The sequence below is a fragment of the Melozone crissalis genome, unplaced genomic scaffold (genome assembly GCF_028551555.1).
Source record: "Melozone crissalis strain CALT ecotype California unplaced genomic scaffold, PUWL_Pcris_2 ptg000017l_1, whole genome shotgun sequence".
In the NCBI taxonomy this organism is placed as follows: domain Eukaryota; kingdom Metazoa; phylum Chordata; class Aves; order Passeriformes; family Passerellidae; genus Melozone; species Melozone crissalis.
In genome coordinates this window covers 7,466,168-7,594,548 of record NW_026535795.1, presented here as the reverse complement: position 1 = coordinate 7,594,548, position 128,381 = coordinate 7,466,168, and the positions used below count along the sequence as shown (strand labels likewise).

At 54.2% G+C, this 128,381-nt stretch overlaps 4 protein-coding genes across 7 annotated transcripts in view; 2 read left to right on the top strand and 2 right to left on the bottom strand.

The window, feature by feature from the left end:
- The first annotated feature begins 7,675 nt into the window (after nt 1-7,675).
- On the top strand, nt 7,676-13,296 carry COMMD7 (COMM domain containing 7). Its single transcript, XM_054274715.1, has 9 exons — nt 7,676-7,801; nt 9,042-9,095; nt 9,181-9,283; nt 10,824-10,880; nt 10,961-10,998; nt 11,559-11,649; nt 11,773-11,822; nt 12,310-12,358; nt 12,899-13,296. Exons 1-9 carry the CDS (start codon nt 7,718-7,720, stop codon nt 12,973-12,975), a joined length of 603 nt encoding a protein of 200 aa, XP_054130690.1. The 5' UTR covers nt 7,676-7,717; the 3' UTR covers nt 12,976-13,296.
- A 21,159-nt stretch (nt 13,297-34,455) lies between these two features.
- NOL4L (nucleolar protein 4 like) lies at nt 34,456-98,026 on the top strand. 3 transcript variants are annotated; one of them, XM_054274584.1, is made up of 11 exons: nt 34,456-34,804; nt 52,508-52,663; nt 56,220-56,331; nt 60,742-60,851; nt 76,972-77,113; nt 88,393-88,664; nt 89,057-89,242; nt 89,334-89,525; nt 89,613-89,735; nt 89,996-90,197; nt 92,947-98,026. In XM_054274584.1, exons 1-11 carry the CDS (start codon nt 34,496-34,498, stop codon nt 93,144-93,146), a joined length of 2,004 nt encoding a protein of 667 aa, XP_054130559.1. In that variant the 5' UTR covers nt 34,456-34,495; the 3' UTR covers nt 93,147-98,026. The 3 variants fall into 3 exon arrangements, with proteins under 3 accessions (XP_054130559.1, XP_054130561.1, XP_054130560.1); XM_054274586.1 differs by lacking the exons at nt 34,456-34,804; nt 52,508-52,663; nt 56,220-56,331; nt 60,742-60,851 and adding an exon at nt 70,955-70,998; XM_054274585.1 differs by lacking the exons at nt 34,456-34,804; nt 52,508-52,663; nt 56,220-56,331; nt 60,742-60,851 and adding an exon at nt 71,377-71,471.
- A 1,629-nt stretch (nt 98,027-99,655) lies between these two features.
- On the bottom strand, nt 99,656-117,527 carry ASXL1 (ASXL transcriptional regulator 1). 2 transcript variants are annotated; one of them, XM_054274527.1, is made up of 12 exons: nt 117,467-117,527; nt 112,839-112,921; nt 109,683-109,791; nt 108,485-108,605; nt 108,316-108,410; nt 107,885-107,978; nt 107,465-107,617; nt 106,924-107,087; nt 106,730-106,826; nt 106,194-106,299; nt 105,173-105,788; nt 99,656-104,449 (listed from the first exon to the last, which is right to left on the bottom strand). In XM_054274527.1, exons 1-12 carry the CDS (start codon nt 117,524-117,526, stop codon nt 101,582-101,584), a joined length of 4,566 nt encoding a protein of 1,521 aa, XP_054130502.1. In that variant the 5' UTR covers nt 117,527; the 3' UTR covers nt 99,656-101,581. The 2 variants fall into 2 exon arrangements, with proteins under 2 accessions (XP_054130502.1, XP_054130503.1); XM_054274528.1 differs by lacking the exon at nt 117,467-117,527 and adding an exon at nt 116,110-116,878 and having other exon boundaries at nt 112,839-115,988.
- A 4,227-nt stretch (nt 117,528-121,754) lies between these two features.
- Nucleotides 121,755-128,381, bottom strand: part of KIF3B (kinesin family member 3B) — a 9,135-nt gene continuing 2,508 nt past the window's right edge. The window contains exons 2-9 of the mRNA XM_054274360.1: nt 126,150-127,588; nt 125,485-125,586; nt 124,705-124,827; nt 124,474-124,592; nt 124,132-124,245; nt 123,549-123,654; nt 123,080-123,258; nt 121,755-122,505 (exon numbers count right to left, since the gene is read on the bottom strand). Coding sequence (XP_054130335.1) covers nt 122,409-122,505; nt 123,080-123,258; nt 123,549-123,654; nt 124,132-124,245; nt 124,474-124,592; nt 124,705-124,827; nt 125,485-125,586; nt 126,150-127,532 — 2,223 coding nt within the window. The 5' untranslated portion in view covers nt 127,533-127,588 and the 3' untranslated portion in view covers nt 121,755-122,408. The remainder of the gene's footprint in view (nt 122,506-123,079; nt 123,259-123,548; nt 123,655-124,131; nt 124,246-124,473; nt 124,593-124,704; nt 124,828-125,484; nt 125,587-126,149; nt 127,589-128,381) is intronic.

The following is a 128,381-nucleotide window of genomic DNA, read 5'->3' as shown; positions in this document are numbered from 1 at the left end:
CAGCCATCCCCTCCTTGCCCTCTCCCGTTCCGAGGGAGGTCGTTGCAGGACCAGCTCTTGCCCCAGGACCACCACTCGCCCCCTCGCCCAGGGGTCCTCCCGCCGCTCTCCTCTCCCGGCTGCCCGGGACCTGTGCCCCACGCTGGGGCCACGCCGAGGAGTTCATCCCGGCTTCTCCGCTGATCTCCCCTCCCCGGAGGCTGCCCGCGGGCTCGGCAGCAGGCGGATGCCAGCACAGCCCTGCGGTCGATACCTGCTCCGGCCACCCCGTCCCTCCGGATCGGCCCCGGGGAGGCTTCGCGCCCGCCGGGAACCTCTTTTCCTGCCAACAGAGAGGGAAGATGCGCTGTCAGATCCCCGACCGAGAGTCGAAAACAAAGGTGTTCGGCCCGGGGCAGCAGCGCCACCGTGCCCCGGTACCCCCGGCAGCTCCGCACGGTGCCCCCGGCCTGGAGGCGGCGCTGCCCGGGACGATGGAGCCGGGCAGGGGACCCCGGCCCCCCCGAGCCACCACTCGCCGCACAGCGAGGGGACCCTCCCGCCGCAGCCCTGGCTCAGCCCCGGCCCGGCCCCGCGGGTCGCGGGGGTCCCGCACCGGCCTCGCCGTGACAGTGCCGGGACGCGCCCCCGGGGCTTCCGCGGGAAACTCCCAAAGCTGCAACGGGACCGGAGGGGTGGGCGGGACCAGGGGGACTTAGGGGACCATGCCCGAAGCTGTGGGAGCTGTGATCCCTACAACACGCCCCAGAGCCGAGTGCCGGCAACAAGTGGCCGTCGGGCCCACCACCCCCTGCCCCCTGTCCCAGCCCGCGGGGCGAAGCCGCGACTCCCCGGTTACCGGGCACCGGGGCCGCCAGACCGGCCGGGGCGCTCCCGCCCGGCGCTCCGGTGCGCCCGGTGCCGCCTTCCCCCCCCGCCTCATTGTCCCCCGCCACGGCCGCGGACAACAAAGCCGCCCACGAGGATGTGCCACGGCTCCGGCTCGGAGGCTCCGGTGCTCCGGTCCAGCGCTCACCTGCGCCGCGGCGGGACGCGCCGTCCAGCGGGGCCGCGCCGCCGCTCGCCGCTGCCCGCGCCCCGGCCGGCCCCCGACAGCCCCGCGCTCCGATTACATGGCGTTTTAACCCTGCCCGTGCTGGGCAGCCCCTCCTCCTCCTCCTCCTCCTTCGCCGCCCCATGGCGGGGGAGGGGAGCGCGGGGCCCGCAGCACCACCGCACCCGCCGGGCCCCCCAAGCCCATCGGGGTCTCGCATTCCCCAGGGCCCGCATCCCCCGGGGCGCCACATCCTCCCCGCCACGACTCCGCACCCCCCGGTGCCCCAATGTGTCCCATCCGCTGCCCCACATCGCCTGGGACACCGCCTGGCGCCCCACATTCCCCGTGCCCCGGCTCCCCGCAGACCCTCCCCGGTGCTCCGCATCACCCCCGCGGGGCTCAGCATCCCTCTCCGGAGGCTCCATGTTCCTCCGGTGTCTCACACTCTACCGGGGCTCCCCACCCACCCCCTGGTACCCGCCGGCGTCCTGGTATCACCTCCACTGCCCAGCATCCCCCAGGGTTCATCATTTCTGCGGGGCTCGGCCCTCGGAGCCCCACGCAGCTCAATTCCCGAGGCAGAGGAGACTCCCTTGGCACCCCAGGCCGGGCAGAGCCCTCGCCCACCGAGCCAGCTCTGCCCAGCAGTTTCCAGCAGCACCCACACTGCCCCATGCAGCACAACCCCGCAGACAAAGCCTCACAAGTTTCACATTCAGTTTTTGTTTGTTCTTTCCCTTTCCCGTCCAGAGGCAAGGCACTTGCAGGGCTGTCCCGGGGCCAGGGACACAGCCCGCGCCTCTCCTGCCCCAGACAAAGCATCCGGAGTCCACGTGGGGTATAATCTTCCCTGCTTGCCTGTTACTACTTCTAGATTCAGCAGAAAAGTGTATAACAGTAAGAAAAGCAACATGATTATCCTGGTGTGATAGAAATGAGCTTTCAAGGTCAGGAGGAAATCTTTGTTAGCCAAAGTGTCTGAAATCTACAGGACCAGCCCCAGGCCTGTACAGCAGGTTCCCCCAAACCACACCTCCATCCCTGCAGAACACAAGCATGAAAAATTTGGCAGCAAATGTGAAAAATGCTCTGCAAGTGAACAGGAGGAGCTGAGAAACCCACTCTGAATAAGCCCCTGGGGATACTAAACATCACCATTCAAACAAACATGCACCACATAAACCTAAAGCCTATTCGCAGCTTGGGTGAGTAGATTAAAACAAACAAATAGATTTTACTCCCATTTGTTTTCCCAGATTAAGGAAAGGGAAATGCTTTTGAGAGCTGTGCTCGTGAGAGTTTCCAGGGCACTGGGAGGGTGGAATCAGCCCTTCCAGCATCCACGGGTTCCTCTCCCTTTCTGCGGAAACCTTCCTGCTGCTGTTGGCCTCCCTGACCTGCCATCAATCTCCCGCCAGCCGAAACGCCCTCTTTCCCTCTCTGCCCCTCAGTTATCATTTAATTCAGGAGAGCAAGGCTCTGCAAACTGCTTGTGGGAAAGGTCTGGTACCAGACAAAGCAGCTCTGGCAGACAGTGAGCCAAAGCCTGATCCTTTTCCTGTCTCTGCTACACACACCACAGAGAGATGCTGGGAGTTTATTTCATAACAATCAAGAGAATGTGTACGTCATTTCATGGGAAACAAGGTACCTTTACAGAGATTTTATACCCAGGCTCCTGCCACACATTCCAGGCTCTCCTGTTGAGCTGGCATCAGCAGCCTCTGTCAGGAGAGTACCAAAGTAGCTCCTTCACTGCTTCCCACCCAGCATAGACCAGTGATGGGACACGGCTGTGTGGGCAAAGCTCCTCCACTCCAGAGCTGCAAGAAGCAGGCAGCTTGGCCAGGGCTCATGTGAGCAGGGAGGGAGACCTGGGGGGTCCCTCAGCACCCCTGGGCACAAGCAGCATGTCCTCAGCACACCGTGCCGCGGACACATCCCTGCCCATCGGCAGCAGGTCTGGGCTGCTCAGCTTCTGCAACATGTCATTCCAGCCAGAACCATTCCCTCATCTGGCTGTGCTCCTTTGGCTGGCTGGCATCTCAAATTCATGGAGCCAGTGACCCACCAGCTGAAGGAGCCATTCCCTGTCACTGTCACACAGTCAGGACTGGCAACATGCCTTCACACTGGAAGTGACTCCTCATTTTTCACAGCCTTCCCAGCAACCATGCCAGCTCTTCCACACAGAACTCCTCACTCCCAACCCTGAACCCTTCTCTTCACTGAAGGCTGCTCAGGCAGTGCCTTCTCTGAAATACACCTGGGGTATGGCACCAGGCCCAGCTCCTCTCTGTCCACCCAGATTTCCCTCTTCTAATTCTTCCCAAAATTCTCCTTTGTCACCCTGGCCAGGCAAACTAATGCCACTCCCTGCACAGAGCTCTGCTCTGACTGCCATCACCTCCCATCTTTTGCTTTGCACCCAAGGGTTTGAGTTGGGACCTACTCCATGTATCACAGCAGCGTTCCTGGAGATCCTCTACAAATAAATAAATAAATATGTGCCATTACCTACAGCTGAGTGTAACCTCATCACCTCCGGGTCTTGTGGGTCCCAGGTTCCACATCCCAGTAACGGCTGAGCCCTGGTTTAGTCTTCTTGCAGACAGGGAGGAGCACCAGCACCATTAAATCAGCCTGGACAGATGCAAGCTGGGGCTGAGAGCAGGAGGAACTTCTCTTCCCACCGAAGTCAGCAGCAATGCTCCTGCTGTGCTCAGGCTTTGGGGCTCCCATGTTGGTGTACACCCAGCTCAGAGGCTCTTTCCCAGCCCACAATAATGTCATTCTCACTGCACAGCATTCTTCACTGCAAGATCCCATCAGAGCACGTCCCACAGGATGTCTCCTCCTCTTCCATGAGTATCTTCATTGTCTGAGCCCTCACCCCAGCCCTGAGCTGGCCGCCTGCCTCTCCACCAGCTCCACCAGTGCTGCTCCATCACAGCTCTCAGCAGCCAGTCACTGCTCACCACGGCTCCCCAGAGCAGGTCTCCTGTACCTGCCACCTCTCCTGAGTCTGGGGAGAGCTGTGCCACTCAGCAGGGCTCTGGCTGCTGGAAGCAAAGTCTGCTCCTGTTGTGGGAGAGCCTCATCCTGCTGCCACATGTGGGAATACAGCCCCAGCCTGCCTTACAGCTGGGCTAGCTTTTCCCATCTGGTGGGAATTGCTGTTTACACACAGATAGGAAATGTTATCCCTCCTACAAGAAGTTTCTAGCCCTTCCTGTGGGCTGGCCAGGCCCACATGATACAAACCTCTAATAAAAATAAGGTTAAAAATAAGTGTCATCCGTGTAACCAGAACATCTAGAAAGTCTGCAGCTACCGCCTGCAAACTTCAAACGCCGAGGCACACAAAGAAAAATCTTCAATGCCTCTCTAACAAAGCTGGCCACAAAATCCTCTTTTTCCTAGAAAACAGGATACGCCTGCTACAGCCTAATCTGAAGTGACGAGGCCTCCCCAAACCACCCTCCTCAGCACATCCACTTTCATCAAGAGGAGCGCTGCTCCCAGGGGGTGGCTGCCTGCAGAGCCCCCTCCCTCCAGGCCAGCTCCAGAGCTGCTCTTGCCTGCCCGGGTCGGGGATTATGGTCCCTGCTCAGGAGCAGAGGAGCCAGGGGAAAGAGGGAGTGTTTTGCCTGTGGCTGCAAGGCAGGAGTGTGCCAGAGCCCAGCAGTGGAGCTCCCAGCCCTGCTCCACCTCTGCACAAAAAGCTGGCAGCTAGCTGTTCCTGCAGCAGAGTCTGTCTGAGACCAAAGGGTGAGGAGAGTGATGGGGCATTGAACTGCAGAAGAAACTGAAATCCTGGTCTCAAAGATCTCATTTATCCCAGTGGACAGAACTAACTCCTCAGAAGTTTCAGCTGGGCAGCCAGGAGGAGTCACAGCATCCCTCAGACTGTGTCTGGAGATGTTCTCTTAGTGCTTCCAGCCCAAGGCAGGCACTGCAGGTGGGCAGAACACCAGAGAGTAGATGGGCTCTGACCAGCTGGGTGAGAGCCCCCCTGGCTTCTTCACACACTCTTGCCTTTTCCAGGCCTTTCTCAGGCTGGCAAATGCAGACAATGTTCCCCACTTCAGCTGCAAGGCTGGCCTGGGAGCAGCTGTAAAGGGCTGGGAGAGCTTGGCATGAATAATGGCATCAGAGAACAGGATGGGGACACCCCAGGATGTGATCTCTAGGGAACACATAATAAGAAGCATTCACGGGGTAACAGTCTCCAAGTGCTGAGGAAGCTTTTCAGGTTTGACATGTGAAATGAAACTGAAAAATGCATCTCAAGTAGGGCACATGGATCCTCTGCTCCGTTTGGAGAGCAGCCTTTTCAGACTTCCTGTGTGTGTGTATGGCCCCGTTGCTTTTTGGCTGCTGCATTTACTTTGGTATTTATGGTGAACAAGGGCACATACCTGCAACTCCAAACTGCTGCCCTTGGCCTGTCCTCAGCCCTGATGAGTCCATCACAACGCGCTCTGCATGAGAATGGCCTGGCAGGAGCACCCATGGGCTGATGGCCGCCTGCACCCCTACGGCAGCCCTGGGGCTCTGCCCGCACGCTGAGCACCATCCCCCGCCAGACACCCCCATAACCACGGCCATCACCCTGCAACCTGCTCTTTTATTGCAGTAAATCCTTCTTGGTTTGAGAACCGAGTACGTTCTGGCAGCGCAGAGCCGCCCGTGCTGTGGCTGGGCTCATGGCGCTCGCATGCCAGCCCGGGGGGAAGCACCACCGAATTTCCTGGAGATGTTTGAACAGGATGTTGTGATCACGTACGTCAGCCGAGACTCTTCTTCTTCGTCTTGGATCCCGTCACTCAACTTTCCCCAAGAATTTGGTTCTCTGCCTGATAAATGGTTTAACATCGCTGGCATCACCGTCCTGCGGGGAACTGCGGCGTGCTCGCACACGCGCGCACCCAGAGCGCCCTTAAGGAGCTCCGAAAGCATCACCCCGGGAGGACACGGGCGAGGAAAGATCCACCACACACTGCTCCTGCACGGCTGACCTCGGCTGCAAGCAGGCAGAACGCTGACTCTTGCCTGCTTTCAAGTTTTGGGACGCAGAGTACAGGGGGAAATGTGGCAGCTGTGAAAATGTGCGATAATTAACTGCAACTACTAATTTGCACTTGGGAAAAATTGCATAGGGCTGTATGCAGGATTTTAAAGCTAGAGAGGAATTCTGTGTTCACACATACTGGAATCCTGTACGACCCCCTGCATCCCATTCCCTCGAGGAGTTTTAGTTCAAATTAACTCATTTTTAGATGCAAGGATTTCCCATGGTTTAAACACACTGACTCGAATGTTCACCACAGAAATGAATACAGAATACATTGTTCCAATATATATACAGAATATATATTTTGTTCCAAAATATATACAGAATACATTGTTCCAATATATGTCCCTTGTTTAAAGGTGTCTTAAATATTTAGGATCCATTTTTTTCACCTCAAAAATCGAGGAGGTGCACAGTCGCACCTTGAATCTAGGAAACAGAAACTTTCCCAGCTGGTCTGGGAGGTAGAGGGGGAAAAAAAGGAAGTTGGAAGCTATTTCCATCCAGACAACCAGGAAATATCTCTTAACTCCCCATCATTAGTGGTACTTAGCTGCTTATCTCCTTGTTTATAAACCACTGCTGGGATAGTCTCACAATGAAAGCACTATGAAATTTCCTATAGTCTCATTTGCAGTTGCAAGTGTCAGTAATAAACCAGAACACCTGTGGACTGTCGAGGTTTTACCTTCCACAAAGGTTTTTACACACTGTCCTCTGGCCTGACAGACAGGGAACGCCTTCCCTGATAAAATGGATCAGACACGTTCACACTGATAGTGGAATCCTGGAGAGCTCCTGCTCCTGCTCAAGGGAAGCTGTGAAATAACAATTTTAGGCAAGAGAGTCCTTCAGGATGGAATCAGTTCCATTGTCCTCTGTGTGAATAAATCAAGTTTCAATATTCTTGGACCAAGGCCTTCCTACTCAGATTGAACAGAAACAAGACTGTGTAAAGGGCATGAGAAGGCAATTCCTCTGCCTTCCTACAACACATCTTTGAGTCAAGGAGACCTCCTGCATATGGATTATGTCGAGAATCGAGCTGAAATGTCTCTGGAATCTCGACCCATGGACATCTGGGCATTTCTCATCCCAGGGCTGCTGCTTCCTTGCCCAACATCTGTCCATTCCATGGAGCCCAGTCCTGGGATGTGGATTGCTCGTCCCTGGGCCACCCATCATCCCAAGTCAGGCAGAGAGCAGTGCTGGGAATAGCAGTCAGAGAGGGAAAAGCACGCCGAAGTTTCAGTTCCCAAGTGGAATTTTTGGAGGAAAAAACCGAAAAAAAGACAAAAGCAAAAATTAAAGCAAAACAAAACAAAACAAAACAAAACATTATTCACCTTATAAACCATGGTTTTAAGCTCTCTCTTTTTTTTTTTTTTTTAAGGTTTCTATACAATAAAAAAATCGCGCAGTACTCAGCTGCCAGCCAGCTCTCCAGCCCCCGGCTCCACCGACCCCCGGTCCCGCTGCGGGGGCCACGATACCTTGAGCGCGGTGCGGAAAGTGCGGCCGCCAATGCTCAGGCTGAGGCGGCGGCGGGGCCGGGCCGGGGCTGGAGCCGGGGCCGGGCGGGCGGAGCCGCCGCCGCCGCCGCCATGGGGCTGCTCAACTTCACCCGGGAGCCGGTGCCGGAGGCGGTCAGCGCCGACATGCACAACCTCAACCAGCTCAGCGCCCAGGTGCGCCGGAACCGGGACGGGGACGGGCGGGGGGCGGCGGGGGCAGACCCGGACATGGAACCGGCGGGGCGGCACCGGGAGCTGCACCCGGCACCGGGAGCTGCACCCGGCCGGCAGCGCAGCCCCGGAGCGGTCCCGCGTGTGCCGGTCTCATCTCACGGTCTCCAGGCCCACGTGGCCGGGTCCCTGCTGGGCCCGGTGCCCGGGGCAGGGCGGGCAGCGTGCCCGGTGCCCGGTGGCACAGCCCCGGTCCAGCCCGGTGAGCCCCACGCACGCCGGAGCTGTTTGAAGGATGTTTATAGAATCATGGAATCCCAGAATGGTTTCACCGGGAAAGGACTTTAAACACCATCTATTTCCACCCACCTGCCATGGGAAGGGACACTGGGGGAGTTCTGGTGGAGGACTCAGATCATTCCTGGTGGGCACTGGGGTCCTGTCAAGCACTGGGGTTTGTGGTGGGACCACAGAATGTTGTGATCCCACCCCAGATTCCCACCCTGCGCTTCCTGCCTCACGCTGAATGGTCCTGGTCATTGGTACCATCTGCCTCTAAGTCACCCACACTGGGTGTGCAGCTTGGACTGAAGTTAGTGGAAGTGCTGAGGCTTTTCCAGCCCAGCTTGCCAGGACTGAGGATATCAGCCTGGTGACAGCCCAGTGCCTTCTCTGTTACATGTCCGAGGCTGAGGGCAGGGCAGCATCTGCAGCCACAAGCAGCCAATACCGCTTTTGGCCGTACCCAGAAGGTCACAGCCAGCGCTGGTGCTGGTGCCAGCGGCCTCTCCATCCCTGCCTGCCAGCTGCACACCCAAAACACTGAAAGCAGCAACTAGACCCTTAACCAGTTCTCTTCCTTTGCCTAGTTAGTTTGGTTACCCCATGGGGTTTGTGAAACATGAGGCTGGATGTTCACAGCTTTTCCCACTCACAGTTTTTGGATTGCACAAGATAGAACAGCAGCTTCCGATTAGCCACAAATCACAAAAGCCCTGTGCAGTGCCAGCTACCAGCAGCACAGACCCCTTGGGAGGCTCTGAAAAGCATCCTGGGCAAATCCCATCCACAGGCATCACATAATGCCAAGGACAGGGCACCAGCTCAGGTCCAGCTCTGGGACCAATGTCCAGGAGGAGGCAGGTGGAGCTGGGTCAGGGGGGTCAATCATCACCTCATCGTGGTGCTGGTGCGGTGGTGAGGTGCTGATATCCCAGTCTAACACTCTCCTGTTTGTTCACAGCAATTCTCAGCGCTGACTGAATTGCTTTTCCGCTTTCTGACAGAGCCCAAGGAGGTAATGCAGAACTGGAGAGATGTGTGAGTGCAGCTCTGGTCAGAAACAGAGAAAAGATTTTGTCACTGCTCTTTCTCTTGAGCAGGTAGAAAGATTTCTGACGCAGCTCTCAGACTTTGCCACCATGAATAAAATCAGCTTGGGCCCCCTGAAAAACATTGTCAAAAGTATTCTTCTGGTCCCCAACGGTAAGTGATGTATTTGCATATCCTGCCCTGAGGCCAGTCTGTCCCAGCCATTCCCGCAGGGCTTGGTTTGCACAATAAGTGTTAATGGTAGCTAATACAGTGCTTAGCACTTAAGAATCAAAAGTTCCCCTGTTTGGTGGCTCTTTGTATTCTTTATACCCTGCCTGCATGCACATTTCACGGGCTTAAGTAAACTCCCTTAAATATCTGTGCATTAAATGCAGCACAACATCTCGGTTTAAGCAGTACCCGTAAATCCCTTTTGCCAGATCAGGGCAGCGTTGTGTTGGCACCGAGTCTCTGCAGGAACTTCCACCCGAGTGACCCAGTGCTGTAATTCCTCCAAGGCCAAGCGCTGTTGCAGACAAATAAGACAGTGCATAGAGGTTTGGAGTGGGCTGGGAGTGCTGCAGTTCTAGGCCATGTGAAGGAGACAGCTGACCTTGCAGATACAGAGAAACACTCACCGTGTCCAGCTCTTCCTCATTCACAAGCAGTGACGAAGAGGTTCGGGGGGATTCCACTGGAATACCCCAGACTCCAGCACTTTATAGGATTACTGTGATGTTGTGGCTGCCGTTTGACACGATAATGCATCAAACACTCCACGGCATGTTCATCCCATTGATCCCTCCTGTTATTAATAGTCCCTTGCTATTACCCTTCAGCCCTGGGTTCCCTGTAGCTTCCTTCACAGCCCTGATGCCGAGCACAACTGTTTTCAGAATCTGTTTTGAACTTGTCCTACTGCTTCAAGCAACTTTTCCTATACAGGAGTAGCAATGATTTTCTTTCCTGCAACGTCTTGTGGGGATTTAGTGAAGAATTTGCATTTTTTTCCCATCTTGATTCAGGCCTTGGTGCCCCCATCTTGTCATTCCTGTGTGTGTGCACTGGCTTCAATCCCGTTGTAACTTTTCCTCAGCTCTGGGATGCCACGATATCAGGGATCAGGACAGATCACAGCAGATAACTTTGCTTGTGTGCTACACAGCCGGAAAGCCACGTGGGGCTGGCAGTCTCCTTGAATTTATGAGATTCCTGCTCTTGGCTTCAGAGAGCAGAATCCTTGTAAAGGTCCCTGCGCTGCCTGGGCCCCAGAACAAAGGGGGAAGGCGCAGCGGGGGAAAGTGTTATATGCACACGTTCACACCCATCATCCCAAACACAGCAGGTAGGTCAAATTAGCAGCCCGCCAGCCTTAACAGTTCTCCTTTAACAAGCAAAGCGGCTACAGGAGAGAAAGCAGCAGCTTCAAAACATAACCGCTGTCGCTGTTCCCATGGATACCTGCAATGGGATCTCGCCCTCTCCCAGGCACTCCCAGAGCCCGGACTTTTAAAGCACCGGGCATCTGCACAGATACTGGCAGGCACGACTGGGTTTCCAATCTCCGAGGAGCGGTGGTTTGCTTCAAAACACAGCTCAGAAACAGAGGCTCTCCATCGTTGGGTCCTGTCCCTGCCTCTGTTTGACTCAATAAAAATTGGTTTGACTCATTAAAAAGTGATTTCTTTTCTTCTTTGTGGTGTTTATTCAGGTGCCCTGAAGAGGAATTTGTCTTCTGAACAAGTCAGAGCAGATTTCATTGCTCTAGGTAGGTCACATGATTTCCACTAAATAAAAGATAATTAATATTTATCACATATAGTAATCTCATATGGTTTCCCCCCACAGGCCTCAGTGAAGAGAAGGCCAGTTATTTTGCAGAACAGGTATTCATATATTTTTGCTTGTTTCTAAGCTAACAAAACGTCAGTTTTGTGAGAGGGAACTCATAAAACCCAACTGTGCTCCTGAGACACATCAGCACGTTGGGTATTTTCTTCAAAACCAGCTTGGGATTTTGAACTGAAGATCCTCAGAGAACTAATAAGGAGCATTTTTCTGGGGATACCTCTGGTTTGCCAGGGCCTCTCCCCCATCAGTGTCACAGTTCCTGCACTGCTGTGTGGCTTTCATGTGATGTTTTTGTGCTTCCCGTGCTTTGAGCCCTGAGGTCATGCAGTTACATGAACACATGGCTTCTTGCACAGATATTGTTACAGCGAACCAGTGCTAAAACAAAACCAGTCAGTTTCATTTACAGAAGTGACAGGGCCGATGGAAATCCTAGCAGGACTCAAACACCTCTGAAAGCCCTGCTGACCACATTAGTTCTCTCTTTACTCTAGGCTTCTGCCATGCTCTGTCTTCGTTCTGGCTCTTGTTGAAGTTTCAGGTACAAACAGAGACCTCCCTGAATTAATTGCTGGTGTGTCTTTTATTCTTGTAGTGGAAGGTGAATTCCCCCACCCTGACACGCCTGGCTGTGGGTCAGACACTGATGATTAACCAGCTGATAGACATGGAGTGGAAGTTTGGAGGTAATAGAGCTACAACATAAACTGGAGGGGCTGGGAAACCCAGCAGCAGCTCTTGGCTAAATGACATTTTATTTCACTGCTTAACTAACAGATTATCTGCCTTCTCTTCTTTCTGACTCACAGTGACTGCTGGGAGCAGCGAGCTGGAAAAAGTGGGAAGTATCTTCTTACAGGTAAATCTCCCACATCACAGAGTTCAGCTTGTAGGGCAGTGAGGAACAAGCTGCAGCCAGGCATGTGGGAAGCACTGGCAGGGAGGGAGGGAGAGGGAGGCTCTGTGGGTCTCACAGGAACTCTGTGACTGCATCTTCAGTCTCCAAGTGCTGCTGCCAGCAGAGAGCAGACACGCTGCTGTGTGTTTCTCCTCTGAAGACATGAGGTATCACAGGAACATGGCCCATTCTGGAAAGCTGTTCAAAAAGCTCAGTTTTTTCAGCTCCCTTCTTGAGGAGGGAGGGAAAGTGGGATCAAGGACTTCCAGAGATCTTCCCAATGCCCAGGGTATCTGTTCCTACAGTGACACTTCTTGAAAAGCCTGACAAAGATGCGTGTGCTGTGCAGCAGTCAAACTCACAGCAGACTCCTGCTCTGCTGTCCTCTCCTGGTGCTCAGATACAGGCTCCTGAACTAAAATACTTCTGCTTTTTTCCTTTCCCCAAGCTGAAGCTGGTGGTTAAAAAAGGGAGCCAATTGGAAAACGTGTATGTTGGTGAGTTAACAGTTCTGGACAGGAGGGAAGGATGGGAAAGCTGCAGTTTGGGGCTCAGGGTGTTGCTGGGGGAGTCTGGGGGCAGAACCAGGGTGGGGTCACTGCAAAAGCATCACTGTGGTTACTCCTGCCTCAGCCTCTCCAGCTCTGTGGCTGTTCCTGCCCCACAGGCGCTCCAAAACTGTTTGGGAACACTGACTTTTGGGCACCTTCACATCTGGGCCTCAGTAAACACTGAGCAGTCAGAGCAGCAGGGCAGAGGAGGAAAAGAAATGATTCCCAAGCATGGAGTGCTGTTGGGAGATCCCAGCCTGGCCCCCCTGGCAGCCTGGCTAGCATAAGGAACCAGCTGCTGGGAATCACAGTGGCTAATCCTGCCCGGCTTAGGTGAACATGAGTTGCTCCGTGGTAGCACGGTAGCACCAGAACAGCTTTGCCAATATTGGAAATGTAACCTGAAATGTAACCTGAAATCTAAGATTTGATGCCTTTTTTTTTTTTTTTTTTTTTTTTTTTTTTTTTTTTTTTTTTCCTCTGCAGAGTTAACTTTGCCCCAGTTCTACAGTTTTCTGCATGAAATGGAACGGGTCAAAACCAGCCTGGAAAGCTTCAGCTGAAGCTGCACAGAGCTGAGCCGACATCTGTCCGGGATGTTTAATTCCTCCTCCTGGGCCTGCAGATCTGCTCTTTCCCAGCTGACTCTTCACACCCTGATAAGAGAAGACAAGCTGTGCAATGAGCAGTGGTGTCATGGCTCAGCAGGACCCATCAATCCTTTAGAACCTGAAACTTGGGCTAAGTTTCAGCTTTTTCAAAGCACCTACACGTCCACTCATCTTTTTTTTTTTTTTTTACTATACTATTATGAGAAACTGTGGTCAGAAGTAATGTGGATACCTTTACTAAAATAGTAAAGAAATAAACCCATTCCCATCCTGCTCCTGTATAAGAATCTGATTCTGTGAGAAAAAGAAAAACAGAAGCAAAGAATCATTTTGAAACTTGGAAGGATTAAGCAGAGAGGATGACGAAAGCAAGGAGAGCATCTAATGTTGGGAATCACTTAGTGCTGCCTTCAAGCCTTTCTCTTCTCTTGTATTAAGAAACGTTGATTAGCTTCTTCCCAATTGTGCCTCATTATGGGAAAGTATCTCAGTGGAAGGTGATTTTAAATCTTAAACAACCAAACAGCTGCCTCTGTGCATGGGGGTGGGGGAGCATCGCAGGGGGTGACGAGATAAATCTCATTTGGATGTGCTGCTCTTTAATCTGCAGCCTGTGTGACATGGCACAGTCAGACCCAGCCCGTTTGGACATATGTCCAAACCCCATGAAGTGCCATTAGCTCCACTCTTCAGTTGTCTGAGGGCAGGGATGAGCTCTTCATCCTCTTTATCAGGAGGCAGAGGGGTGCTCCAACCCACCTGGGGCAATGTTACAGTCACTGAGGTTCCTCTCGTGCCCAGACTATGGAGCAGTCCTGAGCTGGCTGAAGCCTCTCCCACAGCACATGGATGAAGGAAGCTTCTCTTACAGGGCACATCCCAAAGCATCCCTGTGTCCCTGGCACACTCAGCAGTTCCAGTGAAGGGAGTAAATCACATTACCAGGGAATATCCCAGTAAGATACTGTGGTTCCAGCCTCCACCTGAAGGAATTCACTGTCCCATGGTATCCTGCCAGTCTGCTGTGGGGCTCCCTGCAGCAGCAGCTGCTTCCAGTTAAACCCATCCCAAACTGATCATTTCTGTGAGAAAGGCATCACAAAGCTCCCTGCAACTCACAGCTTCACCCGTGGATTTCCAGCTGCAGCAAACCCAGCACTGAGTGTCCCTGCACTGCATTTCCTGCAGTGCTGCAGGAGTGACTGGGAACTACAGTGGGCACAGGCTGAGCCATGTATTTGGGAACTGGGGAATCCTGCTGGCAAACCCGGGAATGGATTTATTTATTTTCCCACATATCAGGTCAGTCACAAGCATTTCAATCTTTGTCACATGCTTACTATAAAAATGAAAAAACAAAACAAAAAACCTCTGAAATAATGTACTACACAATATTCAGTCTCCTTTTGGGTGGCAGGAAAAGCTATTTCAGGGAGGAAGAAGCAGTCCAAATGGCTGCCGCTTTCTCGAGACAAAAGCAATTTTTTTGCTTTACATTTTCTGCTGCCTGCTCCCATTATTTCTTCTCACCCTCTCAGTGCCAGGGCGGCGGCACCGCTCAGCCCTGTCCGGTTCTGTCGGGAAGCGGCCGCGGCGCTGCGGGGAAGATGCCAGGCTCGGTTGTGGGTCAGGAATCCGCCGTCCCCCCGCGCTCCTCCCCCTGCCCGGTTGGGATTAAGGCGCTCGGGGCTGACGCACGCCGAGCCCGCTGACCCCGAGTGCAGGGGTCACCTCTGTGCTGCTCCACGGTCCCCACGGGCAGCACTGATCGGCGGCATTTGCGCCACGGCCTGACCTCACTGCTGCCACCAGCACTCCCAGGGAGCTGCCAGCGCCCCTTCGTCCCCCGCGCTCGGCTGGGCATGAGCCGAGCTGGCACAGCCCCGTGGGGAAGGGATGGAGGGGGGAGCTGGCTCCGGTGGCACCGGCATGGGTGACACCAACCGTGAGGGAATCAGGTCACCCTCCCGATGGGGCCGGCCAGGAGCAAGGATGGATGTGGGAGTACCGTGGCAGCCACGGCCCTCCTGCACAGCACGGCCCAGGCCTGGCCACCAGCGCAGGGGGTGATGGCCAATGTCCAGAGCCTGTGCCAGGAGCTGGCAGGCAGCAGGCACAGCTGGCACAGCCACAGGGAGGGCAGAACCTGGAGGGAAGGAGTGGCCCATGCCCGGTTTGCAGAAGGAAGGAGAGGCCGGTGCCCGGTTTTGGGGAAGGAGTGGCCCAGTGCCCAGTTTGCAGAGGGAAGGAGAGGCCCGGTGCCCGTTTTGCAGAGGGAAGGAGCGGCCCAACGCCCGTTTTGCAGAGGGAAGGAGAGGCCCAGTGCCCAGTTTGCAGAACGAAGGAGAGGCCCGGTGCCCGATTCACAGAGGAAAGGAGAGGCCCAGTGCCCGGTTTGCAGAGGGAAGGAGAGGCCCGGTGCCCGGTTTGCAGAGAGAAGGAGCGGCCCGCTACCCGTTTTGCCCGTGTTTCCGGGCGGCCCCGCCGTGCTCGTGTGCGCGGCCCCTTCCTCCTGCCCGTCAAGCCCAGCCAGCCGAGCGCTAATCTCGGCGGGACAGCGGGCGCGGGGGAAACAGGGGCCTCTCACCAGCCTGGGGTGCAGCTAACCAAACTCCCGCGGCCGTTTGCCTCCCCGAGCCCTTTCCCGGCCCATTTCCTCCGGGGCGGCCGTGGCACAGCCCCCCATCCCCATCCCTGCTGTGGGGGACACGGGGCCCTCCCGGCTGCAGCGGGGCAGGGGCAGCGCGGCCATGCCGAAGCCACACGCGGTCACCTCCCTGCGTGTGCAGCCCCTCTCCTCTCCAGCACTGCAGTTTCTCTGCTGCCTCGGGCTGCCAGGCAGTGTCTCTGGGGGCAGGGGAGATGGCAGTGGCCCCAGCAGCCAGGCTGCCATGGGGATCCTGTGCTCCAGGCATCCTTCCACTCATCTCTGCCAGTGCCAGCAGCACAGCAGAGAACAGGGCCTGCACTCTGGGCTCTGTCAGTTTCCAGTGTGGATTCAATGCTGTTGTGATTCTCAGCCATGTCAGATGCTAATGACCAAGGGAATTGGGATGTTTTCAAATGAAGCATCTTCTCCCTTCTGGAAATGCCAGTGCTGCTGCTCTTTTCCTATGTGAAGAAATTCTCCAAACCCTGAGAACAAAAGCCTCTGGTCTGAGGGAGCAGAGCAGATGTGGGCTCCACTCGTGCCTGTGAGCCCATGGGCAGGCAGGGAAGGAAGGAATTGAGGCTCCTCACTGCTGGCTCTGTCTGACCTTGAGCAGGTCATGTGGGAACTGACAGAGCTCCCCTGGGACATCCTGGTTTGCACAGACCTCACCAGGAGCTGCTCCATGCTGAGGACTTTCAACTCGGTGTGTATACCTGTCCCAACCTTCAAATTTGCAAAACAGAGTGACAAATATCAGGGCTGACCAGCTGGGAGGGAACCATAGCAGGTGAGACAAGCCAGGGAGCAGAAATGGCAGACGAGGGCCCCAAGGCAGCTGGAGCTTACCCCCATGCTGAAGGCTATCCTGCCCTTCCTCACTCTATGCCGTACTCCTCCCCAGTTCCTCCAGGTTTTGGGGTGATGCAGCACACAACAAAAACAGCAGCTGTGAACTGCAGCTCCCCAAATTGCTCTGTCTGCCTGGGAACAGCAGCCCTGAGCACACTGGAGGGCCCCCAGGGTAGCACCACGACCCTGCTGTGCCACATGGATCCTTGGGGACAGGGGCCCTTAGGGGCTGCGTGGGGCTCCCTGGGGTCCCATGGTGCTTGCTGTCTCCTCACAGGAGCAGATAGACGAGGGTGGCACTGGGCACAGCGCCATGCAGATGAGGACACTCCCAAGGATGAGTGCTCAGCCTGCCTGGGACAGGATTCTGCACCCTCTGCTCGGAACAGGGGAAGGCGTCCCACCCTGCCTGCAAAACGGAGCTGCTGCCTCCCATTCTTGCAGGAGATGGGGGAAGAGACTGGTGGTGTCCAAGGCACTGGAAATATTCCTAGCATGTCGTCTGCTCCCAAGCCTTGCCATCTCTCCAGGCAGTTCTTTGTCCAAGCACTCTGGGAACAATTGGGGTTGCTCAGCCAGACCACAGGCTGTCGATCAGCAGAGGGAATGAATGCTCCAGCATACGGATCCCATCTTCTCCCACAGCAAGGGGAGGTGGCCACCAGAAACCAGCCTGTGGCACAACAGCACAGGCAGGAACAATGCCCGGGCAGCCAGGCCAGTGCCAGCCTCAGGATAGGGGTGGGTGCTCCCCACCCATCCAAGGAAGATCCCAACGGGAGGGAGTGCCTGGCCATCCCCAGGCCCTTGTGGTTGGCACAGCCATGGTAACAAGGTCCCTGTGTGATCCTGCACTGCAAGTGGCTGAGGAGGAAGAGCTGGGTCCTGGGGGACAGAGAGGAGCCCCCAAGCTGTGGGATCAGGGCTTGGCCAGCCCCTCTCAGCACCCAGTGCCTTCGGGGTGTCCTATCCAGGGCTGGTGGCATTTACTCCCTTGCAGGCACAGCCTCACAAAGGATGCCAGGCCCTGTGGTGACAAATCCATGCTGTCCCCGAGAGCGTGTTACAGCTTCTCCTCCCCATGACACCCTGAACAGCCACGGGCTGGTGCTTGGCGGGGGGAGCACCCACCAGCCCCCCGCTGAGGCAGCTCAGCCCATTTCCCAGCACTCAGCCCCGGTTTATAGGGCTGCTCTGTCCCAGGGGCATCACTGCCACCGCTAACGAGGTTATCCCAGACCAGGCACCGACAGAAAGGGAAAGCAGGGTTAACCCTTGTGCCACTGACACATCCCACAGCACTGGGGAAAAGCTTTGCTTGGAAACGAGATTTTAACAAGCCCCAGTGGGGATGGGGAGCTGTGAACCACCAGGGGAGGATTCCCGTGCCATTCCCATGCCAGCCCCAGCACCGCAGCATCCCTGTCTCGGAGCAGCCCCATATCCATGACAGCAGCACCAAGCCCTGAGGCTACACCTTGCAGCCGGTGTCCATGGCAGCAGCACAGAAAGGACGGTGCATGACCCCCATCATGTCCCCATCCCTCAGCTTTGTTTCACGTCGACAGCTGGGATGTGGATAAGGAGCAGGGTGCAGGCAGGAGGCGTTGGGTGGCCGAGGCCACTGCTGCCCACAGGGACACAGCAAGGCTCACATTCCTGCGGGAGAATGTGAAGGCTGCAAGCAAGGTCAAGGGCCCTTCCCTTGCTGGAACTCGGCGTCACGCCAGCACCCGGGTGGCCCGACCCGCCGTCCCGCGGGGCTGGGGACTGTCCCTGCACCCTCACCCCACTGCCCCTTATCTGCAGGGCTGGCTGGGACACGGGTGGGTGCTGGCAGCGCTCCCCAGGGACCACCAATGCGGGCAGCCCTGTTCATCCGGCTCAGCAACCCCTGCGGGGCGGGGATTGGGGTGGGATCCCCGGGCAGGGCCCCTCCGTTTCCACCCCCGCTGCTGAGACCCGACAAACTCACGGCACCGCCGGGCGGGGCCCCCCCGGCCCGCCCCCGCTGCGGAGCGCGGTGCGGGGCAGCAGAGGGCGCCAGAGCACCGCGCAGGGCCCGCGCTCCCCCCACCGCTCCCCGCACCCACCGGTCCCACCCTCCGGACACCCCCATCACTCCCCGCACCCTCCCGGTCCCACCCTCCGGACACCCCCATTGCTCCCCGCATCAACCCGGTCCCACCCTCCGGACACCCCCATGGATCCCTGCATCAACCCGATCCCACCCTCCGGACACCCCCATTGCTCCCCGCACCCTCCCGGTCCCACCCTCCGGACACCCCCATGGATCCCTGCATCAACCCGGTCCCACCCTCCGGACACCCCCATTGCTCCCCGCACCCTCCCGGTCCCACCCTCCGGACACCCCGCCCCGCGCCCTCCATTCTCCGGGCTTCTCTCCTGCATCCACCGCTCCCGTCCCCCGCCCTCTCTCCCCGGGGCATCCTGCCCGCCCTCCTCCAGGATATCTCCCTGCATCCTCAATCCCCGAGCATCCCTCCCTCCCTCCCCCGTCCCCTTTCCTCGACGCATTCCTCTCCCTCATCCCTTCCTCAGCCCCAATCCTCCTCCTGGCCCCACGGACCCTCCCTCCCCGCACCCGGCAGGCAGCCCCCCGACCTCGCCCCCCCGCCTCTCGCTGCCAGCAGCACCATCTCCCCCGCAGTTCCCACAAGCGCTTTCCCAGCCGGGAGCCCCGCAGCCACACTTTTCCTCGCCCGCCCCAAAGCCGGGCGTCACCCCCGTCATCCCACCCCAGCCCCCCTGGACTGCCCCTGCAGCAGCCCCAGCCCCGAGCCCCGGCTCCCTCCGCCTCCGGCAGAGCCCCCCGCGCTGGGGGCAGGAGCCCCCGGACTCATTCAAAGGCAATAAAATTGAACCCAAGCGTCCCTGTTCCGTTCTGTCACCCGCGGTTCGTGCTGGAGCGAGCTCCCGTCCCACAGCACACGCCCTGCGCTGCGCTGGGTCAGGCAGTTCCTCAGTCGGACTGGCTGTGATAAGAGCAGATTAAAAATAATCATAACAATAACGAGGAGACCCGGCACCTCTCTGGGGGGCACCTCACGGCGCCTGCTCCCAGCCAGGCAGGCTGGGACTTTCAGCTTCCACTCCCGAGGAATTAGCTGTATTTATGGATTTATCGATGTGAGCCCACCCCCCTTCCCCACACACACCCCCGGGGGATGCCGGAGGGTGCCCGTCCCACTGCAGGTGGCCTCAGCAGGGCCAGGTTCCAGGGAGGCAGCAGGGGATGCTGGGCTCTCCCTGGGTGCAGAAAAAGCCGGTCTCAGGCAGAGGCAGAGCCCAACGTGCTGGCCCAGCTGCATGGGGTGGGACTTGGGGGGGAGCCAGAGCCCCCCTCCCTGGGCTGCGGGCGTGGAGCAGCTCAACAGAGCAGAGCAGGTGAAGGAGAGGGGGAGCACCCACCTTTCCACCAGTTTCTCTACTTGCTCCATCTCACATATAGCGAATTCTGAGCACACAATGCAGTTATTGAATAAAATTATGCTTTTTTTAGTACTTGTATGCATGTGGTTTTTAAGGCTCTGCCTAGAAACCAACCTCTGAGCCAGGAGCAGAGAGATCACAGGGGAAAGCCAGGCCAGCCATGGACAGTTGTGGGACACAGAGATGCAAGCACAGCGCTGTCAGCCATAGCAGCTGGCAGGTGACACATCCAGCCCGTGCAGGTGACGTGCCCATCGCTCCTTCCACTCCAGGGAGAAGGAGAAATCACTCCTGGCTGGGGCAGGGATCATGAGGCAGAGTGGCCAGCTCAGGGCTGCCTCTCCTCTGCCTGTCGCTGTCTCTGTCCCCCATGGCGCCAGCTCTGTCCCCCTCCCGCAGAGCTCTGCCTGTGCCCGTGAGGACGAGTCCTGCCTCCCCTCCGCCATCTCGCTCGCTCTCCCTCCAGGCAGCGGAGCCGAGGCGCTGCCAGCTCCATCTGCACAGTGCAGCGAGCACCGGGCCAAGGGGCAGGACCCACAATCACATTTCCTTGGAGCACATTGTGCTCCCGCCTCGCCGAGGGTGTTGGAAATGGGTGGCTGTAATAATGGCGCCGTGAATAACCACAGCTCACTCGCTGTGGCCTCCAAGCTCAGTGCGCTCCAGCTCCAGCCTCATCCCCTCCCAAGGCTGTTCCCTGCCATGATGTGCCCTGTTTTCCAGCCTGCCTTATAACCTCCTGCCTTGGCTAGGTATCCACACTCCCCACATCCACCAACAAGCTCCCATCAGTACTTCCCCCATTGCAGCTGGTTTGGCTTTGACCTGTGTTCTCCTCCCAGCAGGACCCCCACGGACTGGGGACACAAAACCCCCAAGCAGGGACTCTGCTGCCCTGTGACAGGCAGTGCTGCCCAGACACGGCGCAGCACAAAGGGCTCATGGAGCTCTTATTGCTGCTGCTCCTGCTCGGCTCCACCAGACCTGCCTGGAGCAGAGCCTCCCTTGGAGCCAGCATTATACAAACAGCATCCCTGGGGCCCTCCCCAGGGCCGGGGCTCAGGTCCCCACTCCCGAGGCAGCCTGGATACAGGGCAGCAGGTTCTCCTCTGCCACCAAACCTGGCTGTGGCTGCACTGGTGCCATCTGTTCGTCAGGCACAGTCCCGTGTCACGCTGTGCTGTGGGAGCCGTGCCAAAGCTCCCGGACCCTGCTGGAGCACCCGCACTGGAACCGGGCTCTGAGTGCCGCGACCGATGCGATTTGCAGCCCCGGGGAAAAGATGAGGGCACAGATGCCAGCGGCGTTTCCTGGCTCTGGAGATGAGCCCTGCCGGGTGGGGCTGCGGGTGTTCGGGTTGTGGGGGCAGCTTGGGGGGGTGCCAGGGCTCAGGTGGGGGGCATCTCGCCAGACCACCCCCAGCTGGGGAGATGGGTGCCCCGTGGGCTCCCAGCAAGGACACGGTATGCAGGGCTGGCGTGGCATTGGGAAGCCTCGGGCTGAGCTCTGTCCCGCTCTGCTTGCTCGAGAGTGAAAGGATTTGTCATCAGGAAGCTGATGAGTCCCGCGGGCAGGCAGCTCTCCCTCCTCCCAGCACCCCCTGTCCAGCAGGTGGGCTCCTGACGGCACACGGCCATCGCAGGCACCCAGAGCAGGCTCTGAACCCACCGTCCCACCAAAGCCCCCAGTGCGGGGGCCCCGACCCCACGGGCTGGACAGCACAGCAGCTCTGGGGGCTCTGACCCTCTGAGGTGCTTCTGCAGGATGCTCAGAGTGACCCGGGCAGTGCTTGGCACACGGAGCAGCCACACGCGGCAGAGACAGGAATATGCTTTCACCAGGAGAACAAGAAGAGCCTCTGATGGCTGCCATGTCCCTTGTAAACACTAACTTTGAGAGCATCAGATTACAGCCGCTGCCTGGGCTCCAAACAAGATGGTAATCGGGAGCACGGAGGCACCCTGCCTGCATCCTGCCTGCCCAGCGGGGAGCACCGGGAGCCCGCTGGCACCGCGGGGGCCATGACGCCCTCTCCTGCACTGCGGGACTGCCGGGGCTCGCTGCGCCCCGACCCCACACAGCACAGCGACCCAGCGCGCCCCGGGCGAACGGGAGCCGCCCGCCCCCGGCGGAACCGCTGCTCGCTCATCCCCGGGTGCGTGCGCAGGGTCCCCGCGGCTGGCAACGCTCCGCGGCCCGGTGCAGCCCCGCTGGGGCACAGCACTGCCCGACCCCACAGCCGTGGGCGTGCGGGGGGATGGCTCCCACCGAGGGCTCGGCGAACCCACACCGGGATCGTGGTCCCGAGCCCGCTGTGCTGCTGCCGCCCTCGCTCCCGGCGTCCCGGCTCGGGAGATGTTGTCGGTCCCACGGCCGCTCCCCGAGCCTCCTCGCTGCAGGGCCGGTGTCCGGGCTGCAGCCGCCGCCCCAAGGAGAGCTCGGGGAGGGCACAGCCGGGCAGGGCCATTCCCGGGGCCGCAGCTGGCGGGATTGGAGGCAGCTGCCCGCAGCGCGGGCCTCCCCCCCTGCTGCCCGCGGCCCCCCTTTCCCGGGCAGGAGCCGCTCCGGCCGCTCCCTGCTGAGCGGTCCGGGCTGCGGGGACGGAGCAGCCCCCGCTCCCTCCTCCTCCTCCTCGGCCCCGGCCGCGGGCAGGACCGAGCGGTTCCTCCCGCCGCCGCCCGCCGGTCCCGCAGAGCGCAGGCACACCGGGAGGGGCCGCTCCCCGCCGCGGGCTCTGCGCTCCCCCCGCCGCGGGAGCTCCACGCTCGGCCGGGCCGGGGTGCGCGGTGCCGGCGGGGACACGCGGGACCGCGGCTGCGCCCACGCTGCGGCAGCTGGCGGGGGGCGGCGGGATCAGCTGCGGCCGGGGATCAGCTGTGCCCCGGGGCCCCCCCGCTCCCCGGGGAGCGGCCCCGGCTCCCCCCGCACCGCCCGCCCTGCCCGCCCTACCTGCCCGCCGCCCTCCCGGCCCTCCCCGGGGCGGCTGGCGGCCGCCCAGCCCGGAGCTGCCCTGCTCCCTCCTCCTCCTCCTCTCCTACTTCTCCTCCTCCCGCGGGCACAGCCCTGTCTAATCCCACGGGTGTCAAATCCACGGTGCGGCTTTGGCCGTGGCGGGGCGGGCGAGCATCCGCCGGGGCCGGCGGGGAGGAGGGCGCGGGATGCTCGGGCGGGGGCACCCGGGCGAGCCCCCCCCCCGCACACCGCAGCCATGGCAACCGCGATGGGCTGTCCCAGCCCGGCCGCAGCGCAGCGAAGGCGAGAGGGACGCAGGGAGGGAAGGAGCCGCCGGGCGATTCCTGAGGGGCTGGCACACACACAGCCGCTGGAAGCGACCGGAGCCAATCCCCCGGCTCCCTTTGTGATGCTTCCTGACACAGATTCCCTCTCCATGGCTGACTTTGCAAGTTTCCCCATCCTCTTCTCCTCCTCGCGCGGTTCCTTTTCATGCGACTAAATTATACACGAGAGGAGGGACATGCTGGAAATTCTAGTGACAAAATAGAAATGAGCAGATTTGCGCAGGCGGCTGCAGCCCGGCCGCCTCCGGGACTCCTGTGAGCCAAGAGGGACCGGACCGAGTCCCAGGGCAGCAAAGCCCGTGAATTTCGAAACCTCCAAGGAAAATGCTTTTCCTGCGGCAGCAGAGGAGTGCGGGCGTGTGGAGCAGATCGCGATGGGTGCCGGGACCGCGGCCCCTCCACGCAGAGCGGCTGCTGTCCCAGCACACAGCACCCTCGGGGACCGCAGGCGACGCATTCGCTTCCCCGGAGAAATGTGTTGTTTGGGAGCCAGTAAAAAATATGCAAATCTGGGAGGGCTGGGCCTCAGCCTCTGAGCAGCCTTTCTCCCCTTCCTCCCCATCCCAGAGCTCCGTGGGGCGAGCCGAGCCCTGGGCAGGCGATGGAGGGAGAGGCAGAGCCGGGGGAGCGCGGGGGCGGCGGGCGAGGCAGCGGGATGGGATTTGGGGTGTCACGGAGCGGGACGGGGAGATGCGCCCGGGATAGCGGCTCCTCCAGACCGCGGGCATGCGGAGAAGGCTCCTGCTCCCGCAGCCGGGGTGGGTGGAGCATGCTGTCACTTTTTGGTGCTGGGCAAGCCCGGCATCGCTGTCGCAGGATTGCTGCCTGTGCAATGAGTCAGGAGCAGCGCTGCCACGTTTTCCTCCTACAGGCAGCGTCCCGTGGCGGGTCGGTCGTGCTCCGCACCGGGACGCGCCCGCACACGCGGTGCTGCCGCTTCAGCTCCGACGCCACGTGGGTGGGTGAATCTCCGGCAGCGACTCTCCGGGGAAACCCCTCTGCTTGCAAGGATGAGGACACCGACCTGCAGCTCGGACGAGATGTGGAGCGCCTGGCTCAGGCAGCGATCCCGCGGGACACGGGCATATTCCTGTGCCTGCGTCCCACCTCCTCTGCCAGACAATGAAACACTGCCCTCCTTCCCAAGTCGCAGCAGAACAAATAAAGCAAGCGCCATATGGTGCCAAGACACGTTGGAAATGGGGCCAAGCCCAGGAGGTAGGGGAGGTGGCAAGGCTCCATCCCCACACCAGTCCCCGTCGCCAGCTCCAAGGCAGGGCTGTCCTTGGGGGAGCCCTGTGCCCACTCCTCCTCCTTCCCCCTGCAGCCACTGCCCCGCTGCCAGGCTCAGCTCTGCATTTCAGCTTTGCCTGCAGTCCTGGGGGAGCACAGAAACCAAAGCTGTCCCCGAGAGCACTTTTTCCTCTAAGGGCTGGCCAGGGGACACAGGTGTCACTGCTGGACTGACACTGCTGTCAGGAGATAATCCCCTGCACCCTGCCACAGGGCACTGCTACCTCTCCCCCAGAATTACCAACAGTAGGGACCACAGACAGCTTGTCCCCACAGGGGCCGGAGGAGAAGCCTCCCACCTGCTCCAGGCTGCCACAGAGACCCCACTGCAAGAAGAAAGTGGCACCATCTCTCTGCCTGTCACAGCAACCCTCCTGCCTGGATCCTCCCACAGCCCTGCAGCTCCTGGATACCCGGTGTGTTTTCAGGCGAGTCACCTCCAAGCGCAGGCACCCAGCAGGGAGGCACCTCCCAGGAGATTTGGGCACCCTGTGGCAGGGCTTTCAGAGGTGCTGAGCACCTGCAATTCCCCGCAGCCTGCTCTGTGGAGCAGAGCCCCTCCCTCTGAAAACCCAGCCCACCCTGGCTGCGCAAGGCCTGACTCAGGAGAGCAGATCCCAGAGCTTCCTTGGGGCAGGATATGATGAGCTCCTGGGGGAAGAGGGGGACTCCAGGAGCCCTTCACACTCTAACAGACCTTCTGCATGTGTGGCAAGCAGATGCCAGCCCTGTCTGTGCCTGGGAGCCAGGTCACAGAGCTTATGTGGCACCTACCCAGCTGCCACCCTCATTCACCCCATTCCCTCTGCAAGGGCCTCCAAAAGTGAAGCACCTGGTCCTGTCCTCCAGGTTGAATCAAAGTCAGGTTCTCTTTTGTGTTTGAGGTTTTGTAGCCACAGGGCTCAATTCTCTCACTGCAAATGTGAGCAGATCATTTGCACCTGAGTCACAGAGATGAGAATCAAGTAAGTTGTGCAAGCAAAGGACTTTGTTGAATCATACACAAAAATGTTGGGATGATAAGGATCAGACAGGACCCAGGAGTAGCCCTCAGATCTCTCCATCTCTGTGCCACCCTCCTTCTTACTTTAAAGAGGCAGCACTGACTGATGGAGTGTCTCACAACCTGGCTCCATCCCTACCTATCCATGCTCCCATGACCTGGCTCCATCTTCTCTACCTTAACTATGGATCCTCTGGGAATGCTCCACACCAATGAGTGCTTGACAGCTGCTCTGCAGATCCAAAGCACTGTGTGAAAATAATATTATTTATTGACAATGTTATAGGTAATGAGAAAAGCAAGAGGCAGCCTTGTCCTGCACAGCCTACCTGGATTCCTGCAGAGGGAAAGTGAGCATGGCAGAGGGTCCCAGCTGTGGTGCAGTTTGCTGACCAGTGCCTGTGGAGGTCTGCCCTCATCCTGCTCCCAGCTCCACTTGGGCTTCTTACCCACCACGTGTTGATAAACAGAAAAAAAATGTACAATGGTTGCATTGAAGTTCCCAGTTAAACAGAACAGCAGTGGCTGCTCAGAAGGGGAACTTCTGCATTATCTTTTGCTCTGTTAATTCAGAGGTGGGACTTGCTGAAACAGGAACAATCCACAGGGCAAGATCTGGATTTTTGAGCACCCCTGGTGTGAGATCTCGAGCAGGGTTAAATGCCAGCAGGCAGAAGAACAGCAGCAACCCCAGGAACAAAAGGGACACGGGTATTTGACTCCTAGGAGCAGGGGAAGGAGTTACTGGGAGAAGTGGGGCTGGGCCATGCCATGTTCCAGCACATGCAAGGCAAGGCCAGGGATCCCAGGTGGATCACCAGGTACTGAGTGGCAATGGGCTCCACCAGAGGCCAGGGATCCTGCCTAGATCACCGGGGAACAACTGGCAGCAGGCTCTGCTGGAGGCTGGGGCTGCAGCTCTGGCACCACAGCCACACACAGGGCAGTGCCCAGCTGCTGCAGGGTGGGCACAGCTGAACCCAGCAGGTCGCTGAGCTGCAGGCAGCACTGCACAGGCAGGGAGAGCAGGGGGGAAGCCCAGGCAGGGAACTCAAGCAGGGAACAGAGGCAGGGTGTGCAGGCAGGGAACACAGGCAGCAGTGCCAGAGCAGCAGCCTAGGGGAGCACCAGGGAGAGCCCTGGGCACACACGGTGACCCAGCACCCTGCTGCTCCCCAAGCCCTGATGGTGTGACAGCCCCAGGGGTCTGCAGCCCGGGTTGTGCTGAGCTGGCAGGGTCCTGCTCAGCAGCAGCAGCCAGGTGGGATCCTGTGCCTGGAGGAGGCACGGCAGGATGAGCCCAGAGCAATCTGTTCGGCTCCAAGTGGGTGGTAAACGAGCGGCAATGGAAGAACCACTCCCCGGTAGCTCCAAAGTGGGGCGGCAGCGCCGAGCCGAGCTCTAACGAGCCTGGGGAAGGCTGGAGCCCTCCGTGCCATTTCATCTCTGCTGCTCTGCGTCGGATTTCCCAGGAGCCCTGCAGCCTCGGCCACATTAATTATGCAAATGAAAAGGTGATGCCAACTCACCGCTCCTCGGCAGGGTCCCTGCGAGGGAAGTTGGGCCCGAGCAGCGGCCGCTGCCCTGGCTGGGGCAGGGAGGGTCCGGGAGCACACCAGGCACGATGGATGTTTGCAATAATTATCCAGTCATCCCCTTCAAGTGTACTGCAGCCATAGCAACAGACAGATGTTCTGTCCCAGCCAGAGTCCGCAGCGAGCTGGGGAGGGAAGCACTAAAATTAACCCGTTCAGCCCTAGGATGGCACAGAATCCACTTGATCCAGGGACCATCCCACACCTGGGGCATCCCTGAGGAAATCAGGGAAAACCCCAATCACACAGCCCCCAAATTAATCCAGGAGAAATTGCCTCAGTGCTGCCTGACACAGAAAGTTGGATGAGAATCAGCAGCATCCCGTGGGATGGGGAATGGCTCTGGGAGGGCTCTGCTGTCTCCTGTCCCACATGGAGGTAGCCTGGCTGAAGCTCATCATCTCCTGGGGGTGATGCTGCTGCAGGTGAGGCTTTTCAGCTCTGCTGGTATCCAGCCTTTGGAGAGGGATGGATGGCACCAGGAGCTTGCTCAGGGACAGCCACAGCAGCTCTGCCATCAGCAGCCACACAGTGCCCTGCTGGGCACCCAGCTAGGCAGAAGGGATGCATGAGCCACATGGACCAGTGTCCACTCCTGAGTTAACAGCTGGGTCAAAGCCTTTGAAGCATTCAGAGGTGGGATGCAGCCAGACTGAGGAATAGCTGGCATTTCATTGTCTTGCTGCTGTACCAGCTCCCAGGGTTCAGCCTGAGTCCATTAAATCTCACCCAGAAATACCACCACAGTGTCCCCCAAGACACCAAAAATGTAAACCCAGCTTTTCCTGGGGCCTGCTGAGCAGACAGCACTCCCCAGGCACAAGGTATCTTCTCCACCTGCCAGCAATTCCTTCCAGCATTGGCATTTAAGTGTTGTAAGGTAAAGGCCAGACCCCCCCGAGGTGGGTCCTCTGGAAGGATCAGATCTACCCACCCCAGCTTTCCCCTCCTGTGCCAGCTGTGCCCAGGGGTCCTGTGGAAGCAGCAGGGATTCCTCAGGAAGCAGAGCAATGCCCTGATTTCAGAGCAGGCTCATTGGAAAGCCCCATCCAGATGTTTGCAGCTGCAGATGCTGCTGGAGTGCACCCATGGTGAGGATTTCAAAGGAGGGAGAAGGGGCTGGGTAGGACAGCCTGAGCAGATGTGCCTGGAGTAACAGATCACACCTGGAAAAATGGACAGGACCCTGCTCTGGGCTGGTGGAGGAAGACAGACCCCCAGCACAGAATCAGAGAACCACAGAGCTGCAAAGGACAGAAAAGACCTCTAAGATCATCGAGTCCAACTGCTAACCCAACACAACTGTGAGAGGTCACAGGAACACTCTTACTTCTTAAACTGTAAGACTATTTTTGGTTCAAATTCCTTCCCCCTTGTCCTCTGCCATGCAGACAATGAGATCTCCAGCTTGCTGAGGGCACCCCAGCTCCTCCTGGCTGCTCCCAGTGCCTGCTGACAGCTTGTGCCGCCTTAGCACAGCCCAGCCTGCAAATCTGTGGTCTCCTGGTTGGTTTTTTTTTTTTTTCCCCTTCTTTCTCCTGAAGAGAAAAAGCAGGGAAGGGTGAATTTGCTGGTCTTGAAACCGAGGGAGACGTGGCATCATGTGCAGTCACAGAGGATGTGGGCAGGTGCCATCAGCCTTCCCCACGCAGCTCTGGGAATGGAGCTCAGCCCTGCTCTGCAGCTCCCTGGCTGTTCCTGCCCAGGCTCCCACACAGCTCTGGCAGCTGCTGGGTATTTCAGTTCTTCCCCACGGTGCCAGGCTACCCCACTCCTTCTGTGGCTCTTCCCCCAAGCACATCCATCCAGTGGCCACGTGCTTGGATTCCAAGCCCGCTGAAGGCATGCTGGAGACTCAATAAGAAGGTGGGGAAAATGTCTATTATTTCCACAAATCCCCTCCCAAACTGTGACTCTGGCTGCTCTGTTTCTCAGTCCCAGGCCTCTCCCAAGCAGAAGGTCTGACCAAATGATGTTTGGTGCTGTGATACAGACAGAAATCCAAGAGGCTCCAGAAGGAATCCACGCTCCTTGCTGACTTCCCTGAGCTGCTTTGACTTATTATCTGACCTGGATCTAAATTGGGTTTTGATTAAAGTCAAAAATAATTCTACTTGGGGAAACCTCATTGTTTAGGCTCAGAGTTAGCAAAAGCTACAGGAGAATTGAATCAGATTTCTCACTTTGGGCACAGAGACCCCGATGGGACCCCTGGCAGTGCCCAGTGCCCGCTGTGAGAGGCAGCCACGCTGGGCCATGTCGCCCAGAACCTGACCAAACTCTTTTTTGCAGCCACCAGGCTCTGAGGTCACTCCTGTGGACCCTGATGGCTCCAATGCCTCGTCAGCATCTCCCTGTTTCAGACACAGGGATGTTCATGGTCTGTTCATTCTTACTCATCTTGCCCTAAGGTGGTGCCAGGGCTTAGCCCATGTCCCTCCCTGGTGTCTATCTCTGGTTTTCCACAAATGTGTCTTCTCTCAGCATCCATTTCTCAGAGATGAGGAAGCTGAGTCATCTCTGTAAGACACTCTCCTCTCTCCTGAACAATCCAGCAAACTCTCCCTGCACTAGTTTCAGACTAAATTCTCCCAGTGTGGCTCCTCAGAACCAGGTGCCAGTCCAAAGTGTTGCCAGAGCCCTGATACTTTTCTGTGCCTCCCTTGAAATGAGTCTCCCAAGACAACTTGGGATCATTTCCCTTTTCCATCCTGCTGGTGGATCACAGGTGTCCCCTTGGTGGATCACAGATCTCCCACCCAGCCTTGGGCAGGTGACCAGCTCAGATGGAGACAGAGACATCTCCCTTTGTGTTTGATGGGAGGAATAAGGCAGTTCCAGTGAGCAATCCATCTCACTCCACAGGGAGTGCTCAGAGGATGGGGATGAATGGTTTCTGTGGGTGCCCATGGTCTCACACTGACTGTAGAGACAGCTGGGACACTCAGGTACCACTGGCTGTCCAGCTGTGAATGCAAAGTTACCAGAGCCAAACATCATCTGTGGTGATGCCATAAGTAGCTCAATATTCCCTGTCCCTCCCCAAGGAAGCACTCCTGGATGCCAGCAGAATGGATGGTTATTAACACCTGAGTTCCCTCTGTGTGGTTTGGCACTCAATGATGTCTAAGGATGGTTGGGTGCTGTCGTGCCCTCCCCTCTGCCTGGCTCTGATCCTCCCAGCAGCTCTCAGGGACAGCCAGTAAATGGTTCCAGTTTTGGCTCTACTCGAGCACAAGTCCAGATGCTGACCAGCAAGACCAGGTGTCCAAGGCCAGGCTGGACAGGGCTTGGAGCAACCTGGTCTAGTGGAAGGTGCCCCTGCCCAGGGCAGGGTGTTGGTACAGGATTGTCTTTAAGGTCCCTTCCAACCCAAACCATTCCATGTTTCTATGATCACTGGAATATTTGATGGGACATCTCTGGCAGCATGGCAGGATTTCTTCCCATCTTGTATGTTGTTCAGACCACAATAAGTCCCAACTGCTTCGCCCTGTGCATGCCCAATCCCTGCTCCAGATGAGCACTTTTGTCAGAAGACCAAAAAATTCTTTAGAACAAAATACAACTTGTAAGAAATCAGAAAGGCACCTGAAAGAGGAAAGAGCAGGAGAGTGCTTAGATAAAACCCAAATCCAACTATTTTTTAAATGCAGTATAAATAGCAATGGACCTGGAGTTCACCACATTTGTCCATAAAAAAGCCATCAGCAGAAACCCTGTGCTGAACACACCCAGTACCTGACAGCCTGAACCAACAGCTGAAGCTCCAGTGCCACCAAACAATTCCATTTCTTCTTCCCCTACCTTTAAGGACCAGAGAGCCTCAACATCATGCATTCTAATCTGGAGTGTCATGAGACTGCTCATGCAATGCAAGTTAAACCCTCATTGAATCCATGCTGGATTTGATCTAAAACACTGATCTGATCCCTCAGGCCAGGTGTGAACGGTCTGCCCTGAATCCTCACTCAGAGGCCATCAGTTCTTGGTGTGACTGGCCTTGCATCCACAAACTGGGGAAACTCATGTCCATGCTCACCAGAGAGGGACACCCTGCACTGCTTTGTAAGTGACCCCAAACCTTCCAAAGGTTGGGCTAAGGTAGGAGGAGACTTCTGCCCCTGTGGTGCTGCAAGAGGACATTCCCTTTGCACCTCAGCAGCTCAACTGCAAGGTGGGGAATTCAAGTGGTGACCTCAGTGAGAAAGTCTGGTCATAGTGAAAAATGCAGCATCACTTCTGGGTGGACCAACTCCTCAGTAGAAGCAAAATGTTCTTTTACTCCCTTCCTTGCTCAACATTTCCTCCAAAGTGGTTGGGCTCCACAAATGGGATTTACCCTGGCTCTCCCGACCATCCAATGGTCCCCACATCCCTCACAATGCTGATTCAAGTTCTCATGGCATCACCCATAGGTTCTCCTGTGCCAGCCAGCTCTGAACAACAGCTCAGCCAGTCACTGCTTTGTTTGGGACAAGCGTATGCCCAAATACACTGGGGGCTAGAGCAGGCTGAGAGCTGAGCCTGACGTTATCCACAGGTTCATTGCGAGGAAGTTGTCCACTGAACAATTCTGCAAATATCCTTTTCTTCTCTTCCATTTCCATCCACTCACTGCTCCTCACAGCCACCTCTGGAAAAAGCCACGCTTCCATGGCTGCTGAGGCTCCAGAGGATGTCCATCCTGTTTGTAGTGGTCATCAGAAATACTGCAGCACACCAGTGAGTTCCTGTAGGCATCCTGCACAACGTGCCTGGGGGTGAAAATCCACAACAGGGAAGATCCTCTGGGCTGCCCAAGTCCCTCTCCAATGGCATCAAGTTGGGCCCAGAGCAAACTGGATGGTGGCACTGAGAGTTTTTTGAGAGTTGTCCACACATTCAGTGGGATAGGGACAGTCAACATGATCTACCCTGGCACATTGCAACAAGCAATGCCAATGCTCCAGGGTCATGGACATCTCCTGTTTCACCATGGCCAACCCATGGCTCAGCTCCTGCACCATTCCATTCTCACCTCAACATCTTTTGGATGGGCACCATGTGACTGGCACAGGGCAAGGGACAGTGAAGAAAATTGCTCTTCAGCCATCAAGTGCTCTCATCTTCTCCTATCTCCAGCCTTGGCACATGGCACTGCTGCTGGCTGTGCCCTGGCTGCTCCAATGCCACACCCAGCACCTCCAGCACTGGCCTCAGAGAACCCCCTGACACATCAAATTCCCCTTCCAGGTTCCAACAGTCTCCCTGCTCCTGCTCCTACATCCTCATGCCAGCCCTACAACTGCTGACCCTGCAGGCAGCTCTCGTATGGACCCTTACTGTGCCCCTGACTTGGGATGGAGCACATGTGTGGCACTGCCAGGTGGGCATGGAGCACACGTGTGGCATTGCTGGGTGGGCATGGAGCACACGTGTGGCACTGCCAGGTGGGCATGGAGCACATGTGGCTCTGGTGGACAAAGCAGGAGCACACGTGTGGCATTGCCAGGTGGGCATGGAGCACAGAGGTGGCACCAGTGGGCAGACATGTGGGACCACATGTACGGCATTGATGGACAGACAGAAAATACAGGTAGGCAGTGATGGACAGGCTGGGAGCATGCAGGTCACTGATGGACAGGGAACGCAGCTATGGGACAGATGGACAGATGGAACACACGTGTGGCACTGAAGGACAGACTTGGGACCACATGTGTGGCAGTGATGGGCAGACAAGGAACTGGTGTGGTGGCACCAACAGACAGACCAGAAGCAGAAACGTGGCACTGCTGGGTGAGCATGGAGCACGGACGTGGCACTAATGGACGGAGCAGGAGCACGTATGTGGCATTGATGGACAGACAGGGAGCACATATGACACCAACAGACAGAAGAAGAGCACACATGTGACACTGCTGAGTGGGCACGGAACATGCATGTGGCACTGATGGACAGACCAGGAGCACACGTACGGCACTGACGGACAAACAGCACGTGCGTGGGACCAGCGAACGGACCGGCAGCATATGTGTGCCATTGATGGGCAGAGCAGGAGCACACGCGTGGCGCTGCCAGGTGGGCACGGAGCACACATGTGACACCGCTGGACAGAGCGCGAGCACACGTGTGGCACCGCCAGCATCTCGGCACATGCGTGCGAGCGCCGGGCAGAGCCCGAGCCGCAGCCGCCGGCCGGGACGGGCCGCCCCATCTCCCCCCCCCCGGGGCCCGCCGTGGCCGCCCTCGCCTCCGCCCCCTCGGGGCCGGAGCACCGGGACCGGGTCCCGACCCCCCCGCCCGCCCCGCAGTGGCGGCGCTCGGTCCCGCCGCGGGACAGCCGCGGCTGCGGGGCGCGCGGCGGATGCGGAGGGCGGGGGAGCGGAGCGAGGCACCGGGGCCGGGGTCCGGCCTTTGTCTCCCGCTCCAGGGGCCGGCAGGACCGCGGCTGCCCCGGGGCCGGGCTCGGGGCGGGGTGCGGCTCTCCCGGTCCGGCGGGACAAGCCGCAGCCGCTCCGGTCAACCGAGGGCGCTGCGGGGCGATCCCGGTCCTCGCGGCGGGTGGCGGACCCCCCCCTTCACCTTCCCACCGCCGCTCCCGCTGCCCCCGCGGCTCCTCCCCGGCTCTGCGGCGGCTCGGCAGGTGCCCGCCTCCGCCCCCGCCGGCCCGTCCCGCCGCACACGTGCGCCCGCGCCCCGCCGGCCCTTTGTCTGGGACCGGCACCGGGACCCGCGCCCACCGACACCCCGTACCCCGCCCCGGCCGCTCGCCCCCCCGCTCCGCTATCCCGTACGGGGCCGTATGGCCGGGCAGCGGGGAAGCGGGGGGGGAAGAGGCGGCACAGCCAGGGGAGCGCATCCCACCGGAGCCGGGGCGGGGGGGAGCAGCTGCCCCGGGACCGGGGGTTGGAGTGGGGGGGGAACGACCCGTCGGTGGCGGCGAGGCCGCTCTAACAGGTGGGATCCCGCTGAGAGGAGGAGGCGGCCGGAGGGGGGCGGAGGAGGCAGGGACGGGCGGGCGGGCGGGCGGGCGGAGGGAGGGAGGGAGGGGGACGAGCCGGAGCCGCCTGTGATCCTGTGACAGGAGCGGCTGCTGCTGCTGCTGGCGCCGCCGGTACCTCCCTCCGGTCGCTGTCCGAGCCCCGGTGCTCCCCCCCTCCTCCCCGTTACAGCGGCCGCCACCCCTCCTGCGCCTCTTGCTCCCCGCTCCATCCCGCCCGTCGCCCCCGCAGCCCGTCCCGGGAGCGCCGCTGCCCCTCCGCCCGCTCCGGGACAGGGCGCGGGGCCGGGCGCCGCCGCTGCTGCTGCTACCGCCGCCGTTACCGCCGCCGCCGCCGGTCGGGCGATGCCGAAGCCGCCGTTACTGCTGCGGGGGAGCCGCCCCGGGGACAGCGAGCTGGGGCGGCAGTTCCGGGACTGGTGCCTGCGCACCTACGGGGACTCGGCCAAAACCAAGACGGTGACCCGGAGCAAGTACCAGCGCATCGCCGAGGTGCTGCAGGGGGGAACCGGCTCCGGCGGCGGCTCCGGCGGGGGGGAGAAAGGCAAGTTCCAGTTCTGGGTCCGGTCCAAGGGCTTCCGCCTGGGAAACGGCACCAGGGAGGCGACGAAGATGGGTCAAGTGGTGGTATATGTGCCGGTGAAAACGGGAACGGTTAGTGCGCTCCTTGCCCCGGGGGCTCTGTGTCTGTCTGTCTGCCTGCCTGTCCGTGTCTGTGTGTCCTCCCCGGGGGTGCGGGCGGGGAGGGGGGGGGGAATTGCCCGGGGTGGGGGCGGGCACCCCCGGGGCCCCGGTCCCCTCCACCGCCGCGCCGGCCCTGTCCCGTCAGCACCGGGCGGCCCAGCCCCGCCGGCCGCCGGGAGCGCGCATGCCCCATGCGGGGCGCGACGCGGGGCCCGGCCGCTCCCGCAGCCCCCGCCGCTCCCGGGGCAGCGCCGCCGCGCCCCCGCCGCCCCGACCCGCCCGGGATGCGGATGGGGAGAGGCGCCCGCCCGGAGCCTCGCACCTTCCGCTGCCCCCCCGATCCCCATCCCCGTCCCCGTCCCATCCGGTGCTGCCGCCTTCCCCGGGCGCTGCCGGCGCGGGGGAGGTGGGGGGGCGGCGGTGCCCCGCGCCCGCCGCCGTGCACCTGCCCCCGCGGGGGGGCCGCGCCGCCGCCCGGTGCGGGCCCCGCCGCCCCCCCGCCCTGTCCGATCACGTTCGCCCGGCATTTCCCATCCGCCCCACGGCCGGGGACAGGGCTGCAGTCAAGGGCAGCGGGCGGCGGGGAGGGGGCGCCGGCACCCCCCGCCCCCCCGCGCCGCCGCCGCGCCCTGCCCGCCCCGCTGCCGCGCCGAGCGGAGCGGAGAGGAGCGGAGCGGAGCGGGGCGAGTCTCGCCGAGCCGAGCGGAGCGGGGCGAGCCCGGCCGCCGCGCTGAGCCCGGCCCCGGCGTCCCGCGGCGCTGCCCGCCCGGCGCGGCCGCCGCAGCCGGTGCCCCGGGGGGTGCGGGCAGCGGCAGAGCCCGGATTAGGGCAGCTCCCCCCGCCCGCCCGCGGGCCGCTGTCCCGGGAACTCCCCCGCCGGAGCCTCATTGTTCGGCGCCCGGCCGGGCCGGGGAGCGGGGCACCGGCCGCCGCCTCCCTCCCTCCTCCCGCCGCCGCCCGGGGCTGCCCCGCCGCCCCATTGTTCCCGTCCCGAGCGTGTCCCGCTCCCCGGCGCGGGGGGAAACGCGCAACTTTGGCGGCCCCGGCCCCGCGCAGGGAGCGCCCGGCGGGGCTGCCCCGGTCCCGGCCCCGCGCCCCCCGCCGTCCCCCGCGCCCCTCTCCGCCCCGCCGGGACCGCGGGCACCGGAGGGCTCTGGCAGGGATTTTTTTCCCCCTGTCCCTCCCCGCCTCTCCCGCTGCTGCTGCTGCTGCTGCTGCTGCTCTGAAGGGTGCAGTGTTTTCTGTGCACACAGACTCCAGCATTGATGTGGCTGGAGGATGCTTCCATTGAGGGCAGCCCATCTGTGGCAAATGCTTCTAAACGCACTATTTACCTCCCATCTGGTCCGCCTGATTATTGGGGGGAGGGGGAAGGGTCATTATTTCTCCCTCTCCCTTCGTGGTGCTCTGAGGCTCCTTTCTTTCTCCCCTCTCGGCCCCCCTCCCCCATGCAATGCCCCAAAAAAATTCTTTGCAATTTTTTTTTTTTTAGACCTCTTAGCAGCCCTCCTCTATCGCTCCCCCTGTGCCAGGAGCCCCTGAGGGAGGGCGGATTAGGAGCTGTACCCCCTTCCAAAGATCCTGCGCTCCCTCCCGGGTCCTCTCCATGCAGTCAGCGACTCTATCCCAGATCTTCCAAATGCTGCAGAGTCATGGTACCCCAGAGAGGCCGAGCCAGACTCCCTCGACCCCGCTGCTCGCTAGATGCCCCCTCCCCTTTGTCCGGGAGGGAGTCCCGAGGGTCAGCGGCTCCACCAGGCCGGCACAAGCCCGGATATTCCCAAAGGGCCTCTGCACAGATGAAGTTTCAGCGAGGAGCATGCCTAGGCCCCCGCATCTTCTCTGGCAGAGTCCCTGCAGGCTACAGACAGGCGTTACACCCAGGCTCCCCTAAACCAGCACACACAGGCACATATACCCTAGGGGACAACCGAATTTTCCAAGGGGCAATGCAGCTTATTTCCCAGTGCCTAGATGCCAGCCAGATGTCAGGACTGGGAGTGCTTTGCAGAGCCACTGCAAAGGGAGTCCAATCACCACAGTCCCCAAAACCTTCCAGAGTGGGGTCTGTAGAAGTTGTTGCCTCCTGCTCCTTTGGTCCCAGCCTCCCTGGCCCCCCTCGGCCAGGAATCCCATGGACCATTTCAGATGAGTGCAGTTGAGAGTTTGGTTTTGCCTGAAGTGGCTCTCAAATTTAGAGATAACTTGTCAGGGATTTTCTTCAGCTCCTTTTAATTCAGTGCTCTCCGCATCCTTGGTGGTTTGGGCTGGGTTTGGGGTGTATTTCCTTGCTCTCAGGCACACAGTCAAATAATTCATGAAGCTGATATGAGGACAGTTACGCCTGGGTTCTGGTTTAATGTCTGTTCAGCTGCTTTTCCCAAATACTTCTGGAGCGGTGTTTTGGTTGCTCTCCCCTGGCTGTGCTCCTCAGCAACCTGATCCTGCTCGTCCTGTCCGCTCGCCCTTCCCCAGGCACATCTGCCGGGCCAGCACCGTTCTGGGGATGTCCCCACCTGCAGGGACAGGCAGATCCCCACCCCGGGCGTGCCAGGGGGTGCTTCTCGCTCTGCTCTCACTGCAGGACACCACAGGAAATCCAAGGGACCAGGAGGGAAAGCTGGAAAAGAGGTGGAAAAAAGCGTGTAGAGGGCAGCAGTGGGGATAAGATTTCCTTTCCCTGACAGGGCTGGGGCCACTCCTCCTCTGGAAAATAATAATAATGACAATCCCAAACCCCAAAAATAATCACAACCCGCCCCCCCCCCAGCTAGCCAGCTGAGCTGTTCCTTTTGGCTTGTGCACCCTGAGCCGGTTTGTGTATTTTCTGTGCATCCGTAGTGAAAAATTAATTAACATGTGGTTATTATTTTCTCTCCTGAGTAACTTTCCCTTGCCCTCCTCCAGGCCTCTCATCAGAACAGGCCTAATCAGATTTGGGTGGCTTGAGAGCAGGGACTGTGCACTGAGAAGGGGGCATCTGCCTTAGGTGGTGGTCAGAGCAGATGGTGGTCTTCTCAAAGAATGCACTGGGAATAGGAACAGCAGTGCGGACGGATGTCTGGCACAGAGACTGTTCACATTTCTTTTTCCCAGATGAACGTCCCAAAGATGCTGGACGTTTAACACATACAATTAAAAAAGCCCTACGCAGATAAACACAGGCAGTTTGGCGGTGTCGGACATTGTTGCCTGACGGCCCTATTCACACGTGGGCTGGACTCTGCATCCTTTAGGTCAGGGTATTGGAAAAAAATACATTTAGGCTGTACTGAAGAGGAGGGTATCTTTGTGTGCTGCTGCAGCACAGACAATGGATACAGCCCAAAGTGCTCAGATCTGCCCTTCTTTCCTATGGCTGACACACTCTAAGGTGTGAACCCCTTCATTATCCATGGGCTGGATCGAATCCTGGCACTGGATGGGCAGCACTCATCCTTCTCCCCATCTTTGCTAAGAACTGTGGGAGAATTTGTCCATGACAAGGTGCTAAGACGCAGTTCATTATAATCTCATGTCCCTCTTGTCCTAAGCATTTAGCATCATTTAGACAGTCTTTCCCAGACAAACGTGGAGCGAGATGGAGCCAGGGTGCAGGGAAATGGCCAGCCCTCGGTGACAACCGGCGGAGCAGATGGCTGTGGCCGGAGCAGCGGGTGTGCAGGGGAGGCTTCTCCTCAGACTTGGGCTGGGGCGGGCGTTTGCTGCTCTCTAGATCGATGCTGCACTTGGCCGTGTGTGCTCGGAGCCTGTCACAACTCCGGCGGTGCTGGCAGGCCGTGCTGCAGGCTGGGGGGCTGCGGGAGGAGCAGGGCAAGCCTGGAGCCAGCCCGGCCCTTCGGGGGCTGTGCGGAGCCGTGGGGACCAGGCGGGCTCTGCAGCACTGCCCACGTTTCATTCTGCTCTGCTGCTCTCTCCCCGTCCCCCGCAGCGCTGACATGAGGCTCTGGGGCTCTGTAGGCATCGCTGACAGGAGGAGGGCATTGCTCCAATGGGTTGCTGCTGTTGTACGGGTACAGCTCACCTGTGCCAGCTCCCCTGGAGCCAGATGTTCAAAATTATTTCACGGTCGTGCCTGGTGAAACTCACCCGAGGAGCGATGCTGGGGTGGGGGGAGCACTGGAAATACAGTTGGTGAATCCAAAATGCAAAAATGGATGGAGGCTTTAGTGGATAGCAGGAAAACTATCCTGTGGGACAGCAGATAAATCTCACAGCACAGCCTACCCTTAAATTCATTTTAGCTCCAGAGACAGGGAGTGTTGTGCTGTGGAAGCTGCGGTGCCAGGCCGTGGGACAGCACAGCACAGTGGCAGAATGCTGGAGCTGAGGAGCCAGGCATGTCAGAAAGATGCTGCTCCAACAGCTAATAGAGGCTACATTTTTCCTGATACAAGTACCCTTCAATGCCCATATTCAGTGCCCCAAAAAGCTGCACATCTATAACCTCTAAGAACATCAGTCAACAGAAGGTTTTCACGGCGTGAATAACCACTCAGACTTTCTGGGGACTTCAAGTGATAAAAAAAATAAATCAAGACCATTCAGAAGAGCCTTAGACAAGGCAGATGGGCCTGACGGTATTATCTGAGAAATTGTCTATTACTCCCATTGCACCAGCCTTACTTAGAGCATTCAGAGCTTTCACCTGTGGAGAGATCCCACCCTGAGCACACGGGGCAGCACCAGCTTTTCCAAGGAGTGGAACTGATGTCAGGTTTACGTTTAAATGTGCCCTTAGCAGACTGGAACAATTTTGGCCTGGGTGCATGGTCCCATTCAGCCCCATCTAAAGAAAATATCCCACATTAGCATCCCCTCCAGATTAGGCTCCAAATTTGCACAGCATCAGTCACAGATTTCACATCTGAAGCTGCTCGTGGTAAGAGTCAGAGAGGGCAGTGACACCCAATCCCCTGGGCCCAAGAGCTGGCTTAGCCTCACCAGGCAGTAGCTAAAGCCTTAGCAGGGTGAATTTAAAGAGCTCTGATGATCTGCAGTTACACAGACCGGCAGAATGAAGTTCCTCACTGCTGGGAGCAGATCGGGCAGCAAAGCCCACTCCCATCCTTTCAGGACAGCCTGCTGAAGCCACTTCTAATGACAGGGAGGAAAACAGCATCTCCTTCAGTCCTTGCTTTATTTCTCCAAGCCTACAAGCCTGATTAAACACAGTCCCACAGTGGTCATTAGTACAGTGTCCCAGTCCCAGAGATCCCACCATCCCAGCCACCCTCATCCTTGGGTGCTGGCTGTGGTCACCAGCACTTGTGAGACGTGGAGCTCCACCAGCAAAGGTTCCAGTTCCCAATACATGTCTGACCAAACAGTTTCTGAAAAAAAAACCCAAAAAACAATCTGCCATTTACACTGCACATCCTCCATGATTCCAGAAACAGGCGTGGCATTGCTGATCCGAGAGGAGAAGTGTTTTTCGGATAACATTTATCTGAAAGCTATCTCTTTCACCTACAATTGTTTTCATATTTGTAATTCTCAAAGGGTGTCACTCGGAAGAAGGTGCAAAAGCAAACAACCAAAGCACAGCTCTGCCAGGCCTTGGTCAATGAGGCTGAAATGGAAAGAACCCCAGGTCTGACGAGGGGCTGTTGTTCCCACACTCCAGGTTATGTCCCACCTTGGCACAGGAAGAGGGTCTGAGCACTCAGGGCCTTGTTAATGAGGAGCAGAGAGGATTGGTGTGAGGACAGTTCGTGGCTGTTCTCAGCTCCCCTCGTGGGCCTTGCTCAGAGGGGCTTGCTCTGACCACAGGGGGAATTCAGCCAGTGACTAAAGTCTGCAGCAGAGCCCAAGGAGGCAGCCACAGTCCTTTCAGTGGGAACTTTCTCAGGACCATTCTCAGCAATAATGTCCTTCTGATACAGCTTGTTCAGTTTTAGTTTTATCATTATGTTAGGCTTGATATGAGCAGTCTGTGAACTTACACTGTGGACAAGCAAATGGCAGGGAAAGCCCAGGGGTGTGGAGGAGCATTGGTGGAGTGTCCATCCACCCTGCCTGGCCAGCATGGATGCTCTGGCATTGCCATGACAGAGGGATGCATATTAACGTCTCTTTCTTTAGTGCAAATCATTAATTATCTTTCCCTGATCTCACATCAGCTGTGCCCACCTCTAAAGAATCACATTGAGAATGGGCCAAAACCACCCCAGAGCTTCAGTGTCTGGTTTAATTAGCTGATTGTAGCAAGGGCAGGTACCTGTTGGCCAAAATCATTGTCTTTGCTGGAAAGCTACTGACTTCCACTTTTATGGCTGGTGCCAAAGAATAGCAATTTATTTGAGGAGAAATAACTGCAGAGAGTCAGTGCTGTGTGTGAGAGCAGAGAGCAGAGCAGAGGTTTGGGTAACAGTGTCCATGTCTGAGGTTAAGGCAGCAGCCTCTGGAAGGGGAGTGGAGCCTGGTTGTGTCTTCCTGGCACGGTGCAGGGCCCTTCACGGAGTGACAGCCAGGAAGACAATGCTGTGTGAGTGGTTTCTCTCTGTCCTTGCTCTTCTTTGGCTTGGCAGCCCCAGAGGATGTATTTCCCTTCCAACAGACAGGCAAAGGCTCTGATGGATTTGCTCCTCACCAAAAGGGAGGGTGTGCTCTGGAAAGATGGGGTCACTCAGTCTCTGTGGTTCAAGTTCAGGCTTTCCAGTTGGTAGTGGGTTGCTCTTATGGGAGTCTTTGGGCTAAGAATCCAAATTCACCAGGAACCCCCCCCCCCCCCCCGAAAAATGAAACCAAAGTTTGGGACTCGTCTCTCTCCTGGCTTGCATTTGAAGGAGGGATCTCAAAGCAAATACCGAGTCATCCACTCATGCAGTGTGGTGACATCCAAAACCTCGTGGGTGTCGGTGCTGCAGGTCCCACCCACACTGGCTCCAGGTGCCGCAGGGTGTTCCAGTTTGCAGTCCCGCAGCACTGGGACAAGCAGCCAGCCCAGGGAAGCCGCTCCCTTGGGGATGCTTTTGGGTTTGTCATTTCCATCCTCAGTTGGAACGCTGGTGGTGTGGCTCCCGGGGCTGGGAGGAGGCCTGGCGTCTCCCGCTCACCTGCGCCTGGCGTTTGGATCCGGCAGAAAGCCCTTGAGCTGGTGACAAAGGTCTGGATGTGGGCTGGAAAGTACAGTCCTGTCTCTTAGCAACTGGTTCCTACCTCTGAGCTCTCGGAGCCGTGTGTGGGACAGAGAGCATCAGTCACGCTCCCGCTGCCGCAGCAGCGACGCGCCGAGGAGGGGATGGGGGATCAGGCCGGCTCCAGCCACCGCCGAGGCGCTTAAAGAAGCTCAGGCATTTCCAGCACAAGCAGGCATCTGTGAGCCCAATCAAAGCTGGGGTTTAATTGCTTTCCTCGTGCCCTTCTGTGCCCGGCCAGCGGCGCCGATTGGCTGCGGCGCCCCGAGCCCGCTCCGCACCGCACCGCACCGGGCTGGGGACGGCACCGGGAGGAGCCGCACGGGGGACACAGCCCGTGTGTTTCTATAAAAATGAGGCGTCCTCGGGTCCTCCCCTGAACTCCTCCACAGGGCACCTGGGAATCCCCGTCCTCTCGCAGACATTTGCATGGCTGTTTTCCCTCTCAGTGCTCGTTGTGCTGTTTCACCCTCGTGTTTCCTCTCCCAGCCCAAAGCAGCTCCTCTCTGCTGTGCGTTTCTCAGGGGCTCCCTTGCCAAGCACTGTTTCATAAACATTTTCACGAATCCTCTGCTTTGTCCTCCTAATTAGCCATCCAATTGGCCCCGGATGGAGCCTTCACCTCTCCTGTGAAGATCCTGCTTGCACAGATTATAACCTGTCAGCTGCCAATTTATTCCTCACACAGAGGGCAGGTTGTATTAATTGTCTGCCTTCCCTGCCCCGCTTGCTTTGCCCCTCCTTTCTTTTCCTCCCAAAAGCATCCCTGTTTGGAGACACAGACTCACAAAAGACCAGGGAGAGCCAGATGTGAGGCCACTCCATATTCCTCATGTGTCCAGCCTGCAGAGCTGTGGCACTGAGACCAGATGTGATGGGATGAAGTGTCACACCTGGGAGAGGGATCTCTGTGGATGGATTACCACGACAGAGGGTTTAAGACCAGGCTTGACTTCTGCATCCCCCACATGTAGTCTCAGTTAAGAGCTCAAAAAAATTCCACTTGGTCATCCCAGGTTAGTGGGGAATCATTGCTGGGCTTATCTACAAGTCTTGAGTTTGGCTTTTGGAAGGGTTGGGGTTCACCTGGAATGGTTATGATGGACATGAATCAGAATACAGAGAGGGTTTACCTAAATGCAAGGGGAGAACAGAGTTCCATTTATGTCTGCCCCCTGTGGCCCCTGCCCTGACTGCCTGTACAGGACCCTCCAGCCTTGCAGAGCCAGAGCCCAGAGTAAATACTAGTGAGCCCAGGATAAATCCAAGTGCCTGCTCTCACTGAGGGCAGTGGACATCTGTTTTCCTGGGTTCCCATGTTGGGAAAGGGCGTGATGGAATCCAGCATGACCCTTATGGTTCCACAATGTCCCCATTTCATGAACCCAGCCTGGGCTCACAGGGAGCAGTCGTGGTGCTTGGCTGTGGCAGAGCCGGTGTTTCCAGGCTCTGGTGTTGGGGCCAGGCTGTGCTGAAGCCACTGTGGTGTGGTGCAGCTCAATCCCTGCTGTGCCCTGACCTGGAGAGGAGGCTGGTTTGGAAGGGCAGGGCTTGCAGGCCTTTTCCCCCCCCTCCAACATCCGCTGAGCTGTCAGCATTTCCCTGGAGGCACATCACATTGTTCCTGTGGGAGTCTCTGACTGTGGCCCACATACTGGGAGCTGCCAGGGCACAGGGAGCTGGCACCGGGATGCCACACATCCAGGGCTCAGCCTCTCAGCCCTGCCTGACCTTGATTCACTGTAGCATCATTTGTAACTGATTTTACATAATTTTTCTTACCACTGACTAGCTGAACTGCTGCTGCTCCGTATCTCCTCCTCCTCAGTTTCATTTTGACATCACCACGTTCTCACTGTAGGTGTGATGATGTCACCTGGCTGCTCTGACACTGCTGGGTCTATTCCTAGGCACAGAGGGGTCACCTTGCTGTGACAGGTCATCTTGTCACTTGTTATAGTGCCTTGGCCCCCCTCTGACTCAAAGGATTTTGCTTTGCTTGTGATTTTTATTAGATTAGTCCTTGGTGCTGGGGAGATTGCTCACAGTGATAAGTTACTTCAAGGAAGAGCCACCTCTAGACATGTTCTGAGTTTGTGTTACAGCTTCATATTGCCAATATTCCTTATATTCCTAGCTTTATAATTTTTTTAGGATGCTATGGAATATAAAAACTCTTCTGATTGTTAATGCAGTTTACCATTTCCCCCCCCCCCTTTTTTTTCCATTCCAATAGCATTATTCCCGAAATCACCAAAACCAAGATCCAAATAACATTAAGAAATCACTGCACACCTTTGCAGATATTTTTTTTTAACTACCAAACTCACATTTTATAATCAGAGAATCCTAGAAGGGTTTGGGTACGAATGGACCCTAAAGATCATCTCACTCCAACCTCCTGCCATGGGGAGGGACACCTTCCACTAGCCCAGGTTGCTCCAAGCCCTGTCCAACCTGACCTTGAGCACTTTAGGGACAGAGCATCTACAGTTCCTCTGTGAAAACCTTGCCTATTTCAAAATAGTAAGAAACACTGCAACATTATAATAATCCCCAGATAATAGTGCTCGTGATCTCCTCCCTGTTGGCACCCACAGTGTGCCTCTTCTCCCACCCAGGTCCCTCACACCTCAGAGAGGAGGGTGATGCTCACCAGCTGACAGGGAGTGGGAAATCCACAGTCCCAGGGAGCAATTTCCCAGGAAGGTCAGTCAGGTGCTCCACTCATGAGGCTGCAGGAACCTTTCTCACCAAACCCAAGTGAAGCAGTGCTTGGGCTGCCCCACAGGACCCAATACTTTGTTATCCCTGAAAGAGCCAGCTCCCCCTTGCTCCCATCCAGCAGGTGCAGGGTCACATTTATGGGGGAGCCCTGTGCTTACTGCCAGGGTCACATTTCTTGGGGAGCCCTGTGCTTGCACTGCCTGCCAGGGTCACATTTATTGGGGAGCCCTGTGCCTGCCTCCGCCTGCCAGGGTCACGTTTATTGGGGAGCCCTGTGCTTCCTGCCAGGGTCACATTTACTGGGGAGCCCTGTGCTTACTGCCAGGGTCACATTTATTGGGGAAACCTGTCGTTGCACTGCCTGCCAGGATCACATTTATTGGGGAGCCCTGTGCTTGCACTGCCTGCCAGGGTCACATTTATTGGGGAGCCCTGTGCCTGCACTGCCTGCCAGGGTCACATTTATTGGGGACCCCTGTGCCTGCACTGCCTGCCAGATGCAGCTGCTCCTGCAGCCTCCCCGCCGGCGCACAGCCTGGTGCTGGCAGAGGCAGCTCTGCTCTCTCTTGCACCGTGCAAAATGTCCTCTGCCTCCCGGGCAGAGCAGGCATCCAAGGAGTCTCTAAGCAGGCATCTGAGCAAGAATCTCTTCCTGCTGGGCTTCTCCTGTGTCCTTCAGGCAGCCCTGGGATGGATGGCAGCCCTGGGAGGGATGGCAGCCCCGTCCCCAGCCGCCCACCAGACCCTGAGCACACCAACCTCCCCTTGGCACCCTGCACCTGGGCCCTCTCCACAGCTGGAGGCAGGGCTGCCATTTCCAGGCTTGCCCCTCCCAGGCTGCTCTGTTTTCATTCCTAGGCCTGGGAGCCAGGAGAGGAATAAGCTGAGGTCAGAGCAAAGGCCTGGACCCATCCCCATGGCTCAGCTGCTGAAAGAGCAGCTAGCTCTGCTCCTGTGCCCCGTGAAAGACACACACCTCAGCTGTGTTTGCCAGCTAAAAATAAAGCACCCGGCTCCCCTCATGAGGAAGTATTTACTTTGGGAGAAAAAAAAAGTATTGTGTACAGTTCTGGCTAGAGAAACAATGTGAATGCCCCCAGTCTTGGCCTGAGTCAGCAGAGAGTATCGGGAAAATTATTTTTTGCTGTGCCTCAGTTTCCCCAGGAGAAATGAGCTCTCTTGGGCCAGAGGGATGCTCAGCTGCTCAGGAGGGCTGGGGCTGTTTTCACTGCAGTGAGTGGAGCTGGAGCTCTAAGTGCAGGATGGGGCTTCGTGTTTGCCTGGTGCAACAAGACACAACACAAAATGCTCAGCACAGGGAAGCACCATCAGCATTTTAACAACTGCTTTTCTCCCATTTTTAAACCAGAGATGATCAGAAAAATTCCCTAGCAAAATATTTCCAGGAGAAAAAAAAGAGCAAAATCTGTCAGTCAGAGCATTTCCCATCATCTTCTTGTGGGTTCTTTTATTATGAGCAGTACAGCTGATACTGTTTTCAGCCCTGGTGCCTATTTCTAAGGCATGCTCTGTGCCCCTGGCATGAGGGGCAAGGGGAAGAGGGAAGTTCGAGGAATCTAGCTCCTCTTTCTCCTCGCAGCATTAGCAGAGGGAGCCTGCTGTGGTTTAACATATCCCCCGCAAAAGCTGCTTTCATCCTACACCTAAATACCATGAGGAGTGAACTTCCTAAAGCCCTGGAGAAGTCTAAATATAGAAGCCAATCAAGGGCTGACTTCCCAGAGATGAGAAGTACCAAGAACAGTTTCTTGATCAAAAGTTGTAAGAGTCCATATTGAAATAAACCGTCTGTTTTGGTGCTGAAGCCTGTGCAGGAGGAGCAGTTGCAGAGGTGGGCTGTGGGCTGTGGGCCGTGGGCTGGTAGTGGCCACAGTGCCAGCACAGGTGGTCACTGGGGGGCCACGGGCTGTCCAGGGAGATGGACTTGAGGAATCCTGGTGTTCAGAGGAAATTCTTCCCTGTCAGGGTTGTGAGGCTGCCCAGAGAAGCTGTGGCTGCTCCATCCCTGGAAGTCTTCAAGGCCAGGTTGGATGGGTCCATTGGAAGGTGTCCCTGATCATGGCAGAGGGATTGGATGGGTTTTAAGGTCCCTTCTAATCCAAACCATTCTATGTTTTTATGATCTCTGGAGAGATTGATAAAAGTCTCTGGCATCACGGCAGGATTACATCCCATCCTGTATGTCACAGTTTCTCATCCCAATAGGTCCCAATTGCTTTGTCCTGTGCACATCCACTCCCTGGGCCAGCTGAGCATTTTTGTCAGAAGACCAAAAATTCCCTTAGAACAAAATACAACTTGTAGAAAATTAGAAAGACACTTCAAAGAGGAAAAAGCAGGAGACCACTTAGATAAAAACCCAAACCCCACCTTTGCTCATCTCAAAAAAGGGATCCTCCTTTGTGCAGCAGCAGGAGCCACCCCAGGCTGGAAGAAAGGGTGACGGGTGGGTGAGTGCCACAGGAATGGCTCTGCTGCTGGTGTCAGCTGGGGAACCCACGGTCGTGCCGTGGGGTGACTCCAGCAGGGGACAGGAGGGCTGTGATGCTGACCTGGCTGGGGACAGTGGCTGTGTCCCACAGGCAGAGCAGCTGGAGCCCAGGCAGAGCGAGCGCCGTGGCCTGTCTGTATGCAAGGGAGGTGACCTTGAGGGACAGCTCGATACGGCTGGCCCCAAACATCCAGCTGGGCTGTCCCAGGGATGAGGGTGACAGTGGCCCTTCCAGGCAGCAGCAGGAAATTAGTTTAACGTGCGCCTCTGCGCTGGGGCGGGGAGATGCTGTGGTTGGGAGATACAGAAGGGAACGCTTTCATGTGGGAAGTGCAAGGAGAGGCGAGGGCAGAGGGTCTGCTCCCGGGCAGAGTGCAGAGCACAGCCATTATCAGGCAGGGCTCTGCTGGCAGGAAGCTGCTTTTGACTCACAGGAAGCTGAATTGGGCTGGTATCGGCCCTGGTGCGAGGGCCAGGGCAGTGTTTTATCTGCCGTTGAGCACAGCAGATGGGGAAGCAGTCGGCACTCCCTCCCATCCCACTCCTGCCCCAGCAGTCCCAGCCTGATGGCCCTGCAGCATAACCCCCTTGGAGAAGGGATGCTTCCCTGCAGAGCTGTGAAGCTTCCTGGGCCCAGGAGAACTGCCAGTCCCACTGGGGAAGGCAGATATTGCCCTGCCAGCCAGTGCAAGGGCACAGCCAAGCCCCTCCACACTGCTGAGCCCAGAAGGGGCAGTTTCCAGTTCTTCTGGCAGTGTCTATCAGAGTCAGCCTGAAGAGGAGCTGGGAGCATGCAGGCTTTGGAGAGCTCTGGTTAAATGCTCCCAGATTCTCCCAAACCCAACTCCAAGTTGGGGAAGGGCTTGCAGGGTTGAGAAGTCCTGTGCATGAAGGCTGCTGTCATCCCTTGGCCTCCCTGGAGCTGCCTCAGTTGGGTCTGGTTTCGCTGGGGTGGTGGCAGGTCACCGGGGCTTGGGGTGGAGGTCACTGCGGGCAGCACGGACTGGATCAGGTGGCAGCTGCTGGCTGAGGATCTGCTGCCCCACAGAAAACAGGGCTAGCTCATCAGTACTGCAGTTTGGCTGTGAAAATCTCCCATTATGGCAGTTTTCACACCCAGGCTGGGCTGCTGAGGAATGGCCACAGGGGCTGCTGGAGACACAGCAGGTTGCTGGGAGCACAGGGAGCTGGGTGGGTGGAGGAGGCTGGCCATGGAGATGTGTGGGTGCTGCTGCCAGGCTCCAAGGCAGGACTGGGCTGTGTAGGAGCAATGGCAGGGCTGTGTGGGAGCATGGCAGGACTGCGGGAGCCATGGCAGGACTGTGGGAGCCATGGCAGGGCTGTGGGAGCCTGACAGGGCTGTGTGGGAGCATGGCAGGACTGTGGGAGCCATGGCAGGATTGTGGGAGCTATGGCCGGATTGTGGGAGCTATGGCAGGGCTGTGGGAGCGATGGCAGGGCTGTGTGGGAGCCACAGCAGGTCCATGTGGGAACAAGGCAGATCTGTGTGGGAGCATGGCAGCGCCCTAGGAGCATGGGAGGACTTTGGGAGCCATGACAGGTCCTTGAGGGAGCTGTGGCAGGTCCTTGAGGGAGCCACGGCAGCTCCATGTAGGGAACATGCCAGGTCCATGGGGGAGCCGTGGCAGGTCCGTGTGGGAGCCTGACAGGGCTGCGGGAGCCGGGGCAGGTCCATGCGGGGGTGTGGCGGGGCTGCGGGAGCACAGCAGGGCTGCGGTGGGGCTCGAGAAGTGAGCGGAGCTCCGGCGGGATGGCGGTGCCGGGGGTGGCAGGAACCCTCCCTTGTCCCTGTCCCGGTCCCGGTCCCGGTCCCTGTCCCTATCCCTGCCCGCCCGTCCCGGGCTCGGCGAGGTGCGGGCCCGGCCGCAGTGGCCCCGCCGCCGCCGGTGCCTGCCCCGGGCCGGTCCGCGCCGGGCGGGGCGCGGGGGCAGCGGGCGCGGGGCGGCGCGGCGGGCCCGGGGGAGCGGATTACCGCCGGTTGCCGTGGTTACCCGCTACCTGCCGGCGGGCCCCAGCCCGGCCCGGGCGGGGGGGGCTCGCCGGGCCCTGCCTCCCTCCCTCCCCGCCGCGGCAGATGTCACCCCGCGCCGCCGCTCGGGGCTGCCCGGGCGCTGCCCGTCCCCTCCCGCCGCACCGCCCCCGTCCCGGGCCGGGCGGGGGCCGAGCGTGCCCGGGGCGGCTGCCGAGAACAAAGGTGCCGGGCTGGGCGCTGGCAGCGCCATGGCCGAGCCCTGGGAGCGCTGCCCGGCCCGCGGCGCAGCCGGGACAGCGCTGCTGCCTGAAATGGCTGTCGCCGCCCGGGGCCGGGCACGGAGGCGACCTCGGGCCGCAGAGGCGGCACCCGGCGCTGATCCGCCGGTGCTGGAGGCGGCCGGGTCGGCGGGATGGAGCAGAGACGCAGGAGGTGCAGGGGCAGCGAGGCCGAGGGGAGCGGTCCTAGGGCAGAGCGTCCCCGGGGTACCGGTGCTCAGAGATGTGGAAATAGACAAAGGACACTGGGGAGGAGAAAGACCTGATGGAGGAGAGGGGCTGAGGGTGCTCACAGCTCTGGCAAGGTGGGGAGGATGAGTGGAAATGGGGAGTGAGAACTGTGGGGCACAGTACACAGAGAAGGAGAGACTGGGAAGGGGGAGAGACAGAGCCGTGCTGGGCAAATATAGGGAAAAGCAGGATGGCTGGAAGGTGGTAGAGGGACTCCTCAGCGCCTGAAATGCCACTCGCTTCCAAGCACCTCTGTCACGGCTGAGCTTTGCTCCTGAAATCTTTTACTCCTTGTGGGGGCAGGTGACTTCTAATAAAGCCCCAACACCAGGACAGGGTAAAAGCATCCCTTCTTCCCATTCTGCTTCCCTGAATTTTTATTGCTATTTAAACCTGAGGGGTTTTAAGCCTTTCTGAGATATTATGGGCTCTGACTCATGCCTTGAATAGTGGTGAGCAATGCTGGGTGTGGAAGGAGGAACCCGAGGGGCGTGGGCCCCTCGGAGAGGTACTTTACAGCACACGTGTCCTCTTAAATCCTAGGTCAACATTTGGATATATTGCCAGATATAAACCTCCCTAATCCTGGAGGCACTGACTTGATACGGCTTCTTATACCCAGTGGCTTTGATACTGCTTGCATCTCACCTGCTTCCCAAAGCTAAATAATCATCACGGGGAGAGCAGTCACAAGGCTGAGGAGGGGATGGAGGATCCCTGCAGGGAGTGGGATGCTGAGGAGGCAGCTCCGGATCCAGCTGGGGTGGAGGAGAGCGCTGCTGGGTGTGCAGGGAGGCTGTGGCAATGCCCAGACCCTGAGGTTACCTTCACTGCATACCTTCTGAAACCGGGGAGGAAACAGGGACCTGCTGGCCGTGCAGGGAGGAGGATATTAGCTGGTTGGAAACAATGATTTGCATACAGGGTTGGTTACAGCCTTAATTTTGAGGGCTCTGCTTGTTAGATCTGACTGTGCTTTTCCCCTGCTGCATTTTCCTTTGTCCTGTTTCTGTAATTATCCTCATTTCAACCCTGCTCTGAGGATTATTGGTCAGTAGGAAGCCTCCTAATGCCCGCTCCTCCTTGGCAGGGGAATACCCATGCCCTCGATTAAACTGAAACTCTCTGAACGGTGACAGAAGAAATTAGATCTATATTCCTCAAAGACACTCCCTGGGGCGAAGTTTCCCGACCCCCACCACGCAGCCCTGCCACCCTGCCCCTTGTGTTCGCTCTCAATATTCTCTTTGTTACAGCCACCTTCAGCCCCGGCTCGGGGCTCCCCGGGGAGGGGAGAGGTGGTTTGTGTTGGAAAATCCTCATGCCCGTGTCCCGGGTGAGCTCAGCCTCCGTCCCACTGCAGCCCGTGCCCAGGACAGGCAGTCTCTGTTCCGAAATTGGGGTGAGGAGCCAACTCTAATAGGCAGCGCTGTACATTAAATGACTGCTCCTCTGAGATGTTGGGTAGGTCTAGCAGAAGGTGGGCCCACTCAGTGATTGATTTTTGAGAGGCCCTTCACTGGTGGCTTAAAGAACAGCATTTATTCAATCTATAGACTGTGTAAGATACACAGAGCCCGAGCAAGGACAGCACAAATGCGGGTTAGGAGACTGGCTGTTCCCTTTGCATGCAGACCCCTGCCAGACCCTGCCCACAGCTCCCTGCCAGCTCCTGCCTGCCCTCAGGGATGTGTGAATGCACGTGAAAAAGGTAGTTTGCAGGTAATTTAGATGTGCAGGTTGCTGCTTAGCTGCCTGGTGGGTACCCACTGGACAACATCCATGCATTCCTTTTGGAAAGCAGCCCTTAAAGGGATGTGATATATATACATATACATATATAGATAGATGTAATATTTTCAATTTTTTTTTGTCTATGCAAAAATAGCATTTTTTTCCAGGAGCAAGCTAAGTGACCTCCCAAAGGCTGGCCCTTTCTCAGTCCCCCCTGCCATTTCAGTAGCCACTGACCACCTCCCAGTAGCCCTTCCTGCCCTGGTGCTTTGTGCCAAGTGCCGATGGCAGCTGCCGGGTCCCAGAGGCTGCCTCCCCTTCCCACGGCAAGCCCTGCCAGTGTGAGCTGACACCGTTGGTGCCAGTCAGCTCGGAGGAGCACTGCTCCCCACACTTCCCACTCCCATCAGTCTGTCACCACTGTCGTGTGGCAGAATTACTGCCTCCTGCTCTCCAGCACATCCGAACACACAAAGAGCTGTGCTGCTGCTGCCAGCGCTCAGCTGCTCTGCGTCTGTGAGAGGGAGGGAGCCTTGGAAAGGTCAGTGCAGGGAAGGAGGGGATGCTGGCTCCTTCCTTTAGGGGCTGTATCCTGGCATCACAGTGAAACCTTGTCCTGCTGGCTGATCCATGTCCACGGGGACTGCAGCCAGCAAGAGTACCTCACATCTCAGGGCTTCCCAGGGTGGTTTAGCACCATGTGCAGGTCCAAAGAGCTTCCCCCGCCTGTTCCCCGCCTAGCAAAACCATCCCACATTACGGAAATTGAATCTCTTGATCAGTTGTGACTCCACTCTGGACTCTTCCCTTGTTTTTTATTCCTGGCCCAATTTCATTGCCAGCTTTAGCAGCACGACAGCAGCAGCCCCCACTGCCCTGGCTACAGCAGGATCCTCCCTGAAGCGATGTTTAATTTATCCCCCGCATCCCCCGTGCCCAAGGCAGCCCGAGGCGGGAGCACAGCCACTCTGCCCCCTCCAACCACATTAGCCCCGGGCCGATCTCGTCACCCCTGTCACCCATCGCTGACACTAACTCAACTTGCCTGCACTGTTGTAGGGGGCAGATGGACTGTCGGAGCCCGAGGGCATCTCTCTGAAACGCGTGGCTGTGGTGGAAGATTTCTTTGACATCATCTACTCGATGCATGTGGAAAGCTCGTCGGAGCCGGGCAAAGCACCCAAACATGCCGGGCAGAAGAAAACCTACCGAGCGGTGAGAGTCCCCCCCGTGCCCCGGGCAGGGCGGGCACTGGAGCGGAGGGAGAGTCCCTGGGGAACGGGGACGGCGGGGCAGGTAGGAGCAGAGCCGCTGGCGGCAGGCAGAGGAGAGGCAGTGCCCAGTGTGGCTGTGCGGGGAGGCGTGAGGAAGGAGGGGTTTAAAGGCAGAGCAGCTGTGCTCGGGGAATCCGGGCTGCAGCGGCAGCACAGCGCGGCTGCTGGGAGAGGAGAGAGCAGGGCAATCATACAAAGGCACTGTGCATGTCTGAAGGGAAAAGGAGGAGAAATCCTCGGTATTAGTGATGGATGAGAGAATGTTTGTCCGGTCCTGTGATTGCTGTGGGTCATCTGCCTCCCTGTCTCCCTCAGCCAGAGGGAAATGTCTCCTGTGGGCCTTGAAGGTCAGGAGCAGCCAGACGGGGGAACTGGGGCATGGCCGTGGCCTTTCCCTCCTCTCCTGCCCCTCCTGGGTTTCCTCAGTTACAAAATGGAGGCAAGCACCAAGCTAAGTCTTGTCTTGGTTCCTTGGTTCTACGGATGCCAAGAACCAGCTCTACCCACCCTGAAACACCACTCTAGTTAGGTCAGGAATAATTTAGCTTGAAGTGTGCTTCTCCAGGGAGCTTGCTGTTTCTCCTGACTCTGCACAGCCCTTCAATGCAAACATTGGGGCTCTCCTTTTACAAGAAGAGCTGAATTTACTGTCCAAGACGAAGCTACTCCCTTGAATCCCACAGCCCTAAGGACCAGGTCGCTTAGAGACAGGAGTGGTTTGCTGGCAGCTCATCTCTCTGGTGTATACAATGTCTCAGAGAGGTCTTTGCAGGCTGCCCTCGCCTCAGTGATGATGCCTGAGGTTCTGCACAGCTCTGTGCTGCCAGAGTCAGCACAGGGTTGGAGCCTGTGTCCCTGCTCCATCTATGCTGTGATGCTGGCAGTGCTGGTGAGGCAGCCCAGTGCCCTGCAGCCTCCCACATGTGATGGGAGTCCCTGGGGAGCAGGGCTGTGCACACAGAGCTCACAGCATCTCTCCTTGCCCCGAGCACTCCAGTCCTGCCCCTGCAGCAGAGCTGGGGGCTGGGGCACGCACTGACCCTCCCTGGCTGGGGGCAAGTGATGACCTTTCTATGGTCCAGGGGGGGCAGCCCCACCAGCATGACCGCAATTCAAAAACTTTCTGCTCATTTCCCCAGCAGACCACTCCGACCCTTCCCTAATTCCTTCAATTCGTCTCTCTGGAGGACTAATCTGTGCCCTGCACAGCCCCAGGGGAGCAGGCTGGATCCGTCTGTTTTCCCAGGCCTGCTCACAGCAGTCAGAGAGAGAGCTTCACGCTCCACCCCTCATCTCCCTCTTGAGCTGAGATCATCACATTAGCAGCGTGTATCCCCTCCTGACCTGGCAGGAGCTGCTGGCTGGGCTGCCCAGCCTGGCTCCTGCCCTCGCTGCTGCCCTTGCTCCCCGGAGCGCCTTTGTAGCCTGAGCTGGAAGGTGAAATGGTGCAGAGCACACGCCACGCCTGGCACGGTGCACAAAGGGACGCTGCTGGGTGGCCAGCTGGGAGGCTCCAGGGTCCCCTGCCTCCTTCTCCCTGCTCCCTTTCCCCACCACTTCTGATTAGAGACACTGGAGAGTTTGCCCTTGTCCATGACCTCCGGAGGGAGGCAATCAGAAAGGGAGTTTGGAAGGGAGATAACTCATCAAGGAAGCTGTCTGCTCTGCAGAGCATCAAATCAGCTGAGAAATAACAACTGTATCACTAAAATTAGCTGAACATTTGCAGCAGAGACTGTGGGCTTGCTGGAGCAAAAGAGCCAGGGACACGGCTGAGCCTGGCAGGCAGCAGGCAGGGACAGTTCCCTGCCTGTGACACCCCACCACGGCTGCCACCAGCAATTTCCAGGCCCCTCATCTCAGCGTTTCTGCAGGAATCCCTTGTGCTTGTGCATCGATAAATATCACACAGAGGCAAAGGCTGAGCTGGCATCCGCTCAGCCACAACAGAGCTCGCTGGGGCTGCAGCTAAATAGGAGGAGAATCCCATGAGGACCCGGCACTGCAGCCTCCATTTGAGCGCTGGGACAAGGTCCCCGCCTGAACTTTCCACCCATCTGGCATTCAGCGCGTGTGAAAGCCCGGGCTCTGCTGCCGCGCAGTGGAGAGGGATGCGGCTCCCTCCCACCGCAGAGCCAGAGCCGGGCACGGCGCTGCCTGAGCCAGGATCCAGCACAGCCCCTGCCCCGCCGCTCTGCTGCTAGAACAGCACCCCCTCAGGGCACAAAAATGCGTGGAATTTAGGTATTTCTGTATTTAATGTGGACTTTTAGAATTTAGGAATTGTTAACTGTCTCAGGTAGGAGGACGGTGTGGCCACAGGCAGGGGATCAGGACATCCTGGGCCGTCCTCCCAGCTCAGCTCCGTCACCCACGAGGTGTCTGATTGCAGCCCCACTTCCCGTCCCGAGCCCCACTTCTGCAGGGCTCCCAGCCCCGAGGACTGGCACAAACAATTGAATTTCTGTCTGCTTTATGACCCCACTTGTAAGTGCTGTGACCCCTGTGAGGGTCACGGCCCCTGGTTTGGGAACTGCTGTGCTGAGACAAGTCACTTAGACCAAACAGGATGGGTGATTAACCATAGGAGCCAGCCCAAAGTGAGAGGTGGGCTCTCCACCTTTTAATGCCTTCCAATTAAGACCAGATGTCTTCCTGGATGATGTTTTAGGCAAACTGCAGGCCACTGGGCTGCAGGAGAACCTGGGTGAAGTGACTTGTGCTACACAGGTCAGACTCCAAGATTTGATGGTCTTTTATGGCCTTAAAGAAGTCTACATTAAAATTGACTTATTCCTTCTCCAAATAACCTAGTCTTGATCCTTAGAAACACCGTAAAATTACTGCTGGCAGGAATTAATTGCAATAACAGGGATTGCCAGACACCTTCTGTGGGTGCTTTGGTCTGGATCTAGTGTTTAACTTCAAGCATTCAAATTTTAAATATTTATCCTTAGCTTTTCCTCATCTATAAAATACATACCCCACAAAGGTTCAGGAGACTTAATTCATTACTGTTTGGAAAAATGTTTTCAATTCCCTAGATAAAATATGTCACAGAAGTGCAAAGTATTATTAACAGTAATTGATTGTCATTGTGGGAAAAAGTGACCTGCCCTTACAAAAGATTAATGGATTCTTCAGGTTACTGGTGTGATGGTAATTAACAATGCAAACAGAGCTGACGAGGCCTTACTTTCACATTTGATTCTTACATGTTCATAGCTTTGCTCTTCCCAGACTCCAAGGGGGAATGGGAAGGAGTTTCTGGGAAGGTTTGGGTATGCAGGGATACCAAAGGTCTGTTCATTTGTGTCTTGGTGCCTCAGTGGCACATCAGTAACCCTCCCAAAGTGTTCCCCACCAACAGCTGCTCTGGAGGGAGGGATTTAGGGCTGGAGGGGACAGTGTGTAGCTATGAGCTGTGCCCGTGGTCCCTCTGCTTTCCACCCCATTGTCCATCTCCCAGGACCTACAGCTGTCTGTTGTTTCCCCAGATTGCAGAGACCTATGCTTTCCTCCCGAGAGAGGCTGTGACCAGGTTCCTGATGAGTTGCACTGAGTGCCAGAAGAGGATGCATTTCAACTCCAACGGCCTGGAGCCCAAAGGTAAGGGCGAGTGGCTTCTGCCAGCAGAGCTGACTCTGCATTTTGCACCAGCACAGTGCCACCAACAGCTGCCAGACACTGTCCTGTCCATGAGATATATCGTAACCTAAGGGTTTTCCTAACCTGGGATATTTTACATTTTATAGCCAAGCTGAAGGAATTGCTTAAACCTGCTTCTTTCAGCTTAGGGAGCAGAAGCAGCCTGGCTTTCTTCCTGAGCTTCCCCAGTGCTGCCCAAAACATACCACAGATATGGCTGCAATCAACCCATGATCATGTGAGGGTGGAAACCTCAATGTCTATAAAACTAACCAAAATTTTTTCCCTGGAACCGATAATTTTGTATTGAAAGACACAGAATATGTCTGAATAGCTGAAGTTTCTGATAAAGAAGCAATTTACACTTAATTAGTAGATAAGCAGGGGATCCTGGGTTAGATAATGGCAAGTGGTTTGGCAATCACAGTTATGTTGTGCCCGTGTACACACACAATTTGTGTGGCCACTGAGGTGGTTGACTCGTTATGGTTCTTTTGTGGACAGATCCAATCTGCAGCTTCTTAAGTGCAAGAGAGAGCAGGAGTGGGAAGAAGATGGGACCAGGTTCTCTTCAGAGTAGCTGCTTAAATGTTTGTGTGGTTGTTTTCTGAGTTACAAACTTGTTTTCATGATCAAGTGCAAAGCAAGTTCAAAGTGATGTTGATTTCAGCCATTAAAATTGCTACTTAAAAAAAACCTAAGCAAACTGCAGGGAGTTGGTCAGTTTCAAAAGTGGCAAGGCAAAGTGGCTCATTTGGCAGCTCTTATCAGGAAGGGAAGCAGAATTTAAGGAACAAAAGGGCCAACAATTGAGAATTTCTTGTATTGAGTACTGATTGCCAACTGTTTACTGCTGGGAGCAGGGCTATGGACATCCCAGAGGTTTTGTGTAAGTGGATTATGTGCCATCTATCCAAAGGTAGTGACTGAAATGCTTTGTACTCATTATATTTTTTTAAAACTCTCAAAACCTCTCCCAAATAGCTTCATGTGAATTCTGTTAGTTGAAGTTCCATTACCCCAGCACTTCCCACTCTGCCAGCTAAGGGCCTGATCCCCCTTTCCAATTACATCCAGAAAACTTTGGCCTTGCTGGGAGCAAACCTGACCTTCACAGTGATTGCACTGCGTCCCTCATGGGTGATATTCCTTCACAGAGTCACAGACTGGTTGGGTTTGGAAGGAACCTTAAAGTCCATCTCATTCCACCCTCTTGCCAACGGCAGGGACACTTTCCATTAGATCAGGCTGCTCAAAACCCTGTCCAACCTTCAGGGGCTTCCACCCACCCCCCATCCTGCATGTCCTGTGCCTCTCCCAGCAGCACACACCCATCCCAGTTGAGAGGCAGCTCAGGGAGCCCCTGGTTCTGGATATCCCCCACAGTGTGTTCTGGATGTCCCCCCAGTGTGGTCCTGGCTGTGGGAACCATGATCAAGGCTGACATCCATCTGTCCTGAACAAATTTATAAATTAATATCAGTTAGTGATTATTTTCATAAAGCTTCGGCCCTTAGCAGTTCTCTTAAAAATAAATCAATCAGGAATACAAAGGATCACACAGGTAAAAAGTCTTACTCACCATGAATGAAAGGACAGAAGTGCTTCTCTGTCTGAATAGCACCTAAATAGTGACTAAGTACATGTGAAAATGCATTGAGTAGATTAGATAAGGTTACTTTTCCTGGGGAAGGGTGTCTGATTTCACTAACAAGTATTCAGGAATTTATCAGGAGCGAATCACCAAAAAAAACCACTGGGGTCATAGAAGAATTACTGAGGTGTATGCACGTGCATACACACATAGAGGCACATACAGGTAAAGTTTAACTCAGCAACATGACAAAATTTGAGTAATTCCCATCTCTTTCTACTTTTCTTGTCTGTGAAAGAAATCTGAACACATTTAATTTGTGATCACAAAAATCCCTAATTAAACATATCTGCCATCAAGCCCTGCAGGGCACCCACATCATTCATAAAAAGCAAATTGTCTTGCTTGTGGGAAAGTTTAAACGTCACTGGACTTCACTGGGATCTCTTTACAGTGTTATTAAGTTAGGAGTAATTCTGGTGGAGTGATAAAAATGTGGAGCTAGGATCAAAACCATTTCTCCTTGTTCCATCTGTGTGTCCAACATGTGGGGCATGTGATAGAGATAACTGCAAAATGAGCTAAAGGATTCCAGGAGCTTCCTCTTGTGACATAGGATGTGAAGATTGTTCCCGTGGAGCCCCCCAGGCCTTTTAAAACAAAGGTTTTCTTTCTTTCCCAGATAACTTGGGAAAATGGAAAAAAAAAAAAAAGAGTTTGGTTTCTTGGGCTCAAGCCCTTCTGTGGTGTAGTTGCACAAATTCACATTAAATTTGTGGCCTCTAATGGGATTGTTCCAAATTTACATCAGAATGGTTTCAGGCAGAATCTAAGCACTGAAAGATCACTTACCTCCCTCCCCATCTGAAGTTGCTGAGCTGCTCCTGTTCAGCTTCATTCATCTCTGCAGCGCTGAGCAGTGGAGTGGGGAATGGCAGGAGAGCAACTTATCATCCTCAGAGATCCCAAACCCTCACCTCACCGTGCCTGTGCCTCAGCAGAGAGCAACTTATCATCCTCAGAGATCCCAAACCCTCACCTCACCGTGCCTGTGTCTCAGCAGAGAGCAGCTCTATCTGTGATACTCTGAGCAAATGCTTTCCAAACTCTTAGGGACTCAGCCAGCTGGGGAGGGTGGCAGGTTTAGTTCCTGTAAAAAGCTCCCCTTGCACTGGGATTTTAGCATCTTTTCATCACAGCACAATAAAGGTTTCTTTTGGGTGTTATAGAGACATATAAGTGCTCCGAATCTGTAGGTCAAAGTGTGACAGAGGCTGCTGGCATACAGCCATGAGGGAAGATGGAGGAATCAGTTTACAAGGTTCCTAAAAGCTTTGGACCTTCATCCTTCATATTAGGGCAAGTTGATGACTTGAGTGGCACTGGCCACCCTTCCCTGCACCCACAGGCAGGAATACTCTATTTGCCCAGGAATGGACTAGATGAACCTGAGAAAAAAAGCATTGTATTTCCAGGGACCCAGTCAATGTCTTGATAGAAAAGATTTGCAAAGACCTTTGTGATGTTTAAGTCAATTACAGGCAGTTTTGGGGTCAGGTAATTTCCTAATCAGGCATGATAGATGTGGTGTTTCCAGAGGTGTGGAGCATCTTCAGCTCTGCTGAGTTCCAACAGGATTTTTTTACACTCAGCATTTCTGAGAAGCAGGCCCATTAGGATTGGGTTGATGGCTTTTCTGAGGTGCTGTAAAACATTTTGTGAAGGCTCTTTTTCAAAGGGCTCTGTCACACATGCCTGTGAAACCAGTGACCCCAGAAAATGCAAGCCAGCCAGGGAGATTCAGAACCAGGAATGGAAACCTCCTACCATAAGTTCACCTTCAGCTCCTGGGAATCCTTCTTGCTGCTTAAGCTCCCTGTCCAGTGGGTACCACACATCCCTTCAGCATGGAGGCTGATTAATTCTCCAGACTTGCATCTGCCTGTGCTGAGGGCAAAGAGATCTTGCTTGTAGCCATCAGCCATCCCTGTGGACAATGGCAGCTTTCCTCCTGGACAAACCCACTGTGTGAGCCTGCAAATTCAGAGTTGGAACAGATCATTCCAGCAGACTTCATGTTCTGTGTCCTGCAGGATCTGTAGTGGTGGGGGCAGAGCAGAAAAACCTTTGAGAATTCAGAGAAATCACTGAGAATTTGCTTTGGGGACTCAGCCTGGGCAGACAGAGTGATTGCAGGAGCATCCGAACCTGGAGCCATCTCTAGAGCTCAATGTGATGCAGCCAGAGGAATCAACAGGAACAATTTAAATTAAAGATCTCTAAAATTAAGTTTGTGCTTTAATGAGGATGTTAAAAATAATCTTCATCACCAGATAGAGATACTTAATACGTTGCCTTAATGTTAAGTCCTACCTGAGGGAATCCCAGCAAAATTGGCAAGATTTTGCGATGCTGAAGCAAGCTGCAAATAGATCCTTGTTCATCACCCCCTGCATAAATCCCATGTGCTTGGAGGCATTTCTGAGGCTTCAGCAAGACTCAATTTCTTCCTCAGGTTTGGGAGACACTGAAAAATTACACATTATGTGTAGTTTTTTTCACAGGTGACAGCAATGCTTTTTTATTTTATTGTATTTTTTTTTCCCGAGACAACATCTGTTCTGTAATTATGTTCTTGGGGGGGTCATGTTCTTAGAGGAACCTTCTCTCAGCGGGTGGCTCTTGCCTGGGATTTGAAGTTCTCCTGCATACCCCTGAGTTACAAGAACATACCTGCAGGTCCCTCATCTAAATAAAGCTTTTCCTCTGTTCTTCAGAGAGTGAGCCACCTTCCTCCTTGGTTTCTGGGATCATTGACTACAACATGCCCCTTACCTCCACCTACCTGAAGCAGATGAAGCTGCGGGTGATGAATTCCCAGGAGCAGGTGAGTGATCTGCCTGTGCCGAGGGGCTGAATGGGAAATGGGGAGGGGCACTTGGATTCCAGGAGGATGTTTTTGGGAATGCCTGGTTTGTCTGAGCTTGTGAGGCTCTGACCAAACACAGCATGTTGGGAGGCAGTGTATCCTGCATCTCCTGGAAGCTGAGCTGCTTCAGAGTTGTGCCAGTGGAGAGAGGCAGAGGTGGGGTTGATTAAGTTGTGACGGTCTTGTTCTTTAGACATACAGTTCTTCTAAGAAATTGTTTAAAAAAAAATATGGTAAGTAGTAATTTGTTTATCTCCCACTGATGTCTGGGAGCTTTAGCAGATGGAGTCTGAAGCCCAGACCTGACTTTGGTTGCTCTGGGGCTCTCCTAAACTGCTCAGCAACTTGAGGGGTTCAGCTGCAGCCGCTCCGCTCCCACGTCAAAGTGGGACACGGCTCTCTTGTTTGGTGACAGTGTTAAGCCACTGGATTTTGCTTTGGGGATGTATGGGGCACCCTGCCACAGGATTATACCCAGGCTGTGAAATTTTCTGAAGTTCTGCAGCTGCAGAATTAGCTATGGGAACCTCTGTGCACCATGGAAACAGTCTATAAAAAGAAAAGTATGTTTTACTTGCTCCCCACAATCTGCACTGGAAGCCAGTGCTGGATTTTCTTTCCAGCACTCTGAAACCTGAACCTGATTTCACACATTGCTGCCAGTGGCAAGATGTGACAGCATTTGCATGGTGCTGTGGTGGAAAACATTGCTGGGAGCCTGAGCACCCGATGGGGGCTTTCATCCAGCAGCTTCCTAAAGGGATGTGGGTCAGAGCATCACTGCCAGGGTGTGAAGTGCCAAGTGTGGGTTTGCTGCAGGGATACCGAGCTGCTCTATCACTTCTGTTGTGAAGCCTTCTTGCTGGAGGACAAAATGGCATCTGGTGGGAAGCACTTCTGCGTGTCAGAGCTTTTTCCTTCGCACTTGTTTGACACTTGAGTGAGTTTCAGGATTTGTTTCGGGTTTTGAAAGGTGAAAGGCTGATGTGCCAGGTTTTGTGCTTTTGATGGGTCAGGCAGTAGAGCTGTGGATAATTTGGGGGGCAGCTGGGCTGGGCTGAACTGGACTGGGCTGAACTGGGCTGTGCACATGGAGTGGGTGGATGTGCCCCTTTGTGCCATCTGATTGCTACTTTGGGACCACTTCTGGATAAATAGGCCAGCATGTTCCAGCCACCTTTGGGTTGTGCACTGTTTGCTGGGTCTTGGTGCAGCTCCTGGCAGAGTGGCATTGGTGTGGCAGACCCTGCAGTCCTGTTCTTCACCAAGGCCAGGGACTCAGGGCCATGAATGCTGGCTGTGCTTTCCAGCATTTAGGGTGGTTGCTTCAAGTTAAGTTTACTACATAGAGAGGACTGAATGGTTTGACTTGTAGCTTTTTATGCATTTTCAACCAGTTCTTCTTGGCTCTGAAGCTGCTTAAGGGGAGTGTACTACAAAGCTTCATTAAACTCCTGTACCCTGTTTATAGAGGTAGCAAACTGACCTTGCAGTTTGATCTTGCTCCCGGGCTAGCAAACCACTCAGAAGCTGGGAGGCTTCAGTAGTGGATCTTGAGTTTTTGAGCTGCCTGCTTAAGGATGCTTGTTTTGAGAACTTTGGTTGGTAATTCAGAGTTCATACCCTGAATTTTGGTGCAGCAGTTTGCACTGGAACTGTCACTGGATCGATATAACGTGCTGCTAACATGAATACTCCTGAAGCTTGCAGAGATTGGAATAGAAGCGTGTGTCATGCAGGAACAAAAAGGGACCAGCTGAGGCAACCAGCAGTTGTTGGTTTAGATCATAAATCAAATGGTTTGATGTTATTCCCTGCCTCTAAAGTTTTCCTTCTCCTGTGCTCCTGTTGTTACACTGCAGCGCAGCTTTCGAAGCTTTTTAAGCTGTAGCAGCCGAGGGAAAAACCTGTTCGGAAGAAGTAAAAATTGCTGTTCACTGTGTTACGGAAACTGATTCCTGAGAGCAAAGTAATAAAAGGATCAGTCCTATTGCTCAGACTTCTGAAGTGTTGAAATTTTCCATCATGACAAAAGTCTGGAGAGGATTCAGATGGTTGGGGAAAATCCAGCAGGATTTGAGTGCAGTCCCTTCTAACATGGGACATTCCCTGGCTTCCCCCGGGGAATCAATAGAATTATTTAGGTTGAAAAGATCTTCAGGATCACTGAATCCAACCATTCCCCCAGCACTGCCAAGCCCACCATTAAACCATGTCCCCAACTTCCACATTGACATGGCTTAAATCCCTCCAGGGATGGTGGGCAGCCTGTTCCAGGGCTGGACAACCCCTTTGGTGAAGAAATTTTTCCTGATTCAACCTAAACTTCCCCTGGTGTAACTTGAATGAAAACAAGTGCCACACTCCTGAGACAGCTGTGGCTGGACCTGGAGCTGCTAATGCTGAGACTACCTGAAGATAATATGTGTAATAATGCAAATAACAGGGGTCAGTTCCCTCCACAAGAATTCCCCTGCCAATTTTATTCTATTTATTCATACATTGCACTGGAAAGAAAACAGTACAAACCTTTTTTTCCTGGAGGAACCTGGCAGTCTGTGTTGAGCATGGTCCATGGAACAGGGGCTGTGTGACACAGGGTTAGGGTTAGGGTTGCACAGTTCAGGTGCTGCAGCTTTTGGAGTTCCAGGTGTTTGCCAACTGAAAGGAGCCCTCTAAAGACAGTAGAAATAATTCTGACTTTTATGCAAATGCAAAACAGGCAGAAAATACAACCTGCTTTTAAAATTTGCCCTATGCAGATATCCCCTGCAAGGGTTTTATCTACCAGCACATCCAGGCTGCTCTGGCTGAGTGCTGCCACTTTGCTGCCTCCCTCTCACTAACATTTGATGGTGTTAATAGAAGCAAATTAAGCAATGGACTCGTGTTTCCCTTGGCTTTGGCCAAAAGCAATTATTTGTATGCAGCAACACCAGGAGAAACTCACTTCACTTGGGGTAACAATGAGTGAATTTATGCCAAAGTGGCCTTTTAACTTCATTATTCAGGGAAAAAAAAAAATAGTGCATGTAAGTGTAATCTATTAGTGCTGCTAAGCACGTCACTATTAGGGCACCAGTGTCTCCAGAAGGAAGCACAGCCAGAAGAACCTTAAGGAAAGCATTTTATCCCTGCTTATGGACAAAAAACTATCAGAAGAGACGCTCTTTACGTGGTTGCTCACAAAAGGAAAATTCCTACAGAATATATTTCTATATATTTTTTGGAATCACAACATCTGTTCTGGGACAGTGGAAAACAGCAGAGACCCATGTTGCTTATACTGGGTTCAGTAGGACATGCAGGTTCTTCTGGGGTGGGAACCTTCCTTTATCCCCATTTTTTACCAGTTTTCACATGTGTGAAAAACCAGGCCCCTTACCCTTTCCAGGGTGCTGAATTAGCCCCATTTCATGGTATGTACCAAGGCATTAAAGCATGTCTGAACTCCTGACCGTTCCAATCTAGCAGCAAAAAGGAACGAATAGAAGATATTTGATATTTATCTATAAAGATCCTTCCACCTCATTTTCAAATGCTAAATATTAGCATTTTTAAATGATTGGTTATTCTATTGCAGTCATTTTTCTGACAATCTGTTCTGTGTTACTCAACCTCAGCCTTGGATTTATTTTTTATGCTGCTGTTGGGCAGGGTTTCCACTGGTGACAGGAGGAATAGAAAGATTTTAAGAGGACAAATCTCAGCACTGAAATGCCAGGCTCTCTCTCTCTGCTCCAGCGTTGTTGCTGCTACCTTGGCAGGAACAGTCCAGGGCCAAGTAACCAGGTTTAAATGATACAGAAACGTTTTCAAAGATTGCTTCAGTGGCTGCTGGCAGAAGGTCACGCAATCAGTGAATGGCAGGAGCTGCTCTTGGATGGGAAATAAGAAGAGTGTTTTCCTTGTTGCTATGGCTTTGCTGCACTGACTTGTAAGTGTTTGAGAGGGACAGAGCCTTGTCCTGCACCGTCACACATCCCATCCATCCAGTAATTTCCCTGTAAGCCTGGAGTGTGTGACAGTGCATGGATGTGAGGTGGTTTTCACAGCACCATTTCAAGCAATGTTTTAGCTCAGACAGCTGGATAATCCTGGAAGGGGGTGCAGGGGCTTAAATCCCACCCATGTGCATGGAATTGGTCTTGTCTGCTGCTGGTGAGGATCAAGCCTCTGCAGGATTTGAGAGCTCACAGACCCTCATGACCAGAGGCTGGTTGGCAATGTGAATTCCTCCTCATTTTTCCCTGGCCTGCCCATTACTGTGCTTGCTCACTTCGGTGTCTCAGAGGCTCTGAGAGCAGCAAAGATGCATCTTCCCCTGGCAGCTCACTCCCTTCCTTCTGCTTTGGAGCCATCTCCAGCCAGTCCTGGGGGTGCAGAAGGCAGGGAGGGGAGGCACATACAGGAAGGCACACTGGGTTTTTATTTTCAGCCTGGAAGTTCAGTAGTGAGAATTGCAGACATTTCATTCCACATAGTACAGAGACGAGGAGCAAATCTGGTCGAGCTGGCAGCTGCTGGACAAGCCCTGGGACCTGGATTTAGCTGAGTGTTTCATGAAGGCATCCTGAAGAAAAGATGTGTGTGTTCACAGAGGTGAGGAGGGCAGAAGCAGGCAGTACTTGACAGGAAGTGGGATGATGCGTTTGCATCACATGAGGATGATAAGGTACTTCCCAATCCATTAGAGAGGGTGTTAAACATCTCTGGGGGAATAAAAACCTCTAGATCAACTTGACTTGAGCTCTAGATAGTTCCCATTCAAGAAGTTTTGTCATGGTTTGGGATATTTGTTTCCTGCTGCTAATTTTTAAGTCATTTTTGAGCACTAGAGAAGTTCCTTAAACACACCCTTAGGCACAGAAGGGAGCACCGGCCGCAGGCATAGGGAGACACCGAGTTAGGAACAGATTTCCTGGCTGCTCGGCTGCGCAGCCCTCTAGTGGGGACAGAGCTTGTGCCGCCGGGAGCCGCCTTTGCCTGGGAAACTTCGGATCTGCTCTTAACCGCAGAGTTAGTCCGGGCAAAGCCAGGTCCAGCTGTCACAGCAGTGTTCTTTACTGGCAAAGATGCTTTAGCAAAACTTTCATCCTTGGCCTGAAGGCTCATGAGATGCAGGAGATCAGATGACCGATGCATTTAGCCTGGTTTCACCCTGGTGTGAATGGGCGGCTTTCAGTGAAGGGCAACTCATTTTTTTTTTACTGGGAATTAACTCTGGCATTCCCAGCTAGTAAAAACTCGGCAGCTTTTATTTCCCACTGTGTGGAGGTGTCAGTACTTTTCCCGGTGCTCCAGGTGAGCTCTGTGTTTGTTCAGAGTGACGTGTGCTGTGAGCAAACAGTGTGAGACCGACGTGGGCTGGCTGGGGTCGGTCCTGCCACAGCAGCTCTTGTCTTCCAGTGAGAAGTGATGCCAAGGCTCTGACTCTTGGCTGTTTTGGGGCTAATCATGTTGTTTTCTATAAGAAAGGAGGTGGCATTGCCTGTTTCTAGTGGTGCTGGGGACAATTCACCCTCCTGAAGTACTCAGGTGTATTTTCTTGCTCCGTGTGACAGCTCCAGTCCGTTCTCATGGACCAGTCCCTTCCCCACTGTCTCTTCACTTCCCTGTGGTGTTGTGCAGCTCAGCTAAGGTCCTGGAGAAGTGGCTGGGGGATGTTTAGAAGTTTCTCGGGCTTTTAGTGGGGCTGTGGTTGTCATGCAGATCCACCCCTGGGACATTGGGACTGATCACTCTCCACCACACACACCTTTCCTGGTGCCTGTTACCTGTTATCTGTAGAAGCCTGCTACAGGCAAGCTGCAGGAACTTGTGTCTGGGAACACTGAATAAGCAGGGCCAGAAGCCACTCTACCTCTCTTTAATTCCTCATTTCTTCCCAGTACATCCCCTGTCTGGTAAGGAGAGCTGCTGCCCATTCCCTCGTGTGTTAACCAGCATCAAAGGCAGCTGTTCCCAGTAGAACTGGAAACAAGGTTTTGGTTCAGGACCTTTAAAGTGGGGCTGGGAAATATTTCCAGGGGAAAAAGTAAAGATGTCAGCCTCAGAGTGAGGAAAACACAATTGCAACATCCATGGAGTAGTCTCATGGATCCAGTTGGATCTGTCCTGTTCCTGTGGAAGGCTGTGCATGGTGGGCAGCTCTGCATCATCTCAAAGCTCAGGTGCTGACGTGCTGTACGCTGACTTTGATCAAGTCACACAAATGGCTGTTTCTTAATTGCCTCCTCCCTTTAAAAAGGGGATAATACCTTAGAGAGACTTCTGAGGTCTTGCTCACTAATAAAGCTCTTCAAGAGCTTGGATGGCAACTACTTTGAGAGTGCAAACTGTTATTAATGATTTCCGTTATTACAGAAGATGAAGCTGTGTGGTTCAGCTTTTTAACCTTGAATTGTGTGCTCGCTTTTGTTTCTGCTGCTGTTCAACCTGCACGGGCAGGTTTGCACCCTGTCTGCTTGCACACACCCCTCAGACCCACACCAGGAGTTGTGTGTGCTCAGAAGGAGCTGAGGAGTCAGTTTTACTCACAAGGATGGATTCTGAATTGTGTGGAATGCTTGAGAATGGCCAAAAATGGGTTTAGTGGGGGTTCTGTGTGTGGTTACTCGATTCTGATTTGGGGGACCAAGAGATAAGCTGTGAGGATTGTCCTCACTGTATCGAGCAGTGCAGACATCGCTGCTGGAGCTGTGGATTTGGACAGTGGAAAGGAATGTTAGGGGATATTTGACTGTCAGGGACCTGTCCTGTCAAACACCCATTCCCTGTACTCCAGAAGAAGAAAATTCTATCCACAGAAACAACTCCTTTCCTGCTCCTGTATTTGGCAGTGACTGGTGTGAAATACAGAGCTGTATTTCCTTTTCTTCTCTTGGTCTTGGCTCCTGGGAGGAGAAAACCCCTTTTATTGATGCCCATGCCAGATGGTAACCACTGCTGCTTCTAAGGAAGGAGTGATCAGGATGAAGTGGGAATACAGCCCTTAGCCCACAAGGAATCTGGTGTATAATGAAGTGTCCCAAATTTTTACCCTCCATTTTTACCCTGACTCTGCTCTGGATGGCAGATAAGGCACAGTGTGGATAAAAGCTGTGTCTGCCCCTCATGCCATGCCCTCCCTCAGTCCCTCCTGCCCGTTTCCCTCCTGGCCTTGCCCCCGAGAGAATCTCATTTCACTGCTTATTCCTCAGCAGGATTTGATGGTCACGGAGGACCCAGTGCAGGAGGTCCCGTTTGTTATTTAACCTACTTTTCAGAGGCACAAGAACATCAAGTGACTCGCACAAGGTCGTCCATGAGTCAGTGACTCCTCTGGCGTGATGGCCAGAGCCTGCAGTCCCTGCTCCCACCACTAGATCCCTGTGCCCACAATCCATAGCACCACAACCATTCAATTAAGCTCCTGCAGCTCCTTAAATGTCGTGTATTCTTGGGTTTGACAGCAGTCCTGGCATTCTCGTGGAGCCTTGCCTTAGGAAATGACAACAGATGAGGTCAGGTCGTTGTTAGCGATGCCCTTGGAAGCATCAGTGCCTGGTGCTCGGGCAGGCTCTGTGGGGTGGTGCTGTCACAGCTGGGACATGGCTCTGGCCATGGGGGAATCCAGCAGGACCCAGGGAGCCCCAGGCTCTCTGCATGGGCAGATCTGTGTCCATGTGAGGGGGCTGGCAGGTACCTGAGGTAATGAACACATAGTGAAGAGAGAGGGAAGGAAGTGACTTATAAATAATATATTTGATGTATATTATATATATGATATAGTAACAGCAGCACTGGTTTGTTACGGTGTGCGTTTTTTTTAATGTGTAATCTCGCAAGGCACTTACCCCTGTTCCTGACAAGTCGATAAATTATTATTACCAATTCTATATCTAATTGCCAGTTATTTCCCCCCAGACAATTTGAATCCGAAAAGTACCCCCTGGAAAGGCGCTTGGAGGGCTGTTTCCCAGAGCCTCCCTGGCTGTTTCTGGAGGCAGCCCCTCTTCCGCTGGTGAGCCCCACTTCTGCCAGCCTCGTGACCCCGTGTGCTGGCACAAACAATTGCATTTCTGTCGGGCTCATGACCCCACTTGTAACAGCGGTGACCCCCCTTGGGGTCAGGACCCCTCTCCTGCACAGGGAACAGCTCCTGCCCAGCAGCTCCTGCTGAATGGCTCTTCCTCCCTCACTCCCTGTGTGGACCCGGCTGCTCCACACTAAGTTTGCCGATGAAATTTAGGTTAATCCATTTCCAAAGTGGATTAAGCTAACCCACACAAAGGCACTTAGTATAAAATAAGAGTGTCCACATGGTGAGGCAGCAAGGAATAGTGACTGTGTTTCAAACTCGCATCCTGGCCAGTTTGTGTCCTCTGTAAGCTCACCAAATGGAGGGACAGGCACTCTGGTCCCAGGGGATGTGCTCTCTCAAATGGCTTTAAGCCGGTCTAGCTTGAAGCCAAAGGAAGTGCAAGGAGTAAACAAAGCCCAGCAATGGGAAGGGGTTAAAGCCCGCTCCGCTGAGGTCCTCGGCAAAGCTCCTGTTCACCTTAAATGGTCAGGATTTTATTTTAGCTTTAGGGAGGAGCAGCAGCCATGGAGCTGAAAGGGAGTGTAGAGAAGTCCTTGTGGCTGGGGGCTCACAGCCCGCTGGCCGCCCAGCCATCCACCTCCTGCAGAAGGCCCCCAGGGCTCCCGTGCTTGCTTTTCAGCCTCTGGCTCCTGACCAGCCTGGAGGAGATGGAAATGTAGTAGTGAGTGATGCCCATTTTCACCTCTGGCCTCAGATCTTCCTAAGCCACCCTCTTCCCTTGCCTCTTCCCTGGCAGTGAGGTGGTTAACGCTGGAACAGATAACATCACAATTGGACATCCCCATAACCCAAACCTGGCAGTTCCCATTCTGGCTCTGGCACCATTTCTGGTACCAGCCTATTGCAGGCTCAACACTGAACTGCTACACTTGGTTTATTTCATAAGCCATTTCCTTTGTAACCATTAAATAGCGAAACATGAGGTGGGCTGGGGAGGGGGATGCTGCAGAGCTGTTGCCCATCACTGTGGTGGGAATCATCATCCCATTATGGTGATCTCAAACTAAGATAGAGCTCATTGACCCACTGCCCTCAAAGCCCAGCCTGGGAGCGGGTCCCAGCCTGGGGGATGCCGGGACCCCCAGCACTGCCCTGCCAGAGCTGGGGCGCAGCATCCCCATCCTGCCGGGGATCTGGCAGCCGGTGCCCTGCCCAGAGCCGTGCTGGGCAAGCCGCTGGCTTCCCAACAGCCCTGCTCCAGCCTTCGGAGGCTGCGGCGGTGGCTGATGGTGCTGCCGGCAGCGCGGGGTCCTTCTGCTCCCGCGGAGCGAGGGAGAATCCTCGGGAACAAAAGGATTCGGCACCGCGGCACCCACCGCGCCTGGAAGGGGCTGCGGGACCCACCGCGCCCGGGGCTGGCTGCAGGGGCCCCGCACTTACACCGGCGCACGGCCGGAGCCAGGAACGGAGCTCCAGGGGCCGCACCGAGCCAGGCGGGCACAGGGTCCCCGGGCCGGGCCGTGACGGGCGGCAGCCCCCGGTGCTGTGCCGAGCGGAGGGTCCCCGGATCGGCTGCAGCCCCCCGGGCCGTGCGGAGCGGAGGATGCCCGGGCGGGTAGCGGCCCTGCCGGCCGATCCGAACCGATCCGTGCCGTGCCCCGGCCGCGCGTTCTCGCGCTCTCCAGCAGGCGCCCGGCCCTGGACATTGTCTCCTCCCGGGGAAGGGCCCTCCCGGCCCTCCACAATGTGCTCTTCCAGGCGCGGCTCCGCGCCCCCCGCCGCGCCCGGCCCGGTGCGCCCGCCCCCCGCGGCCCCGCTCCCCTTCCCCCGCCGCCCCCGCCCCCTCCGCCCGCGGCCGGGCCCCGCTCGCCCCCCTCCGCCTCCCCGGCCCCCCCCCGGGAGCCGGGAGTGACGCGCTCCGCAGCGCCGGCCCCTCTCCCCGGGCAGCAGCTGGCTGTCAGCCTCTCCGGAGCGCCGCCAGCCCGGGCCCCCTCCCTCCGTCCCTCCGTCCCTCCGCCCCGCGCTCCCCGCCGCGCCGCCGGGCTGGCGCAGGCCGGCAGGCCCCGGGCTCCGCTCCAGGTAGGCGCCCGCCCGCGGGGGGCTCCGCTCCCGGCCCCGGGGCGGCGGGCGGGGGGAGATGCGCGGGGGCTCCACGCGGCCGCGGCGCTGCGGGGCCGGGGAGGAGGAGGGGGGGCCACCGGCGGGCGGGGCGGGGCGGGGCGGGGGGGGCGGTGGCCGCGGGGCCCGGCCCCAACTCCGGGGGGAGCGGCCGCCCCGCGGCCCCGGGAAGTTGCGGGTCGCCCGCCCGGCTGCCCGGCGGCGGGGGGGGGAGGGCGGCGCGTCCTTCCCCGCGCCCGGCGCGGCTCCCCCGCGCCCGGAAGAGCACAAAAGCGCCGAAGAAAGTGGGAGGAGGCGGCGGCGGGAGCGCTCCGTCCCCGGCCATCCCCCGGGCACCGGCCCCAGCCATCCCCCGGGCACCGGCCCCGCGCCGCCATCACCAGCAGCCCCGACCCCGAGAGGGGATTGTGCTGGAAATAGCCGCCTCCCTGGAGGTAAAGCCCTACTTACGTGTCAATCCTCGCCGCACGCTGAGCCCCGCACACGCGCGGGCAGGGCTCCATCGCGGGTGTATCTATTTACCTGCGGGAGGGGGTAGGACGGGGACTCTCGCCGGCGCCTCGCACCTCGCTGCCGCGGGGACACACGCGTGGTAACCGCGTCCCACCGGGGTCCCGTGGCCGTCGGGGAGGGTGGGGACAGGGGGACCCCCGGCCGCTCAGCCCACAGCGCTGCTCCTCTTGGCCACCGCCTCCAAAACCGGGTCCGTCCCCCCCCCTCCCCGACACTCGCTTCCCGGTGCTGGGGGAAGAGCAAAGTGCCCTTTCACACCGCGCGGTATCAGTCACCGTCCCCACCTCGCATGGAAAAGCAAACGCCTGTAAGCAAGTTCAGGTGCGGGGGAGGCAGGTGCGGGGCTCCGGGGTGGTGGCGGTGGGAGTCGCGTAGCCCGGTGCCCCCTGCCCCGCGTTCAGCACCTCCCCGCTGAACAGCAGGAACGGGGCAGCGGCTCCGGGAAGGGGCTGCGGGGCCGCCCCCCGCCCCGGCAACTCCCCGCGCCTCGGGGCTGTGGGAATGCTCGGGGGGTTCCCAGAAGAGCTCTTAGAGAAGGGGGAGGGGGCGAAGGGGATGAGCTTCCCTTCCTCTTCCATTTGCCGTTTGCCGTTAAAATCAACTGTTTTGCCCATTTTCGGGAACTAGGAAATTACTCGGGTTTTGCCGGGTCCCGTAGAAATCGGCGGCAATCGCGGTAAATAAGGACGTAAGTGACCTGACAAAGAGCGCCGGGGATGTTCTCTTTGGTGTGGGAATTGTACACACGAGTAGGCAGCGCAGTCACAGCTCACCGCCGCCACAGCCCGCGTACACCCGTGTGCTGCGAGGCTGCTCGGCTCTTTGAGGCGATGTCCACCACAGTGTTTGCGGCTGCAGTACCAATCTTTGACCCGGAGTGTTTTATCTCCCATTAGTAAGCCTTTCTCTGCGCGGAACTGGTTAAGTTAGGGTCAAATCTGGTTCAATACCTTCTTGGCATGCTCAGAGGGCTGGGTTTAAACAGTGGCTGAGACGGAGATGAGGCTGCCTTCCTGAGAGCTGAGAGCTCGTCCGTGCGCGCCGCTGCCGGGGGTCAGGGCACGGGGAGCTCTGTCCTGGCCAGGTTTGGCAGGTCCGGGGGTGCCCGTGCCGGGCAGGTCGTGCACGGCCCCGGCGTGGCCGTGGAGCAGCTCTGGGGGTTGGCAGTCACGCGTTGCCTTTTGTTGATTCTAAAAACACGGCTGGTTGTGGTGGGAAGCTGAGCGTGGCTGTGTGCTGGGGAGGTTGCACGGCACACAGCCTCGGTTCCTGCTCCGCGGAAGGAAATCCCATCGGGATAGTAGGCTGTGGCGTGAAAGGACATGCTTTAAAATAAAAGGACTTAAAGAGAGAAAATAAACCGTCCTGAGACTCGGAGCTTGGCATATTAAACGTGAGGCACAGCATGTAAATGACTGGAGAGAGATTGGAAGGCAGTCCCCGAGAAACTGAGCCTGGCTGTAAAATAAGCAGGTTACCGATAGTCTTGCATATATTTACGAGGTTATAAGAGTAGCTTCCCCCCCTGCCCTGCTTCAGCCCGTGCTGTGGGAGGTTGCTCTCCAGGAGGAAGAGCTTTGGTGGAGAAACATTGTCTAGCAATTACAGCCTTGCAGTCCGGGGGGCTTGATTAGGTTTCTGGATCTGCCCGCGACTCGTTGTGTTCTTGGACCAGGCAGGGTGGCTGTCGGTACCCGGGGTTTCCAGTTTTAAAATACGAGGAGGAGTTTTCTAACTCGCAGCGAAGTTGGGAAGCTCAGCGGACACTTGCAGGCACAGTGCTTGAAGATCGTGAATGGAAAGTGGGACAGAAATGTGGAGTGTGAGCCCTGCGCATGTGAGTGTCTGCTTCTGCTGGGTAGAAAATATTGGCTGTGAATGTCTGTAGAGCAGCTGTGAATGTTGGACTGTAGAGAAGGAGAGAAGCAAGGATTTTGTTTTCCAAACCCTGAGTGGTGCCGGGAGCCCTGCTCCAATGTTTGGGTGTGCCCTGTGAGTGCAGCAGCAGGATCTGACTTCCCCTTGCAGAGAGGAGCTCTGCTGCCTGACCCTTGATCGCTCATTCCCTTGAACATTGGAAACAAAGCGATGGGACTTTACTGCGGGGTGAGGAGATCTCTCCGGAGAGCTGGGAAAGGCAGGAAGGAGGAGGGCGGCAGCAGCAGTGCTGGGGTTCAGGGTTTGGCTCTGGGCTGGCTGCTTGGGGCGCCACTGGCACTTCCATCTCTGCCACGAGTGGTGTGGAACTGGGGAAAAGGCAGCAGGTCCTGAGACAGGCACTGGTAATGGATTGCATTCTGTTTTCTAATGAAAGTTTCATTTGAAGTTTGTTTACAGGAAAGAAGAAATTAGCAGAGGGAATTCTCCTGAGAACCCAGAGAGGAAAAAGAATGAGCTGCCTGACTTGCAAGCCAAAAGAGGGTGGAAGGGTAGATTACATTTACCGTATTGCTCCGAGTCGTGGCTGTTGCTGCTGTTGAGAAACGCTTCCTTGTTTGGCTGGATGGGGAGCCCCCTGCGAGGCTCAGCCTTCAGCCAGGTTACTGGCACCCAGGGAGATTCAGAGCTCCCACCCAGCCAGAAATCTTGATCTTGCCCTGGTGTCCTGTGCTTTGAGGCTGGATTTGTGCTGTGCTGCTGTCCCTCTGCTCCTGGCTGTGGCTGGGCAGACGGTGCTGCTGGGGCCTCCTGTCCCTGGGATTGTCCCTGGTATGAGGAGGCTGTGCCAGCAGTTCATGGGCAGCGCTTGGAGGTCACAGCGTTCAGCCTTTGGTCTCTGAGGGGTGTGCTGAGGCAGGAGTTTGCTGGTGGCCTCTGGTGTCCCTACAAGCAGTGAGGAATGCAGCCAAGGGCAAGTGCAGGATGCCAGAGCGGGAGTGATGGGGACGGCCAGAGCCACTCTTGAGGCTGGGGCTTTTCTCTTTCTTTACTAAAGAGGCACAAAGGTGTGAGGAGTTCCTGGAGCACTGTGGTGTGGGCAGAGCAGGGTGGTTGCCCAGACTCAGCAGGCTGTGGATGCTCTCTCCACAGTTCCCACTGCCAGGAAGGGTTCTCCTGCTGCCACCTGCACGTTTGGCTGTGCATTCTGTTGGGGTGGGCTGTGCAATGGGAGCTCTGAGATGCTGGGAAGTTCATCCTCTTGGCATTTTGGCCAAGGATATTAGTGCTGGAAAGCAGGGGGTGACTTTCTGCTGGTGGCTGAATCCTGGACTGGTGGACGTGTGACAGCCTTGTTTAACTTGAGTCATTTATACCTTATCAGTTTCTGGTTTGATAGCCCAAGCATTTCTAATAATAGGCAAATGTTATTGCACCTCGAGAGAATTGTACACATTTATAAAGCACTTTCTATTGCATGTGCATGTGAGGCATCCTTCGTGTCACTGCTTCTCCTTCATGTGTGAGTGCATGGAGAAGATGATGCCTCCTGGGTTGTGGTTTGGGTGCTGAGACTCAATGTCCTCTGCACCTGAGCCTGAACAACCTAAAACATCGTGGGTCACTCCCTGGGCTCCTCCTCCTCGCCGGACAGGTGAGGGACTGTGGGCAGCAAGGACCTTGGCATTTGCATTTGTCTCTTAAGCCTGACAGTAATCTTGAGTAAGCCTTGTGAAGAAGGCCAGATATTAGGGTGGCTGCTTCCCTGCAAATGCTTACAATAAAGAGACTATTTATAGTTTGCAACAGGGAGACCTTTGCAGTTCTGTTCCTGTACGTACAAGATGGAGTTTCTGGAGAGGCAGGATTGCTTTGTGGCTGGTGTGGCACTGGAGCTGTGCTCAGCCAGGGACAATGTGCCTGTCCCTACCTTCTGCTCTCCTGCTCAGCTCCATGTGGGCACAGAGGGGCTGCTCAGGGACACCTGGTGGGTCTGGGGTCAGGGTGTCCCTGTGGGGGGCATGCATGGGGCTGCCGAGCCCTGTCCGTCTGTCCATCAGTCCGTCCCTTGGTGCGTGCAGGGTTTCACAAGCCGTAAATTCCAGGAAACTCCCCGGGAGGCACATGGAGGGAGCGGGCTGGGGCCAGCACGAGCCCTGAGCCAGCAGATGTGTCTGCAGGGACGAGGAGCTGGGAGGAAAAGCACAAACCTGTCTTTAAAGACATTTGTTTGTTCACAATAAAAACTATCAGCCAGCGGCAGCCAGACAGGGCCGTTTTTATGAGGAGCAGGCGTAGGTTGGAGGGGTGCTGCCAATTACTGCTTACACGGAAAGGGAGCGGGGATTGTATTTTATCTCAGGACCAGGGGGAGGGTAAAAAAAACAAGAGCAGAGAGGTTTACAAGCCTTTGAAATGTTTCAATCAAAGGGAAGCAGAGTTGAAAGCAGTTCTGGAAACATTTTCGGTGTTCCCCTGCACCCCAGGGCTGTCTGTGCCCCTGGCTTTGGGAGGGGAGCAGGGAGAGGAAGGCAGATAAAGGGATCACCAGCAGGACCGTGTCCATACGGGAGCACGTATCTGCTTCCTCCCAAGCTTTGCATTGGGAGAGTTCAGCCTGGGGAGGTCCCACAGCCCCTCCTCTCATTCAGGATCTCAGTGCTGCCTTTATGATGATGGTTTTGAAATCCTGTGGCTGACCTTTCCGGCACTGGAAGTGATCCAAGGGCTGTGTCTCGAAGTACTGTAAAGGTTAGTGAGAAGGGAGAGAGGGAGAGAGAAAATGTCCTTTGGCTGCAGAAGTGGGAGAGAGGAATGTCATCTATGCCATCGTCAGGGAACAGGCAGCTGGCTGGGGTCCCTGGCCTGAGCTGGGGTGTCCTTGTCTCACTGGGGACCTCACTCCCCTAGCCCCGTCCCAAGGTGTGTGCTGTCATTTTTGATCAGGGTAGAGGCGATATCCCTCTGGAGAGGTCTGGAGGAGCCTCCTCTGCAGCATCAGGCAGTGCAGATCTTTGGGGATCCATACCTGTGTGCAGATATGCCCCAGAGGCTGCTCCTGCTGCTGCCAGTCTCTGGTGATTCCTCATGTAGCAGATGATTTGATCTCTGAAAAGTCCAGGTTGTTTTATGGAGCCATTTCTTGCCTATCCTCAGCTCCCCCACGCCGCCGCCTCGCCAGGAGCACACTGGGGTGGATGGAGATTAAAGGGTAAACTCCAGGGCTCAGCCATCCGCTCCTACAGGATGTGAGCTCTTTCTAATTGTCCTCAATTAGAGACAGTGCCATTGCTCAGGCAAGTCTTCAGGCAGGAAGCAGAGCCCTGGTCCCCGCTGGGGTAGCCACCACCTCGCTCTGCACAGGGCAGGGCTGCTTGCTGCGGCCTTGGGAAGCCCAAGGGGCCGGCGGGGCTCCTCAGGGCGGGGAACAGGAGCTGCCCACCCAATTGTTTTTAGAAAGGAGTGGGGTGAGGAGATGTTAAAGCCAGAGAAAGGAGGAAAGGAAATAGCTCCATGAGTTAACCCTTTCCTGCATGCCTCCAGGATGAGACCTCGGTGAGCAGCGAGGACTTTGATATGAACGACTCCACATGGATCTCAGCTGACCAGCACCTGAACTCCAGCCTGAGCCCCAGCCAGGACGAGAGCATGCGCAGCCCGCAGAACCTGCACGGCCACGAGGACGGTGAGTCCCCCAGCGGGCGGGAAGAGCCCCAGCCTCTGCCACAGGATGTTTTTGTGACTGATTAAACATTAACCAGTCCTTTCTGATCAGGTGTCCCCACCTGTGGGATGGATTTCATATCAGCTCAGAGCTGGCTTCCAGTCCTTCCAATTTAGCCTCTGGGTTCCTGCTCAGCCAGGGCCCTGTCCAGCTCGTAGCTGATGGTCCTTCTGCCTGGAGCTGTCTCCCAACTCCTCCAGAAAAAGGTCACTAAATCCCCTTCTAAGGGGAGGACTTTGTTCCCCACATCCTCTTCCCAGTGATGAGGAGAGCGCTGTTAGTTCTGAACACAGGGAGGATTTGTATTTTGCAAGGCTTTGCAGCACAGTCACAGGTTTCTGTGTTTGGAAAGCTGCACCTTTGACAGGTCTTGCATCCCCCAGGCAAGAAATTGTGAATAATCTGCAGCAGCCACAGCGATGCTGAGCGGGGTGAACGTGGGTGTCTCCTCCCTCAGGGTGGGCGGCTGGAAGGGCTGAAAGCAGCACACGTGGGCTGGGTGGGAGGAAGAGTTTTGTGAAGAGAGGTAGTGTGTTGCGTCTGTGAAACATGCAAGCTTAAAATACAAGAGCAAGTAAATAAGTGGTAGAAGTACGAGTTCAGGTCAGAGTTCATCACTGTGATGCTTGGGAGGATTTGGTGGTTGGACTGTTACTGGATTTTGCTCAGGAGATTGAATCCCTCATTGTCCCGGCCTGGCTGCTGCTGGGAGGAGCAGAGGAATCTGAGGAACAACTGAGCTGGGTTGGTCTTGCTTTAAGAAAGGGGACTGGAAAACCACTCCTAAAGGAAGAAAAGGCTTTTGTGCTGGCAGGTCTCCCTGGGGTGGCTTTTAGCTGGTGGTGTGGCCAGTGGCAGGGATGGCAGACACAGAAGGGACAACAGGGACACTGCTCTCTTCAGTCCCAGGGATAGCAAGGCCAGTGCTCTCTTCAGTCCAGTGAGTTGTGGCACTTCAGTTTCCATTGCAAATCTGCACTTTTGGGAAACTGCTGGTTTTCCCTAGCCAGCTCCAGCCCCAGAGCCAGGCAGCCTTGGTGAGGATGTGAAACCTGACTGCCCAGCACTGCATCCTGATGGTGGGACAGGCACTTCTGCTTGCCCAGGGCCCCAGGGGGCTGTGTCTTGGCAGGAGGAAGAGTGTTTTGCTGGTGACACAGTTGCTCCCATAGAAGCTTTTGGCTCTTCAGGACTAGGCTGCAGCCTCCACCCCAACAAGCCCAGCCTCTGATTCCTGCAGCCTGACCAGGTCTCTCTGTATCCCCTGAACTTTGCCATTCTCCCACTGGGACATTTCAGGCTTGTGACTTAGCCCTCACCACTGAATTCCCAAGTCTCATTTACAATCTAGAATGACACAGTTTTGATCCCTTTGCTGAACGCTATTATTCAACAGGACACTAATTTAATAAGGGACTCACATATTTAGGTAAATCAAGATGTTCTCACTAAATCGAAATCCTCTCTCTCTCTCTGCGCCCTCTTAGGAATTGCTTCCAATTTTTCATGCCCTGTGGTTTTCCTTCAGAAGCAGGTGTCCTCTTTGGGGCTCTTCTTGGCTCCTTTAATTTCTTTTGTAAGGTTCAGTGATGAGAAATAAAACAGAAATAGTCCCATAGGAATGCAAGTGTCCCTGGTGTCAGCATCAACTGAACTGGGTAGACTTTGGTGGATCAGAAGTGATGGTGTCAAAAAAATAAGCAAGCCAAACCCAGGGTGACAAATGAGACCCATACAAAAAAACCCCAGGAATTGCAATTTTCACTAGGCTGTCACACTTCAGAAGCATTTTGTGGACTGAGGTTTTTGTGCCTATGGGAATGTCCATGATCTGAATCAGAGCTCTAAATTCAGACTGATGCTGCCTCATGTCAGTCCCTCTGCCAAACCAATGCTCCCACCCAGGAATGGAGCACACCCAAGAGTGGGGAGGGAAGGAGGACAATGGAGTAACCCAGGAGGTCAGTGGGTGGTGAAAGGAGAGGAGCATGGAGCAGAGGAGCATGTTGTGAGAGGAAAAGGAGATTGCTGCTGTGGGGAAGGGAACATGCACAATCAAAGTCTCGACCACTCTTCAGTTTCCTCTTCTCTCAACCTATGAAAGCTCTTTTTTTTTTTGGAAACAAATGTGTTTTCCGGGTTCACACAAGCTTGCTAAGGCTGTGCAAAAAGTGTGAGTAACCAGCCCACATAAGCTGTGGGGCCTCCTTGGAACCCAGCTGGCCAAGCTGCCAGCACAGAGTGCCTGCACTGGGCAGCCCAAGTTCTCCCAAACTGGAAGTTTGCCCACATCTCCTGTGCTCAGTTGTCCTCTGTGCCCTGAGGAGTCCTGCAGAGCTCCAGCCAGTGCTAAAGTGATGCCCACACATCCCCTGCAGCCAAGCTGGGCTCAGCTCCGGGCATCCTGGAGCTGCAGAGGGATCTGGTTGCGCACCACGTCCTTCAGCTGGGAGCTTGTTCAGGACTGGATACTCTCCGCCTTCAGGAAAACCTTCTGAGTTACTAAATTGGTCCTGCCTGCTGCTGTTTGACGGGTGTGATGCTTGGAGTGTGCCTGCAGTGAAAGGCTTGCTAAAGTATAAAGTTTTAATGAAGAGTTGCCTAGTAGGAGAGCAGTATCGTCTGACACGCTTGTTAAAAAAGTCCTGTTTAAAGGACCAAAGCACCAGCTCCAGGTCTTTTCAAGGCCTGGGAGTGGCAAGTGCTCTTCTGTGGCATAGAGTAGAGCTGTTTAAAATCCAGAGAGGCAGGGAATTGTCATCCCATGCTTTGATAAACAGGTACCTGCTAAATCATCAGAGGCCTAAAAAGCAGCTGGGACAAAAGCCAACACCTTCTTTGTCCTGGGTGCCCGGAAGCCTTGGCCCAGTACAGCCATACTACAGCTGGTGTCAGCCCTGGAACTGCAGGGAGAGCAAAATACGCCTAAAGGCTTGGGAGGGTCGTGGACAGAGCAGGCACTGTCAGGGGAGCTGGGGTCCCTGCTGGGTCAGTGGGCACACGGTGGGACTTAGGACCTGAGCAGGGACACTGAGCACACACTCGCTCCTTCCATTTTCCTTTGTTACTCATCCTGCGGGCCCCAGCACGGAAAACATGAAGCTCCAGCTACATCCCTTCCCAGTCGGATGTTGCTCACAGCGTACGTGCCCGCAGGAAGCCGAGGGCTGCCCAAAGCAACAGCAACATCCACACAAACTCTGCTGCTGGAGCGGAGCTATTGTGCTGGACATCCTGCAGGGACACATCTGTGGGGGCCAGCGCACGCTGGGAGCAAAGGGACCTGAATGCTGCTCCATCCTGCTGTCTGAGCCCATCTCCAAATGCTGCTCCATCCTGCTGTCTGAGCCCATCTCCAGTCCTGAAGGCATCCCATGCCCAATCCCAGCTGAGCATGCTGAGTCTCCCCATCCCATGCTGAGTTCCCAGCAGGTCCCAGGCCCTGGTGCTGTGTTGCCGTGGCAGTTTGAGCTGGGCTCTGTCCATCTTCAGAGCCTCTCTGCTTCCACAGGTGAGCACTGCACTAGAAACCTCTCATTTCAGTCTGGTGTGAGGGATTGAGTGGGGTATCCCACCACAGGGGTGCTGGATATTCCACCCCAGGCCTGCTGGGACTCTCTGCCAAAGTGCAATGTCCTTGAAAGTAGAGCAGGAGTCAGACCCCAAACCTCAGTGTGTGACATGGCAAAGTGCTTGAACTCATATAGAAGAGTCTCTGTCTTGCCCACTGACAGGATCCACCTTGCCTTGTCCCTGTACATCCTGCTCCACTGCTCAGGAGCAGCACTCAGCCCACAGGCAGGGCTTGCAGCTGCTCCCCAGCCTCTTTTGAAGAGCAGGGAAACCTCCTGGGTGTATGGTGTGCTTAGTCTGTGTAGGGGACGTGGGGTTGCTTCATGGCACCATGTTGGACTGATCCCCTTGTGCTGAGATCCCCACGTGCCGTCCTCGCTTGACTGGCAGCATCCCCGCTGAGTCTGTTCTGCCCAGAGCAGCAGTGGCTAATCCAGACCTTGGAGAAAGGACTTTCTTAACCTACTTAACTGTGAAGGCACACGCTTCTTGGGGGCATCCCTTGAGGCAGCTGGCTGGGGAGGCTTCTGAGTGTTGGGGACATTCCTCAGGAGTGCTGCAAAGAGGGACCTCAAGGACATGTGGGCAAGCATTATTTCCAGATTCTGTCCCAGGGGCTGGTAAGGCTTGTCACTCCCCAGGACACCTTGCCCTGGGTTGTCAGGGATGGCAGAGATGTGCCAGCACAGCAGTCTCTCTGCTGGTATGGCACATGTCCCACAGCTCTGGGTGACACTGCTGGCACTTGATGAGATGCCCACGATGTGCTGCACATCACCAGAACCACCAGTCTAGTAGAGCTTTCTGAGGAGGAGCAGCCTCTTGCCAAGTGTTGATCAAAAGCCAGGCTCCATCCCCAAGTGATGTTCAACTCCACAGCTGCACTTCAGACAGCTGGCACCCAACTGTGGGGCAGTGGTGCCCACCTCACTGTGCCCTCACAGGGTCGCTGCTGCAGCACTGGGTGTCACACAGATCCCAGCCAGCCTAGCCCTGCTCCAGGTGAATACAAACACCCTTTGTAAGCCACAGGGGAGCCCAGCAGACCATGAGCAGGTGTCTGATGGCTGGCTAGTGCAGGAGATGGCCTGTGGGCCCCAAGACACTTGCTTAGCACAAGTTGCAAAATCCTTACTCTTTCCAGGGCTTCTTGTGCCAGTGTTGAATTTTGGCCCTCTAAAGCCTTAGCTCTGAACAAGACTAGCACCAGCAGCCGGGCCTTACTACAGCTGGACACAGCCTTATCTCATTTTCATTAGGGATATATTTCCTCTTTCTCCAGGGTGTCCCCATGCCGTGCTGGCTCCACAGCAGGAGTCAACAAAGGTGTACCTGCCTCGCCTGAGCGGTCACTCCATTCCCGTCACCTCTTCCAGGGCTGCATCTGCTTCCCCTGAGCTAAGGCCCTGGCCTGTGATAAACACCATCCTTTTGGTGTCCTTTGAAAGTTGTCCTTGCCTGCTGCCAGGTTGGGGAGTGCAGCAGGGATGCTGTGAGGCTGTGGTGGCTTTCCCAGCCTGGCACACTGAGCTCAGCTCCAGCTCTCTCATGGCTGGTGCAGGCACTGCCCAGTCAGTCCTGCTGGTGCACAGAGCAGGGTTTTGGGGGTCTGTTCCTTAATCTGGAGCAGAGAGGATCACCAGGCTATGGACAGCCAACACCACCTGTGCCCCTCCCTTCCTCCCCCAACTGAGTACCCCCAACCAGAGGGGTGAGTGGGGACAGTGGGGTGAGCCCCACAGTGCTAAAGGACAGTCCCTAAAGGATTGGGGTGCGCAGCAGGGTCTCTCTTCTAGTGGTAGGTCTGTGTTGGAGGCACCAGCTTGGCATGAATCCAGCCCAAACCCACCAAACTCGTTTGTTTGGCGTGGGGAGAGGCAGTGCTCAGGCAGCATGGGGCCACGGCATGTCCCCTCCCTGCAGCAGGATCCGGGTGGCTGCCAGCAGCGGTGCCACAAGGAGAGGCTTGGTCTGTGCCACCTCCTTCCTCAGTGTGAGCAAGGGCCAGCTCCTTGCTCAAGCATTCCTTGAGCTGCAAGGTGGCTGGAGGAGCAGCAGTGGGAGGGAAGGAGCAGTGTTTGGGAGGAGAAGGGAAAGCCGAGGGACAGAGAGCATTTGTGACAAGGCTGCTCTGTGCGGCGGGAGCTGATGAGCTTTGGTGCTTGGGAAAACGTCCAGCACGGGGGCTGGCGCGGTGAGGTCCCGGTGCCGGAGGGAGCTGCTCCCTCGGGCCGGGCAGTGGAGCCGGGGGGAGACGGCACCGGGGGGCACCTTTCATGGCAGGGGACAGGGAGGCGGCCGCACAGCGCTGCCTTGTCCGGCCCAGCTCTCCCTGCAGACAGGCATTGTGTCCAGCCCTGCCAGATGTCTGGCTCGTCAAGGGCTCTGGTCGAGGCAGGGACCCAGGGAGGGAGCGTGGAGGGTGGACACTTTGTGTGGGACATAACAAGGTTTGCCTTAGCGAAGGAAGACAGGAAATAGAGCGTCTTAACTGGGACCTGGCCAGCCCCAGTGCACTGCGGCCCTCAGCCGCGTTGCTTTTTTTCTTTCTTATGCATCTTGGAGGCAAACGCTGGGCAGGACCTGGAGAAAATGGGCTCTGTGCTCTGACTGTGTGAGCAGTGCGGGGCCAGGGCCTCTCCTGCCACTCACCACCCAGTCCTGGGTGCAGGATCCCTGCAGTGGTGCTCCCTTGCCCCTACTGAGTGTGGCTCCAACACCCAGCACTCCCCCCCCCACAGGGCCCCCATTCCCACTCGGTCTCTAGTTTGTATTAAGTATCTCTTCCTCACAGGCTTTCCTCCTCCCCTTCTTCTCCCTTCTTGTCTCTTTTGTGAGTGAATAATTTATGGCACTTTTCATCTTCCTGGCTGTTGTTCCAGGCGGGCGGCGGTGGGATGCTCTATGCCCTCCTGACGGCCACTCCCAGGCTGGGTGTGCAGCTCCATCCTTTTCCGGTGCCACGGCAGGCTGGAAATGGGACAGACCCACCCACGAGCCACAGGAAGACTCAGGTGTGGCAGAACCACTGCCATCACCCATGGAACCATAGCAGGCAGGGCAATGGCTGGTGGATCCATGATGGCCCATGGGGCACCAAGGGTCACTGGTGGGACCTGGCATGGCTGTGACACCCACAACCGCCCAGGCAGGTGGGCAGCAGCCAAGGGAGGGCTGCCCCAAGGCCGGCCAGGGGTCCCATGGCAGCGGGATGTGGGCAGAGCCGGGTGGACCCCGGCCCAGTGCATGGTGCGGGGCTGCGGCGAGGTTTCCGTGGGCCGCTGGCTCTTACATAAGCTCATTGTTTCCTGAGTCAAAAGAGGTTTTGTCTCCGCTCTGGAGATGTGACAGGAGGAGGAACAATTTGCCCCATTCATCTTTAACTCTGCTCTGGAGAGTGGTGCGGTGGCCTGCGCCGGCAGAGACGTTAAACCCAACCACTTCCCCGCCATAAAATCTCCCGGGGAGCAGGTGTTGGAAATCGCCCCTTCCCCTCCTGATCTCCTCAAATCCAGCGCCACAGAAATCAAGGATAATCCAGCAGCCTCTTCAAAATGAAAACGCTGAGCCCTGATTAATTCATTTAATAAGTGACTGATCCCCTCCTCCCCCAGCACCGCGGCCCAAGGAGCCATTTTGCTTCTTGCTCTCCTGGGCTGATGCCGGGGAGATGCCGGGGCTGCAGCAGAGGCACCAGGCTGCTCCCCCACAGCCATCTCTCCAGCCTCACCACGCGTCTTGTCGTGCTCTCTGCAGAGGGGCCAAAGAGGGCAGCACTCCATGGACCTCACGGCCAGTTGCCTCTGTTGGGCTCTGCAGCCTCACCTCTCCTGCACAGTGCCAGGGGCTGCTCCACCTCCGTGCAGCCCAAGGAGCCCCAGCTCGAGGGGATTAAGCAGGAGAACGAAATAGTCCCGTTTTCCAACTGAAAGATCAAACCGGTTAGAAGTGACATTGTTTTTGCAGTTCCATCTGCTTCAATTAGGGCACGGGGGTGGAGCAGGGGGGCTCCCAATTATCCTCATTAGAGGGGCTCCTCGTGCAGCCAAGCTCCAGCCGTGAGCAGGGAGCTCACCAGGCTCGTGCTGGTTGATAATGAATATATTCATGGCTGCGCAGCCTGGCCTTGCTCGCCTGCTGCTGCTGGAGCCTTGCTCCTGACATGTGCTTTGGGCACTGCTGGGAGATGAGGAAAACCTCTTCAAGCTCAGGTGCTTGGTGGGTTTTGCTGAAATGGAGTGTGGTCAACACAGCCCCACCACTGCTCAGAGTCCTGACACAGCTGCCAAAGCAAGGCAGGAGCCTAAATCTGGTCCCAGCACCCAGGGTGGGAATGCTCCTGCTCCCTCTCCCACAGGTCCCGCTCCCCAGCTCCTCTCAGGAATGGCTGTGGGCTGGACATAACCCAGTGAAGCTGCCCAGAGAGCAGCTTCATCCCCATCCCCATCCCTGGCCCATCCACCCCAACAAGGAGACTGCAGCTCCCTCCTGAGCTCGTCTACATTTTCAGGCTGGCTGAGGCCATTCTCACTTGGATCCAAGCATTCACCAATTTGAATTTGTGGCCATTTCTCTGCTCACAATAGTGAGATTAACCCACCACTTTGTGTATGGAACTTCTGTTAGAGCATAACATGTAAAAATACAGAAATAAGAAAATATCTGTAGCTCGTGGGTTAAAAAACCTCTTTATTTACATACATCCATCCTCGTATAAACTAAATTGTTCTTTTAGTAGGTGCTGGCTTCTGATATTAGATTCCCATTTCATTTCCTTATCCCACCTGGCAGGTTCCTAGAGACGTCTTCCTCTTTGTTTGCAATATCTTTTGCCTGTAGCAAACCCGGGGTTCGTAAATGCAGCAGCATCGGGTGGAAACCTGACGTGCAGCTGCTGCTGTGTGTGTTTTGTGTGACACAAAAGAAAACCTGAGATGTGGAGGAATCAGGGCGGTCCAGGTGTCACCCCCAGGATCCTGTCTGGTGTCAGCAGCCAGTGCAGGACTGTCCCTGCCTGCAGGAATGGGGGGCCAGACTTGGGGGCTGTGAGGAGGCTGGAGGTGGATGGGCAAGGGCAGAGTGGGATGCCCAGGGGGAGTGGGGGTAGTTAAGGCAGACTGGGGATGTCTGGGGTTGCTCATAGCATGCTGAGGATGCTTTCATCCTTGCAGGGGTGCCCACAGGAGGTTGGGGATGCCCAGGACAGGTTTGGAGATGTTCAGGGCACCTGCACATTGTTCTCCCAGGTGACCAGAGAGGCAAAGGCCTCTCTTGGTGCCCTTGCCCGGCTGGGGTTTTGTGCCATGGTGGGCCCTCAGCCCTGTTGGTGCAGGCAGCCACGCCAAGGGAGCTGAGGGAGGAGGTCCCCACCATCATCCTGGCCACGGCGCCGATTGGCCCAGCGCTGTTGCTGTGGCTGTGCCCGGGCCGATGGCGGGGCCTGGCCTACAGCTCATGCCTCCGTGCTTGGGAGTAATTCTCCTTAATCCTTCCGAGAGGCATCGCTGGATGAGACTGGAGCCTCCCTCTGGGAGCCCCATCTCCCCTGGCGCAGAGAGCAGTGCTGGGGGAGGGACAGCCGCCATCCTGGGCAGGGAGGCCTCTGTGCCCCCGGCCACCTGCCCGCTCCTGCTGGGGCCACAGCCAAGCCAGCACTGCTCCTGCACCCGTGCCAAGGGACACCAAAACCCTGGGGAGTCAGCACCAGACCAGTGCCCTGGGCCAGGAGGGGTGTGGGGGGCAGAGGTGGCAGTGCCCCCAACACCCTGCCCCTCCAGATGCAGCAGGAACCTGTGGACGTGGTCTGGGATGCAGCTCCACCATTGCATACACTGGGACAGGAGAATGAAGCTGGTTTTGGAGAGCTGGCTTGGAGGGTGGGCCTGGATAAGTGCTTCCTGCTGAGCCCCTCTGGAGCCCCGCACTCCCTGGCACAGAGAGCTGGCACCCAGGGCTTTTGCCAGGACCCCGCCCCGTGGTGGGGCGGGGGACGCCTGCCACCGGCCCGGAGCACTCGGCACACAAACACCACCCCGGGATTAGGTCAGCTCTGGTCATCGCTCAGACGAATAAGTGGATCAGCACAAGGGAAAGGAGGGGGAGGGAGCTCTGCTGAGCGGGGAGCTCCAGTAGGGCCCTTTTAATTTAGGGGCTCCTGGGGCCTGGAGCCGCCTTGGCGCAGGCGCGAGGCCAAGCAGGGAGCGCTGCTGGGGTGACTGGGGACACGCAGCGGCAGCCCTGGCTGGCCCCACAGTCAGCTGGGATGCCCCAGTGTCCTCAAGTGTGTTTATTTTAAGGGATACAAAGTCCTGGGCCACCGCAGGGTCACCTCAGCACTCGCCCAGCCTGGCAGGAAAGTTTCCCGCAGGTGCTGGCAGGGGGAGGAGGAGGAGGAGGGTGGATGGCAGCAGCTGGGCACCATCCCGCCACCCTGCTCCCACACACCTTTGGACCTGGCACCCATGTGCCAGGAGCCATCGGCCGGGGCTGCGGCCGCCCCAGAGCCCCGGCCCATTGTCCCAGGGTGGCCGGGCCGGGTGTGGGGACTGGGGACGGCCATCTGCTCCTCGCTGCCGACAGCTTCTTTGTTCACCGCCCGGCGCACGCTGGCGCAGGAAGCGGCTCCCACGTGCTTCGCCCTTTCCCTCTCGCAGAGGCACCTAATGAAATAAAGGATTTACTGCGGCGAGGGGGAGGGAAGGGAACAGGCTGAGCAGTTTGAAATGTCGTGCCTGGCCCCAGGGCTGGGCTCCCTGGCCAGGTGCAGGCAGGGTGGGTGCAGGCGGTGCTGGGCTCTCTGCCACTGCTGGGCTGTTCTTGGGGAGCTGCTGTGGTGGGAGCAGGCACAGGCAGGGGGATGGTGTCAGGGCCTGGGGTGTGAATGCAGCCAAGATCTGTGTATTGGGTGTGTGTGGCACTGCCGTTGCCAGGGCCCTGACCTGTTCGTGTGGTGGGGAAAAGGCCTTGCATGTGCTGTGGGGAGGCTCTAGGGCATGTGGAAACTGGGAACAGGAGTGTAGGGTGTAGGTCACTTGGGCTTTGAGTGAGACAGGAAGGACATCATGCAGCCCCTGTCCCCTCCCTGCAGCAGCATGCCAAGGAGGAGCCTTGCTGGGTGGTGCCAGCTGTGAGCAGAGCTCCTAATGCTGCTTCCAGGCACCATGGATTCAGGGTTTTCCCACCCAAGTGAGCCTGTCCTTGTGTGTCATCCCCATGGCCCAGCACTCTGCAGAACTGCATGTTCCTTAACCACCAGTGCTGGAACTTGTCACTTCCCATTGCACCCAGCCCCAAACTAGGCCAGGAGGATGGCAGGGGACCTGGCAGGGAGAGGCAGTGCCCCTTTCTCCTCCCTGCAATGCAAACAGAAACTGAAAAGGACCAAATTCCAAAGTTCTTATTCAAGCCTAGGCACCATGGACGAGGGCGGAGGCGTTGGGACTGTCACCTGCAGAGGGATGGGTGGCTCGGGCATGGGGCACGGCAACACCTGGTGTGCTTTGAGAGATGAGGGAATGACAATGACCTTGCAGGAATGGACACCAGCACCTGCTGCATCCCAGGGCCCAAAGTGCAGCAGTGCCAGCCTGACTCCCAGTGGCAACTCAGCCACCAAGTGAGCCCAGGACATAGGGTGCCAAGGGGGTGACACACATTGTTCCTTGCAGATGACTCCTCGTCAGAGAGCTGCAGCGGGAATGGCTCCTCCACCCTGAACCCCTCCACCTCCAGCAGCACGCAGGGCGACAGCGCCTTCCCCGAAATGAACGGCAATGGCACCGCAGCCCCCATGGACTTCACTGCCTCTGCTGAGGACCAGCCCATCAACCTCTGTGACAAGCTCACCCCTGCCCACATCACCCCCTCCTACCAGTCTGACAGCTGCAGTGCCGACGGGCTGCGCAGCAGAGTCAAGTACGGGGTGAAGACCACAGCAGAGGTACGGCCTGGGATGCTCTGGGGGAGACAGGGACAGCCCCACAGCCCAGCTGCGCCAGGGCTGGGCACTGCAGTGGGCTCACCTCACCCTGACCAGCTGTGCCACAGCCAGCATGTGAAAAAGAGCCCATTCATGCTGGGTCAGGCAATGTTTGCCACAGGATCAGGCAGAGCCATGGCCCCACCAGCCAGAGCTATCATGGGGCCACCAGGTTATCACAGGCTTGCTGAGGCCACCATGCTCCCCCCTGCCCAAAGCAGGCAGGAGGTGACACACCTGGCCATGGGTTCATCTCCCTGGGTTGCAGGGGAGGGATCATACATAGCAAGACAAGGAGGAAGGGCAGGTGCATGAGGTGAGAGCTGCTGGTGGTAACCCCTGTCTCCTCTCAGTCCCCGCCGTACAGCTCTGGCAGCTATGACTCCATCAAGACAGAGGTGAGCGGCTGCCCCGAGGACCTGACTGTCGGCAGGGCCCCCACAGCTGATGAAGATGATGATGACCATGACGACCATGAAGACAATGATAAGATCAATGACTCAGAGGGGATGGACCCTGAGAGGCTAAAGGCCTTCAATGTAAGGAGAGCTCCACAGGGAGGGTGAGCCCGCCTGCCTTCCGTCTCAGGGTTCCCACCATTCCCACCATTCGTCTCTTCTCTATTTGCAGATGTTCGTGCGCCTTTTTGTGGACGAGAACCTGGACAGGATGGTTCCCATCTCCAAGCAGCCCAAGGAGAAGATCCAGGCCATCATCGAGTCCTGCAGCCGGCAGTTCCCCGAGTTCCAGGAGCGGGCGCGCAAGCGCATCCGCACCTACCTCAAGTCCTGCCGCCGCATGAAGAAGAACGGGATGGAGATGGTGAGTGGCCACCCCAGTGCCCTGCCCTCAGTCCCAGTGCCCAGGGCAGCACATCCCTGAGCAGCCCCTCTGCTTGTGCCCCTGCAGACCAGGCCCACGCCGCCCCACCTGACCTCAGCCATGGCAGAGAACATCCTGGCCGCCGCCTGCGAGAGCGAAACGCGGAAAGCAGCCAAGAGGATGCGGCTGGAGATCTACCAGACCTCGCAGGTACAGTGCTGGCAGCTGGGGGTGGGTGAGGAGCAGAGCTGGCAGTGTCCTATGGTGGGGTCAGAAGTCCTTCTGAAGGTCTGAGGGGCTGTAGAGCAGAGGCCTGTGGTGTGTCCTGAGGCCAGTGGGGATGGGAATGCTGGTTTGGATTGGACACACTGCAGCTTCAGGACACCAGGCATCCCTGCACTGTCCATCCTGCTGGCCACAGAGGACAGCCAGGCTCCTCGCTGGAGCAGGTCTGTGTTTCCCCTGTGCAGGACGAACCGATCGCCCTAGACAAGCAGCACTCCAGAGACTCCACAGCCATCACCCACTCCTCCTACTCACTGCCAGCTTCATCTTACTCCCAAGACCCAGTCTACATCAATGGAAGCCTGAACTACAGCTACCGTGGCTACGGGTCCCTGGGGGGCAGCCTGCAGCCCCCCGCATCCCTCCAGACGGGCAACCACAGTAATGGTGAGTGGCTGTGCCAGGGGCACGGGGAGCCCACCCTGGCATCACCCCAGTGCACCAGGGGCTCCTGGCATCCCCACTGTGGGGTTGAGCTGGTTGCTGGAGGAGAAGCAGGGGCTGCTCCCACAGAGCTCCCAGTTCTGGCAGCACCTCTCCCATCACTGCACAGAGCTGCTCCAAAATCCCCTCTTGTCCCTTCTGTCTGGTGGCTCTGCTCACGTCATCAGCAGGTGGTTAATTGTTGAACTGCACTTGGAAGGACAGTTTGGGTCGCACTGGTGGAGGGAAGGAGTGTCACTCAAAAAAAAAAAGGAGAATTCATACCAGATTCTCTGTTAATTATTAACAGGGGCGGGCGCATATCGCTGCCCTGATCTCCTGCTGGTATGAGCAGTTCTGCTCTCGGGGATGGGGACAGGGTGGGGGGCACAGCCACAGCTCAGGAGGGCTCTGAGGGGCTGGGACTGCCTGGGGGCAGCTGAGAAAACAGGGCTGATGCTGCAGGGCAGGAAGGTGGAAGGGGGGAGTAGGCAGAGCTTGAGATTAGGAACAAGTGAACAGAGCAGAGTATCCTGGAGCGGGGCACACAGGAAGGATCTGAGGTACCTGGTGACTCGCCCACACCTGGAGCAAGAGGTGTGGGATGAGACCAAGTGCTCCCTCTGGCTCTGTCCTGCAGCAGTGCTGGCAGGAGGGGCTGGATCCCTTGCCAGTCCTTGCCCAGTCCCTGGTTTGCCATTGCCTGTCCTGGTGCACTCTGGTCTCCAGCCCCAGCCACCCCGACGGGAGCCAGGATTTGGAAGGATGTGATTTCCGGAGGCCTGAGAGATGCCTGTCTGGGATTAACTCTTATCATCCCTTCCTAATGCTTCTTAACCCTGAATAAAGATCCTGTCCCGGCCTCCAGCTGCTGAGACCTAATCCTCACAGCAATGGTTCCTCCCCAGAGCAGCACAGCCACCCGGTCCCCACTGCCAGGCACCCTCCTTGGGCTCCTCCATGTGAGACAGTGAACGTGCAGGACGGTCCCTGAGCAGCCCCAGGAGGAGCAAACAGCCTCTGAGTGCAGCACCCAGCAGCACCTCTCCTTCTTTCTTTCTAGGGGATTTTTAAACCTCTGATTTGCAGTTGTCTTTTTCCCAAGCTCTTGCCCAGTCCTTGAGAGGGGAGAGCACTCTGCAAGGAGCTGCATCTTCTCCTCCCTCTGAGCAGAGGCCCCGCAGGGCTTTGCTGCCCAGAAGTGTCCTCACCCTCCATCCCCCACTTCAGGCAATTGTTGCTCAAGCCCACATCCCTGCTCCCAGCTCCTTCCCCCTTGGTGAGCTGGGAAACAAGCTCAGGCTCAGTTTACTGCTGCCTTTTCTGCCCAGTGAAATTGCTTTCGCATGAGAGCCTCCTCCTCCTTCTCCTCCTCCTCCCCCACTTTGAAGCTCTGGTTCTCTTGGCATGGAACGTTTCTGCTGGTGCTGCTCCTCCCGCAGCTCCAGCATTGCTTTCCTTGAATGCTTTCCATTCTGCCTGGGGCAATGAGCTTCCCTCCCTGCCACCATCACCAGTGCCACCCAGCTGCACTCAGGGCAGCTGAATTCTCCCATCCTGGTTTGCAAACAGCTGCAACACCCAGTCCTTGCTCCGTGTCCCTGGTGTCCCATGGCTGTCAGGCCACCCAGCAGGGGCTCAGCCATCCCAAAGCCTTTCTCCAGCATCACCAACTGCTCCATCAGCCTGCAGCACTTCAGCTCACAGCCCAGGGATCAGTTCAGTGTCTCCTTCCCTTCAGGCTGCAGCCTCAGCAGCCTCCTCTCCCTGACTATCACATCTCTAGTACATCTCTTGGCACTTCACTCCTCATTTCCAGTTGATTGTGGTTTTTTTGCTCTTTGTTTTGCTTCTCTTACTTAGTCCAACATGAAGCTAAGTCCACTTTTTCCCCTGCCTTTCTTTCTGGGTCACTCATCAAGATAAACCAGAGAAGCACAACCCATGTGGGATGTTACTCCCCATAAGCAGAGGGAAAACCAGAACCTTGAAGGTGATTTTGATGGTGCAGGTGCCAGCAGGAGCTGGCTTCCCACCCAGCAGACCCTCTCTTCACAGAGCTGTGAGCCAGGCTGCAGGACGGGATTTTTGTCATATTGGCTCGGAGACCTCTATATAGAATTGTTTGGTTTGGAAGAAGCCTTGAAGTTGACTTCACTCCAACCCCCTGCCACAGGCAGGGACACTTTCCACTAGAGCAGATTGCTCCAAGCCCTGTCCAACCTGGCCTTGAACATTTCCAAGGATGGGGCAGCCACAGCTTCTCTGAGCAACCTGTGCCAGAAACTCACCAATCTCACAGGGAATAATTTCTTCCCAGTATCCCATCTAAGCCTTCCCTCTGTGAGGTTGAAACTATTGCCCCTTTTTCATGCCCTGGTCCAAAGTCTCTCCCCAGCTCTCTTGGAGCCCCTTTAGGTACTGAAAGGAGCTCTGAGGTCTCTGTAGAGGCTGAACAACCCCAATTCCCTCAGCCTGTCCCTCCAGCAGAGATGCTCCAACCTTTGTGTTATCTCTGTGGGCTCCTCTGGACCTGTGTTCCTGTTGCAGAGGCAGTGAGTGGCTGCTCTGGTGTCTGAGAGGGAGCGGGAGCTCCTCACATTATCCGGGCACTGTGGGAACCTTCCAAGTGCTGCAGAGGTCTGGAATCACAGCAGGATGAGCATGGAGAATGTTGCTGTGCCTGAGCCTCCCTCTCCCTTTTCCTTGGCAGGTCCGACGGATCTCAGCATGAAAGGTGGGGCCTCCAGCACAGCCCCGTCCAACAGCACCAGCCGGGGCATGCAGGCGGCGCAGCTCAGCCCCACGGAGATCAGCGCCGTGCGGCAGCTCATCGCCGGCTACCGGGAGTCGGCGGCGTTCCTGCTCCGCTCTGCAGACGAACTGGAAAACCTCATTTTACAGCAGAACTGACTCCCTGTGTCCGCATCGCTCCTCGGTCGACGAGACAATTTGTACCTGCTAGAGAGAGGCTCCCGGCGGTGTCCTGCTCAGGACCAGCATCGTCCTCCCGCCACGCGGTGGGCACACGTAGTTTTAGAAGGTGGGATCCTAAAGACCTGTTTTCTTTTACACTCCAAGCACCTGGGACTTCAGGCACAAGGACACGTTTTGGAACCCTACCAACAGCCGTGCCTCCGGCCGACCAGAAGCCAACCCTGCAGCTTGGAAGGATGTGGGACTTTGAAGGGCAGAAGGGAGCCTGGGGAGGTTTGGGGCTGCAGATGTATTTAGAATAACCTTTGTGGACCCAAATGTTAGATTCCCATCCCTGGATAATTTTCAAGTCTTAGGTGAGCTGAATCACATATTTATTGAGAAATGGACCCTCCTCTCCCCTTAGTAATTTATTTTTCTGAAAATGGATTCTTTTGAGTTTGTACAGATTGCCAGTTTTTTGTCTGTCTGATCAGAAGGAATTTATTCCTGTGAAATAACACATTCCATATCACTACACTGCTAATTTCCAGGCAGCTCTGCCTGTTTCTCTGGTGAACCCTTGTCCCACAGGGAGCAAGTTTGCCATCCAGCCCTTGACATCGAGGCTGCTCAGCCTCCAGTGAGCGTAGGTGGGAGCTGAACAGCAGCGCAAGCGTCCTGCTTAGGCCTTTGTTCTAAGAGGTCCCGTAGCAGCAGTGGGGTCTGAACCTCCCGCAGAGACTCGGCAAGCTCAGCAGACCTCCGGCTGGAAGGACATCTCACACTCATTAAACTCATTGCAGATAAGAGAAGGAAGGAAGAAAGGAAGGAGATACCTGAGAAACACTGTCTTGCGGTCACCATCCGTACTCTACCTCACACTCCATTGTGGGCTTCTTCCAGGACTGGCAGCGCCGGTCCTGGGGGTCAGCGGGTGCTGCAGACATGGGGATCGTGCCGAGGAGGCTGGAACCTCCGGCTGGGTCCTGCTGCGCCCGGCCGTGCTCCGCTCCATCTGCAGCCAGCCCCGGGGAGCGCGGGGGCCGAACCGCCGGTGCCGCGGGTGTGAGGCTGGGCAGCCCCAGGGCTCAGCCCCGAGCTCAGCTGGAGTGGTGACCGCCCGCTTCTGGGCAGCACTGAGCAGCAGAACTGACAAAGTCCTCTCCGGGGCCCAGGATCCTTCCCCCTCCCTGCTCACAGTCCTGGAACAAGCCCACAGTTCCCAAAGTGTGGAAGAACCGTAGTCCAATGATCGTTCTGCCCTGTTTCCACCCCCCCCACGACGATGCACTTCGTTTTGCTCAGTGCAATACCTACTGCCAGTGCTGCTAACCCAGGGACCTCGCTCCGGCCAGGGGTGCTGAGCCCAGCCCAGCCTTGCAACGTGCTCTGGAGCTGTGCAGAGACCAGCGAGGGTCCCGCTGCTCCCTGTCCCCCGCAGCCCCCCCAACCTGGCTGAAGTTCACACCATGAGATAGAAATCTGATAAGTGTAAAGCTGTTTTGTAGGTAGGAACTTTCTTGGTTTGGAGCCAGTTTTTATCTTATTTTTTGGCCACTTGGAGCCAGCGGCCAGGGGCTGCAGCTCCAGGGGTCAATGCTGGTGGCACAGGCTTGAGCAGCCGCTGGTCCGGCCAGGAGTGGGCCCGGGCAGTTCCCCTGTACCCTCTGTACCCTACGATGATCCACACACTGGAAGAAAAACAAAACTTTACCCTGCTCTTAGTCTCAGAATAGAAAAAGCTGCTGGCTCCTGAGGCCAGGTGTGCCTGGCCCCACAGCAGAAGGGATCAACCATTGCATTGACTGTTTTCCCCAAACCTTAAACTTTCCATAGCATTTGGAGAAAAGGGACCCAGCCCCTCGCCGCGGGGTGCAGCTGAGGGGTCAGTGCAGAGACGAGGTGATGGTGGCTCTTAGACCTGACCTGATGCTGGAACCTGGAGCATCGTGGCCACCCCCATCCCCTCCTGCCGAGCGTGGGGAGGGGGCCCCGGGCACGCCAGCCCCCAGCCAGGGCTCAGACTCAACGCTTTCCCCAGCACTTCAGAAGCCTGCTTGGTTTGTCCACTGCATCCTCCCATACTTGGAATTTATGTAAATATTTATTTTTGTGTGAATACCATGAAGTAACAAACCTTTGACAAAATCTGTAACTGCAGCCATTTGTGAAAGTCTTACCGTTCAGGCAGGAGAGGCAGAGACAATCGCTGTCCCGGGATTCTCCCTCTCCGTGGTCCCCCAGCCATGCCGGTGCCTCCCTCCTCGGCAGAGGCAGAGGAACCTTTAGCCATAAGTTTGCCATCAGTTTGTACTGAAACCGAGGTAACCCGTGGGCACATGGACAGACCACCAACAGCCACAGTTGGGTTAAGTTTTATTTATCCAAGTCATTCCTGATCACCTCTGAACCTGTCTCGGCACATGTGGAAGTTCAGGAGCTCTCACTCGTGGTCAAACTGCTGTAGAGGACACCGAGGCCGCGTCGTGAGGAGGGTGCCCAACACCACCCTGTCCCAGCACCTGATTCATACCTGCATCTGAATGGTACAGACTCAGATTCCCAAAGCCCTGGTGACAGCCACATCTGGGACAAGTTTTAAAACAAACGGGATTGACTCCGAATTTCTGTCAGGGATCTTTTTTATTTTTCTTTCCCCGTCTTTTTTTTTTTTCTCTTTTTTTTTTTTTATTTTTTTTTGGTGAGCCACAGCGTTCTGGTTCCTTTGGCTTGAGCTCCACAGACATCTCCATGCTCTGCAGCTGCTCCGTGCTCCACCGTGGCTCTCCCTGTGCTCCAGGACTGTTCACAGCCACATTCCTGCGCTCTCACTGGGCAGGACGGGGTCAGGAATTGCTAGTCCAGGTTCTCAACAAGAAGGAACAAGCAGGAGCAGAATACACCGGCTTTCCAGATATCTGAGAGGTGGAAGGAGAATGCTGGGTTAGCAAATGGTCTGGATGGTCTTGGGTTTGGTTAAGAAAAGCTGATCACTGGTCGAAAAAAAGAGATTTTTTTTTTTTTAAATTTTATTTTATTTCAACACACCCACCCTGCCCTGGATGTGCGGTTCCCATGACGCTGTTTCTCCATGGGAGAGCGTTCCCGGGGTTGTGAGCAGATGTAACTTGTACCTCCCCGATCCCAAGGGCCACTTCCCTCCCGGAGCGGCCATCGGATTTAGTACCAGTTCATGAAAAAAAAAAAAATGCTGCTTTGAACTCAGAGGGTTAATATACTTTTGATTTGTAATTTTTTGTAAAACTTTTTACAAGGTAGCATAGTATTTCACCAGACACCAACTACAATCCGTCCATGGTCTGATTTTTATATAATTTAGTGGTGCTTTAGAAACTTTTGTTCGGTTGTTTCGGAGCTGCACAGCTCAGTTCTTCGCCTGTATCTACCTAAGACCAATGTGAACCTTTGTATTTTTGCTCCTAATTTTGGACTCAGTGAAAGTGTACTGTTTACATGTACAGAACTCCCGACCCCGTGTGTTCTGCCAGACCTGCTGTTGAAGAGGAAGCTGCCCCTCACCCAGTTCGTCTGCTTAACCCAGCCACAGCCTCACCCACCCACGCCACGCGCCCGCCCCAGGGACACCCCACCCAACCCACACGCCCTTTAAGCAATTTTGGGTTTTGCACAAGCTGCTGTATTTTATTTCCCCCCAGTAGTTTTACGGATTGGCTGCAATTCCAATCGGGAGCTGATCCGGGGCTCTGAAGCACCAGATCTGGGCAGTGCTGCTGCCTCCCCGTCCTCCTCCTCAGCACACAGTGCTGCCCGTGGGGTCCAGCTGATGTAGGGGAGCAGGGGGAAACACTCCTGAGCAGAATTGGGAATACTTTAGGGAAGGGGTGAGCTCACCCAAGCCACTGCTGGCTTGGGGTGGAGGTGGGAGCGCGGTCCCACGGGAGGCTCCCAGCGAGGCAGAAGAGGCTCTTTGGGAAGCTGCTGCTTCCCCGAGGGCTCAGACAGAAAGCGTATGGCACTTAATCCAGCTTCTAAGGTGACACTTTATTGCTTAATCAATTGATTCCTTTGGAAATGATATTTTTGCAGATAGGCACCTATGCAACTTCATGTGGCTCTTAAGCAGATGAGCACTTCCTCCTCAACGAGCTTGATAAGAGTTATTTGTGTTATATACTGTGGATTTTTCCAGTAAATGTGGCTTAATATTTTAATTCTTAGAATGTGTGTCTATTATATATGTGATGCAACTTAATTCTGTTCTGTTTGTGGAATGATTAGCACAGGCCAACTTCCTGTCCCCTCACTTAACAAAGACCAATGAGCTGTTAATCGAGCTGTTATCTCCATGGTATTACTTGCTAAATGCACTGATTTCATAAGTATGTGGAATCCTTTTTTTTTTTTTCTTTTGAATCTGTATATCATATATAAGACTGAATCTACTTAATAAACACTGTATAACAAAAAGGGCTTTTTCCTCCACTGTCCTGGGTGCTGCTGGCCCCAGCGCTGCCCCTCGCCCCAGGCCCTGTGCGAGAGGTTGGTGCCATCAGTCACCAGAGCGGGATCTAAATTTAGGTGTTAAAAGGAAGAGAAAAAAACCAAACCAAACCATCTCTCATTCCTGTTGACGTAAGCTGTGCTTTCCATTCCGTAACAGACAGCGTGGGTACCAGAGAGAGCAGTGGTAGCACTCGCAAAGGGGGCAAGGCACCAGTTTTATGCTTAACTTATATTTTGACAAAATTAATTTTGTGAAGTGTCTGGTTTTTGTGAGAAAAAAAAAAGAAAAAAGAAAAAAAAAAGTTTTCATTGAAGTTTGTGCAAAGTTCTCCCTCATGGAAAATACTGATTTTTCGTTATCAGCTTTATTCACTAAGTATAATAAACCTTTGCATCCATAAATGTTCCTCTTCAAGCGCTGTATAGATACCATCTCCTGCTTTGATCATCAGGACACCCAGAGGGTCCAAGGGGTTTGCAGCTTCCATGGAAATGCAGCTGCCCAGGGGTGTGGGGATGCTGGCTGGGCAGAGGGGTGGGCTGCCCCTTCCCGGGATTTGCTATGGAGCGAGGCCAGGAGGACCGACCTGAGTGTTTGTGCTTGTAAAGGATCACCTGGGACAGCACATCCCAAACGGAGCACCCTCAGAGTTCATTAATGTCTGACAGCACAGCACCAGAGGCCCTGTGTCCCTCACACCATCGGGTCTGTGGCTGAGCCTCTGGCTGAGCTCTGCTTCCAGATTTCCAAGGGAGCAGGGGAGAGGGCTGGGCACAGGGATAAGCAGTGCCAGGCCACACCAGCTGCAAACCAGTTGGCATCACCTGCTGAGGGCTCCACAGCCCCCTGGCCAAACTGATTCAGCATGTCCCCATGCCTGCAGATAGCCCCACCAAGCACGGCAGAGCCAGAGCCAAACAGCAGCCAGGCCGAGAGGGGAAAATCTGTTACTTGGCACACAAATATCACAGAGAGAGAAAAAAGGAAAAAAGTGTATTGCTCTGTGAAATTATGACGTTAATGGGTTTTGCTCTTGAAATCCCCAAGCTCCCCTATTCCAGAGGTAGCTAATCCTGCTGCCATCACCCCCCTTCCCAGTAAAACAGGGAAGGATTAAATACTGACTTTCAAACTTGGCTAAGTTGGTTTAGCCAAGCTTGGCTAAGTAACAACTCATTTTCTGCATTCTCTGTATTTAGCTTATTTAAATTATCCAGGTATTCTGTGTGCAGACAGCCTGCCAGAGTCAGAACATCAACGAATGACCAAAAGCCACAGAAGTCTTTTTTCACCCCAAATGCTGGTGCTGGACCATCTGCTGCTCCAGCCCCAGCTCGTGTGTGAGGCCATGGCTGCAGTTCTGCAATGGCTGTGGAATGCCAGGGAGTCAGGGATTGTGTCACCACAGGATCTCAGCACTCCCACAGCCCCAGGCAAGAGATCCCTGCTCACCCTGCAGAACCCAGACACACAACATCATAATTCATGTTATTTCCTTACTGCCCAAAAAAGAGAAAGGACTTGGCCATAAAGTGAGTTTCCTTACAGTTTCAATAAACTGTAATTGGTATCACATTTATGCTCTTGAGAAACATTTTTAGATCAATTTATCCAACAGTGACTGCAGTACCAGCAGGACCTGCCCTGACACGGGGAAAAGCCTCAGTGCTGCTGCCCACAGGCATCACCCCAGCAGGGCAGGGAGCCCCTGAGACTGTGGGGGGCCCCGCAGTGTCCCACAGCCCCCTGTGCCTTTCAGAGCCTCCAGGGTGTCCCCATTCCCCAAGAGCCACACAGCATCTCTGCAGGAGCTGCGCCATCTTCGGTGCTCTCTAAGTGCATAAAACCAGATTTAACAAAGCCAAGCAGCAACACAGCCCCTCCCCTCCGTGACTTGAGCAGAGCTCTGGAACAGCTGCACTTAAAAGAGGGGAAAGGAAAAGCCACATTGCCTTAGAATGGAGGAGGATTTCAGAAAAAGGACTGAAACCACACAAGCAGATTTTACAGGGTTTATTTTTCCAATAGCACAAGGGACAGACACGAGCAGGCCCCCCCGAGGGCTCTGCCCCCCAGACCAGTCCGAGCTGAACACTGCAGTGGCCCCCAGGAGGCAGAGCCAGCCCCCTGCTCCGCTCCCCATCTTTGGTAAGCAGGTTCCACACCTCCGCTCGCCCCCGGGGCACCGCAGCCCTGCCCAGGCCGGGGCACCGGGCTCTCCTTCTTGTGGCATGAGGCTGGTGGATGCATTGAGGATAAAACCATCTCAGAGACTGAACTTGTTCCACCCCTCACGATTGTGGCTGAAAGAGGAACTTGCACGGCTGAAAGAAAGTGCGTGGTGAAGGGAGGTAGGATGGAGCTGGAAAAGGGACGAGAAGAAAAAAATGAAAATAAACTCCCTAAAATTCTTGCTACTGCCCGCTTGAATAAGCCAGCGGCTTCTCCCCCTCGCTGAAGCACTTAACTCTTGATTAGGAATTGCTCCAGAGAGGAGGAGAATTGCAGTTTTGCTCTCCCTCTCTGGATGCACGTGGATGTTCATTCACCTCCTTGCAGTGCAGGTACAGCCATGCCCTGGGAGCTCAGGTGCAGCAACAACTGGCAAGAGCACAAATGAGCAACAGGGGAGTTGAGCTCGGCTCAGCAAATCCCACCTGGTCATCCTTGAGCCTGCACAGCACAGTCCACCTGGGCTGCAGGGGAGGCTGTGGGAACCAAGACCCCAGCGTGGTGAGCCTCATGTCAGGCAAGACGGAATACAGTGGCTCTGACAATAACTAACACCACTTTAATGCAATACTGCTGTAGAGCCTGGAAATCCAAGGAAAAAAAAAAAAAAAGACCCCTTTATGCTCTATGTACATTACATCCATTTACAGAGTTGGCCAGTACTGTGTACAACATATAAATATATGATCAAACAGATGCAGAGAGGATACTTACAGGAGCCAAATAACTCACTTTATACATCCAAGAATGAAAATATATAAAAAAAAAGGAAAATAAAAAAAGAGGAAAGAACACTGCTTTAAATGTTAGGTGATGGTCACAGAGATGCACAGCTCGATGCTCGCAGGTGCTCAGCTGCTGCGGGGTTTCAGGTCCTCACCACAAAGCTGCAGTGCAGAGCTCACTGACCCTATCACTGAGCTCCAGGGAACCTCCAGTGTTCCACAGCAGTTTGTGGAAGTTGGCCAAAGGAGGCAGGCACAGCCGCTGGGCCAGTTCAGCCAGGAACAGTTCCCTGGCCACACAGCTTCCTGCAGGCCAGCACAAGGCATTTGCTTGGCACTTGCCCCGAAATTTTTTTCCTCTTCTTGCATCCTCCACGTGGGTTCCATGTGGCACATGGTGGGCTGTACATGGCTCCACAACCACCTGCAGAGCACATCCCTGGGCACCACATCCTGCTGGAGCATCCAAAGACTGCACAGGACCACCCCTGCAGGGCAGCTCTTCTGCTTACACTCACTGCACAGCAGCACTTCCCACACAAACCGGGAATGGAGATGGCAGAAGGGGAGAGTGGAAGACTGTAGGGCCTCACCTTGTGCAGCCCTGAAATAGCAAACACCATCTTCCAGTTCCTTTGGATGTAAGGATATCCTCCACAGAAGGTCCAGGGATTGCCACAGCGATCGGCCTCTCCCCCCGGCTTCAGCCTCAGAGCACAGCTGGAATTTCCATGACAGCAGGAAGCAGCAGGATCGCTCCCATGGGGCACAGCCCACCCAGAGCAGGGTGTCCCCATCAGCAGGAATGAGCTCTGCACCGTCGACCTCCGTGGGAAGGCAGCTCAACGTTCCTCACCAAAACAAAGTGTAACAGCGTTTCTACTATGAACAGAGAGTACTTTGCGTACTTTGTGTACAGGCGTTAGGATCAGTCGTTATCAAAATACACACACTGAATATACAACCTGTCCCATGGCCATAATTTATTATCTCACCACAAGGCACAATACACAGAGCTTAGAGGGTCCTATACAGTCGTCGTGGCAGAAGGCGCCGCAGCCTTTGCACATGATCATGGCTTTGAGGCTGCACGAGCACTGGAACGAGATCTCATCAACACTGCTGCTGTCAGCAAACATCTGCACAGCCAGGGCCGTGTTCCGGCTCGCAGCAAAGTTCGCTTTGTGGGTGAGCTGCACCACGCTCCCAGCAAGGCCTCGGGGGAAAGCCGGAGTGTTGGATGAATAATTAAAGCTGGTGGAATTAAGCTGCAGCTTTGAAAGCTTCCCATAAAAAGCTTGCTTGATATTGAGCTGAGAGGGGATGGATGAAGGCTCCAAAGGGTGACACTGTCCTTTTCCTGGATCCCTTGAAAACTTAAAGAAGGGCCAGTCCATGACCAGTGGCTCTCTCTGTGTGCGCTCGGCCAGCTCCGTGGGCTGCTGGGCCACATCCCCCCAGTTCTCTGCATTGCTCTTGGCTGGGCTGCCACACACCAGCACCTTCTCACTTCTGATCCTTCCCGGGGTGCTGCTGTGCTGCTTTGAAGTCCACTCCTCCCTGGCAGCTGGGATTCCTTCTCCCAGTGCACAGCCCTTGTCCAAGGGAATCTGTTTGCCAGGGGACAAGGTTTCCATGGCTGAACTGTGTTCCAAAGCCCTGGAGTGATGCAGCCTCACGCTGGGACTGGAAGGAAAACCAGAACCAAAGAGCTTTTTGCCTTGAACCCCGCTGTAATTTTTATTGACCAATGCACCTCCTGTCTGATTTGGTCCAAGAGAAGTTACACCTGGAGACAAAAACTGAGGCTCTGTAGAGGCATTCAGCTTCTCTGGGCTTTTACCTGCTGTGACACTTGGTAACGGATTGTGCTGTGGCATCCGGTGGACCTTGGGCAACTCCTTCTGTTCCTCAAAGCTACAGGAAGAAAATGTTCTTTCCCGAGGGTCCACATCTTCAGACTTCAGAGAGGCACTTGCCACGTTTGCCAGTTGGTCTTGGCAGCTTAAAGTCGAACCAACTTTGGAATGTTTTTCTGGGACAGCCTGATCCTCTACACCAGGTAATGCTGCTCCTGATCCACAGGTTTTTTCCTGGGGATCTTTGGAAGATCTCACTGAGCGAGCATCATCGCTCCTGCTTTGGGCACTCGTCTTTATTCCTACACCTGGAGAAGAGTCTTTGCCAAAATAGTGACCATTGCCTCTGTCCAGTTGCAGGGAGAGGCTTCCTGACTGCTTCTGCAGCACTGGCTGTGCAATTTCCAGCTTGATGTTGACGTGAGACACTGGGAGAACTTCTTCCAGTGGAAGCTTCCCCTTCAGCAGCTGCATCACCAAAGGGTTGTTGGTCTCGATGGAGGACATGGGCCGAGCAGAGCTGGCCGGACGCTCAGTTTTCTGGGGTCCCCACCTCTGAGGTGGGGGTGCCACCAAGTCCCCAGAACAGGCTGGACTCTCTGTCTCCACAGACAATTTTGACCTAATACCATTGCGCTTCTCACTGCTGCTGTGACAGGAAGAGCCTTTCCCAGCCACCTCCCTACAGCTGACACTTCTGAAACACATCTCCACCTCCACATTCTCATCAGCCATGTCCCCTTCCCAGTCAGAAGCAGTGTCTGTTGTTTCACTGTGTGTACTCTGTATTTCTTCATCTCCACTTCTCTTCAACTCCTGAGTCTCTCCCAGGGGCTGATGTGCGTTTTCTGGTTCGGTTCTGGGGCACCTCTCCCTTGGCTGCAGGAGTTTATCAGAGGTATCTATCCTATTCTGAGAAATAAAGTCACCATGCACAGAGGGCTGCAGTAGAGCCTCTGCCTTTTGTTCCTCATTACTCAGTTTGCCATCACTGCCTTTCCCTGCCTGCAGCTGTGCAGTGTCACACACCGCAGGGATCGCTTTCTTCACTCCAACAGTCACCGTTTTGGAGGTATTATCAGCAACACCTTTTTCCAGAAATGTTTGGGAGTTGTTATATCTAAAACCAGACACCTTCTCTGGATCATGGCGTTCTGAGACACCCAATGACAATTCTGGTGGAAAAGGACAACTGGAGGAATTTTGCTTTACATCAGAAGGATAATCCAGCTGTATGGTGGGAGCACCAACATCTCCAAGTTCCACCACAGCCCTGTGTCCTGTGGGACTGACCCCAGCTCCCTGCCCCCCAGAACACGACACACTGGTCACCACAGGAACCACACATCCCAGCTTTGTGCTCTCCTGTGATGCAGCACAAGATGGGAGCTCGGTCCTTGGGCCATGGAGGAGCTGCTCAGGACTCTCCTCCTGCCTCTCAGGAGTTGCATTGTCCAAGGATGACACAGTCAGAGAACCACAGAACGGTGTCCTGGGTGACCCATCACCAGGCTGAGTGTCCCCTGACCCTGTGGCACAGCCTGGAACGCTGCTCCTTTCGCTTTTTGAGGAAGAGTGATCTTGTGTGGCAGAGAGGCAGGAATTCACGCTGGCTTCCTGAGCAGCCCCTTTGGAGTCAGCCTTCCCTCCGCTCAGATGAACAGACAGCTGTAGTTGTGCTCGCTGTAGATCTGACGCACGTTTTCCATGAGCTCTCTTGGATCTCCTGTGCTGGGAGCGGCCGCTGGATTCTCCTCCACCACCTCCTTCCTCGGAGCCTCTCCCCCCACCAGGGCCACCCCCTCCTCCGATGGCGGCGGCGGCGGCCTCGCGCTGGGCTCGGGCTTGCAGAGCACGGGCCTTAATGTCTGCGAGGGTGCGGGCCCCGGGGCGGCCCCGGCCGGAGGGCTCCGTGCTGGGGATGATTCGGGGGCAGATCTGGTAAGTGGGCTGACCTTTAACCACCCAGGGTGGTTTAATACGTGAAAGTTGAATCTGAAAGAAAAGGGAAATGCGGTTAAGCTCTAACACTGCGCGTCTCCAGCGAAATGCGTTTCATTTCACTGTGATGGCAACTGCTCGTCACAATTCTTAGCACAAAAATTCAACAAAAACCTCAACTTGAAATTAATTTGGGCAGAGAAGCAGCACGGTCCCACAACCTCTGCTCTGTGATCTGTAAAGCTCAGTTCACACTAATATTGTTTTACCAGAGGCTGCAGGCAAATATGAAATAAGTTATTTGTATTCACATCTTCAGAGATCAAACTGGTCTTCTCTACACCAGGATGACTGCCCTGAAGCTACCAAAATGGGTATCCTGGTCAAAATGGAAAAAGTCAGGAGGAACACTGAGATTCTGTCCAAATGCAAAGGAAAAGAACTCAGAAACTAGACAGGATAAAGAACACAATTTCAAGGTCTTTTGCAGTCAGTCAGCTCATTTCAGGCAGTGTTTCTGTAGCCACAGAAATGCAAATGAAGGGAGTAAGTCAAGGTTACCCTGTGCTCTTGTGCAAAGACCTTGGGATGATTTTCCATTCTTTGCCTGTCTAAATACGACAGCAAACCCTGGCAGTCAGAGGCACTTCACCAGCTCTACCAATGAAACCCTTCGACTCCTTCCCTTAAGATGGCAACACTTGACATTTTAATAATGTTTTGATACTACTGAACACGGCAGCCCTGAGATACAGCAGCTCTAAAGCTCGCTCTTACCCGGATGGGTGGGACTTTGGGCTCCTCTTTAGTAGGCTGTGGCTTTTCTGGGTGAACACTTTCAATTGTGTTACGAAAGGACTGACGATCTTCAAGCCGGGGCTTCTTTTCGGGGAAGGATGCAGAGGCAGCCTCCTCAAAGCTTTTCCTCTTCTGCTCCTTGGACTCCTGAGCAGAGTTCTCCTGGGGCAAACTGGGAATTCTGCTGGTAGCTGCTGATGATGGATCTTCAGATTTGCTGTTTGATTTGGAAGTCTCTGGAGAGAGGTGCAGTTCGGTACTCTCTGCCTTCAATCCTGCAGCTGAGGAGCTGGTCAGATCATCTTTCTTCAGGTCTGTCTCAGGCTTTGGCTCTTTATGAAGTGAGGGATCTGGCCCCACGGGAGTAGGCTCTTTGGGAGTCTCCGTGTGCTCAGGTTCCCTCAGTCTGTACAGGCTCCTCCTGGCCCGGCAGCGCAGGTCGGCCCGCGAGCGTTTCCGGAAGCGTCCGTCCCTCTGGCGCGTGGCCGGCCCGCGCGGCAGCCTCGCTTCTCCTTTAACAGACAGCTCTGTCCTGTTCTCAGCGTCCTCCTGCACCGAATTCTGCGCCTGGGATTCTTCCTGGGTCAGGCCCAACCTATAAGGCAAACACAAAAGCCAGCTAAAAGCTAAAGCTCATCCCAATTTCAGTGTTACTGAATAGTGCCATCCCAGGCAGAGTCATCAAAGCCTCATTAACTCTCTCTGCAAGGGGAGAACCCACACATTCCACATTGTTATCACATGGAATGAGAAAAAAAAATTGTGATGGAAAACACCACCAACTTTTCTTAGAAACAGAAGAGATGGGCTACAAAATTTTGCTGAACTCAGCCAATTCCACTAAGGATTTTCCCAGAACAACAGCTGGAACAATTCACCCCACAACCTGTGTTTCTCAAGGAGTTTATGCTGCACCTGCTCAGGTATCCACAAAGAGAAACACACTCTGCCACCTGCATAAACATGGATAAAGCAGAATAGACATGGTAAAATTTCTCACTTTTGTCCATAGTAGTCCTCAAAGAACTTCTCTTTCCATTGCTCCACTCTCTTTTCCTTCTCCATCTCCTGCCGGATTCGAACTTGCATCTCATGGGTGAATTCACCTATATGGAAGCAAGAGACTGGAATTCAGTTCCAAACAAAACTCATTCTGCAATGCAACCTCTAGTGTTTGAACTGTACAGCAGCTAAATACATGAAAGGCAGACCTGCTGTTAACACTCTGCTCCCCATCCCACTCTGAATCCACATGCCGCCTGTGGCTCCAGGAAAAATAATGTTTTAACAGACAGGCCACCTCTCAAGAAAAAATAAGTCTGGCACTACTTTACACCTTCACCACTTAATGCTGAAGGTCCCATGGGACCAAAAGAAATTGTATTTTTGATTATAAACACAAAAAAAAAGAAAAAGTTGGGGGCAACACGCAGCAAAGCTGTACTAAGTTCCCACTCATTAACTGCAAAAGAAAACCAAAAATCTTTCAAAATGAGCAGCTATTCCCCAGGCACTCAAGAAAGCAAAGCCACTCACCATCAGCGAGCCGTTCCCTCCAGCTCTGTGCAGCGTGGGTGAAGAACTCGTTGTTCAGAGCGCTGCCACTGAGGCGCATCAGCCCGTCAGCCCCCACCTAGCAGGACAGAGCCAGGACAAAGAGAACACATCTGCTCCAGCTGTTCCACACTGAAGAGGTAATCAGGAAAGGGAAAACACCTGAGTGCTCATACCTGTCTATCGACTTCAGGCAGGAGGTAAAGCAGCTGCTGCTGGAAGTGTGATGGAAGCGCGTTAAAGGTCCTGGAGTTGATCAGCGCTCGCAGGTTTGTGTTGACAAGGATGGAGCCTGGGGTTTCAAAGTCAATATCCTCACCCCTGTTACGTTTCATTTGCCCTGGAGTTTAAGGACAGGCAAATAAAATTAACATTGTTGTACAAAAGTATTTCAGCATGAAATTTATGTCAAACTGCAATAACAAAAAGAGCAAGAGACATGATAAAGACTGCAGTATTCAAGTGTGAAGAATGACTCTCCAGCACAGTAATTAATAAACCCACATCTGGAATTCTGACATGAGGACACAGTTCTGTCATATTCAGGTACCATTCTCAATGCTGCTCTTCAGACCAGCCAATCTTTTAAACAATATTATCACTAGCACTCAAGGTGGAAAACCTGGCTTCTGCCCTCAGGTCATCAAATGCCTCCTGGTGCTCTTTTTTGATACATGTGGACCAATTATTTTTGTGCCTTCACCCAGGAGCACATACCAGCCGTGGGCTTTCGGATGCCCCTGAGCAGCTGTGGAGGATCCCTGTTGATCTCTGTCCTACTGCGCAGGCTGGTTTTGCACAGGGCCAAGGAGCTGCTGCTGCTGCTGGATGTGCTGCTGCTCTCCCCATCAGCGTGCCTTCCTGTGAAGCCTAAATGCAAAACAACATCATAAAAATATGCAAAGAACAGTCAAAGCCCAACTGGGAGAGTGGTTTAACATAGAGGAATTCTCTGTTACTAACAAATCTGCTATTACAGGGTACCAACTATTTTGAGTGAGTTAAACACACACACAGCTCTGCAGTCTCACTCATTCTCAGCAGGTGTTACAGCAATCCTCAGGCAAACACTGATGACTGGGGACTGACTGAGAGAGGTCTGTGAGGTCATTAGGACCCCCTCAAAGCCATGCTCACCTGAGGCAGACTCCATGTGTGCCCCGTTTACTTTCAGTGGGGTTAACACCACTCGCGGCAGCATCACACCCGTCTTTTTCTTCTGTTTGGTTGTCTGCAGACCAGAGAGAAACCAAAAACAAAACAAAGGAATGAAGGCATTATGGAAGAGTATAGTAATCCTCTAAGCAGCATGCTCCTCAGTTAAAAGAGCTGCCTGGCTCCTCCTAGCTGAATCTTCAGGCAACACTATATTTAGGACTAGCACAGAATTCAAAATTGTCTTCCCATACATGATCCCTCACCATTCTGCCACTTCTTGTCCAAGGATACAGACTCGTAACTATCTCTGGGGCACTTAGGCACAAACAGTCCCTGTCATACCACCCCAACAGTAATGAAAGCTCTCCTTGAGAGGCTTCTTCCTTCCCATTAGTCCCACTTTTTCCTACCTGGGAAGCAGTTCTGTAGCTCTCCCTGGTAGCAGGTCCTTTGCTCTGAGATTCAGTGGAACACGAGGCGTTAGAAGAAGTTTCATCAAGAGACACTGAAAGAGATGAGCTCTCAGTCAGACACAGAAGTAGGTCCTGGAGTTTAAGGTTAATGTCACCAGACACTTACCATCATTGTCACCACTCACAGTGCTGGCTTCGTTGGACCCACAGCTTTCTGCATCTGCTGTGTCCTCCAGCTCCTCCCCTTCTGGCACTGACAGGTTCCGGGACCACTGCAAGGCATCTTTCTAGAGGGGGAACAGAACTGGGGTAGCTACAGCCCTCCCTCCCTCCTAAATCTACATCAATGGGACCAGACAGTTAATTGGATACACTTTAGCCTTCAATTTTTTCCCTATTTTAATCCTTGATGTAGAAAGAGATTTTAAAGTATATTTGGGCTCATAGCGGAACAGAAGTCACCTAAACTAAGAGCACTTCAAAGCCCCTTCCTAGACAAGTAACACATACCCAAAATACCAGGTTAATAAAAATTAATTTAATAGAAAGGTTCATAATATGTTATAATTTTCTATAAGTAATGAGTTTGTATTAAAGAGAAGCATCTCACTATAAAGAACAAGCAGCATCAGAGTGGCCAAACACCAAGACAGCAAGCTTAGGAGATGTAATTCCTGCTTGTACAATAAAAGCAATTTCAATGCCATCTATTTTCAGCAAAATGTGTCAATTCAACAGGAGTTTCTAACAGCAGAAAGAAGATGGAAATTAAATAGCTGAGATCAAGTTGATATTTATCACGGAATCCAACAGTACAAAACAATGCAAAAGAAAACCTCAGGACCAGAAATATTTTCAATATTTAATATTACTGGAACAATAAACTAAAAATAAAAAAGTATTCCAGAGAGATCTCAAGATCTGAGGAAAACACTGATGCTAAATAACACAGAATGTAGTGGAACACAGAACAAGCAGCCAGAAAAATGAATATACATTTTCCCATCAAGATTTTACGTGTTGCTACAAGCTCTGGGACCAATTCCTTGGCTGGTTCTTTTCCCTTGTGGCTGGCAGCAAGGGAGTGGTCAGATCTGTTCTGATGAGCAGCCACCTGAGCTGGACACCAGGTAATGAAGTAAGAGGATTCAAGAAATAACAGTTGGGGTTTTTTTAAAGAATTTATCATAGATGGCTGAATACAACTGAAAGGTACAAGCTCCAAGGAAATAATGAATTCCAGACCCTCTCTCACATGATGATCTCACTGCTTATGATGCTCAGTGACAGGGTAACACACAGCTGTGCACAGGGAGCAGAATTCACTCCTGGGCCCTCAGCTGGGAGCAGAGCTCAGCATTTACCTTGAGTGTGAAAAGGCTGATGCGTCCAGGCAGTTTGTAGAAGAGCCCATCACCTCCCCTGGAATTGGAGTGGAGCATGGCGTTGAGGCAGGCCAGGGGAGATGTGCCACTGCAGCAGAGACAGAGAAAAGAGAGAATTTAGGAAACAGATTATCAAGAAAACAGCCTGAAAGAGGTGGTTAAAAGGGCATCCTTTAGCTGATGAGGGGAACAGAGGTGATGCTTTCAACTTTATAGGACAGTAAGAACAGTGTCACTGGTTTCATTCTGACCTGTACATCAGCCTTGCACATCACAGCCAACAGTAAATGTGACACCAATTTTAAAGCTATCCTCATCTGTTTTTAGACATTTCTAACTTTCATTATCTGTTTCCTCCTCTCCTCTCCAGGAATCCTTCAGTGTTGGATTGATTTTATAAAACCTCCAGATTTATTCAGCAGCAGAAACATGTAACAAACTATAGACACACATGTTACTGGAATGTCTCCCTGATATGTCACTGACCAAACTACTCGAGCAGAGCTCAGTACAAAGGCTCTGATGCTCTCATTGTTAATTCCTACACAACTCCCTGGTTAAAGCCCCATCCTACACTCACACTGATGGAACTGCTGTGCCACGTAATGCGGTGTTTTCCAGTCAGTCCCACATGTACGGGCAGAAAGTTGTCTGGAAGACACATTACAGCATTACTGACTGCATTCCTAGTAAAAGTGAAACTGAAAACTGGACTGAGATAAAATATTTCAAAGAAAATCACTGTCAAATTGAAAACACAGAATTTCTGTTTCCACCCTGTATGTGCCTGAGTTTTGGACATTTCTTCACATTCCACTGCAACAGGCAAAGTTACCCTGTATCACTTTCAGATCACATGAACAAAATTTCCAGCCTTCTGTCCTGTTAGACAGTGTTTTCCCCTCTGTGTTTACCAGACACTCCAAGCACACTCACCAGCCACAGGGCTCTCTTAAAACAGCAAACTAAGTAATTTTCACCAAAACAAGAAAAAAACCAAGCAGTTAAAACTCCACCAAGGAGCTAAACTCAGCATGGTACTGGCTCATGGGAATGTCAGTGCCTGGTATGGAACACAGCCCTCCCAGCAGAGCAGCATGACCCCCCAACCAGGGAGCCCCACCTCAGAATTGATTCAGAAGGAAAAACATCCCAAGGCACTGAGCACATTTCCTTCAGGAAATGGAGTTTCAGGAAGAGCTTCTATACAAGCACCAGCAAAGCCTGCTGCACGTTCAGCCAGGCAGGCTCACTGCCTTTATCCTGCAAACAATCACACTCTGAAGAAAACAATCTTTTCTTAAAGCAGAGAATTAATGACCAGGGAAGGAAAAGCAGATATCCCAAGGGAAACCATCGACCTTTAAAGGAATGAGTTAGGTTTGTGGGATTTAACATGACACACGTTCCAAAGTCTGGTCTTTACTTACACAGCGTGACAGGTCACTTGTAAAAACTGGGAAAGCACAGGATAATTTATGTGTGTGAAGAGCCCTGCTATTATCTTTGGCAGGGGACAGCCTGTGCACAGAGATCTTCAACTGCCTGCTGAGGTAACAGGACTTTTGTGAGAGAGTTGCAGAAGATTGATTAAAGCAAAGCTCCCCTTATGAAGGTCCTCATTAAAATCTGTCTGATTTCTACTGAAATCACTGCCCATATCCAAACCAGAGAAGATCTCAGAAAGCATCACAGAATCATGGAACACTTTGGGTTGGAAGGGACCTTAAAGACTATTTTGTTCCAAATCCCCTGCCTTGGGCAGGGACACCTTTCACCAGACCAGGTTTCTCCAAGCCCTGTCCAGCCTGGCCTCGGAGACTTTCAAGGATGGAGCTTCTCTGGGAACTTGTGCCATGACCTCACCACCCTCACAGCAAAGAATTTCTTCCTAATATCCAATCTAAATCTTTCCTCCTTCACCTGAGTCCATTGCCTCTTGTCCCATCTCTACATGCCCCTGTGAAAAGTCCCTCCCCAGCCTTCTTGTAAGCCCATGGAAGGTGGGTGTTCCAGCAGTTCCAATTCTGATGCAGCAGCACACACCAGCCTCTTGCCTCTACAAACAACAGCAGGTCCCACACCCAGCACCTCTGTACACGTCACTGATTTTCACTATTCAAAACACCCCAGCTGTTTCCTGATTTCACACAAACAAGGAGCAGAAACAAGCTGACATTTAGGTCCCATAAGAAATCAGTTTACCTTCTGTAGTTGGGTAAAGTACAGGTTCAGGAAATGCAAATACCACAGTGAAAACCAGTCCACAGAAACAAAGGCAGGGAGAAGCAAGACTAGAAACAGCCCTTGCATCTGGATTTGTCAGAAGTCCATCACTGGACAGCAGCTTTTCGTGTCTCTGGTAGTCAAACTTCCTTTTTTTTTATTTTGCCAGGCAGCAGCAACTGAGGCATTTGGACTATCACAGTTACCCACTTTCTTTGAGCTGCAAGACACTCTGTATTTCTACTACTGTCATGGAAACAGATGGAAGCTCACAGGAACTTAACCAAGGAAAGCAGTCTCCCACTTCTGCCCTTTCCAAGGCTTTGTATCAGGTTCTTTTCCACATGAAATCCACTCTGAGATGGGCATCTCCTCCTACAATGTCAAGAGCCACAAGCATGAGATGTGAGCTGTGCTCTCCTGGTGCTCAAGAATCTGATCACAAGCCAGTGACATGGAGAAGACTGTCTCTTCTAAAACATAATGTCTGCTCTAGAAATGAAGCATCAGAGGAGATCAAACTTAAACTGTTCTCAAACTCAAGTCACAATAGCAGAAACTATTGTAGCTGGGAGCTACTTATGTGAGAACCATGGGAGTGAGTGGTAAGTACAGCACAATGCAGGGGCCTGATCTGCAAGAGGCATTTACTTCACAATAGATGGATGAAGGGACTCTGTATATTATCTAAAAATCCAAGAACATTTTCCAGTTATTATCAGTGAAAAAGAAACCTTCACAATCTGTATATAAATGTCTGTACTGTCATCTGAAATTACCAGGCTGAAAAGAGAAAAAGGGAAGCAAAGTGGGCTGGGGATGAGGCAGAACTGTATGAAGCAACACCAGCCTTCATACACTGCCTCCCCCATGCTGCACACTGGTTTAGACAAAATCATCAATACTAACCTCATTTCCTTTAGACCTTCAGCCTCTATGACCTGCAGAATCTGTTTTGGGGTCATAGGAGCATCTGAGTAATTTTCCAGCACCTGAAAAGACAGAAAGACCAAGTGTCATTACAGAACTGGCTTCTACATTCTCAGAACTACTCCATCAGCTGTGGCCCAGACCCAATAATGTGCCCCTTCAAACTTGATTCACCTGCAAAGACACACAGTAAAATTTCAGGCTATGTCAAGATCCTGGTGAAGATGGATCAAAGCCACAAAAGGCTTCACCTTCATCTCTTCCCCAAGTAACTGAAATAAAATCATGGAGGAGAAAAAGCAGCAGAAATTGGCCTTGACCCCACCCAATGGAAGCTTTACCAGACTTCAGTATACATTAGATGGAGCTGCTGCCACATAAACCTTCCAAACTGAACAGTGGTGACCTGTAACAACGTAAAACCTTTTCCTACCTCTCCACAAAGCATCCAGTGCTTTTTTGTCACTAAAAGTATTACTGTGCAGCTATACAATCCAATACTGTATCTTCCTCAGATTACTGCATTCATTTCCTCTTCATCCCAGGAAGGGAACCACAAGTTAAGAATCAGAATTCATGTCAGAGAAGGACAGAATTCAGAAAAGGACAAAAAAAAACAGTAAAGGATTTGGGAAAAAAAAATTGGCTAGAGACACTAAAAAGACTTAAGACAGCTTGCTTTTGAAATAAAATGAAGAAAATCAGGTATTAAAAGGCAACACAATAAAAAACAACTCATCCTTTCACAAATTATATCAAGAATAGAATTGTCACTTATATACAAAGAAGTAAAGAGGTTATTACTTTTTTTTTTTTTAAGCCTGTGGAACTTACTGCTCTGAAATGTCTAGAAGCAAAAACTCAAGGATTCAAAGAGAGGACCGGACATTTCTGTGGATAAGAAGATTATCCACATAAACAGGAAACAATGAGCAAAAATAAGCTGCAGTAGATGTAAACCACTCAGTTTCTTTGGGAGCAGATTACCCTACAGCTGCTGACCACGCGCCTTCCCCGGCAGCAGACAGGGCTGCTCTTGGAATGCAAAGGCACCCAGCTCCACAGACCTGGGGCCACGAGCTAAAAGAGGCTGAGACAGGCACAGACCATGGTCTGGAACAGGCATGGAAAGCAGCAGCAGGAATTCATTCAGGAACTTCTTCACAACCATGGTCTAAATTCCCCCAGCATCACGGCCACACGATGCACAGCCCCGGTGTCATCTGTCCCCACGTTTTAGGAGGCAGCACCACGGTGCTGTTTCTCAGTCTGACTGGTGTGGAAGCCAGAGGAAGGACCCAGATGCCCCATTTCTATCAGTAACATCTAGAAGTGAGTCACTGCAGCAGCCACGCCAATGGGACGTGAGCAAAATCACCCCAAAGCTGTGCAGGCCCACGTTTGCACCTCAGACCATCTCCACCCTCCACAAGGAACCAAAAACCCAAGTGCAGTTCTGCACTTCAACTGTGTGCTGTGATATGGGTGGATGGGGCTTGGAGCAGCCTGCACTAGAGGAAGGTGATCTTTAAAGGTTCTTCCAATCTAAACCTTGATTCTACAAATGGAATTTCTCTCATATCCACCCAACAGGTATTCTGCAGATGCTCGAAGCTCACAAGCTTCTGAGAATGAGGTAAGAACCTCATGGGGAAGAGAATTAGAGAACTAACTTGAGTTAAAACCCAATGAAAACACAAAGAGTGTAAAGAAAAATCAAAGCAAGTGATGAGCCATATTCAGAGAGAGTAAACTAATTAAATTCCATACAGCTCCATCACGCTTTTTGCTCCCTCCATAGGTTACAAGGTCTCCATGCCTCCCTCCTGAGCTGTCACCCCATCACTCAGAGGCTGCAGACAGCTGACACAGGAAACTCATTGCTCCTGAGCCCAGTGAGATCTGCAAAATACAACACGTCTGTTCCAAAAAATCAGGGAATTATTCAAACCTCCCTGCAGTGACAGACACAGCAAGTGAAGTATGTGGCCTAAAACTGAGCACAAAGGAGCATTTACATACGGATAAAAGAATCTATGCTCAGGGGAACAATTTCCAATCAAGAGCTGTATTAAGTATACAGAGCACTTAATGGAAGAAGTGGAGGAGAGGATCCTGCAAGCTTCAGACACCAAATCCCAGTCTCCAGCACTGTCCCTTCTATGCCTCCCCAACCTGACACTCCCAGCACCACATCAGTCCTCCACCCAGAGCTACAACTTAATATTGGCTACACCTTACCCCCAAAACAGAATTTTCCCCCACTCACTATTTACAGCAGTGGTAGCTGAGGGTTCCTATGCCCCTAATTATGGAAGTTTACATCACTTCCTCAATTTACAGGTCATCTAGCTCTGACAGCACTTGTGGGATCCTGCCATGGCTTTGGGCATCCAGATGAACCTTTGAAGTTTATTTTATGGAACGTGCAGAGTTTTGGCTCTGTAGGAGGAGCAACACTGAAGAACATTTTTTGCCTGCGATTCTCAGAAACGTTGAGCAGAATACAAAATACACCAGCACACGTCAGAGAGGGAAATTAAAAGCATTTTGACAGGGAGCATGTGTAAGCCTAGTGTGAAATAAAGATCTATTTTTAGTGGATTTACAATCAGTCCTGCAAGCTGCAAGTGCAGCTACGCAACTGTAGGTCTCTTTAAGTGGATAATCTAGTATGAGATCCTTCTATTTCTGGTTCATCAATGGCTCTAAGATGCTGTTGAGGCTTAGACATCTCATGCACCCACCGTGCCTGAGGTGCTGGCCAGAAGACAGGTGAGAGGAACTGTGAGAAGAAATGCCTTCCCCATCACACAAGGGTGATGAGGTGTATTAGGTGACTGCTCACGTGCTGCTTTGGGCAGCCTATAAATGCTGATTTTTTTCACTCTCAGAGTTCAGGATGTTTGAATGAGCCGACTTTATGCAAGGGCACACAGCACAGCCTCTGCCCCCAGGGTCACTTGCCAGGAAAGCATCTCTGCCATCTGCAGGGACACACCTGGTCCAAAGAACCTGAATCCCAAGGAGAAATGCAAGATGGAGAATGAGACCACCAGGCTCCTGCTGTGAATTCCACAGTAGCTGCTTTATGCCCTTCTCCAGTTTTTCAAGCAAAGCCACACGGATCTAAAATATTATCATTTACACACAAAAGATGATGCAAGTTGCTGGAAGTCAGATGCTTGTCTGATTAGGTTTTCTCCTGGCAAGCAGTAAGAAAACATTCCAATAGCCAAAAAAATCTTACTCAGAAGCACCAAGAGTTATCCTGAACATCCTCAGTACAAGACATGAGCCTCATTGGACTCACCCACACTGTTCCTGCTGAATGTTTACATGCTTCAATACATAACCTGGGCTAGCAAAACCAAAACAAACACACACAACAGAAAAAAACAAGGAAACAAACTACCCTCAAGTTCTTTAAATCCATTTCTGCAGAAGGCCAGGGGCTACACAGAAGGAATACATGTATCCTCATGAGTAATACACCACTGACAGGGCTGTGGGGAGGAACTGTGGGATCCATTCACATCCGAGTAGCTGGATCATCCCTCGCTGCGTCCCTGGCACTCCTGTACCTGTGTCACTGTGTCACCAGGAGAGAGCCAGCTCCCTCCACCCAAATGCAAGCCAGCCTAAACACCTCGGCATGCAGCCCTTAAATCAAACCTCTGACTAGCTCCCTGAAAGACACTCTAGTTATTTATCTTTTTTAGATTTCCTACTTCATAACCGAGGTTGAAGACAGATCCAGCTCAAAGGCTTCACACAGAGAAGTCACCTTCCTCCCAGTGCAACGGTGCAATGACAACAGCATTCCCACAGACATCATCAGGGCAGAGCTGGGCTGGGAAGTTGAAGCTTTCAACAAGGAAATTCTTTGAGACAAAATGACTGAGACATCTCAATGGCCACATCCCCTAAACCCAAAAGTGACCAAATACGGGCTGATTCAGGGATGTTCAGTCCAGCTGCTGCTACAGCAGCCCAGCACTCGCCACCGGCCCTGGGGCGCTGCCGGTGCACAGAAGGACCCCACACTCTCGGTAATTAAACCAGAAACTTTTGACAGTGGCCGTGCCCTCTCCGGAGGCTCCGGTTCCTCGCACGGAGCTTTAAACCCATCTTCTTCCAAAAGGAAGAGAACGAGCGGGACCGTGCCCGCAGCCCTGCCCGGCACGCACGGAGCCACAGCGGGACGGGGGCACCTCCCGCGTCCCACACCGGGAGCCGCTGCAGCCCCGCCCGGCGGAGGCCGCGGGACCCCCGGCGGGGGCAGCTCCGCCACCGAGGGCCGGGGGCTGCGCTCGCACCGCCCCGGGGCGCAGCTCCTTCGCACGGGGCTGAGGAAGAAAAACAACCGCGCGGGAGAGCCCGGCCACAGCGGCCGCCGGGGGAACCGCGGGAAGCCGCGGGACCGGGCGGGGAAGCGGCAACACCGCCCGCGCCCTCCAGGCGGGCCCGGCCCCCGCTTTTAGCCCCTCAGGAGCGATGGCGGCGCCGCCAGCCCCGTTACTCGGGGAGGGGCCGGACGCGGCGGGGAGGCCCTGAGGCACGGCGGAGCCCCCGCGCCCCCTCCCTGGACGCCCCCCCGGCCTCACCAGGCGGGCGGCCTCGGCCCACGTGCGCTCCTTCTTCCTCCTCTGCTTCATCTCCTTCATCCTCCTCCTCCTCCTCCTCCTCCTCCTCCCGCGCGGGCGGGCGCGGCGGGCGCGGACCGTTGGGCGCGCGGGCGGCAGGCGGGCGGCGGCGACCGGGGCGGGCTGGGCGCGGCGGGCGCGGCGGGCGGGGCGCGAGGCGGGGGCGGCTCCGGGCGCTACGGGAGACGGCGGCGGCGGCGGCGGCTCGGGCCCGGCATAACAACGGGGTCAAAGGGCCGGGAGCGGGGCGGGGCGGCGGGGCCCGGCGACGGTGGCCGCGGCGGGACACGGAGGGACCGGAGGGGAGGGGATGGGGGGGCGGGCCTGGGGCTGGTTTGAAGGAAAACAAACCGCAAGAACTGCCGGGAGTTGTAGTTTTAATGCGTGGCACCAGCGCAGCACCGCTATAGCCCGCGGACTACAAGTCCCGGCGGCCGCTGCGCCTCATGGCGGGAGAGGCCTGTGCCGCCGCATGGCCGCGGCGGGGAAGTGGCACCGCCCGGGCCGGGGGCGGCCGCGGGACCGAGCTGGAGCTGAGGGCTCGAGGCTGAGCCCCCGCCGCTGAGGGCTGCGGCGATTGCAGTTCCAGCATCCCGGTTAGCACAGAATCAGTTGGGCTGGAAAAGACCTCTGAGATCAGCGAGTCCTACCTCTGACCCAACACCACCGTGTCCAGCAGAGCAGGGCGCCGAGCGCCACGTCCAGCCTTTCCTTAAACACCTCCGGAAACGGTGACTCCATCACCTCTCTGGGCTGCGCCTTCCAATACCTAATGACCCTTTCTGTTAAGAAATTCTTCCTGATGTACAACTTAAACATCCCTGGCACAGTTTAACGCTTTTGTCACTGGTTGGCAGAAGAGCCTGACTCTCATGTGGCTACAACCTCCTTTCACGGAGGTGGAGAGAGTGGTAAGGTCACCCTGCAGCCTCCTTCTCCAGGGTAAACACTCCTGCCTCCATAAGACATGTGCTGCCGACTCTTCCCCACCTTCACTTCCCTTCTCTGGACATCGTGGTTGTACTCCGAGGCACCTTCTCCCCACAGCACTGATAAAGGATAAAAATCTGGTTTAAATCAGCACCACCCATTTCAGGGGCCCACCCTGGACTGGGATTCTGGCAGGGTTTCACCAGCACTTCTGGAATCCAAGGTGCCACATGCAGGCATCAGCACCTATATATATATATATGTGTGTGTGTGTGTACACATATATATCTATATCTGTATTATATATTATATAGGTATATAATACACACACATACACACACATTACAATACTCATTGCACTCTACTCATTTTTACATTTTTCCACTTACTTTGGGCAGACTTCTTCCTATGAAAGAAAAATAACGCGAGGCATTGTGAAACATGAAGTCACTGAGTCCTGCCCCAAATTAACAATGAAAACCACGTGTTTTGATAGATGCAATAAATCTTATTGACTTTATTACACATTGTATTTTAGGATCACTTTACATTCCTAGACAAAAGAGATGATACAAATAAATATAAGCTGTAAAACTATGGACAGAACTATGGACAGGTTCTTTTTCTACAGATCACCTAAGAGAAGGTGGAGGTGGGTGTATCTCCAAGGAGCTAAGAGTTGCCATTGACAGCTGTGCCCATAGAAGGATCCTGGGTCACCTCTTCAAAAAGAAAGGGTCTGGAGAAGGCAGTAAGCACCTGGATCCCAGAGAGTCAACCCCCCACTGCACAGTGCAGCAGGCAGCACCAGCGTTCTCATTTCACTTCCATCTCTGTAGCTAATTATGGCTTTTGCAGGTTCTCTTTTCCAGTCTGTGTTTGAACACAGCAGGAACAGACCCCCAGGAATTCCACTGAACTGCTTCAAGACTGGTGCACGTTTCCCAGCACAGACAGGGGAGAGGACAGGTCCAGGTACACAGGTGATTCACTGAAGCTCCAGCGCTGCAGGTTCAGCCAGGACAGACTTACACAGCCCAGACTGACTGAGCACTGCCTGCTCTGATCTGTATAAGGCACCAGGTGCCTGGCAGAGGTATGTGTTTTAGAAGATTCAAGCAGCATGCAAATATTTTTAAAAAGGCGCTAGACCTAAGTTAAGGATTTAAGAAAGTGCTTTAATTCCTATGCTTCAGTGTCTGGTGGCACTTGCTCCCACGGCCAACTCCTGCTCCATGCCACTTTTTAAAAAAAAAGATCCCATTATACAGATCAGAGCAAAGACAATTATGTTGAGTGTTAAACATTCCTATGAAGAAAAGGTGATGGTGCAAGGCTGTCCCAGGGCCTCCTCCAGGAGTCCAGCTGGATTTCCTGCCTTTGGTTAACCAGCAGGAAGCCCAGATGGTTCAGATAACACCAAAGAAGGGCAAACTCAGCAGGAATGTTTCTTAAAAGCTTCAACCCAGAGCTCAGTTTGTTTTGTACAGCTTAAGACAATGTATCTTAACATCAGTGCCACTGAGCATCTGGTGAGGGTTAAGTCCTTTGGAATGAGAATCCAAAGGCTTCTGTAACAGGCCGAGATTGCCCATGAATACACTGACCAAATCTCCACCAAGCCCCAATTTACATACAATGACTAAATATGCAGATTTATTCTTTTCCACTCTACTGAGTTTCTTTCACCTTGCTAATTAATTTCTACAGAGTTAAAAGCAGAGCCTTTCTGACACTGGCTCATCAACATGAAAACAGGTTTGCACTGCAGAGCTCCATGGTACCAGCCCTGCCACGAAGGCAGTTTCCAGCATATGAGTTTAATATACAATAGAATTCCCTATGGGATAGTAGCAACTGAGGAAAAATGTGCACATGTGCAGACACAGATGTGTCTGTGTATGTATTATTCACATAAAACATGTGTACATAGGTATGTACATACACGTGGTTATATATTGTGCTGCTGTTTTAGGGTTTTAAACCTCCCCCCCACATTTAATTTCAATTCTCTGAGCACTTAAACCATACAATCATCTTTTAAAATGTCCTGGTACAGAAGATTATGTGCTGGAAAGAAAGAAGGAAGAGAGGGAAGAGAAGGTGATGTTATACTATGCAACAAAAGCCAGTTAAAAGGCTCTCTGGATATAAACAGTGCCTGGTGAAAATGAAGATTATGCTGGGTTTCCATGTTCAGGTTGAAAGAAATTGGTCATGTGCCTGTTCTCTCAGTTATAAGCAAATCCCTCCCTCCTCCACCAAAACTATTATATACATGTACGTGTGCATACATGTGTACACAGATATTAACCTTGTGGCCCAGGAAAGCAGTCCATGGAATGCAGCAGCCAAGCTGGTGTTCAGGGGGCCCACCTGGCTCACCTGGGCACCGTGCCTGCAGGATGCACAGGTGAGCTGTGCTGAGCACTCAGTTCCTCCTGCTCAGTAGAAAGGAGCTCTCAAGCCTGGATGAAGTCACTCCGTGGACACTTAAGGAACACAAGGCAGAGTCCACACATCAGAGCATGTCTGCAGCCAGGCAAGTCCTCACACACTCACACGTGTCAGTCTGGAGGGAGTCATCAGTGAGGGAAAACAGGTAAAAATGTTCACAGCATGACAGCCAAGAGCAACCAGAAAAAGTAACATCCCAAGTCTCAATATACAGTGAACTAAAACTTACAAATGAGCTGTGGGACACTAGACAGGGACACCTTACTCTGTCCTTAGTGTAGAGTTCCACCTCCCTCTACCCTGCTACACGAGCCTGCTTTAGTCATAGGGCAGCTTTGCAATGAGACTGTCAAAAGCAGGAGTTCTCCCTCCCTTGTTTTCAAAGTAAAACCCCTGGAATTAACACCAGCTTCCATCACCAGCCTCAGGTCAGGTTCACTCCCAGCAGGCTCTGAGTGGGCTGGGAGGTGCAGAGAGAAAGCTGCTTAACATGGAACAGGTGAGGCACGAGAGGCACTGAATGCTAAACCTCCTTAGACACCCAGAGAAGGGACCAAACTCCCAGGAGTGCACTCAAAGGCAGCTCCAAGTTCCAGTGCTCTGCCCAGCTGAGAGTCTGAGCCTGGCAGGGAGAGCTCTGAGCTAGTGCTACGTTTTCCATCAACAGTGGGAGGCATGAGAATATGGCCATAAGCCATTAAAGATGTCATATGGACACTGGTTTTAAATGCCGGGGTAAAGATGGAGGCAAGAGAGAGGAGGGAAGCTGTGGAGCTGACATGGCATGCAGAGGTGTTCCTTGACAAGGTGCTTCCTGTTGGTAGGGGTGAGGTCTGTAGGTCAGCTTAGAGGAGCTCTGTAAACAAAGAAAGGACTTCAGATTCTACTGCTTCCTTTCTAGAGACCACAGAGGTGTTTTTGAGGCCCTTTTCTGTCCTACAGCCCTGTGGGGAGGCACAGCTGTGTGGTGGTGAGGACATGCTGGCCACTGCCATCCTGCCTGAACCCCAGGTCGTGATGCCAGTCTCTCAAGCAGGAAGAGGAAGAACCATGCACCTTGTCGAGTTTGAACAGATCCTCTGCTTTGTAGCCTCTTGTGGCTCTCACTGTGGAGCTGCAGAGTGGTGGTTCTGTGGAGATGACTTTCACCTCTGTCTTCTCAGTGCCCAAGAGCCAAAAAGCGCCGTGCAGCAGAAGGGCTGGTGCAGGAGGAGGACGGTGATGCTGTGAGGTGATCCCCATGCTTCCCATTGCTCCTAACACACTGTAACGTACCTCATGCATTTTTGATTTCCTAACTAAAATCCATTTCCCACAGAGGCCAAATGCTGAATTGCAAGCACGGATCTTCCCATGGCTCAGTGCCCCTGGACTGGCCCGAGTCAGTTAAACAGCAACAAGGCCACCTCCAGGGAAAGGGGCTGGAGGCTGGCCAGGAGCTCTCTCTGCAGGTTTGTCCTTGTCTCTGCTCCCAGAAGGTAAAGGCTGTTCCCTCCCTGGAGAGGAGTTGCTGGCTTTATTTTGGAACCAGCCCTCGTGACTGTGGGTAGAGCTGAGAAGTGGGGGTGCCTGATCCTGATGCAGATCCCACTGATTTCCTTCCAGTTTTCGGTCTGAAGAAGCAAAAATGAAAATATAAACAAGAAAACTTCTAACAACGTCACCTGCCTTTCCAAAATTAATCTGCAAAAAGCTGATTTTTTTAAACTGGAGTTATTCTCTAATAAACAGTTTCAACTTTTTCTTCCGCCCTGTGTCCTACACCCTGAAAGAAGGTTGTGGCAAGGTGGGGGTTGGCCTCTTCTCCCAAGTAGCAAGTGACAAGCCAAGGTGAAACAGCTTCAAGTTCTACAAAGGGAGGTTGAGGCTGGATATGAGGAAAAATCTCTTCACTACAAGAGTGCTTGAGCCCTGGCACAGGCTGCTCAGGGCAGGGCTGGAATCTCCATCCCCTGTAGTGCTCAAAAGATGAGTAGATGTGGCACTTCAAAATAAGGTTTAGTAGCATGGTGGGGATTCAGCTGGAGGTTAGACTCAAATCTTAAAAGTCTTTTCTAACCTTAATGATTCTATGTTCCTTTTTCTCTCTGCTTTACTATGAAGCTCAGCTTCACTTCACTGATGAGAAATGCTGACTGACTTGCACCTTTCCTGTGGGCCAGTCTGCTCAGGGAAAGCCCAACTCACCTGGGTTTTGATTTTTTATTTGAAGAGCTCTCAAAGGTCGAGGCATCCACTTGAATCTCATCTTCATCCTGCAGAGCTGCTTCCAGAGCTGCCTGAACCTTAGGAGCAATGGCTGGACCTTCATAATTCCTTGTTGTCCGGCTGGGCGCATCCAGTTCCAGTAACACGATGTTCTCTGCCTGAGAGGGGAAAAGCAGAATCAAAATCTCCATGTTTTCATACAAACTGTTACTTTGCCCACCAGAAACTTAATCTGAAGAAGTTGAGAGGAGAAAAGCAGAATCAAAGTCTCCATGTTTTCACACAAACTGTTACTTTGCCCTCCAGAAACTTAATCTGAGGTACTTTATAAATGTGTGCCGGGCATTACAAATTTACATCTCAAAGAAGAACACCCAATCCCCTCTGGAATTCACATTGCCCTGATCACAGGGTGAAGAGGCAAAGGTTCAACCACATCTGGGCTTACCCTGTACCGAGCAGCTGTGTGATTCAGCATGGACGTCCTGGCGTGCTGGCTCAGGGGCCTCTTGTACCCCACAGCAGATACTGGTCTTTTCATCATCTGCTGGTTACTAGAGAAAAACAGACTCAGGCTGTTATACCCTAAAACCAAAAGCTCCCCTTGGAGTTTATGAGCTACAACTCCTGCTGTAGTTTATGAGCTACAACATCTGCAAATTCCATGCAGAAATCTGTTTCAACACAGCAGAAACCACCCAGGCTGCATTTGTAGGAGCAGGAAAGAAATATGATAGGAATGCACTGCTACTTTAAGGGTGAATGCACTATTACATGTATTTTACATATAATTATTGTGTTTGCCTATTAGAAAAATCATAATCTCTCAAGAATTCCCCTAACTATACATTCGTATTTTATAGTACCTATTAAGAGGAATAAATTTGTTTTATTTTATTTTATTACACATCAAGAAGGTGTGAACTCTAGAGGGTCAGTTTAAATCTCCAGTTCAATCCCCCTTTTGTTCTTGACAGCTAGAGGGTTTCCTGTGACCTGTAATTCCATCCCAAGAGCAGAAATACACTCACTCCAGACGGGTTATGGGATGTAGTTTCCAGTTGTCTTCCTCTTCATCAAGGAATGCTCTGTTCATGATCTTATTCTTTTCTTCCAAGGGAATAAAGTTTTCAATAATCAGGTGCCTACATGCAACCACAAAAATGAGAAATATACAAGAAACATAATTAGCAATGACTTTCCTCCCTGCTCCTCTCCCACTGATGTAATAAAACCCTGGAAAAGGAGGAATGGTTTCATTTTCTCATGGTTAAATCTAATTCCACAAGTATGTGCAAGGCAGTCCCTCCACTCCCTGCCCCAAGAAACCCTCTCTGTTACATTTAATAGCTTATTTAAGTGATGTGGCTTACTTTAGCTTTAGTTCCCTGGTGAGTTCATTCTGGGTCTGTTCCATTTCCTGGCGCCCCTTGATGTGCTCTTCTTGGAGATCATGGATCTCTGCCTTCACAGCTTGCAGCTTGGAAAATAACTGGAGCACACAACAAGAGCCAAAATCCATCACTTGCCAAAGCTCCTCTCACTTTCACACACAAGTTGATTTTATTCCCAGCCTGGTAGACAGGGAATCATTTTCTTTTTACCTTTTTGAGTTTTTTGGTCTTTATGTCCACCTCTTGCTGAAGAGAACTGTAGGTCTCCTTCAGCTCGAGTGTCTCCTCATCCTGACTCTCCATCTGTTGCTGGATTTCTCGCTCCCGACGTTTCTGAAGAATGTGAAAATATGGCATTAAAGACCTCAATTACCTTGTCAACTCCAGCTGACACACATGAAACCAAGGCTCAGGTTGGGTTTCCTTCCCTACCCTCCAGTTCTTCATACCTCTTGCCACAGAAATACCAGAAACATCTTATTTGTCCTTATTTTGCTATTAAGATCAGGGAGTGTGAACAAGGCTCAAGCTTCAACTAAAGGAATCAAATGTCACTTTTAGATTATTTTTTCTTTCCCTTTTATCAGTTTGTACTTGTTATTGTATTTAAGAATCACCAACAAAATTTGCATTAACAGAAAATAAACTTTTAGCACAGAGTAAAGACTCCTCCCTTGAGCTAACGGCTGAACTGGTACTTTTAGAAGTCTTACACATATTTCTTCACTTACAAACAGCTCCAATCAAGATAGGAGGTAAATATTTACCATGAAGAGCTAGAAGAAAACTTTTATAAACCCTCATTACATATTTCAAATAATGACAAATATGACACAAGCCCTTTCCCCTTCTTTTCAATAAATTATTGCCATTAAACCAATTCTAGGGTTAACCCTGGGAAAACTTTCTGGTAATTTCCCTGACACAATGTTTTACAAAAGTTCAGCAGCATGGTTTTTTATACAAAATAACAAATCCCCTTCCTTGTACCTGTTCTGCAATTTCCTGTCGTTTCTGTTCCAGGATTTTCTGCTGTTCATTTGTGTGATCCACAATATTTTTCCCTCCCACCAGCAGCTTGCTTTCCATTGTCTGAAAAGAAAAACCAGGGTCAGAAGTTTCTCTCAGTGACTACAGAGGGTAACTTTCTCTCCGATGGATACAACTTCAGGGCAGCTCCCTTATTTAACCTTCTCTTTCAAGGCAGCTGCTACAGGAATCACTGTTTCTTAAAATTCCTATTAAACTGTGGGATTAATGCAACAGTAACTTGTTTAGAATAAGGCATCACTGAAATGTGTGGCAAAGCTGGAGAACCAAAATGTGTGCTCCCTTGTAAATAATTTCTAATGATCTGTGACAGAAGGAAACATTTTTAGTGCCACAGCTTGTGAAAAGATGCATTGTTTTTTAGTGTGCCAATCGCTTAAGATCAGTACAGAAGAACAATGAAACAGCTCATGAATATTGAAATATGTGATTAATGGTGGAAATTTCAACTTCTGGCTAGAAATGGTTTCTTTTAAAATCTTCCAACCCAAACACAAATCACTATCCTGGAAACTTTCTGTGAAATATCTTTCCAAATTGGGAAACCCTTTATTTTCCCCACAGCCTAAGGAAATTTCAAAGGGTATGACCAGGAAGAATTCTACCTTGATTTTAGCACTCAGCATCTCTGTTGCTTCTTTCTCTCGCTTCAGGTCCTCCATTTTCTTCTCCTTCTCTTTCAGCAGCCTCATCTTTTCTTCTGCTACCAAGCTGTGATCCTCGACTATAGCTTTCTTCTCAATCTCCAGCTTTTCTTGTTGCTCCCTCCAATAGTCATCTTTGTCATCTCCTTCATCCTCACCCTCTTCAGTGTCCTCCTCCTCTTCCCCACCCTCCCTCCTCCTTTCCCTCCTCTTTCTTTTGCCAATGGACCGTTTTTCCAGCTGAGCCTTGAGTCGAGCAATCTCTTCCTGGAATTCCCGCAGCAGAGCCTCCTTTGGATCCTCGTTCACCTGCGGCTTGTTCTTGATGTTTTTGGCACGGTTGGCATATCTCAGTGTGGTCAGGGTCTCCTCTACATTGTAAGAGGCAGGGCCTATATTGGCCACCATCACAGTTTTGGCATTGCCACCTAAAGAGTCCTGAAGCAGCCTGGTCAGCTTGGAGTCCCGGTAGGGAATGTGCGTGCTTTTGCCATCCACCAGGGCAGAGATAACGTTGCCCAAAGCTGAGAGGGACAGGTTGATTTTAGTGGCTTCCTTCAGCCTTTCCCCCTGTGCTCCAGTCTTTGCCTGCCGCTCGCTGCCCGCCAGGTCCACCAGGTTGAGCTTCCCCACACGGATGTGGTTCTCTCCATCCAGCCCCAGCTCGCTGCACTCGATCGTGATCTGGAAGATGGCGTGAGACCGAGAGCTGTGCTCGTTCATGTTGGTGGCGCCGACTGAGCGGTTCTGGTTTCCCAAATTCATGATGTGCTCTATCTCTTTGACGCTTTTCGTGACAATGGTGGTCAAATCCTTAACAAAAACCCCCGTGTCTGGTCTCTCCTTCAACTCCAGCCGCTTGGACTGATCCTTTGATAACAAGTCTCTGATTTCTTCTTGGTATATTTCCAAATAAGACGCTCTAACTAAGTATTGCTGATTTTGAGATCTAGAGATGTGGGTAAAGATGTGCTCGAATGAATTGGGGATGACCCCTCTCTTCTCGGGATCACCACGCACCCCTTCCATCGTGTACGTTTTCCCTGTCCCAGTCTGCCCATAGGCAAAGATTGTCCCATTAAACCCTTGCAGAACAGAGTCCACCAGAGGTCTGAAGGTCTCATCGTAGAGCTCGACCTGTTTGGAATTCCAGTCATACACAGCATCGAAGGTGAAGGTTTTAGGCAGTTCATGAGATGATCCCCGTGGGTTCTTCACTGAGACCTGCCCTAACTTGACATCCACATTGACAACCTTCTCGTAGGAAGCCGTTTGCTCCCTGCTGTTCATGGGCCGGCAGCGCACGACCACCCGCACGGACTCGGAGTTCTTTGCCTTGGACATGACGGCGGGGCTGGGCCTGCTCTGATCCTGCTGATGGATGATGCCCTGCTACACACCTGCAACAAAAACAAAGCAGGGATGTCTGAAGGCGGTTTTCGGCAGGGGACAGCTTTTCACAAAGCCAAAGGCTCGCCTCATCAATTTGAGCAGCATTTTGATTTCATTAAGTTGCAAGGGATTTTGAAGCACTAAAATAATGTGCAACATGAAAACCTTGTAAAGGCCTGAACTGAGACAGAATTACTTTACCAAAGCCTGTGCATCAAATGGTATCATTTTTACAAGCTCTGCTGCAAAAACTCATCACCACAGATCACACCTTCACACCTGGTAAAGATCCTTTTCTTGACCCTTAAAAATTATAATAAACCTTTTTAAACTATTTATGAAAATAATACTTTGCCAATCATTTTCTTTACAGTCAGGCTTTTTGTTTTAAATCTCCCATTTTGAAAATCTAGCACAGCCTTGCTCTCTCTGGAGCACAAGTCTGCTATTATCTTTTCTTTTGGCAATAGACTTTTATCAGGATTCCCCACAAAAGCCAGCCCTGCTCAGCTACACTGACCTACTGCCATCACTCCTGCTCTGGTGTTCCAATTGCATCAGGTCTACAGGACTCACCATCAACCTAAACTCAAGTTGTATAAACCTAGATCACAGATCCAACTCGTTCATGACTCTGGGTAGAGAGGGAGGACACACTGGTGCATCCTCCAGACATCAGCAAGATGGGCTGCCATTGAAAATGGAGCAAGAAGCCTGTGCTACTAAACTGCTAAAGCAGTCACTGCTAAAGCCTCACACGGCAGATCTCAATGGCACAACTTGGGGAATGCCATGCAATTT

Excerpts from the sequence above, each read along its gene's own strand:
- COMMD7 (XM_054274715.1), top strand. The coding sequence starts at position 7,718 with ATGGGGCTGCTCAACTTCACCCGGGAGCCGGTGCCGGAGGCGGTCAGC. Across the intron at positions 10,881-10,960 it reads AGCAGATTTCATTGCTCTAG|GCCTCAGTGAAGAGAAGGCC; the intron begins GTAGGTCACATG and ends TTCCCCCCACAG. Across the intron at positions 10,999-11,558 it reads CCAGTTATTTTGCAGAACAG|TGGAAGGTGAATTCCCCCAC; the intron begins GTATTCATATAT and ends TTATTCTTGTAG.
- NOL4L (XM_054274584.1), top strand. The coding sequence starts at position 34,496 with ATGCCGAAGCCGCCGTTACTGCTGCGGGGGAGCCGCCCCGGGGACAGC. Across the intron at positions 77,114-88,392 it reads CCTGCACGGCCACGAGGACG|ATGACTCCTCGTCAGAGAGC; the intron begins GTGAGTCCCCCA and ends TGTTCCTTGCAG. Across the intron at positions 89,243-89,333 it reads AGAGGCTAAAGGCCTTCAAT|ATGTTCGTGCGCCTTTTTGT; the intron begins GTAAGGAGAGCT and ends CTCTATTTGCAG.
- ASXL1 (XM_054274527.1), bottom strand. The coding sequence starts at position 117,526 with ATGAAGGAGATGAAGCAGAGGAGGAAGAAGGAGCGCACGTGGGCCGAG. Across the intron at positions 108,411-108,484 it reads TGTGAGTGGTGACAATGATG|TGTCTCTTGATGAAACTTCT; the intron begins GTAAGTGTCTGG and ends CATCTCTTTCAG. Across the intron at positions 105,789-106,193 it reads GAGGACTACTATGGACAAAA|GTTGGGCCTGACCCAGGAAG; the intron begins GTGAGAAATTTT and ends TTTGCCTTATAG.